We start from the raw sequence: 109615 nt of genomic DNA on the forward strand, positions 1-109615 counted from the left end.
GACTTTTGAATTGGCTTGACAAGTACCTGACTCACAGGTTTCTTCATCCTTACTGCCATCAAACTTATGCAAATGTGTTCATCAGAAAAGATAGATTCAGCAACTAATGGAAAGATTATCTACTAGATTAAAAATAAAAACTTTTTCTACACTCTGAAGAAGATAGTTTGATATTTTATGAGTACAAAGGCTTATTAGAGCTATCTAAGAAGCTGATGACTTAGCACAGAGGTTCTCATACTCAGAGTAACTTTGATTTAATTTAATGTTGCCTTCTGTGATAAAAATGGGCATCATAGAGTGACATCTATAATTTCCTCATTATTGAAAAATCATAGATATTTTCATGTTACATTACTATTAAAATATCTCTCTACAGATCGTGGAGGTTAATTACTACTTTTAAATTAGTATTCAGTATTTTGTGTCACTATGTCTCACATGATTTCAGCCTCTCTACCTAGAAATGCTCTTGTATGTGAGCAATAATAGGGCTGTTTTAAATCACGTATTGATTAGACACTTTATCATTAGATTATGTATAAAATACTGTGATTTTGGTATCTACATTTCTGAATAGTGTTGTTCTCTTTCTATAATTTCTTATTAGCCTGTATGTAAAAGGAGAGGCATCAAAGCCAATCCTTAGTTTTCTTGTTTTAGCTCAGTTACAATAACCTTCATACTCACAGTGTGAAAAATAAAAGTAGAATGTTTGCCCAACATGTAAAAGCTTTTTGTCTAATCCCAATTATTGCAAAATTTCTAGAAAATGAAATAAATGAGATTAACTTGATGACATTTTAAATGTTTTCTTTTTTACTTTGAATGAATTAAAAACCATAAATGCAATTTTGGTTTAGTATGTTAATATCTGTATGTCACAATTTTTAATAATTTCCTTTGTAATATGAAGCATTTTACTTTATGCTTTAAAATGTTATTTTAAGGAAAGGTCCTTGAGCTTATTCACTACAAAAAAAGAATCTATGAGTTAGAAAGTGTTACAAATGCACATTTGAAATTTATCATCCAAAATCATTTTTATAGAGACAAAAGTTAATTAATTGGAGCCTCTCAAAAGCACTATGAAGCTCTTCTCTCAAATGTTCACAGAAAACAGACTCTAAGACATTCATTTCTTACCCATGGTGTTTTGAGTTACCAAATGGTGAAGGAGTCAGTGCAAGGGACCACTTTATTTATTTATTCAACAATGGTTTATTAGTACCTACAACATGCTAGGAATAGTTCTATCTACTTGTCCTCAGCAGAAAGGATGACAAGGAATTTTTTTTTTTTTTTTTTTTTTTTTTTTTGCCAGTCCTGGGGCTTGGACTCAGGGCCTGAGCACTGTCCCTGGCTTCTTTTTGCTCAAGGCTAGCACTCTGCCACTTGAGCCACACCACCACTTCTGGCCGTTTTCTGTATATGTGGTGCTGGGGAATTGAACCCAGGGCCTCATGTATACGAGGCAAGCACTCTTGCCACTAGGCCATATCCCCAGCCCGACAAGGAATTTTTTAAAGGATAAGAAAGCTAGAAATGGAGTGAAACAGACCTCTGATGACTTCCATCCAGTAAATAAAGTAATCAAATAATCTATACTTTCTAAAATATCCTAAAATATCGAAGCACTTGTAATTGATGGCTTTCTTCATTCAACGCATAATGCTTAAAAGAGATGATTAGGGCTGGGGATATGGCCTAGTGGCGAGAGTGCTTGCCTGGTATACATGAGGCCCTGGGTTCAGTTCCCCAGCACCACATATACAGAAAATGGCCAGAAGTGGTGCTGTGGCTCAAGTGGCAGAGTGCTAGCCTTGAGCAAAAAGAAGCCAGGGACAGTGCTCAGGCCCTGAGTCCAAGCCCCAGGACTGGCCAAAAAAAAAAAAAAAAAAAAAAAAGAGAGAGATGTTTATATCACTGTGGTCTTTGCCAAATAATTTATAATTATTTGAAGTGAGTAGAACATTAGAATCAGCATATTACTAGAGTAATGCCTACTATTTGCAATAAATTGTTGATGGAGGATTTGTGATTTAGTATTACTATTTAATGTATATTCTGTGGGTATCTTTTCAGTGGTCATGTAAACTTCTTTCCACTGGCCAAATGATGTATTAGAAAAGAAATCTAAAAATGTCCAAGGCAAATGGTTTGGAGTTACAGTATATGACCCAGAACTTCAGAAACTCAGTCACCATTGATCAACATTGGAGCTGTAAGGGAAGTGTTTTGTGAGTATTTTGTTACTGTCTGAAGGGACTTGTGTTGCCCATCTTTCTGCTATTATGGGATGGCCATTTCCCTCAAGTATGTGAATAAGACAACTTTATTGCTACCCTCTGCCACTTGTTGATAATCCATTACCTATCTGCTCTTCAGGTCGTTGGCAGAAAGGGGTAACTTTGTCCATTGAACAACTCCTCATTAAAAGCCTCATCATAAGAGCTAGCTTACCCAAATAAATGCCTGATGGACATACAACCAACTCTCCAGCTATTTTCAATGTTTTCTTTGTACACAAACAGATAAAAATAAGAGCAACCATTCTTGGAGTGAGCACTTTTTCCATATCACTGTAGTAAAGTGGTTAATTGTGTGCTTAAAATAATGTCATATTGAGCTAAAAATTAATTTCATCTTGCATATGATGGAACAAGACGGAAAATGATTAGCCTGAAGTCAGTGAGGTGACTAGAATTCACAGCAATCTATGATCCCACACGAAGTACTCTGCATCATCATAGTTAAATGCTCCTTAGGAGAGACGTACACATTTAAATTACATTACTTTAGTAATATAGGCTAGGAATTATTTTCCTTAAATATATTTTAATATTCCTTTATTAGATGACATTATAATGTGCTATAAGAAGCATCTACACAAAACTGATTATGTTCAGCAGAGTTGTAATAAAAAAAAAAGATTCATCAGAAATCTTGCCCAGTTTCTTGATCAAAAATATGTGAGATTCTCGGGAATAACGTCTTCTTATTCCTTTTTAAATGTCTAGGACACTGATTCTGTTTACTCCTTGCTCTAGTCACTTGGAACTACAGAGACAATTGACTGACAACACACCCTGTAACATCTGTATGTATTTATGCCTATCATTTTATTATAGATTTACTGGTTTTTACCCATACTTTCTTTTGTCCCCTTCTCTTATTTAGCTCTTATAGTTACTTTTGTTGCATATATCTTAGAACTATTCATATCTTTGCTGAAGATAAGCAAGATACACTGAGAAAGTAAATGTAATATGTTTGATGTGATTGAAATCAATTTATTTGTCAATATGTTATCAGTTCTTATTATATTACAAGATCTATTCCTGACACTGAATACATATTGAAACCTCAAAAACAAAAACATCTTAACCGATTCTGATGTTTAAACATAACTTCTTATTTTACATTTTATTTTACTATACAAACAGTGTCTGGCTTAAAATATCAAATTAAAATTCACAGGAACATCTTGACTCCTCTATCATGATATACAATAACTTTTTCACATACATTTTAACTAGATTAAATGTTTATTACCAGTTTGAATAGTTTAATATATGAAGCACATAGAAAAGTTACAGCCAGATCGTATTTCCAGCAAAGCAAAACATTAATGGCTTCTTCACCACCTTGTAAACATTAATCAGCCTCAAAAACACTTTTTTCTCATGTAAATAATACTCTAGCATGTCTAGGCCTAGGATCAGAATGGAATATGTTTTACATACACTTTTCATTAAATGAAAATGAAATGCATTAGCAGAATCTAAATACAAAGCAGTGTTGCCTATTATGATTGCTAACACTATTGCAGAGAGAAATGAAGAGATATCTAGGATATTGAGTCAAGAGTACACAAAACAGACTTGTATAATCCAATTTTACTATCTTAGAGTCAGAGTACATCTTACTTGCTGTGTGTTCTGGCCATCTTTGAGAAGGTGAATTAATTATTAAGCAATTTCTGCAAAACTACCTAAGTTAGCTTTTTTTCCTTAGCCCTGAACAGCAATAATGTAAGCAAATGCATCAGAGTAGAATGCAATTAGAGCATCAATTGATTTTAATTATTGACTGTACCTCAGCAAAGTTATGGGCATAGGATTTATATTCCCAGATAGCTTTTATTTTATTTACAAAAAGCAAATTAATTACAAAATTCAGTGTTTTGACAATCATGAAATTTGTTTTAATTTTTTCAGCACAGTAACCATTAGTCACTGTTCCATGATTAGAGACTCCTTTATTAACATTATTGTTTCATAGTTATCTTCAACCAAGTTGCTCTTTAAATCTATGAAAACAAATTTTCTAAAAAACTTTTGAGAAAGGACAAGAAAATCAATAGGCTAATATCATAAGCATTGATCATCTCTGGCATATTTACAAAAAATTTTAAATATGTTGACTTTGTGGTTGTTTGCTACAATAAACTTGAGAATCATATAAACTATACCTTACTAATATTAATAAGAAACCTGAGACATACTTATGGAGTAACCTAGTTAAAGATCTTCTTCTATTCTGATAGGCAAAATCCTATGTCAAGTTATGTATGAGTCCTAACTTGTAAGGTAGAAAAATTTGGAGATTTTACCAAAGATGCAAACTAGTTTTTGCTTCTCTCCTTTCCACAGTATTTTTTCATACTTTGAAAGAATTTTGCTCTGCAACATCCTTCCTGGCTGCTTTTCATTTGGGAAAAATTGGCAGGTGAGTGACATCTCATTAACGTCACTGAATGAGAAAACAAAGGCAAAGAATTTGCTAGGCAAGCTGAAGCTTTCTCTCTGGCCCAGCATTAGGAAATACAGCCTCTTGGCAGCTATGGAGCAGTAACTCTTCTTCCATAGATGGAAGGAGAAAGATGTATCCATTCTGTGTGACTCCCACCACAGAAATGGCCAACATGCTAGGAGACTTTATCACTGTCTTTTGTCTTTAAGATGAAGACAATAGAGAAGAAAGTCACAATATCTAAGCAAAAAGTACTTCTTCTATATGGAAAAGACATAGTCTAAAACAAGCAGTAAGTTTAGGAATTTGTCCATTGGAATAGGCAATGTCTAGGTCTAGACATCTTTTTTGAAAAAAAGAATTCACAATATTTTCTCTGTGAATCTTTACATTGTAAATCTCTAATAAATACATTCACTTCACATTAGAACACAGAATAACTAATTAATCAAATTCCTGTCAATAGCTAAGTGGCAAGTCTGCTCATGCCTAGAGGAAGCAAAAAAAAAAAAGTTCATTTCCATTTAGACCCTGCTTTAGACTCTATCCTATTTAGCATATGTTGCAATACTCTAGGGAAATAAGTTGTCTAGAATTCATTGACTGCAGACTCAGATCTGTTCATTCCTTCACTCTTTCCATCAGTCATGCAGTCATCCAACAAGCATGCCTTGGGCAGAGTACTTGGTGCAGTTCTCATTTCCAATATCACCCCCCCCCCCCGCCCCCGAATCAGAAGGGTTTGTAAAAGAAAGGAGTGGGGCATGGAAAGAATTAGAGGTGTGAAAGTGAGCAGGAAAAAAATAATAAAGAAGGAAAGGTAGAGGAGAAAAAAGAAGGGGGTAAGTGTATTAAAGGGCTAAAGAGGGAGGCAAAGGAAATGGTAAGGGAAGGGAGGAGGAGGCCTGTCTTAAAGCTATTCACTCAGTCTCAGCCTTGAAATCATTCTTATTCCCCATCCCACGTTCTAGATAGAGTCCCCATGTTCCCTATGCCAGAGTGTTAGAAGACAGCCCTACTTTGTGTAACCATTTGGGATGAAGGAGGAAGATGAGACTGGAGCAGAGACAGAAATGTACAGTACTGTGTGATGAAGTCTGACTGGAGGCATAGGTCATAGTGCCAAGGATGTTGTAGGGAATGGCACAAGTTTGAGCTTTCTTGTCAGAATAAGATGAAGGTGTAGGGTTAAATTGGTTTACAGTACCCTGGCATTGCATTGCTCTAGCATCATCAGTATGTGCTGCTAACAGCCACGTGGTAGAGAGGCTTGGAAGTTCTTTTGGAGTTCAGACTACGATGTGAAGGATTGTTTCTATGAGAAAGTGCTTCCTGAAATCCACACAAAACTTAAACAATTGTTTTAAACCGGATCTATCTGGATTCTGGGCTAGGATCCTCCTTCTTTAGTGAAGAAAGAATTAGGCAAGATTTAGGAAGGTGGATGAAGGAGAATAAAGGCTCAGATGTCACCACATCCTCATCAGGTCATGTTAATGGAATAACTGGTGACATACAGAAGATTTTTGCTGACCCATCGATCACTGAAGCCCACAGAAAATGATAGCCCAAGTCTGACCAATCCCAGGTAAAGAACTCACCCACTGGGAAATTTGCGGATATATAACTCAGTCTCTCTGATTTAGTGACACATAACCAAATTTTACAGGACTGAGTACTCATGTCAATATAAGATCCTCAAGTCTTCTGGCCCTCCTATCTGAAGTGTGCACTTTCCCTTACTTTCTCTTTGCTCTGCATGCATAAACCCACTCCTGCTTAAGTTGCTTTTATGTCTGTCCTTGAATTCTTTATTAAATCCAAGAACCTTCTGGATCCTGACCCAGCAACCCCAGTCTAATAACACTGGTATAGCTTGGGCATTGTCTCAGTACTGCTTTACTTTTGTTTCTAATGATAAAGTTAGAAAATGAAGGAGTGAAGGCTGTTTGGATCTTCTGGCTTCAGGAAGGATGTGGCTCACCATTTCTCTTCCTATGTCCCTCAAAACCTATCAGCAACAGACTGCTTTTGAATTATCATTTACACTTACTACTGCTGAGCCAAAAATTTCCTAAATACAAATGTCTGTTTTTTTTTTCTTAAAAGTTTTCTGACAAGAAGGAGACAAGTTACTTCACATTATCTCTTTAGTTAAGCCAATTTTTATTCTAAAATTTTCTAGGAATATTTTTTATCTAGGCAACGGTAATAATTCATCACCATTTTAAGATAATCCAAGAAACATGTTATGCTACTATACTTTAAGTCATTTATAGGAATTATTCTCCTATGTTTTATTTTATTATAGAAATATACTGTGTCATATAGGTTAAGATCTGATTCAAGAATATTTGGGTCTGATTGCTAGATGTGTCATGGAGCAATCAAATAGTTTTAAACAAGTTGGAACTTAAACATATTTATGAATGAAAGATGGATCTTTCTATAAGCTACTGACTGTGCAATATAGGAAAGATTTCTTTTCCCTTCAAGCTAGTTACTAAGATGGAAATTAATCCTTTATGCGATCATCATATTATGCTGAGTCTCATTATATCATTTCCTGTAATTTCTTTGTATAGGAAAAGAATCTTGAGAGTGACATTAGAGCAATAGTGTAGAAGTTTATTATATGCATATATAAATATATTGTTATTCACTGTTTATATATTGTATTTAGCGTGAGCTTTACTAGAAGGTCATTCATTCTCTCTCCTAATATTCCATGCTGTTTATATTTTTTTTTATCTTTAGTCAGCTTTAATTTCTAAGGTAAAGATACATACGTGGGGCTGGGGATAAGGCCTAGTGGCAAGAGTGATTGCCTCATATACATGAAGCCCTGGGTTCGATTCCCCAGCACCACATATATAGAAAATGGCCAGAAGGGGCGCTGTGGCTCAAGTGGCAGAGTGCTAGCCTTGAGCAAAAGGAAGCCAGGGACAGTGCTCAGGCCCTGAGTCCAAGGCCCAGGACTGGCAAAAAAAAAAAAAAAAAGATACATATGTAATGATCTTTGTGCTTTGTTAATAGCATAGCAGTAGATTTCTCAGTCCCTTATGAGAATACACTCAATACTAAAGGCTTTAATGTCTCCAGATCTTTCTTTTTCTCAGAACCATTGTGATGAGATTAGCAAGAGAGCAAGGGGGTGAAATGGCAGCAGAAAAGGATAAGCTAGAACTCATCACTGCTTGGTGATCCTTGAGGATGTCAGTGACAGAATCAACTCAGGATATTATGACTTTATGAAAAGAATGTAATTTTCTTTGTACCCGTAATAATGTAATAATGAGTATTCTTAGACTTGTTTCCCTTCTAGTAGATCCATTCTTTTTTTCTCTTATTGTCAAAGTGATGTACAGAAAGGTTACAGGTTCATACGTTAGGCCTTGCGTACATTTCTTGTACTGTTTGTTACCTCCTCCCTCATTCCCTCATCCCCCCTCCCCTTTAGCCACTCCCCCCATGAGTTGTTCAGTTGGTTTACACCAAATGGTTTTGCAAGTATTGCTTTTGGAGTCATTTGTCTTTTTATCCTTGATTTTGATATTCCCTTTCACTTCCCTAGTTCTATTTTTTATTTTTTATTTATTTATTTATTTATTTTTGGCCAGTCCTGGGCCTTGGACTCAGGGCCTGAGCACCCTCCCTGGCTTCTTCCTGCTCAAGGCTAGCACTCTGCCACTTGAGCCACAGCACCGCTTCTGGCCGTTTTCCATATATGTGGTGCTGGGGAATCGAACTGAGAGCTTCATGTGTAGGAGGCAAGCACTCTTGCCACTAGGCCATATTCCCAGCCCCACTTCCCTAGTTCTAATGACAGTATATACAGTATCCAGTGAATAAGCCTCCATTTATGTAGTCATTATGTTTGTTGCTTAGGACCTGTTATTCTCCCTGCATAACTCTGTTACAACCTATTTTATTCTCCTGACTCCAACACTTTTTCCTATACTATCTACCTTAGTTGGGGAAGTGTTATTAAAACCCAGTTATAAACATATTGAAATCCTCTGATATTTCCACACTGACTTTAGGATAAAGCAAGATCTTCTCTTTAGCATGACTTGGGTGAGCACTTCATATCTGACTCCAGCTTACCTATCTGCCTCCATAACACTTCAAATTTGTCACATCAGCTAAAAATAACTACCCAAGGTGTCCCCTTCAGAAGAAAATTAACTTCACACTACTTATTCTTTATATTAACCCTTTTTTGGCCCTTGAGGCCTCATTTGTACAAATTATCCCTCTGTTCACAGAGCTGTAACTGGTAACCCCAAACCAAGCCCTAAACTCCCTGAGGCCAGGGACTATGCTTTGTTCATCTTTATGTCTTTGCTATGTTTTCCTTTGCTCATAATCACTAAATAGTCAAATGTTTCTTGACTAAATTGCTAAGGTAATGAATAAAGAAGACACAAATATGACTTAAAAAATAATTTCACCAAAAAGAAAGGGAGAATCACTTGAAATGCCATTTTTAGGTCAAAGATAGTTTTAACTTATTTCTAGTCAAATGTAAGAGTCTAGACTTAAGTAGATATAAGTATATATTTCAGAACCACTGATATAAGCTCACATTAAATATGCTTCAGTGGTATTTTCATAGCACATGTGAGCTGAAGTCTTTTGAATTCTTGTCTTATATGAGCTACTGAACTTAGCTATAAGCAAATAGTGCTAGGATTCTAACAGACCTACAAAGAAACAAGAATGAGTGAGAGGAGCATAGGTCTAATTTCCTTGAGAAAACAAGAGCTTTTCAGGAAAAAAGAAACTATAAGCGTAGGTTACTTGGTTTCTAATAGGATTTATTTATTTTGCTGTGCTTGATTATTATTGCATTGTATGTATTTTATAAACTATCCTGTTGCTTAAGAAATAGATGGAGTATAAATTTAAAATAAATAAAGGTACACTTTATTCTGTATAATAACTCCTGAGGGTTTATTAATCACATGCCATATAATACGATGGTATATTTGTTTCATATTTATGAAATTAAATTGATTGATTTTGTTACATGTAATATTAATATTCTGCTTTGCATCATTATGACTTAAATGACTAAAGCTTATTACTTAAAGGTTATGCAAATGATAATACCCTTTCAAATCAACCTTTATGTTAAGTAAAGCACCCTACTCCAGCACCCCCAAAGCCTGGTATATCACAGATATTGTTTAAATGATATGTAATTAAAAGGATGGCTGAAAAGTTTCTATATTAAAAATATACACATGTAGAATAAGTAATTTCTTTCTGAAATATTTCCTTGTGTTGAATTGAATCTAACAAGCGACAGTTGTCAAACTTCATTACCAGTTTTCTGTAAGAGCTTCATCAAATCACATAATGATACTCATCTCCATTTTGTTCTTTCCAAAAATAGGAATAAATTCTATTTACAGAGTAGACTAAAGGTAAAATTGACAACAAGTGAGTCTATTTTAAAGTTTGTGCCAGTTAGGGGTTAAAATGTGCCCTTTCTCTTTCACACACACAAATTATATGTTGAAATCCATCTTTACAGCAGTCAGGTAGTTAAAATAAGGTTGTTCTAATGGATCTGAATCTACTCTGCCTGATGTCCTTATAAAAATGATAATAATAAGCAGCAACACAAACAACACACAGAGACTGATATGTGAAGAGAAAGGAAGAATTCAGTTCAATGCTTCTGCACACCAGGAATGGATCGTATCAGAAAACCAACAGAAGCCTCAGGAGAGGCATAGAACAGATTCTTCCCGAAGCCCTAGAGGCCGTAAACTTGAATGACTGCAGCACCTTCCCTTTAGACTTCCTGTACACAGACTATGGAGAAAATACATTTCTCTTGTGAGCCCTCTGGCCTTTGATATTTTGTTTTGAACGCCCTCGGAAACTAATAAAATTCCTGACCTAAATAATTTCCTTGGGTTAAAAGAGAAAGAAAGAAAAAAGCCTCCTGGTGCCACTGACACACAACTGTAATCCTAACTACTCAGGAGACTGAGATCTGAGGATCATGGTTTGAAGCCAGACTCTGGACAGAAAAGTCCCTATGAGACTATCATCTCCAATTAACCATTCAAAAACTGGAAGTGGAGTTGTGGTTCAACATGGTAGAGTGCTAACTTTGAGCAAAACAGCCTAGGGACAGAGCCCAAGCCTTGAGTTCAAGCCCCATGACAGACAAAAAAAAAAAAAAAAAAAGAAAAAGAAAAAGAAAAGAAAGAAGAAGCTTGAGAAGAGAGATAAATAAATGTCTTTCTATTTGTTATTGAAGGTCTCTCATGTGTCCACTACTGAGCTTGTGACTAAAGACATAACCATGGCTCCCAGTCATGGCAGTTGTGTTCACAGAGCCACTGACCAACAAAGGCAGAAAATGTGATGGAAAATATATAACAAGGCAACTTGGGATGATCTTCAAACAGCAGAAAGCTGTAAATATTGATGAGCAAGGCCATTTTATTATTTATTTATTTTTATTTTAATTGTTGCAGAAAGAGTTTTCAATTCAATATCAATTTACAAAAACAGTACAAATACATCATGATCAATGTTACCCCATCAATCACATGACCTTTCATGACTTGGATTTTGCCTGCTTTTTTTCCACTTCAATTTCAGCCTTCAAGTCCCTCTTTCTTCCTCTTTAATTTCACTGCGTACATCTTGTATATACCCCCCCCCACACACACATACATATATACACAATATACTTCAGCCATATTTACTTGCATTGCCTCGAGTTCTGGAAGCCTTCGTTTTATGCCTTAGTGCATTCTGTCTGGTAGTCTCCTATTCCATATATTTATCTGACAGGCTCCCAAGTTTTCCTGCTTTCTAAACTCATGCACTCACTTCACATTTTTTGTTGTTGTTTTGTTTTGTTTTGCCAGTCTTGGGCCTTGGACTCAGAGCCTGAACACTGTTCCTGGCTTCTTTTTTATGTTGTTGTACAAGGATAGCACTCTGCCACTTGAGCCACAGCACCACTTCTGGCCATTTTTTATGTATGTGCTGCTGAGGAATAGGACCCAGGGTTTCATGTACATAAGGCAAGCACTCTTGCCACTAGGCCATATTCCCAGCCCCTCACTTCACATTTGAAAGCACATTTTAAATCACATTCTGAGTTAGAAGAGAGTCCTCTGCTTTCACACCCCTGAATGCTCATTACTTCACTAAACGGAGGGTAGACTTGCTAAAGAGCACAGATTGCCTATTTTTAAGGCCTTCTCTCTTTTTCTTCTCAAGCTAAGCACAGTAGCTGAAACAAATTGTAGATGTTTTATAAGTTTCCTAAATGAAATTTCTATAATTAATGTAGTGAAATGAATTATGTAAAGGTACTCAGGAACCTATACAGGCACATTAAAACAAACCCAAGATTGAATTTGGGCATGACATACACCTTTTGCTACGCCATGCCTCCCTCTGTACTACATGATAGTGATTTCTCCCTCTACTTTCCATGTCGCCTTTAGAAGTTTCACTCACTACCAGCCTAGAATGACACCAAGTGCTAAATATGTGGCCCCATCTTTCACCACTCAACAAGAAAGTCCTTGCAATGTTGACAATCATCTCCTAAAAGATATCAAGCACAGTCCTAAACTGTACAGTATTTTCAATTGTGCAAGTATGTAACTTTAACCATGCCTCAAAATACATAACAAGGACCCCCCCCCAAAACTCACAAAAAGCATTGTATTGTAACATATCAGTGTCATTAGAAATACACATATAAGAATAGAAAGAAAATGCAACCCATTGAAAGGCTTGTTTTTTTTTTATTTTTACAAGAAGTTATTTTACATTTCATTGAAAAATAGTAGCTGGGCTCAGTGGCTTAAGCCTATCCTTCTAGCTACTTTGAAGTTAGAAATCAGATGATCACCATTTGAGTCCAGACTGGGCATAAAAGTCCTTTAGTGTTCATCTTGACCAATGTCTAGACATGGTAGCACAAACTTGTGATCTCAGCCACAGGGAATTACAGTGGCTGGACATAGTGGTATATGCCTATTGTTCTTAGTGACAAAGAAAAACACAAATAAAAAGGATCACTACCCAGGCTGCCCTGGACATGATGGAAGATGCTACCTCAAAAATAATCAACAGGGCTGGGAATATGAATTAGTGGTTGAGTGTTTGCCTCGTATATGGGTTCGATCCCTAGCACCATATATACAGAAAAAGCCAGAAGTGGCGCTGTGGCTCCAGAGGAAGAGGGCTAGCCTTGAGCACAAAGAAACCAGGGACAGTGCTCAGGCCCTGAGTCCAAGCCCCAGGACTGGAAAGAAAAAAAAAATCAACATAGCCTGGAGCTGGTTGTTTATGACTACAATCCTAACTATTCAGGAGGCTGAAATGTAAGGATTATGATTCAAAGCCAGATTAGGAAAGAAAGTCATTGAGACTCTTATCTCCAATTAAAAACACCAAAAAGTTAGAAGTAGTCTTGTGACTCAACTGGTAGAGAGCTAATCTTAAACACAAAAGCTCAGGGACAGTAGCCAGGACCTGAATTCAAGCCCTAGGATTAGTACACACACACAAATAATAACCAACACAAAAAGGGGCTAAAACATAGCTCAAGAGGAAGACTGCCTACCTAGCATGAAGTAATGAATTCAATCCAAAATACTGTCAAAAATAAATAAATAAGAATAATCCTATATACTTATAGAACAATGTGATATTTGGCTTTATATATATGCATTTGTACATATGTATGTATATATACATGTATATATATGTAATGTAACCACTTTTTGTCAGTGGTAGGAATACATGAAAATACTTCTTAAAATGTAACGTGAGAGTCTGCAACACGTGCCTTGGATTTAGCAGCAGGCCAGCAGATCAGCTAAATAATGTTCTCTCTTCTGCCAAAAATAAAATGTAATATGAGAATTAATATTTTCAAATCCTATTTTTTCTAACACCTTTGCCATGAGTTGTGACTTAGCTTTCATCCTTTGCACATTTAGATTTTCTCCAGTTTATGAAATGGAAATGAGTCAGGTGTTTCTACTATAATAAAAAGTCACTTTCTACAATTGGACAGTAAAATAATAAAGTTTATGGACAGAATATAATTAAGGAAGACTGCACAAAAAATGGACTTTTCAGCTATGACATTAGTAAGAACAATTTACAGTTGTGAAAGAAAGTCCAACACAACTAAATCTCTATTGGTATTTATATCCAACCTGTCAGTGTTTACAGTTTGCAAATAGACAACTTCTAATCGGCAATTTGATGAAAATTAAAAACATAATTTAGAAGAAAAGCTTATACTTTAGCTCTTGTTTTGAAACAGGAGAAGTGTCTGCAAAGCTTCTCCATCTACAATAATTATTTCCCCAGGGAGTTTAATATAATAGTAACTACAGCAGTATCTGAGACTACTAAACTAGTATCTATCTGTCTTGAGAATCTTTGAATTCTTCACAGATTTCTAAGTTTTTCTCTTTAATTGAAAAAGAGCCAAAAGCCTACATCTGATCACTTCAGGACATTAACTTGCTGGGGAAAATGATGTATAAGCTAAAGGACAATTGTCACACAATATAAACATTATTCTATTATTTTCCAAGGGTGTGTAAGGTAGTTAGAATCAAAGGCACATACTTTAAACTAGATCAGATGGTATTTCTAAATCTTATTTTGTTGATGAATAAAATAATCAACTGAAGCATAGTGAGAGCATGTCAGAAAACTCTTGAATTCTGTGGAACAAACCTACCATGTAATGATACCCAGTATCTCTCTGGAGACTCACAAAGAACAATCACTGCAACCAGTTTCACTTTTTACATGTGAAGGAAATATGTTAGTTGTGGCAACGTCTACTCTGGCTAACTTCCAGAAAGATGTGTGCTAAATATATCAAGGCAAACACAATAGACTTGTTGGATCGATTGCTCTACTTTTAATAAATGCTTCACTGACCCAAATGATTTGGAAATTAGAGTTCTAAACTTTGCAGGTACAAATTGCTTCTAGACTGTTCTAACATTTCATTTTTCTATGGGATGAAAAAGCCTAAGTACTCTTAGAAATGAATTTTGATGACTCTTGTGAAATATGACTTATTCATTTCTAAGGCTACCAATTTGACTCAAAAGCTGTTGGAAAAAACAAGCATGATACTGGACAACTCTGGTCATAAAAATAAAAATAAATGTTCTATTATAGTAGGCATACTTTCAATGTTTTTTATCTGAAATTATGTTCAACTTCTGGAAACTGAGTGGTAAGTACTTAATACAGTACTTTTATGTGAAGTTAATGTTTCAGAACAAGTATTCAGAATTTTTATTATTCTGAGTTTGTCCTACTTAAGTTTATATTGTACTAATTAATGATTGTGCTCATAACCCATCTTTCTCAGAGAGGAATAAGAAGGCTTGTAACTTGCTTGACTAGATTGTTAGACTACTTTCAACATTATAATCAACTAGATCATCTGTAGCTATTTTTCCAAAGATCACAAAACTAACAGTCATGCATAAAAAAAAAGGTGGCCTGGCAAAGTTGTTATTGCTATAGATGCATAACATACTGCTAATAGTTGTCTTTTTATATAAATATAAATCTAAGTAGTATAAATATGTATGTAGGTATAGATATAATTTAAATTTTTGGAAACGTTCTCTGTACTATCAACTTTAAATATAAAATGAATTGTTTCAAGGACAATGGCAATTAGAAGAACACACCTCGTAAAGTCACGGTTATGGCAACTGCTTTAAGTTTCTCAGTGAATTTACCTGAATGGCAAGCAAATGAAAATCAAGCAAAGTCAAGTGCTTCTCACTGATGGTATGGTAGATGGGGTCAGTGCCCCCAACAATAGTGTATCTTGAATACTATGAGTTAGGCTGAAAAGCTAAACAGAGGGGACTGTTGGTCCTGACAGCTCTATCTCTACCCCCAAAAAAATGGATCAGAAACTCAACTTGTCCCAGACTCATTTCATGGACTGTCATTCCACAGTTAATGGCCCATTTATCTGCTGGATACAATCCTTTTCTAGAAATCTCACAATGGGCTTCCTTATCAACAACCATCTAATGACTTATTTGGTTCTGCATTTCTAGAAGTCTGGGGCAGGGGAAAGGTCCAATATCTAGATCTTGAAATATTTTTCAACATGGCTTGGGTCAATGAATTCATTTATATTTTTCTGGTGGTATATTTAATAAGTACATAATATAATACCATGATCATTGTAATGACAGTCATACAATCGAGATACACAGTAGTCAATAATTTTTTAATTTAACATCACCTAACATTTACTGAGCACTTGCAAGGTATTAAGACTTTCACCCAGATTATCCTTCTAAATCTTTAAAGCGGTTTTAGTGTCTAGATCAATCATATTCACCAAGTGGAAAAGGAAACTGCAGCTTGTGGAGGCCTAGATTGTCTTTCTGAACATCACACAGTGAGCAGTGGCAGAGCTGGAGTTCCAGCAGCCTGGCTTACCTCACACGGCCTGGAACCTTACAGCAATATTCAGCGGGGTGGAGGCTGATGGGATCTTCAAGCAAGGACAAGCCCTTAAATTTGCAAAATAGGTTTGGATGATACTGCATTTATAAAAGCAACCATTTACTGATCATTCACTCTGGACTAGTCTACAGGATGCTCTTTTCACCCAATCCTATCTACTTCTCACATCTCCCCACTGAAATGTTTCACTATCCCCCAAGGAAAGGATGTGAATCATTAGGTATACAGTTGAAATGTGGGTCTGTTGAACTCAGAAGGCTGTATTTCCTGCCCTGTTATTTTCCTTGTTTTGTTAAGAATACCCTTTTTTACTTGTTCCTTATACCCTACTTATTAATCTCTGATTGATAGCAATGATGCATATGAACTATCACCTTCTGCAAAGCTGATGTTTATATTTTTCATGTCTCATTAGATCAGTTTCTCTACTGTCACCAGATTGTATAGTAAGATAATTTAAAATGTCCTCTGAAATACATTCATCATTTCTCTTTCAAAAACAATTAAAGCAAAAATATGAATAAAGTGTGAGAGGGGTCAGTTTCAATAACACATTCCACTGGGAAGAGCAGGTCACTTAACCAGTGAAAGTTTTACAACACATCCACAAGATCATGCAATGAGCACTAATTGCTTATTCTTTTGGGTTGTATAAGGGCTTTCTAGACTTTTAAGAAATGAGGAAAAGTATTTGTTCCCTATCTAGGATCTATTTATCTTATACCTCATTATATTTCCCAGAGTGATCAGGATAGGCATGAATTGAATAATGCAGCAACAATTGATAATCTGGTAAGTAGGAGAACGAAAGCAGATGATACTCACAGTTATAGCTTTCACAAACAGCACCCTGAGTTGGTTTGAATTCATTCTGAGGGTTAATACTTTTTGTTATTTGAAGTGTTTACTAATGATAGTTGATGTTTTCTAAGCATGGTAGCATGAATGTGTTTTATGTGGATTAGCACACAGGAATCATATGTTAGAACTATAATCCTCACTTTGTAGATGAGGAAATAAGGATTTAAATGAACTAAATAACTGTTCCCAATTCACACACACAAAGCTAGGCATTACAACCTAGAAAATCAAATTCCAGAACCCATTTGTTACCCTTCAGTCTAGCCTAAATTGTGCCAGTGTGGTGATTAATGCTTCATTCAGCTCATGTATAAGTAGTTCAGGTTTGCTGATTTTTTAATATGCCTGTTTTTAACAGTCAGGAAAGAAAAGTTTATTGAAGCAGTAGACCATATAAAGTAATTTACATTTGTCTTTAAAAAATTATGATAGAGGGCTGGGGATATGGCCTAGTGGCATGAGTGCTTGCCTTGTATACATGAGGCCCTGGGTTCGTTTCCCCAGCACCACATATACAGAAAATGGCCAGAAGTGGTGCTGTGGCTCAAGTGGCAGAGTGCTAACCTTGAGCAAGAAGAAGCCTGGGACAGTGCTCAGGCCCTGAGTCCAAGCCCCAGGACTGGCCAAAAATAAATAAATAAATAAAGTTCTATTTGAAAAAAAAAATTATGATAGAGGGGCTGGGAATATGGCCTAGTGGCAAGAGTGCTTGCCTCGTATACATGAAGCCCTGGGTTCGATTCCCAAGCACCACATACATAGAAAACGGCCAGAAGTGGCGCTGTGGCTCAAGTGGCAGAGTGCTAGCCTTGAGCAAAAAGAAGCCAGGGACAGTGCTCAGGCCCTGAGTCCAAGGCCCAGGACTGGAAAAAAAAAAAAATTATGATAGAAAACATCTAATGTGAAAGTATCTTAACCATATTTACCTTTGCAATGCAGTAATATTAAGTATTAAGACTGCCGTATAAACTTCACAGTCTCCATATCTAGAACCCTTTACATTTTGAAAACATACAGAAATATCTGGTGAAGGACAGTTGAGCCTCTTTTGGGTCAGACACTGTGGTAGGCAAAGCCTAGATCACTCCACTTTCTCAAATTTCCCTTACAAAGCTGGCCAGCCTAGCCTGCTAAGTCCAGATTCTTGATTTGATTTTCCCCAAACCATCAGTTCAGAGAAAGATCAGGAATGAAGTGAAGATATGATTTCATTGGCGAATAGGGCCTAGACCATCACGTGTCCTCCTGCACCAGATGTGGAGGAGGGGGCACAGACACGCTATCTTGGCTGTGCATGTCCCTCACACCCTTCACACCTTTCCCGTCATGTTCACTGCAGCACCTTGGGCATGTTTTCTTAGCTTACCTTGGGCACCGAAATATTTATTTAGAAATTTATTTAGAAAACGCAAATCATTTTTAAACTTTATTCTTTTTCCTGTACAAGAGATAATGTGTAGTAGAGTTTTAAATCATCATTAGTAAGAAATATATATGTATATTCATTACTCTCTGGTCAATTTTATGGAGGGTATTGAATAAGTTGCTAGTCTTTTGCATGCTTTAGTATGCTGTCAAAAGACAAATTGTGTGTACATATGCTCCTGTATGTGTGAATCCCTGTGTGTACTATGAGTATGCAGGTGCATATTAGGGAGGGAGAGGTGGAGAATGGGATTTAAGTGCTTTGTTACTGGTAGAAAAAAAATGAGACTCAAGGGAGACTCCAAGGAGAGGAGACTAAAGCCAGGAGATGCTTATACTTATTGACAGGAAAGGATACCAACATTCCATGAGATGATGTAAGAACATACTTCTGTTCTATAACAATTTTAGCCCATACTATAAAACTTCTGAAGATTTTCAGAAATACTTGAATGTTCTCTTTGAGGGATACAACTACAAAGTGGCATGCATATAATGCTAACCCAAACTTCAGTATTGGATCCTGAAGCAGCCAAGTAACTCACTAGGTAGCCAGGTATTATATAAAGCACATCACAATTACACACATCAAGAGTCACCATATGTGTCTTTATGAAAATTATTTTGAAATTCTTCATGTGTCTCATGCAAGGATATTAGAGCTCAAAGGCATCAGACTTCCTGTCAGAGGATGGCCCTCAAGCTACAAAGTCGGGAGATATAATAGCTTTCAGGAAGTAGAAACTCAGGTGAATGAAAAGAGGAGACAGTGACAACAGTAACAAAGTGTTAGGAATAGGGGTTGCCTAATTTCCAAACAAGCTAGAATCATTCTTCTACAAAAGATCCAACATCATACCTTCCCCCAAAACAACAGAACAACCTTCCTTCTATAGGTGGATAGGGGAAATCCTTAGACATCTAGGGGCCCAGACTAGTGTCCAAGGTGCCATGGACTGACTGTACATGAATCTTTCTACATTCACCCTGTCAGCCAAGACTGCGTTTGATTCCTACCCAGGTTTCTCTAACTTATAATGCAAATTCTTTACAGTGGCAGCCCTGGGGCTTCATAGAATATAATTCCATCACAAAAGCTAAGCACAGCCTCAAGCCAACAAGGTGGGATTCTCTGCCCTTAGTATATAAAGGAAATTGTGTAATTTTTTCTGTGGACCATGAAACTTTTGACACCAGAGTCTTCAAAAACAATGCTGCTTGTCTTCATCAGATTTGTTTCAGTATATATCCCTGAGATAATCAACAGGAAAAGAGAAAATATTGATTTTGCCTCTCAGGTTTGGAAGTTTCAATCCAGGGCTGTTTGGCCCCCATTGCTTTGGGACCTGTGACAAGGCAGTATATAATGGCAGGAGCATTTGACAGAGGAAGCTGCCTAGGAAGCAAGAGACCGGTGGGGGAGATTGAGGCCCTACAATTCCCATTGTGAGCATGCCTCCAATGCTATGAGCTCTCACTAGGCCTCAATTCTTAGTTTTCATCACCTCCCTACAGCACCACCCTAGAGTATAAGCCTTTAACACTGCTACCTTACATAAGACATTCCAGGTCTGAACTATAGCACTCTCTTTTCTAAAGCATTTGGAAGCACCAACTATCATATACAGGGATGTCAAGAGAGGGCATAGAGATACACAAATTTCTTCTAGATTTTACCAATTGGGCTAAAGTAATTTCACAAAGTCTTTGGTATCTGTGGTCACATAGATACTAATTTTGAAATCATTTGGGATGCACTTTATCCTATTGTGAAAGGAGTTTTCTTTCTGAGCTTTTGTCTATTATAGTTCTGGGAAAGGGTCCATACCACTGAACCTTCAGAAAACAAGGTGTGAGAGAAGCAGCCCTTCCACAGACTACCTTTTCTCTTCCAGTAGAGAGAGGGGAAGAAAAAGCAAGAAAAGATGTCAATTGCCAGTGTCCTTGCTTCCTCTACACTTTCATCAAATATGGGTGGCTAAGCAAAGACAAGACCTTAGAAGAGGCAGGGTGCCCTTTGTGATCTTTGCACCCAACAGGGACTTCTGATTCACCTGGACCTTTTCTTGGGGCCTTAAGAGACTATGGGGAGTTAGCAACTAGGGATAATGACAGGAGCATTCAGTTGTAGCTATTGCCACACATCAGAGGAAATGAGCTGTACGACAGGAGATCAGCCCTGCATCAGCCTAACCCAGCTATCCCATGCCAGAGGTGACAAGGATTTGGGGTCACCTTGCAGAGAAACAACATCTGTGGGGGCTGGTATGAATGGAGAATAAGAGATCTTAAGAAAATCCTTTGGTTGAAATATGCCCTGCAGTTTCCAACAACCCGAAGGTGGAGGACTAGAGATGAGTCTGATCCTGGGCATCATTCTTCTATACTCAGAGCCAGAAAGGTTTGGGAGAGCTGGGATTCAAAGCCAATCACAGAATAATGCTTTAAGGAAGCAGATGAATGGCATTGTTTGCAATCTATAATAACAAGTTTTCACCCCCAAAGTGTTGGAACTGAGCTATGTGTTAAATGTGGTGCTACAAAAATTTAACAAACATCATATGCGGGAAGTGCAGAACTAAATCTAGAAAAAAGCTTAAGCGTGGGAGATTTTATCCCACTTATTCATTCTTCTTTTTATCTGTAACAGAACTTACCATACTGATATTATTCTTTTAATTCCCACCATCATTTGATTTCCCCCTTTTTAAAATAAAATAGACGTTATTTCCTCCCCCTTCTCTAGCTCACTACATGTGGTTAGCTCTCTTCCTCTTGCAGGACCAAGCTCCACAGTGCTGCCATGTGATTGCATGAGTCAATGTCCACAAAGCTCTGGAAGCCATGATTGGCCCACAGTAAATGACTTCTTGGGTTTTTCCCTTAAGGAATCTTTGTCAATTATGAGTAAGCCACTCATGTTGTCTTACTATGGATTGCAAAAATAGAAACTGATCCCTCTGTTGCTGCCTACTGCACACATACAAGAAAAGAATCCAGAACTTAATTCTGAATTTTATTAGAGAATATATCGAAAATACAATATTTATTAAGTTATGATATTTGAATGGAAATATACTCTGTATCACAACTATTACAATTTTATAGTTCACACTTCAGTCACTTCATTCTAGAATTCCAAAGTCACTAAAGTATAACATAATTCACATTTAAGATAACTTTGCTACAAATATATAAGAATTTGAAAAATATCTTTCATTAATATAACATCATAGAATCATGAGCGCTTATTTTATCTGATTCACAGTACAGAAAATCATTACTATTTGGCCTGGTTTACTTACTTAATCCAATTTGTTTCCTAATACAGATTTGCACTCAACCATTCTACATTCCTATGTTTTAAAAAGAGCATTCACTCTGCATGCTGTGGACAAAGTCACATTTCTGTCCTTTGCATTTGGTTCCCATTTCAAAAGGGCTATGGAATAAAGCACGCATCAACTCTCCCAGTACTTCCCTCAGGTATGACTCTTGCTCTTGCTCTTCACATTTATTAGTAAGCACAACAGGTGAGAGATGAAGGATCTACGAGACCAGACACAAAGCAGCTGGGGTCCAAATCACCAAGGTAGACTTGTGCTGAGCTATTGAGAAACACCGGAAGAGTCGCTGCTTGGACACCAGCTCTCCAGCCTCCTCATTTAAAGGAAGCTTTGACTTGTCTGTTCTTCAGTGGCTGAGCTGGGCGCCAATTGTCCACCATCAGTTCTTCAGGTTCACCCTCTCCATTGAAGTTAAGTTTGCGGAATTGCAACATCTACAAGACACAATAAAAACAAAACTAAACTAAAAATTAATCTTTCACAGGACTTGGATACTTGTGCTGTACCTGGAAGTAGTCTCCCATATTCACAGTACCATGCATCAATGACCATTGCTCAATTTGATTCCTAGTAGGTAATATGTGCTTATGTGTATATATTACTCATGTATGATTTCATGTAGGAAATCAGTTTACATACAAAATACATGAAACCACTGGAGTCATTTTAAAGGAAATTTTCAGTGTGCTTGTTTTTCTTACATTTCGAATCAAACATCAAAAGTCTATAAATTCATATCTCTAATACATTGAACAAAATAGCAATACTAGATTCAAACTAAAGGTGTTTTGTTCATTTTTTTCTGAGCCAGAGAAGGTAAACTACAGCATCTATAGAATCTGATAAAGGGCTGAGGATCTATAAGCTCCAAAGGCCAAATTATCCACTAGCATATATAATCTGCTAGCATTTCTATATGTGTATATATTGTCTCTATAGTAGATAATATATAATACATATATATGTGTGTATATATATATTTATTTATTTATTTATATTTTTTCAGGAATATATTTGCCCATGCTAGGTCCTGCTGCATATTCTACGTTAAACACTTGTGACTGGCTTGTTTATATACCCTTTAAAACTTGTGTTTATTTCCTTGTCTTATACTGTGACAGAAGCACTCTGAAACAGTAGCCCTCCTACTTTTTTTCTGAGATTGTGATGGAGTACTTTTTTTTCTTTTCCTTAGCAAGACTTGATCTGTGTAAAGAAGAATGGTTTGAAAATTAACATGGAAGTTCATGGACCAGTAGTTTTTTTTTTTTTTTTAATTGGGTTTTTTTTTGGCCAGTCCTGGGGCTTGGACTCAGGGCCTGAGCACTGTCCCTAGCTTCTTCTTGCTCAAGGCTAGCACTCTGCCACTTGAGCCACAGCGCCACTTCTGGCCATTTTCTGTATATGTGGTGCTGGGGAATCGAACCCAGGGCCTCATGTATATGAGGCAGGCACTCTTGCCACTAGGCCATATCCCCAGCCCTGGACCAGTAGTTTTTAACTTGATCTCTTCGTGTAGTAATATTTCTTCCATTATTCCTATAAAGTCAACATGGATGTAGTTCAACTCTTGGAGCATGTGCAGTTAGCTGTATAAGGATATCTAGGGTTGATTCATTACAACAGAATCCCAGTAATATGAGTCTACTTTAAAAATATACTCAGATCAAATATTTTGATTAAACCAGTATAAGTGGCTTATAGTCAGTCCCTTTACATCGTTTACATTCTTATGTTGGTCAATTTGACTCTTTTGTTTTGATGACACTACAGTTTGAACTCGGGGCCTTGAAGTTGCCAGGAAAAGTGCTCTACTACTTGAGACATGACCCTCAGACCTTTCTGCTTTTACTATTTTTTGAATAGGGTTTCACTTTCATACCTGGACTGGCCTAGACTTCGAATTTCCTATTTATACTTTCTGAATTGCTGGGATGATAGGTACAGGCCACCACACCCAGCTTTTAATTGGTTGAGAAAAGGTCCTAGAAATGCTTTTCTGGGCTTTAACTATGATCTTCTCCATTTCAACAGGTAGCTAGGATTGCAGGTGTGATCCACCTTCACTCATTTTTTTCTTTTTGCATCAAAGAGACAGTTTGAGCACGGAATTTAAGAGAATCTAGCAGACATACTTATGTTGTTGACCTAAAAATCACTACCCCAATGCTTTCTCATTAATGGACATCTATCCTCCCTTTAAGTCACAGGGTATAAATCTGAGGGTATTAACTATCCATGGGACCATTGTCTGTTGCTAGAGCCCGGGTTAGTGGTGAGCAAGAAGCACAAAGTTAGCTAGTGAGACGTGACAGGTTTGCTAAGGGCTTTCAGGAGAAAGATTTTCTATTCCTAGGGAACCAATGGATACACTTTTCTTCTATTTGGAGTGGTAGTTATATCTGATGTGATCTTCAAAGTGCTTTTACAACTATCTGAATGGTAAAAATACCATCACACAAAATAAAGGGAATCATAAAGAGGAGAACTTGTGCTCTGGCATTCTGAGTTGCACTACGAGATACCTTAAGATTGTTTTTACATGATATGAAAAATATTCCTACCATTGATACTTTCCAGTATATACTATTAGTACTTCCAGTTTGATATATATTTCTACATTCAAATCTAGAGGACAATGTTTAATAAAGAGGTGCAATTGCTTTTGTATTTTTGTGTATGGGCATATGTATACAGTAAACCTATTTTTTTACAGTAGTTATCAATGGAAGACTTTGGATCTCAAGTTGGATTGTTCCTGATGAAAGGAGAAAAAGAATTTCATGTTTTTCAATTATAATTCAAAATGCTGCAATCTACTAGTATGAAGTGACATTATAATCTTTCCTTATACTATTACTGTAAGATGCTAGATCAAATATCATAAGTGAAATGCCAATTTACAAGTCAAATACAAATTAAGCATATTCATTTTTTGGTTAGCTTTTATGTGTAAGTTTTCAGTTACATATATATTCCCTCTAAAGAATATCTATGTTATCTCTAGTATTAATAAATTAATATTCTACAGAAGACCACATGAATGGAATTCTTCTGCCATGAGGTAACTGGGTGGTAAGCACTTCAGTTTTCCTACACTCTGTCTGTCAACACAATGGTAGGCAATGAAGTGAAAAAGTGAGACAACATCATCTTGTATCTTGTGGACTTAAAATTTCTATGGTACTAAAATGTGTAGGTTTAAGTCACACAATTAAAAACAGCTGGCTGCTGACTCGCTTTTTAAATTATCAAAATTCAACCTTTTCAAACTGATAAAAAAAAAACAAGTCCAATTCCCACAATTTAACTATGCAATGACAGAATGTACAAGAAAAAAATAAAGTACTGGGGCTTGAACTCAAGGCCTTATGCTTGCTAGGAAGGTGAGGTTCTCTACCAGAAATGCATTCTTATATACCTCAAAACTGTAATAACCTCCTGAATCATGAATCTAGGAAGTGTCACTGATATTTAGGAAACCATGAATATGAATCTCATTCTTTGGGGCCTCAATCTTCTCATAGCTGATCAAAAGAATATCATTCATTAGCTGATGAATACTTTGTTCATTTAATTCTCACAATGACCATGGAATTGCACAGATTAAACAAACTGCCTAAGGTTGTAGTTACTGACTAATATTTACAAATCCTCTTTATTTACTAAGTGCTGTTTCAGGGCCAGAAGCAGCAGGAGAAAGATTAAATCGCAGGTCCACCTAACTCCAAAGACTAAGCTCTTTAGCCAAATATTCCACACCTCTAAACATAATTCTCCCTTAAAAACCTGACCTGCTCACTGCTGACAGTGATGGGTTCCTTGAGCACAATCCAGGTCACACATTCCAGAAGAGGAGGGGTGGTCAGAGAGCCTGGGTAGGTCCAGTAGTCCAAGCTTCCAGGAAGGAGCCCCCGGGGATCAAAGTTAGTGAAGTCAGTGCTCTTGCCCTGTCAGGCAAACACATGGCAAAACCATCACGTGATCAGCAAAGACTAGTGGGAGGGCACCAAACAAACAGCTCTATTGCTCTCACATAGCCAGAAGCCTTTTTGTAGACACAGAGGTTCCAGAATTACTAGTGAAAATAAGATGAGAAGAAAAGAACAGGAGACATTTGACTTGGAAATGTAAATTGGCATGTAGGGAGCAAACCCAACTGATTATTGGCTTCACAAGTCCAGTTTCCATCTTATTGCCTAAAATAATCTCTTATGCTTTCAGTTACATCATTAACTGGTCATACCCAGTATTTGAGCTGAGACTAGAATAATAATAATACAATTAGGAGATGCAGTAGCAAAAACATAGCATGTTTAATGAGAAAGTAAATGCTATGCTATATATGACAGCTTGGTTAGAATTAAACAACTACATTCAGCTCTGGACACTACTCATTCAAACAAAAGATGCAAACAAGAAGGCTTTATTGAAAGTGGAATTAGGTTGTAGCAGGGATAGAACTATATTGCACAAAGATTAGGTTACTGTCACATGAGAATAAATAAACACAACTAGAGATAATTAGCCTGGGGTGGGCCAAAGGACATAAGACAGACTTTAAGCAGGGTCCTGTGGAAGGAGGATCAAGATAAGTCAGGGCAGAAATAAAGAATACACATTTCAGAAGCTCACTGCTGTTTGCATTTGAGAAAGTGCTTTGACAGGTAGGGTTGCTACTGGGGATGGGTTCACCATCACAGGAAGGGATTGCTACCATTTAAATAGACATTCAGTGACATCAACACAGCTATGTCGCAAAGATAATTTAAACACAGATGGACTTCATTACAGTGGTCATAGAAAAGAAATCTCCATGAAGCAAGGCCTTGTTGATCTTGTTCATCACTATATTGCTTGGATTAGCAAAGTGGTTAGCACTAGCAAGGTACTCAGCAATGAGTGAATAATTTATCCAGAAAAATCTTCCAGTCTGCTTGCATCATGAGACTCTGTCTCTTATATATGGAAGCAAGATTAAGTAACTCGTAGTATTAGATGTACACTAGAATTAGGGTTGACTTTTGCAGACATAAATGTTAATTACAAATACAAGCAAATTGTATCTTTATTAACTCTTCATCCAAATACAATTATTTTTTTCTTTTTTGGCAGTACTAGGGTTTGAACTCAAGATCACACACTTGTTAGGCAGGCCCTCTATGGCATGAGTCACAACTTTAGTCCTTTTTGCTTTTAGTTAAAATTTCTAGCAAGGGCATTATACTTTTGCCCAGGACTAGCGTCAGATTATGACATGATCCTCGTATGTACAGCCCTTACTTACCCTACCTCATCCCTTAGCTGGGACCATAGACACATGCTGCAGCACTTGGCTTATTAATTAAGACTGGTTCTGGCTAACTTTTTGCCTCCATTCTCCTGATCTCTGCTTCTTCAGAAGCTGGGGTTTCCCATGCATGCTACAATTCTTACCTGATCAAAGGAAACTTCAAAAAGAACTGGAGTATTGCTAAAAACAGATAATCTTAGAAAGTAGCCACAAACTAGTTTACCTTGGTTTTAATTGAATCCAATGCATCGAGAATTTTCTGAAGCCCTGCTGTAGCACTGCCGACCTAAAACCAAAGAAAGAAGATATTATAACCAGTTAAGATTATGACTTTTTTTTATTTGGATAACCCCGTCATACACTTTCTCCAAAAAGTGAAGTGAATCTACCACTGCTGACATACCACACATTCGTCTTAACTTGAAGACAGTGACACTGAAGCCTCCCCTACTGTTACTGAATCTTCAACCTGCCTGTGCTATTGCCTTTACCATTCCCCTGAAACCACCTTCTCAAATGTCCCCTGTGACCTCAGGCTGCTAAAACAAAGAATACTTAAGTGCTTACCTTACCTAACCTCCTCAAGGGATTTTACATACTGTCTCCCATTCTTGATAGAATCCTGCATTGGCATCCTTCGTGCCCTCTAGCCTTCCTGATATCCCTTGACTCCTGTGTTCTTTCATTTAATCAGTATCTTCCCATTGCCTTAAAAGCTATGTCCTGAGCAGCTTCATCATCTCCTTCTCTGTGTTATCCTTCATAGAAGGACTTCATAGACACCTGCAGCTCCCACCTCAGCTTATGATGTCAGGGCTCATGAATCCCCTGCCTTCACTGTTCGCTCTCTTCTTTACAAATAGCTCAACAGTTCAATCTGGGCAGTCTCACTGTTGGCCATAAATTGCCCATCCTGAAACAATGTTCTTGACACCCCAACCCCCTAGACTGATCTTACTTTATCACTGTCTTCTGTAAAATGATACTTCAGTAGCTTAGGGTTAAGTAAAAATAACACAACACCTACTAGTCACCTGCAATTCACCTCTTTCCCTTCTTCACATTTACATGGGAATTGTGTCTAGTCAGTGCTTCTTCTGATTGTTTTTCTGGCCTGAGAAAGAAGGCATGAAGAAGTGGCAGGGGAAACAAGTCTTCCAAAACTAAAGTGTTTTCTGGGCTCTTTTGTAGAATTTCCTTTCTGTTAGGAATGTTCTGGCTGTTGAATCTTTCTTGAAAATAAGAAGAAAAAAAAAAAGAGCGAGAGCAAAGGATTGGATTATCAACTAACCTTCAAAAACACACCCAGAACAGCCAGGCCATCAGGGTGCTGCACAGCTTTTCCAAAGTCTCCATATTTGGTGTTCCAGTGAACCAAGTGAAGCTAAAGTCATGGGAGACAAAAACCACAACGAAGGATTTGATACAGAAGCCTGAACAAGCCTCATCCAATGAGCTTCTCTTATAGCTAAAGATTACTACAAAAGTGAAAACAAGATGCTTTAAATCAAAATTCTTCATTGTTATTTTAATTACCCACTACTTATATGATTGCAAGTGATTTTTACCAGCTCTACAGGAAGACAAAGCAGAGTTTCAAAAAAATAGCATACATCTTACTTTTAGGTGTATACTTAAAGAGATTCCTCTCATTTGAATTTATTTACTTATTGCCAAGTAGAGACAAGCTAGAGAAAGTTTTGCCACCTTCATTATATTATCATTGTTGAAGGTTCTAAGAAATAAATGTGAAGGTCCCTTGCAAAAGAAATGGTTCATTTGGAGGGAATGAAAATAGACAAAGGAAGCTTTTGAAAACATCATGCCTTACCTCGGCAGCATATCTCACTTTATCCACAGTGTGCTCAGAGCCTTGGCCGTCAGAGGAGCCCCAGTGAAAGTGAAACTGAACCAGCCGATAAGAGCCATCCAGGGGACCTCCTTTCAGCACTAAAATGGCAACACATGCATGTAATATATCTGCATGCACACACGTACACACACCTTTGTGAATGCATACACACAGGCACACAAACAGATACACACACAACACAACATGCCTCTATTAAATAGGATCACCTTTAAACCTGTTTTATAGTACAAACTATAGGTCACCCATATTTACCCTCCATGAAAATTAATGATTGAATGGACAGTGTTCCTTGCATCTGCTGCCCGAAGGATGGAGGCTTGTCCCCCCACCTCCTTTGCAAAGCACAATGGGCTCATTTTTGGAGTCACAAGTTCAGGCTCCAAGGGTGGAAATTTTAAATGGAATTCATATTTCCTCTAGGAATCACTTGGGAAAAGCCCAGGCAACTACTTGCTAATGCACTGGCCTGCTGAACACCAGTGTAAACAGCCTGATAACTGCCCTTTGAACTGTTTAGCTGACCTCTGACACCTCTCCTGACATACCAGGATTTGTGAGGAAGCATCCCATTGATCATGAGATTTCAAATGTAGTTATCCTTAACAGTTTTTAACTGGCTTTATCCTCTTAATAATTATCAAATCTATTTGACCCCCTAATTTCTTCATTTGTGAAATATTCAACTGTTTATCTCTTCATTGATAATTTGTCATTTTCACTATGAAATGTAATATGCTGTATTATCTCTAAAGCCTTTTTTTTTTAACTATTCCAAGTTCTACCATCCTGGTATTAAGTTTATTCAATAAACTTGATATTAGAAATTACCTTCTTAAACTGCATCTCTGGGGCTAGGAATGTGGCTTAGTGAGTAGAGTGCTTGCCTAACATGCATGAAGTTAAATTCCTCAGCTCCATGTAAACAGAAAAGGCTGGAAATCTTGCTGTGGCTCAAGAGGTAGAGTGCTAGCCTTGAGCAAAAAGAAGCTGCCAGAGACAGTGCTTAGGGCCTGACTCCTAAAGCCCCAGGACTGGCAAAAAAAGAAAAAAGGAAAAAGAAAAAAAACCCTGCATCTCTGTTGATAACTGACAAGTTGTGTTTGGAAAAAGGATTACAAAGTGGGAAATCATTATAAGAAATCTTTGTAACCTAAATTATATGTATTACTGGACTTTAATTCCTATACTTAAAAGCTTTAAAAGTAGTTTAGTTGTACTATATTATTTCTCTACTACTGAATTAAAACATCTGCTGTTTCTAGCATGATTTCTTATCCTTGGTTTTGTTATTGTTGTTGTTTTTTCATTTTAATTCTATAAAATGATGAGCTAAAATCTATTTTGGCTTTACAAAATAAAGGAACAAAGAAAATATAATAACCAGTTTGCTTCACTTAACTTCACTTATATATTATGCTCACATGATAGCAAGGCCCATATATCAAATTAAAGCCAAGTGTTTGAGCAATGTGGCCTTCCTATGGTTTGTCACAACCTCTGACTGCAAGCTCAGTCAGGAGAACACAGGGAGACAGAAAACAGAAAGAATGAATCAGAAACGGGGTCGTATTACAGATATACTAAGAGTCATCAATTTAGATGTATTCTGATAAAGTCTCACCTTCTGAAACTCAAAAGAAACTAAACATAATCATTTAGTTTTGCCTGATAATCTGTAAGAAAAAAATCTCAGTCCTCAAAACTAGGCATTTTCAGAAATGATTTGCCCCTTTTCATTTAAAAAAATGCCCTTAAAAGTGAAATAATGGGGCTGGGGATATAGCCTAGTGGCAAGAGTGCCTGCCTCAGATACACGAGGCCCTAGGTTCGATTCCCCAGCACCACATATACAGAAAACGGCCAGAAGCGGCGCTGTGGCTCAAGTGGCAGAGTGCTAGCCTTGAGTGAGAAGAAGCCAGGGACAGTGCTCAGGCCCTGAGTCCAAGGCCCAGGACTGGCAAAAAAAAAAAAAAAAAAAAAAAAAAGTTAAATAATGATGGCTAACTATATAGTGATGGATAACTATATCATAATTGCATAATAACTCTCCAAATCCAAAAAGTCAATTGGCTAATTATAAACAAATGCTATTTGTAACATCATGAGTTCTAAGTAGCAAAGGTAACTCAATAAAACTATATTGAGCAACCAAAAAAACCAATGTTTGTAAATATTAGTGGTTATAAAGATTCCCTCTGCAGAGAATCATGCTTGGATCCTATCAAGAAAAGTTTACTATTTCTTATTCTCCTCCTTGCAAACCCAAACACTACCCTAGTGGACTTGTTATAAAGAACATATAGAATTAGGCAAGAGTGTATTTAACTAAGCTTTTAAAAGGCTTTATGAACACTAAAAAAAAATTAAAGGAGCTCTGATTCAATGATTAAATACATTTTGTTTGCTTCTATTGTCACTAGATACCTGTTTTAGCCTCCAACCCGCAACTTGTTGCTATGCAGCCTAGAAATCCATTGGAATTACATACAGTAATGAACTTCTTAAAAATAAATTGTTACAGTAAGAAAAATCTGTCTTTTTTAACTAGCAGTTTATTTCTCAAAGAATTTTTTTTTTTTTTTTTGGCCAGTCCTGGGCCTTGGACTCAGGGCCTGAGCACTGTCCCTGGCTTCTTTTTGCTCAAGGCTAGCACTCTGCCACTTGAGCCACAGCGCCACTTCTGGCCGTTTTCTGTATATGTGGTGCTGGGGAATCGAATCCAGGGCTTCATGTATAGGAGGCAAGCACTCTAGCCACTATGCCATATCCCCAGCCCCTCTCAGAGAATTCTTATCATGGAATTTACTCAGTGACATCCCTCAAAAACATGAATTCAGGCCAGCTGTGGTGGCATATCTCTACCATCCCAGAACTAGGAAGGATGAGACAGGAGGATCATAAGGTAAAGACTAGGATAGCCAATACAGTGAAATGATATCACAAAACAAGCAAACAAAACAAAAAAATGCTATACTTTTAAATTGTCATAATTTATAATAAAGAGTATATCTTTGTGAAAAACAAGAGGTTATGATCTACAGATCTGTTTATTTATTTTGATTGTTGGATACCATTTTCTAAACTGTCCTAGTTCAAACAAAATATTCTTTAGTGAAAAATTACATCTTAAAAATAGCAAAACTTGTTGGCAACATTTTCTTCTCTGTGAAATATAGTCACAGATTTTGGGAGGATATACAAATTCCATGATCTATTATGACACGTTCCATGAGGGGTGGAGACATGGCAAGGGGTTTTCTTCTCTAATTTGCTGTCCAACCTTTTCAAAGTTAACTAAAAGTCAGTCTCAACACAAAAGATCCAGCCAATTACACTTTTTTGTCAATAGTAGGCAATTCAGTAATAATGCATCAATCACACTCTACATCTAAAATAAAAACAAGGAATTTAGCATTTAAAATTTTTATTCTTCTCAGACAGTATTACTACTTAAGACACAATTGTTAATAAACTATAGACTTTTAATGCTTGCCAGCAATCTTTTTAAGATGCAGAATATAAATAAGCAACTGATTTTCTTTACTTTAAAACGTAATATTTAAGAAACTTCCTATCAATGATGCAAATGAATAATTCCACCGAAAACATGGCATTACTAGGAACTGAATTTTCTCCATGAGTAGCCAGGAAAAAATTTAAATCATGCTTTATTGTTTTTACTGATGATTAAATCATGCAAGTTTTGCTTCTTGACAATAGTCAATCATCATCCCAGTGTTACAAGTCAATGTAAAATGATCTGGGGGAGGAGACATGGCCCTATTCTAATTCTTCCAAATAAATAGATATTTAGCTATCATGTTTACTGGGTAAACATGGTCAAAACTCAAGAGAACAGAAGTTTTAGCTTAAGCTACACAGCATTTACAAGGAGGAAACCTGGTGCTCTTCATGACTATGGTACTGAAAGCGTTGGTCAGTGTCTAGGCTTTAAGGATGAGGCTGACATCATCAGTCATGTGCAGGAAAAGCCTTTCCACTTGTTATGATTCTTTTTAATTTATGATTGCTTATGGATGGAAAATTTTACAATTTCAAAATGAAAGGCTCTGCAAATCAAGCTGGACCCACGTACAAAGATCCATTCATTGTGTCACAGCAACAATCATTGACCTGAAAGCACAGGTGAACTTCTCCCACTTGGTTTCCTTCTTTCTTTTTCTCTTAAACTCACATAAACACATAAAAATTATTCCAGTTTTCAATCAGGTAGAGAGTTGTACAATTCCAGCCTTGGCTTCCAATATTTACTCTTAACTTTGCAACAATACAGAGGAGTTTTAAACTTATTAACAAGTTAATAAGTGAGCAGGAGTTAATAATTTGACTTTTCTCCCAGATAAAGTTCACAATAAAACATCTCAAAGCAGAGAGTTGTTTTTAATATATTTTCTAAGCTTAAAAGTATTACCATTTTCTCCATGAATTTAAGGTGATTACTCAAAGATTTTTTTAAAAAACTAATTAGAACATTAACCCAACCTTGTAGAAAAAGCTTATTAACTCCACATTTAAAATGTAGACTTAAACACAGCAGTAAACAGTCAAGTCAGCTCAGTTCCTGACACCCAAGTAGTTACCTTTTGGTATATGATAATATTTAAGACATATTAGAAAACCTAAATTCTTGAGACCTAGAAAGCTAAAATTTCATGGAGGAAAGGGTTGCAGTAAACGAACAGAAGCATTTATGCAGAAAGAAAGAAGGAAAGGATATCTGCAAATGTTAGCATAATAAAAATAGCTCCTAACAAAAAGAGTAGTTAAGTTTCAAAAAATTAAATAGCTAAAATTGAATGAATTATTTTTAGACATGAGTGTACAGGAAACACATATCAGCTTTTGAAACATGGTGTGTGCAAACTGAATGTTTAAAAATATGGTCATTATTCAACAATTCTCATACAAGTTCAATTTTTAAGGGCCTGTCACTTAATAAACTTGAAAGGGAAGCCATAGCAAGTTAAATTCTTGAACTTTTTCTCTTCATGTTTATGTTAAATAGACTGACTATACTTTTTCTCGACCATTTGTCCTAATTTTCAGAAACTAGGATTCTTGTTTTTAAAAAGTTTAAAAGGTGTCTTTCTATGTCCTATGATTATTCTAAGTTTGTAAAAGGGTTTTGCTTTGAAATCAACATTTTAATATATTCTGAATTCTTGTTGAGCCAAAATAACTAAGAGAAATAGGGACACAATTACAAAGGAGTCTTTTGGAAGCAGAGGAGAACAAGTCTTTCTAATATTCATGGCTGACCCTTGTTTTCACTATATTTTCTTGCCTTTCTAGAGTACATACAGGTGATCTCTTAAGTATTTTCTATTTCCCTTTGCATATGGTCTCCTTAAAATAAATAAATCAAAATAAATAAATCTCTCAAACCTCTACATAAGCCCTATTTACCCTGGAAACTCTTTTCTGCCATACCCAATCAAATACCTAAGTTCCCTTTATGTTTCTGCAGCTCCTTGGAATACTTCCTTTTTGCAGTTGTCAGTGTCTAGTATTTCTATGTCCTATTTTAGACTTGACAGCAGATGTTGGGCCCTGAGGATACAGAGAGAGGGACTAGGCCTTCATCCTGCCACCAGGCATGTAACTGTAGTTATTAATGATATAGACATATATATATACACACACAGATATATATATATATATATGAACTAGGTGACCTGTGTCTCTAAGTGACATGGGTTAGAACCTCTGTCTAAACCAGTTGTTTTTACTCTATGTCACAACCTCAACATGGCTAGATTCACTGTAAGAAATAGAAAACTATGGCTCACTCCCATCAGTTAGTGCTTATGTAGAAATTAATCCACCAAAAGTTAACATAATCATAATCAAACATATAATACCTTCATGAATAAAACCAGTATGTTTAAAATGGGAAAGAGAATATCTTGGAATATGTAAAAACAAAAGCTTTAAATGCTATTGTGAACTAATCTTTTTTTCTGTATCTTGGAGTTCATTTCTTTTTTTTTTATTTTTTCAAATTTTTATTATCAAACTGATGTACAGAGAGGTTACAGTTTCATACGTTAGGCATTGGATACATTTCTTGTACTGTTTGTTACCTTGTTGGAGTTCATTTCAATTAGCATCATTTTATACAGTCATATATACGTAGCAACTGATCTATTTTGATGTGATCTAATCTTAAAGCTGATGAAAGCAAAGTTTCTTCAGAGATCTTATCACGAGCATAAAAACTACACCAATTGCCCAACGAGAGTAGCGAAGAGGTGTGTAACCATAAAAACAGTGGCTATTTATTGAGGAATTGCTTTATGCTATATGTAAGATTGTGATCTTTTACATATACTAACTCAGCTAGGCACTGGTGCCTGGAGCCTATAATCCTAGCCTCTCAGGAGGCTGAGATCTAAGAATTGAAGTTCAAAGCCTGCCCTGGCAGGAAAGTCCATGAGACTTTTATTTCCAGTTAACTACCAGAAAACTGGAAGTGGCACTGTGGCTCAAGTGGTAGAGTGCAAGCCTTGATATCACAAGCTCAGGGACAGTGCCCAGGCCCAGAGTTCAAGCCTCACAACCAGGGGAAAACAACAACAAAACAAAACAAAACAAAACAAAAAACTCCTGAAACTTGGAGAAGTTACTACCATTCTTGAGTTCAGGAAGCTTGTTAGTTGATAGAGGTAGAACTCACATCCAGCTGATGCTCACTGCCACACTACTAACTGAAATTCACTTTCCAGTAATACACATTATGGGAACAATCTATTTCACAATCACCTTTTTAAAGAATTTAGGGAATTCCCTCATCTGGTTCCTTCTGCTTCTTATTGTTAAAAACATAAATAAAACCCTTTGGATGACCAATTTCTTTGTAGTATCCAAGAGGTGTGTAATTTGCTGGGCAGAGTACTCACTGACAATAGCCATTTCACAGTGGCTGCTACTCACTAAAATAGCTCATCATTTCTGGTTTTTGAGTGACTAACCCTGACATCATTTTATATCATCATTTTTGCAAGTAGAAGATCTTGATTCCTTTGGCCATATAAAAATATAGGAGTCTTACATTAAAAGGAAATTGTTTTATGTTTATTTATGTAAGCGCTGTTTCTTTGGAGTGGAAGAAATTCTTGGAAAAGCAATAAATTGTAATCTTCAACATCCATCATGATAATGCTGGAAAGTGTGAATGTAAATATATGTGCGTGTATGTGTTTGTATTTTTCTATGTTTTTCTATGCATACTAAAAAACAAAACACAAGAACAGATAAGTTGAAATTATTTCTCAAATTAACTCCAGCTTTCTCCCATTAAATTGCTTTCCAGAGTCATGGTTTCAGGAAGCTAGATATCTAATTTATCTTAAAGAAGAGAAGAGGGAGATTTTCTTTCAAAATTGAACTAAACATATTGCATAGCTAATGAATAGTTAAATGGTTTCAATTACATTCTGGCATCATAGATCATTATTCAAAAACCTTGTCAGTGTTATTGGATGTTTTCTTTTCCTTTCCTCTTCCTTCCCCTCCAAATAACAACTAAACATAATGTGTTTGTAGCATCATTTCCTTCAATGACCTTCAGAAGACAGGACTCAGGAAAATTGGGCACTGGCAGTTAAATCAACCAGCGAGCACGAGGCACCTACCATATCCAAATGAGATTGATCTCCAGTTTGCAAATAAAATAGAAGCATTCTGGGGGCATCTTGTAATCAGCCCTATCACAACGTATGATAATTGGATTTGTCACTAATGGACTGATAATGTTAAAAAAACATCTTTGCTTGTGGAATGAACTTCTGAGTAGTTATCAGGGTATCCTGATACCTTTATCAGGCCAGCCTGATACTGAGAAATAATTCATAAACACAGTGTTTTACAAGCATTTTGGTGTATTAGTTGCCAAACTTTGACCATTTATTTCACTGCTACCTGGAAAGACAAGTATTTTAGAATCTGCAAAGCTCAAATTTTGACAGGTGTCATGATGGCTAGCTAACCTGTTATCGCCAGAGGCATGCACTGCCTTTTGTGACTATTCTCAGGTATATCATAGCTATTCATTGCCCTACTAGGAGGACGGAAATATTGGGGGGGGGGGAGCTGCCCTTGGAGACTTTGAAGTAATTAGCCTAATTCTGGTAGTCTGGCACCTAAGAAGAGATCAGAGCAACATCTTCAGAGTCCTGAGATAAACTGTAGCTCCAAGGAATTACCTACCACACTGTCCATTCCTTCCTTCCACACAACTGTGGGGGGGGGGGGGCGCAAAAAAAAAAAAAAGAAAAACCCCAGCATCTGCCTCACAGGCACACTCACAGGCCTTGTCTTGGTTGTCATCAAACTCCACATTGAAGGAGTGGCCATTGTTGAGGATCTTCCGGGAAGCAGCTTGCTCATAGCTGACGCTGAGGGGCTTCAGGCCTGGGTCATACTTGGCTGTTTTGGTGTCAATGTCCACTGGGGACTGGCGCTCTCCCTTGGCAATGGGGAATTCCTGGTGCCAGTGGTCAGGCCCTGAAGGCAAAAAAGATACTACTGAATCCCTCAGTATGGGGAAGGGAACGCCTAAACCCCTAAAATGGGGGGGAAGGTGCAATGATCTTCTTGTCAGTTGGTGGCTCCACTACTTACTGGTGCAGTAGTTTTGGGTAAAAGACGTGCATTTCCATTCCCTCATTAGTGGTAATATCATAGATCTACCTTCTATATATGTCTATTAAAATTATTATGGATTACACGCAAAGCTCTTGGAGCAAGCAATGCCATACAAATACCAACTACCTTCTGGCCACTTTTTGTTTGCTTATTCGTTAAATTCAGCAACTGCAATTGGCGCGATGTCCAGGGCTTATGGTCGGGGTCTGGGATATGCAGACTCTATGGAATCCAAATGGATGCAGGTTTCTCCCTCTGCCTTCTACACTGGAGCAAAGTACAGAGCCACTGTCGGGCGCAGGTTCCCCTCTTTTAATGGTCTGGATCCCGGGGACACAGGAAGCCCCACACCCCCCCCCCCCAAAGATGTGTACAATAGACCGGATACATCCGTCCTTCTCCGCTGGCTTCAGAAACCTAGATTCGGGGCCAAGCTGAAGCTCAGTTCCTAGGGGCCGACCCTCTAACACGGGAAGTCTCCACAACTGAAGGGGAAACACCTAGGAACCCCAGCAATAGTTCAAACCAGCTCCAGGACGTGGCCCAGGCGGTGTAGGGAAATCTCGCCACAGGTGTTGCAGAAGAAGCTGGGTGTGTGGGGAAGAGGATCTCCTCCGTTTACAGCAACCAACTACCAATTCCCGTTAGAAATCGTTCCCGGATCGGGTTAGGACAACCGGGACGCTGGACTGGAAGAGGGTGTGGTGGGATCCTGCGGAACTGGCTGCGTGTCCGTCCCCCTTCCTCCCGGTCCCGTGCGCCACCACCGGGGATTCCTCGACAGTGCTCCGGAGCTGGGGCGATGTGGGCACCCCCGGCGGGCACCAGGGACCCGGGCGAGGCGGGCTCCCGGGGCGCACCTGAGCTTTCCCCGCTCCCCGCTCCCCCCCCCCCAGCCGCAGTAAACAGCAGGTGCCGACGCTACGGGGCCCCGACCCACCTTACTGATAGGGGTCCCTGGCCGCCTACCCCCGCACTCACCATTGTGCTTGCCGTACCCCCAGTGATGGGACATGGTGGCGCGGGCGGTCGGGGCAAGGCAGGAGTTGGTGTCTCGTCTAGTGGCCGCTGTTAGGGCGCCAGCACCGTGTGTGTCCGCGGGTCGCACCGTCCCCGGCTTTTATAGGCTCCCGCCAACTTCGCGATGGTGATCGGGGGCGGCCCCGGGGAGGGGACCCCGGGTGGACCCGGGCGCGGAGGGGGCGGAGGTGAGGGCGGAGGTGATCTCCCGGGGCTGGGGCGGGCAGGCTTGGCGAGGCGCCGGGGGCGGGGAAAACGCCCGTCCGGAGGGCGCTGGGCCGGCGGGACTGCGAGGCTGCTCTCCCGCCGCCGCCCGGCTCCCCTCGGCTGGAGGCGAGACCCCCGGGCCCTCCCTCCGCGCGATGGCAGCGGCGGCTCCCGGGCTCCCCGGTGGAACAGGGGTTGCGGAGCGCGGCGCGCGCCCGTCCCCCTCCCGGGACGCTGGGCGAGGACTGCCTGGGACCGGGGCCCCGGGTGCCTTTGATCCCCGGTCCCCATTGTGAGCGCATCCCCGGCCCCGGGGTCCTCGCTGCCGTCCCCATCAGCCTCAGCGGTGAGCCAGTCCCCGGCTCGGAGGCCTCCCTCGCTTAGGGTCCCGGGCCTGGAGCTGGGTAGCTCGGTTGGGAGCTTTGACCTTGGGGCAAGTAGGGATACGGTCCTTGAGGCGCCGAGGAGCGCGCGGCCCGGCGCTGGGAGCTGGCGCCCCCTGCTGGATGCAGTGGGGTACCGCGAGGAAGGCGCCACCGTCGGGTCCTCCGCCCGGAGCCTGCTGCACCTAGGGAACCCAGGATGGCTGTGCGCTGTGGCTGACTGGGCCCCGCAGGCTTCTCTCCCTTCTTAATTCACTTTAGCCAAAGCAGGTTTTGTTGTTATTGGGGTGGTGGAGTCTTTCTAATAATATACCTAATGCTTGAAAGTAACCTAAACATCTGAAAAATGACCTGAGTTTTGTGTGTTTTCCAGAAAAATCAGGTAAGAGAATGTCTTCGGATGAAGTGAGACTTTGGCCTGGCTGACAAAGGAAATTTGTATCTGTCATATCCAAGAAATTATAACACGGACTTTTTTGAGCGCCCCCGCAGTTGTGTCTCACACCTGTAATTCAAGCCACTCTAAAGGCAGAGGCAGCTGGAGCCGAGGTTGGGAACTACTTAGGGAAAGATAGCATGAGTCCTTGCGTCAAAAAATTGAAACATAAGGGTTAGGAGCATACCTTGAGTAGCAGTGTACAGAAGACTCTGGATTAATTCCCCAGTACCATTTAAAATATTTTTTTTAAAGGTACATAGGGGTCCCCAGCATCTGATTTACAGGATTCTAAGACACTTGCCTTAGTGGGTTGCTTCGTCATAGATCTACACATTTCTGACTATGAATATAAAGTTATTATTTTAAGTTTTAGCATTTTATTTGACCTAAAGTTTTGGAGTTCCTATCCTAATTTTACGAGAACATTTTCACAAAAACCCTGTGGACCTGGGGCCCTGTGCTTACTAAACCCAGTGGAGAAATCAGGTGATCTGAAGTGGAGAATTCATTTTTCCACAAAAAAAAAAAAAATTAAGAGGGGATTTTTAGGAGGCGAGTTCTGTGGTCTCTTTGAGGACATAAAATTCAGACTTAAGACTGAGCAGACTGTAGTCTACCTTCTTGTGTAGGCCTTGATATCACATCCAAAAATACAGGTTAAGAAAAAGGTAAAGGTAAATAAATGACAGTAAAACTAAACCTTAAATGTTTATCTCAGAATTAGTATTTATTTCAGCTAGCTCTACACAGGCAACTATGATTCATGTGTAGATCTCCTTGCTCTTTTAAGACTAGATTGTGTTACTCTGTTTATAGGAATATCCAGGTGGAAGACAGGGAACTCTGAGACAAAAAACAAAAACAAAAACAAAAACTGGAATGTTTTAGATACCTAGAGTCTTTACAAGTTAAGAAGCTTTTATTTGTGCCTCTGAGCTACAGGGCCTCAATTCTGGTATAGTGTGTGTGTATATGGGGAGGGGTTATTTATATTATTATCAAATATTTACTTAAATCAAAGGAGAGGTACTCCCAACTGAGACTCCACAGTTCCTGCGGAAATGACCACGGATCAATGCAAAGGCTGTGAATGTAATGTGGGCTGGCAGCAAGGATCTCAGTGGGAGTAGCTAGGCTCTTAAAGCAGCGGGATGCCTTGCTCTCATTTCCTCTCCAGCTAATTGTGGCTTTACTACAAAGTTGGAGAAGAAGCAATCTTTCATGACTAAATACCCCTCACAAATCTCAAACACTGCCCAACTAGAGTCTTGTGATGGGGATTTTCCCTTGTCACCACTGCTTAGGGGAGCTGAGCCTCCCCACACCCAGGAGGGGTGGTGTCATATGCTAACCACACAGCAGGAAGTGGCTAACTTTCTGATTCTCAGGAGAGATCCAAATGTGTTTTTATTCTTTATTCACTTAGAGCTTGGGCAGTGGCTATCTTTACTTTGGTGGGGGGGGGGGGTTGTGGGGTTTTTTTTTTGTTGTTTTTTTAATAGGCCATTTCCAGGCTTTAGACCTTCTTGTAGATCAGACACTTTCATTTTACTGAACGCATTCTTTGCTGGCTATTATAATTTTCTGGCTGTACTGTCAGAGACTTAACAGTTGAATTTTAGAAATGAAAATAATATATCTTGTGTGCTTGTGTTTCCATTAGAAGTGAAATTTGGTGTCTGACATATTCTAATGGGCAAACACCTGTAATCTCAGCACTTGGACTACCACACAAAAAAAGAAAGAAAAAAAAAAAAACACCTCAAAATCTAGATCTGAAGCCCACCTCCGAATTTACCCTCCTGTCATGATGTGATTACACACACCAGAAATTCCAATATTCAGGAGGCCTCAAGAGAGGAGAATTAGAGTTTGAGGCCAGACTGGGCTACATTCAAAAACGGTCCCAAAAAAGCAAGAGAGAGGAAGGGAGAGAGGGAATGTATGTATATGTATAATAGCATATATTATATAATATGTGTGAATTATCCTTTTTCCACTCGCCACCCTGTTTTTGTGAAGCACGAAGAGCTGCACTTACCATGTGGCTGTGAGCATTCAGTGAGTGAGTGTGTGAAAGTGACTTGCAGCTGGAAGGCACCCCAGAAGTGAGGGCTCCCCAGATCTGCTACACAGTGCTAAATAACATAGTATGCTGGGAATGCAGAAGTAACCATCCCAGGCAGGTTCAAGGTTGAAGAGGTGGAAGCTAGGGGGGAGGAAGGAAGCATTTGGAGCATACGCTATCATGTGTATTCTTTAGTGTTAAGCCAAGCCTCTGTGGGTATGATCAGTACCTACATTCTAAGTACCCCTAGGTACCTAATATCCTTTACTAAAAATAAACCCCAGAACGGCATATAGTAGCTACTGGCGTAAAGCTCTATTAATTTAGAAAGTTTTATTAATCTGAATAGAAGCAATGACAATTTCACTTGATATAAGCCAATTGTTTAAAAATAACATTGTGTTTAAATTAGACTGGTTTTGAGTATGAACCAATTTACTAGCTCTCTGACATTGGCAAAATATTATGTTCCTGTTAAGATTCAACTACCCTTTTGTAAACCTAGAATAACAATTCCTACCTCCTAGAACTCTGGTTAATGACTAAATGACATAATGTGTATGAAGGGCCAATAATAACAGCTTAATAGATGCTAGCTATTATTTTTAGTGGTGCATGTTTTTTGAGCTCCTGTTGAGTGCTTGGTATTTACTATGGGTGTTTTCATTCACTTGACAATTCTTGTCTAGTGCTAACAGTGTAATAACATGCCAGGGCTACAGCTGTGAAGCAGATGGGTCCCTGGCTGCAGTGGGTTTGCAGAGGGATTGGAGGAGGCAGTAAACAATAAGTAAATAAAAAGGCAATAGTAAAGTGAATTCCCAGCTGTAGCAATGAGTATGAAGGAAGTGGGAGGAAGAAGGAGGGAGCCTAGGGGTTTGGGATATGGCCTAGTGGCAAGAGTGCTGGGTTTGATTCCCCAGCACCATATATATAGAAAACGGCCAGAAGTGGTGCTGTGGCTCAAGTGGCAGAGTGCTAGCCTTGAGCAAAAAAAAGTCAGGGACAGTGCTTAGCCCCTGAGTTCAAGCCCCAGGACTGGCAAAAAAAAAAAAAAAGAGAGAGAGAGAGAGAGCCTAGCTCCGAAGTGACATTTGAGGAATCAATGAGGCAAGAATGATGAAAGAGAATTTCAGCAGAGACCCAAAGCAAAGAAGTTTCTAAACAGAAAAGCTTATGAGTATAGCATTGGTGTTGAGGAAGAGGAGACAAGTAGCAAAACCAGAGGCCAGTGATGGATACAGTCCACAGAGCCTGGCAGGTCATGACCAAGCAAAGAGGGTCATTATACCAAGGAAACATTTTTATTTATTGCATGAGGAAGCCATTAAAAGAAATTCTGGAAGGAAGAAAATGATGCAAACTCCATTAGGAAGGAATCAATAGGTGGGTGTCAGTGGCTCATGCCTGTAATCCTAGCTACTCAGGAGGCTGAGATCTGAGGAAAAGAGAGGAAAGGAGGGGAGAAGAGACAGTGGCCAAGAGTTCAGATTCAATTCTTTATATGATTTGTTTCACATCCTCATGTATCAGTGCTCAAATGTGAAATGTAATCCAGGATATTAAATAAGTGCATTTATGTGAATTATATGTTGTTTGCTACTCCATGAGAAATATTGTAATTGTAGTTGAGGGGCATAGAATAGCAAAGTGAGAATCAATTTTTGTTATATGATAGATCTCAGTTTTTATTCTGGCTCCAATATGTATTTGTGTCATCCTCTTGAACAATTTAAGCACTGTCTGTGAATTTCACTGACTTTATTTGTAAATGAGAGGAACATTCTAGCTCTAGAAGATTATGATTTGAAAGAAAATCTTACCAAAGTACAGTTCTGGAATGTTGTTTTGGATGGTTAGATGATATAATGGTTATTATACTTTTCATTGACAAATAAATTGATTTTTTTGTTTCTCTAATTTGGGTAAAAAAATTAACATTTAATAAATATTTGTGAGTTCTCATGTGAATCAAATAATATTTGCTGAAAATTATGTGTGCACCAGTGCAACTCTAAATGTTGTGCATCATTAGAAGTAGGAAATTGAAAGGGAATACCAAAACTGAGAGACACAGGGTAAAAAAAGACAAACAACTACAAAAGCAATATTTGCGAAACTGTTTGGTGTAAGTGAACTGAACACCTCAGGGGGGAAAGGGAAAGGGGGAGGAGGGAGGGGGGTATGAGGGACAAGGTAACAAACAGTACAAGAAATGTATCCAGTGCCTAACGTATGAAACTGTAACCTCTCTGTACATCAGTTTGATCATAAAAATTTGAAAAAAAATAATAAATGTTGTGCATCAGCCTACTTTACAGTCAAGGACACTGAGGCATGGAGGTAAGTTAGCTTACATCAAGCACTCAGCTAGGAAGTGACATTATTTAGAGTAAGACACCAAACAGCCTACTTCAGAGTTTGAGGCCTTAGCCATCTGCTACATGTTCTCCCCAGTGAGCCAACTAAGGAACTTGCAAAACTCCCTGCCTCATTGCCTTCAAATGACAATATATATGATGCACGACTCTATAACAAAATTATATTAACCTGCTGGGCATTGTTACAGTTTCCTATTGAACTCCCTCGAACCACTGGAGTGTTGAAAGATAGCATGAACTTCACATCTAACAAGTGGTCCAATTCAAATGTCTTAGCAAACTGCTTTTCAAACTCTATGTGTTTGGGTTTTTTTTCACGCCAACTGGAAATATTTAACTTCTATATAAAAAGTTCCATCTACATGATTTTTAAGAGGTGTCAATGAATTCAAACATGGAATCAAAAGTTTTTAGATTTCAAACAGAGTGGGAAGAAACATTAAGTGAGATGCTAAAATGTAAAGGTTATGCATTTTAGGTATTCTATGTTCTAAGCTTCCACATGTGGTACCATGAAATATCCAAACAAATTCACCTCTCCTTAGAGCATCACTGCTCAACTAGTGATAATTTTTCCATCCCTAAGATGTCAATCATGTCTGGAGATATTTTGGGGTTCAGCTTTCCAAGCTTGAGGAGACAGGAAGTATATGACTGGTATCTACTGGACTGTCAAACATCCTATAATATACCAAAGCCCATTCTCCATGAAGACTGGTTTGGCCCAAAATGTTACTTGTATAGTAGATCCTCTTTATTTGTGGTTTCAGATTCTGTAGCTTGATGTACCCATTGTCAGCCATTGGGTTGAAAATATTCAATGACAAGTTGCAGAAGTAAATGATTTATGAGATCTCGATTGTACAGTAGTCAGATGAAACGGATTGTGTCCTGCTCTGTTCTGTGCAGAACGTGAATCATTCCTTTGTCCATGGGCTGCCTCCGTGTTAGTGACTCAGTAATCAGGCTGGTTATCCAATAGACTGCTCAAGTATACTTTTGCTCAAACAACCCTGAGGACAAAATAGTGTGACACAAAAGAAGCATCAGGGCATAAACTGGTGATAGATTAACTGTAATTGTATGTGACAATGCTGTAAGTAAAAAGGAAAAATAGTATGTGTAGTGCTTGATACTCTTTCAGTTATTCTTTAGGTACCTTGGGTTGTATACCCTCAGATAACAGGGGCAGGGGTGGGCTGTATTCAGGTTGTAAAACCCTGTCATGAGAATATCTATAATGTAAACGTCTACAGATGCAGCTGCACGCAGAGCACTTGCCTTTCATATGAAAGGTTCAACTCCCAGCACTGAAAAAAGAAAAATAATCTTATGTGATAATTCATTTTGCCCAAGATCTGGGTGGGGGGATGATGTGTGCATCCAACACAATGTGAGCCTTTCCTTTGCCAATGATATTCCCTTTCATGAACAAGGGAATTTGTTTAATGGATTGGATAGAAAAACAAACAAAATGGTTTCTCTGCAATTTGGGATTAGTGTCTGGTTTGGTTTTGTTTTTGCCTCGATACACTTTCAATGATGACTTTGCTGCTCCAATCACAATTGCTTGAATTGATTGACACTAGCTTCACCACATGATTGAACTTCTCTTTTGATTATAAATCATCACCCTATATCGGGAATTTCTTCTGACTTCCTTTCAGTAAAAAAAGAGCAAGCTAACATTTTTCCATGCAGGACAAAAAACACAATAGTGAACGTCACTTGATCTGTAGTACCATGAAATATTTTTCTTCATTCCTTCTTCCCTCCATACCTTCCTTCTTTCCTTTTCTCCTGTTTCTCCTCCTCTGCTTCCTCCTCCTTCTACATCTTTAGTTACACAGTTATAACTAATCCAAACCCCACCAAACTCAAGGTCAAATCCAGATAGTCAAAACTATGTGCTATGGAGCTCTTCTCCTAATGACAGAGTCTTATTTGCTCTATTTTGGTTAAGGTTTGTATGAAATTATATTCTGCTCTGAGGTAGTGCTTATTTGGTAAGGCTATGAAGTCACGAACAGCAAGCCCAGATACTACAGGACAGAGCAAAGTAGACCAGATAGAAGGAGACTCCACCACCTGCCTGGCATTGTCAGCAAAGCATTCTTGATTGGCCCTCCCCTCTAGGCCCCCACACATTTCAGGGTGATCCATCATGAGCCACTCCATGGCAGAAAGCAAATAAGAGTACCTGAACACATAGTTCATTTTTCCACATGCAAAAATTGTCTGTCTATGTTTTATAATATAATAGCAAGGTGTTTTTGTATATATTTTTTAAATTCTATATTGGAAGATCATGTTCAAGATCTATGTCCAAGGGGCTGTGTCATTCAAAACAAGAATGGACATCACTGTTGGCCCCAGTACCCAGCTGAGCCAGAGTTTTGCAGATCGCCAGTCCCCTTGCTCTTGGTATCTACTTTTCCTTCCCAATGACACTGCTATCTCTGTGTAACATGTATGGTGTGCTGTGTGCTCTGCTCAGGCATGATACTGGCCATGATCGTGTTCACTATCATTTCTTGAGCAATGTTTGGAGGTCGCCTTTCTTTCTACTTTTTAATTAATGAGTCCAGGTAGTTTCTTGACCTACTTTTAGGTCTCAAATACTTGTTGCCATTGAAAAGCATGAAATCCTTTCAAAAAGAAGGTTTTTTGAAAGACATTTGCACATATCTTAAAAATATATATCAAATATTGAGTTATTATTATTGAGGTGGCTTTTGTTTTTTGCCTAGCTAAACCCACTATCCTCTAATTGTGAACTTTGTTGTGTAAGCCTGTGGCTATTTCACAAGTCCTTTGAAACTCTCCACCTCCCTTGGGGCCTAATCAATGTTTTATATCAATTAAGCTCCGAAGGACCAGAGGCTTAGTGAGCCTAACAATCTTGACAACAGGCTCATTGTTAAGGAAAACAAATTAAAAGGTAGAAATTAGACCTTCTCTTATGAAAGGCCATTAAATGAAAATGTTTACCTTGGGCAGCCACACTTTTACATACCAGGTTTTGAGCTGGGTCACAAAATGTCATCACCTCTCTCTCTCTCTCTCTTTCTCTCTTCCTCTCTCTTATATAAATATAGATAATTATATGAATATATTAATAAAATATTTTATACATAAATATATTTAAATAAACATATAAGCTATTTATATATTTTGAATATATAAATACATATATATTTGTCTGTGAGTTGTGGCAATTCATTGTCTGAGTTAAAGTTGTTTTATGTTTTGTTTTATGCAAATACAATATCAAATATTTTATTCCAGTCATTATACTAAATGTTGCAGATAAACCTATTTATAGTAAACCCAAAGGATCTTTAAGTCTTATAAAGATAGAAATTCTCTTAGTTCTTTTCTAAAAAAAATATTAGTATAAATTAATTGTTTAAAGTCACTCCCCCCATTTTCAACTACACTAAAAAATAAGCTGTAGGTAAGGAGTAATTATAAGAAGCTGTTGTTGGGGAATGCAAAGAACTTTAAAATACTTGGCTGTGGTAGATTGAAATGTGTCTCTTAGAAATGAGTATTGAAGTTTCAGAAGTATGAGATCTCTGACCATGAGAGCAGATTTGAATTAGAGAAAGAATTCTAGAAATGGAGGGACAAAAGATAAACAATACAGTAGTGGTACTCACTAGATACTATGTTAAAAATGAACTACACAACTTGTGAATGGGGACGGGAGGGAAAACCTGGTAGAGAGAAAGGAAAGGGGTGACATTGTCCAAAGGAAATATACTCTTTGCCTGACTTATGTAACTGTAACCCCTCTGTCCATCACCTTCTCATGACAATAAGTAAATAGGATTCTTTGTTACAAATATAGAATTGCTCTAAACAACTTCACACAGAACGGAGTCAAATGGAAAACTAAAGTCATTCATGAGTAACTGACGATTAACTTTTGGAAAAGGAGAGGAAACATCGATGCATCAGAATGAACAATGTCACTTAGTGTCATCAGCCTCTAATGGCATATCCTATCATTGCCAGCCTCCCCCCTCAGCATGCCTTCTGCAGCACGGGGCTAACAGTGATAAACTCCTGGGTAGAGAACCCTTTTCTCTATCTCCTAAAACATGCCCACTTATCTTAAGTTTTTTTTTAAGTTAAATTTGGACATAAAATTTTTGAATGTATGTAAAATTCCTTGTCTCTTTTCATGCACACTGTTTTATAAACTTTACACAGAAGCTTGACGTGAACAAATATATATTCATTCATACATCGTATGTGCTAATACTCCCACCCACTCATAAGCCAGACTGGCACTCAGTATCTTAGAAGTGTTATCCCTCCATTCATCCATCTATCCTCCCATTCAACAAATATCTTCGTGTTCTCACAGGTTCCAGAGTCTGAGTTGATCCTGGTGTCAATGTAGTACAAGAGAAAGTTCTTGCCTTCACAAAACCTCACTCCCCCAAGATTCCTCCTATGCACACACCAAAAATAAAACCAAACAGAAACAAATAAAACTCTAGAACTAGTTTTTAGGATGTTTGTAGGTTTTTAAAAGTTTTCATTAAAAACTAGTTTTTAATAAGACTTATGATGTGTCAAGCATGCTTTACACATTTAAGCTGGTGTTATGCAAGTAAAAAATTAAGCCTAAGAGACTTGAAAAATAATCATCTATTGTCAGTAAGTGATGAGTAACAGGAATGAGAATGAAAACTAAATTTTATTGGCTGTAAGTTCATCCTTATAACACCTATTACACACACACACACACACACACACACACACACACACACACTCTCATCACACATAGCCTTTAAATATCTTCCTCTACTCCTAAATTAGAACCTAGAGCAACAACTTAGTCCCTATATAACCACAGAGGCAGTGAGTCCTGCTCTTACCTTTCTGCGTGGCTACACAATCTTCTTCCCCTTTGCCAGCCCCCTCTTGGGGTCTGCCCCATTGGGCGCCCATCAAGTCCTTAAATCCCACTTTAAACTGCTCTCCATTTACAGAAGAAGAATTATGAATTCTGTGAGTCTCACAATCTCAAAGGCTTCCATTGGTATAATAGTTTCATGGGAATCTGTGCCCTGGGGGAATAACTTCTGTTAAACAAATGTGTTCAGAACCATCCAAAGTTCAAATGAGTTCATGAATATGATGGAAGTTTGTGAGCAAGTTGGAACAGGGAACATTACACTTCATGAACAAAATATTTTCCCTGTAGTTCCAGCCTACTTTACCTGGGAATGATTTCAACACGAGAGAGTTGGATTCCCTGTTTACTGAAGGGTAGCTTCTCACCTGGCTAAAATTAGCTTTTAAATCACCGGGTTTTCTGCTGCTGCACTGCACATGGTCCCCAGTGGCTGCGCACTGAAACTCTCTCTTGCCTCTGCTGATTACCTGTGATTATCTACCTGATCAGGTTGTCAGGTGGCTGCACATACTAAACACCTTCACATCCACCATGCCTTCATTCGCTCTCCAGAGATACCTTTAATCAGGGATTTCATGCCTAGATTGTCCTTGTGTTCAATTAGAGTTGAATCATGCTGTAAGTTGAACTCTCTTTCCCAGATGGGACTTGAGCCTCTTCCTGAGCCATTCTGGTTTTATGACATGCCCAGACGAGCTCAAAATTAATTTCATGGCAGGAGACTTTCTATATTTGCTATTATGATAGATTTATTTCCACTTCACACAGAACTCATAGGGACTCTGTTTCATCAACATTTGAAAGTCAATTTCAAAGTGATTGCTACATTCTCCTATTTCAGCTCTTTTTTTTTTCTAGGTGTTTTTCTGCTAATTGTGCACTTGTTTGGGTGAGGTTTAAAGCTCCTCACTGCCTGAGGACAATTTCTCTGGGCCTCCTCTGCATGTGCTGGTTATTATGGCCACATCTGACTTTTCCTGCTATATAATCGTATGTGGTATAAGAGTTGTTATTTTTCAGCATCATTTCTCCCCAATAATAAGCAGATTTGAACCTTTCCCAGTATCCCTTTTAAAGTAGTCTATTAGATAACATATGGATTCATGATGTTGCACATGAATTTAAAAACTCAATATTTAATACTTAAATAACAATTGAAAATGTTCTTTAAAAATGTTATCGAGTAGTTGTTCAAAGGGGTTTCAGTTTAACATGTCTTCTTCAATGAGGTACAAGAGTTAAGAGTTTATGCCACTTGATTGTAGTGGCATGGACCTGTAATCTAAGTACCCAGCTGGCTGAGACAAGAGGATCATATATTCTTGGCAAGACTAGGGTACATAGCAAGGCCCTGTCCTCTCCCACAATCTCCCCTGCCAAAAAAAAAAAAAAAAAAAAGAGTTAACTCCTATTGTGAATATATCTGAAAGACTGTTCTAAGTAGTCTGCATGTAGAGCTCACTTGGTTCTTACAACAACTCCCTGAGCAAGTACTTGTTCCTATTTGCACATGAAATGAGTATATAGAAATTAAGGTGACCAACTGGGGTTGGGTGACTTGTCTCAGTCCTCAATAACAAATAGAACTTGCAAATACTCATTTCTGATTTATTTAAGTTTTAGTTCAATATTATCAAGCCTCATGTTTAGCAACTATGATTTTCAAAAGCCAGTGCTCACTATCTTTTCTGTTGTAAATATTAATAACTAAGAGAAACATTTAAAAAGGGAAATAAAGAGTCCCATTTTGTGTGTGTGTGTTTGTAACTACTCTGAAAATAACGAAGTAAAAACAGAGCAGGCGGTTCATTTCCATTTTTTGGTAATTATTTTGCTGCCATCTAGTGTCCTGAAGGAGAATAACATATAGCATGATTATGTCTTCTCATTGGCATTGTATTTAAGTACGCGAAATTATTTTTCTTTTAAGTTACTAAACTTATATACATTAAACTTAAAAATTTTAAAGCCTCATATTCACATTTTTCCCATTTTTTCTTGCTTTTCTTCTTCCTCTGGAAAATAATATGCTCATGTCAAGGGCTTGGCTTTTTAGTATCAAACAGGAAAGCATTTGGAGAGAAACTAGAAATGAATTAATTTTCTATTAATATGCTATTTAATGCACTTCTGGGCCACATACATTTTTATACTAATTGTATCTGTGTCGATTCTTATTTAAGTAAATGATACATCAACAACTAAACTTGTTTATAGTTGGGCAATGTGTGTGTGTGTGTGTGTGTGTGTGTGTGTGTGTGTGTAATTGATCACAGACACCGAAGTCTTCAGTTTTACATGGTCTATGTAAAATACTTTAAATCTACCACAAAAGTATTCACTACTTAGACATTTTAAATGTTTGTAGATCAAGATACCTGAATGGTTATTTGCTTTTTCATAAATATAGGCCATCTCCAATTTAAAAGGGTGATTGTTATATATTTATCCTCCTGTTAGTGCCCTATATTCTAAGAGTTCAGGCTGCTGCTGCTCCATGTGTATGCTTTTAAATATATGATCATCTGAATAATGGGAAACAGTTCCAACTACTTTCGGTCTTATTTTGAAATGTGAAGATGTGGGCAAAGACAGCATTCTGAGAAACAAAAGTTGGAAGCTACTGGAGCCTTTCTACGTCAGCAGCCCCTGACTATGCCTCTGTAGCCTGTTATTGTCTGAAGTATGATTGTTTCTCCCCTGGAAGAAGAGGACGCAAGAATGATTTCAGCATTCCAGGGCACATTTGTGATGCCGCAGCACTGTGAATCAGGGGAAGGTTGGGAGGAAATTTTAAGTTGATGCATAATTGTAAGCACCAACCACTACTCATAATATGTTCTGCTGGCAAGTTTCCAATCTAAAGCTTAAGAAGATAATTTTCTAAGAAGGTCTAAACTAATCAAGATGCATAAAAACCAGTGTTCACAATAACCATGTTGAGTAATGTGTGGTTTGAGAAGATGAGTAATTTTCCCAACCACCTTTATATTCATGATATCATATATTCATCCAGTATTCACTGTTTATCAAATGCAAGACATAGCATTAGGGGCTATGGTAAATATCAATGTGTAAGACTCATACCAGTCAGTGCCTTGTTGAGCTTATGATCTAAGAATAGCTCTTTGGACCCAGTGTTTTCACAACTTTTAGACTAGACTCAGAGCTACTTCTAAGTGACATCAGGCCATATGCCTGCCCTATACAGAGTGAATCCTGAATATATATATATACATATATATGGATATGTGTATATGTATGTATATATGTATGTATGTATGTATGTATGTATGTATGTATGTATATGCACTAACATTACTAGGTACCCTGAGAGAATCAGTTTGTGTATTAACACTAATGATCAAAGCTCCATACCTTCTAAATTTCAAGGGATTTAATTAACACAACGACTTCACACTGACCAGCCTGGTTTTGCTTCACCCAAGTGGTAATCTATTAAATAACTGCAGCCTCACAGGACTCAGTCATGTGATTTGGCTTTTAGAATCTCAGGACTTTCCTAACCCAATGCTATTTTCCTTCCTTATGGTAATGAGCATTTTGTTGCCATTTTCTGAAGTCATTAATGCATTAGCCAGTGAAGAAATAAAGGATGATAAAAGCCATTAATTGCAAAATTAGCAGTTGAATGTAGTGATTATAAATGTTTGAAAGGTTTAAACATAGGAACTTTTGTAATGCTGGCCTAGTGTTATCCCATAGCATCTTCTTTTAAAAAAAAAAATGACATAAAAGCTGAACTCCATACCCGTAGGTATAAGTAATCCTAACCAGCCACAATCCTAACCAACTTTGCGGCCTCTGGGAACTATTCTGTGCTCTCAAACCCTCGGTCTGCTTTCTTCTGAAGTTTTGTCATTAACTACCTTGTTCCCTCCCTGAAGAATGGAGTGTCCCAACTCAAAACTTGAGTCCTTTATCAAATTTATATGGTTTGTCATCCTCTGTTTCACTCCATTTTTGTTATGTATAAATTTTTTTCCAGGGCTGGGAATATGGCCTAGTGGCAAGAATGCTTGCCTCGTGTACATGAAGCCCTGGGTTCAATTCCCCAGCACCACATATATAGAAAACGGCCAGAAGTGGCGCTGTGGCTCAAGTGGCAGAGTGCTAGCTTTGAGCAAAAAGAAGCCAGGGACAGTGCTCAGGCCCTGAGGCAAGCTCCAGGGCTGCGCCCCCCCCCAAAAAAAATCCATTTAAAACACACGATGTCTGAGAGGTTTGTTTTGTTTTGTTTTGCATCTGTGTCTTTATTGCTATTGGTGACCAGTACAACTGCTTCCGCTCCAAGTATTGTTGTCCATTTCTTCTATTCTAGATACTATTCATTCCAACCTTAAATTCCAGAGATATCACAGACAGCTTTTATTTTAATAAGCATGCAGAGAATAAAGTAGTGAAAAAAAATAAATGGCCCTGCTTCAGGTAAAGAAAACCATCTCTGTGGGGAAGAAACTCAAACACTGGACCAACTATTTTAAAACTGTGTTTTCCTGTCACTGATAAAGCCAGAATCTTGGTAGCTGAAGTTTGAGTAAGTGATGAACTTCTTGATGCTGTTATGGAAGAGGTAAACATATAATTTCAGTTCCTGGCATCCACTGTCATTTTAATCTGTAACAGATGCTATATGACCTTCATACACACCTATTCCCACATAGAGACTCACTACTTCTAAAAACTGGATACAATCACAATAGGACAGCAGGAAACATGAGACTGTGAAAATTAAGATCCAGAAAAAACAATGGCACTCACTAGCTGTTCTTTTCTTTATCCTTCCATCTGTTTCTTCTCCATCAAAGCCTTACTAGAAATACTGTTTTATAGGAAAGATGGTTATTATAAGGGCAATGTGTGAAAATCATGCTTTCATATTAGATCTTGTCAACGTAACTGTGGTGTCTTGGTGATGACATCACTCACATGCCTCTCTTGCTGTGGAAAAATGAAATATAGTCAGAGGGAGGAGCACCAGCAGGAGGCCATGAACCAAGAGCTCTGGGACCAGGTTTCCTTTCATGAAGAGGGCAATATTCCATGGGCTCATTTGAAAGAGGCTCTCACCACCCTGCCCTTGATGGGCTGTGGAGGGCGCCAGTTCCCCACCAGGGGCACCGGGGGCTCATTTTCAGCACTGGAGAAGATACTGCGCAGCTTGGCCATCTACAAAGGCAAGGGGCAGATCATTAGCAAGGCTTTTTTCCCCTTTGGGCATGCAATGCCCACCAAGTGAGAAGTCACTGGCTTTCTAAGAAGTACAAGCAAACTAGGAACCCTGCGCCAGGGTCCAGTCCAGAGCAGCAGCTGACTCTAGTTCGTCAAACACTATTTTTATTTATAAAACCTCCCCTCCTTTATTTACTCCAAGATCCTCATGCACTCCGATCAAATCCTTTGTCTCTTGAATTTCTTCTAAATTTTAATTTGATGAAATCAGTATGAAGCAGACACTTTTATTAAGGGTGATGGCAATTTAGCACCTCAGTGCAAATATGAACAACTTTTATAATCTTTCATTGTGTAACTTCATAGAGTCAATTATTTTTAAAGAGCAGAAAAAAAGTAGAGTGTACATTTTAAATCCTAAACTTTCTTTTTCCTTAAAGCATAAGAAAGAGGAAAATATGCATTAAGAATATTGTTTTGATAGTAAATGTTTTTAGCTTTATCCTTGAGAAAGTTTCATTCCCTTTTCAAAATGTTAGTACCATCAAAGGAGACCATTAGAAATGGTGTGTGTGTGTGTGTGTGTGTGTGTGTGTGTCCATGCTAGGGCTTGACCTCAAGGCCTGGGCACTGTCCCTGAGCTCCTTTGGCCCAACACTAGCACTTGATCCATAGCACCATATCCTGCTTTTCTTAGTAGTTTATTGGAGATAAGAGTCTCATGGACTTTTCTGTCCAGGCTGGCTTTAAACTGTGATCCCCAGATCTCAGATACTTGAGTAGCTAGGATTATTGGTGTGAACTACCAACACCCAGCTTAAATATGATCTTTTGATTAAAAGAATATCAATATATATACTTAGATCCACATGGGAAGAAATCTTGTGTCTTAGGCAAGAGACAGAATGGTGAACTGATTTTTACTATTAGAATAAACTTGCTGCACATTCCAGGGTACTTCGCTGTGTTCTCCATGTCCACACTTACTTTGTTTCTCACAAATAGTTTTTCCTTGAAAGTCTCTTAGTCACCATTGCTAGTACATTCTTTGGATGAACAGAAGAAATAGCAGAGGCCTGAGAAGAAGGGCTGAGAACTATTAGAAGACAGAGAAGAACTGGAATGAAGATCCTACATTTGGTTGCATTCATGGTAAGCTATTTGGTGTTTTAAAGTTTCAATGTATTTTTGTGTTAAACTGGAGAAATACAATACTCCTCACAAAGATATTAAATCCTTTCCAATTCCATTTACCTTCCCAGGCTTGGGTTTGCTGTCCTATCTCCTAATTAGTGCTTAGAATCTGAGGGAATTTCTATTGAACAAAGACTCACTCACATGAATTGAAACCCATAAATACAGTCAGTCATTGTTCATGATTACAAGCACTTTTAAACAACTGCATTTATCTGGGTACCCTTGGGAAGCCCAGTTGGAGAAAGCTGAACAGGTTTTGTGTAATTAACCAAGGCTAGCTGACATCTCTAGCGGAGAATTTTGATCAGCACCCATTTACCAACTACATATTTTCAATTCAGCATCTATCAATTCCACAGCCAGTCAGTGATGCAAGTCCAGGTGTTCATAGGGCTCTGGCTGCTGCTTACCTGATCAGAGCTCACAGTCATGGGCTCCTTCAGCAGCAGCCACACAATACATTCCTCACAAGGTGGAGTGGTGAAGGAGCCATGGTATGTCCAGTAGTCGCGGCAGGCAGGGAAGAGGCAGGATGGATCAAAGTGTGTGAAGGGTGCCTCCTTGCCCTAGAAGAGTACCGGGCACAGACACCATGACTGGGGACATAAACTCTACCCTCCCCTAAAGTCTCACTATTTAGTAAAAAAAAAAAAAAAAAAAAAGAAAGAAAAAGAAAAAAGGATTTCAAATGCAATATGCAAAAATACTTATTTAGAGTGGTACTAGAATTTGAACTCAGGCTGTACACTTGCTCCAGGCCATCTACCATCTGAGCTACTTCTCCAGCCTTTTATTGTGTTGGGTATTTTTTGAGATAGGGTCTGGCTTTATACTCAGGCAGGCATGGAATTCTACTGTCCTCTTCATTGGGATAACAGACATGCACCACTGCAGACAGTCATTGGTTGAAATGGAATCATGTAAATTCCCTCCCCCTCAGGCTGGCCTTGAATTGTTATTCAAGATTTTTACCTCCCAGGTAGCTAGCATCACAGACTTGAGCCATCCTCACAAAGTTGTCATGTAAAACAGAAAGTTGTAATAAGTTTTAGGCCTCTGAGAAACAAAAGGCCAAGGGATAGGAGCCTGGTTATTATGCTGTGAATTCATCTAATACAGTTATTGAAATAGTACATGCTTTCATTTTTTACTCTTAGTAGAAGTATAAGTCTGTCACTTCTTATAAGAGCAAACTCATGGTGGATCTGAAATAGTCCAATATTATTTCATATAAGTTGAGTTTTGGTTCTTGATGACCATTAGAAAAAGAAGCTTATAATTTTTTTAAATGGTAAATTCAGAATATTTCTCCTAGCAGTAAAATTTAAGAGTGGCTAATTCAAATAGTTCCAAAGACAAGTAAAATCTGTGTATTCTCTAGAAGACTCTACTGTAGAGATGTATGGGTTCTCCTGACTAGGACTAACTAGACCAGCTTTAAGCTGGAGACGGTGTTACACACCTGCAATCCCAGCACTCAGGAGATTGTGGCAGGAGGACCAAGAGTTGGAGGCTAACCTAAGCTGCCTAAGGGTGACTATCTCAAAACATCAAAGAAAATAAGACAGAAAAGATCAGCCTTGTCTGTGATACTGTGCACTTGTATGGGAGGAATGAGGAAGGGGCCAACTGATTCCTTTCTCCTCCGCTTATTACATTGACAAAGGCATTATCTGATAGGCTGAACCAATCAAACAAAATGATGTGTGTGAAATTACCCTGAAAGTTCTTTACATAAACAAACATAATGGTATATAGTTTTATATGTATGATAAATATAGTCACCAAACTTAATGACAGACTGCATGAAAATGCAGAAGAAGGGTGATGAGCTCTGCTTTCTCTTTGAAAAGGGAAAATGATTTTCCTTTACCTTTGTTTTAATTTTATCCAGTGCATCAAGAAGAAGCTGGAACTCGCCTTTCTCACGCCCTATCTATAAAGAAAATAGAAATCCAACATCATGTTTTCTTCTTTCTCCATAATTTAAGATAGCCTTACAAACTGATTTTGATCTATTTACATGCAACTAGTGTTTATACATCTGCCAGAATATCTTGCTCCAGGCAAAACTTAAGTTTATTTCTCCTCCAAGATTTTAGAATACACATTTTTTGGTCTAAACTTAGACTCCAGTACTTTGAAGTACAAACCCACAAAATTACATGATCTGATTCTATGTCCTTAACCTTCTCTTTAGCATCTTTCTACTTTCTTTTTCATAGAGTTAAAGCTAAAATAGACTCATCTATCCAAAACCAAATGCATTCTCTTTTGTCTTAGGCCTCATCTACCTCCTTTTGTATCCTATACAAGCATCAAAACTGACCCAATGGATTCAGAACATAAAACAAATTAGGTCACTCAAAAAGAAAGAAGCCAGATTGTCACTTATGGATTAAAATCTAGATTGTGTTACCAGTAAATTCATGTGTTAATGACACTAAGTCCTCTTTAAACCAAGGCTGGCTGAACAACACACACATTCCTGGTGCTATCTTAGCCTGGGATCATGTGGGTGGGGGCCACCTTAAGCCGAGGGGATGTTCAGCCAGGCGCTTGGCCTCACAGAAGTTCTCAGCATGAGCTTTTCTGGTTTCCAGTGCAGTCAAGATGGAGTAGTGGAAAAAGATAATGAGTAGATGTCCCCATTTCCCCCATACCACTCTCCCTGGAAGCCTCTGTTCCCAACACATGGGCACGTGCACACACACACACACACACACACACACACACACACACACACACACACACACACTTAAGCCAGAAGAGAGAAAGAAACTCATGGCATTTAAAGCATTGATAAGGAAGTAAATTTTGAAAGAAAAAAATATTTATATATGGTTACTTTTCACCTTACCTTCAGAAAAATGCCAACCACAGCAACTCCATCAGGTTGCTTCAAGGCTTCCCCAAAAGTGTTATACTTTGGATTCCAGTGAACCAAATGGAGCTGAAATCATAAAAGGCAATTTATAGGGTAAATTCCAGGAGTAAGAAATTGTATTTGAAATGATCCATAATAGACCTCAAAAATATATTGTCTAAAGGTTGTCACTTTACCCTATCATAGAAGTTGATAAATTTCTACACATTAACATGCAATACTTGGGTAAAAATTTTAATATATCTCCCTTTACTTAGAGCTCTAGATCCTGGTTGCAACCTTATCTTAATTTAGAACATGAGCACCAGTTAAAGTTAATCAAGTTTCCTATATAGAGTTACTCAGAATGGCAAGAGAATAGTTTTTAAGTAGTTACAAAATATTTCATTCTAGATCAACAGGGTGAAATAGTTCCATGCACAAAGGTCAAATCCGAAGTCTTTGCCACATCTGGAAAAAATCTTCTCATCTTTCCCTATTTGGAAGCTTTTCTCAATGATTATCTCACCACAAGCTCACTAGCTGGGCTGTAGGGAATGAATACAGTTAATTACTCTAGGTTGCTTTGAGTCTAACCAGCAATTAAGCATCTGAATGATTCTACTGTAAAAAATGTCTACAATGTACCTTTAGGTTTCTGTCTCTGGCTCTATGCTGACCAGGACCTGACCTTGCAAAGAGTGTGTTAGGGAAAGAAATTGATCCTCACTTTTAGGGGAGGGATTCCCACTCACAGGCGTAGCTTCATAAAGAGAATAGGTAGCGAACAGTTTTCTCTTTGTAACTTGCTACCTTGATATAAGCTACGCACGCGCACATGCATCTACACACCTTCCCTGAGATATTAGAACGTAAGCATTGGTCAGCTAGCAGATGCTATTGGTTTATTCTTGTAAAGGGACTGAATGGGATATTAGATACAATGAGGAACTCTGAAGTAAACTGCATAAAAGAAAAGAAAATATAGCAGGCTAATACTCATTGACTATGTGCCTCTGATATACAACTTACCTGTGCCTCAGTTGCCTCATCTGTCACCCCTTTTATGAGGTTGCTGAGAGGATCAAATGAATTAACACATGTAGGTATTTAATAAGTGTTAGCTATTCTTATAATTCTGGTGTTTTTTTTTGAGGACCCCAGCCTTTTTTATATTAAGAACTATAATAATGCTAGGCTTGCATATGTTTCTTAACATAGCATTGGAAATGTTGATGCACAATGCTAGCCATCCTCATCCCATACTTTGCCATCTATTCTAGCATGTTTGGCAGACTCTGTTTATGCTGTAGTTTTCCAATGTCAGTCTTGAAGCAAAAGCAGCAGATGCTGGTTTGTTTTGTGTGTGTTTGTTATAGTTATTGTTTCTAATTTGTCTGTTTCCACTATAGAAGACCTAGAGTCAATTAGGGAAATTCCTCGTACCTCCGCTGCATACTTGACTCCATCCACTGTGTGCTCAGAGCCATGATCATCTGACGAGCCCCAGTGAAGATGAAACTGGCGAAGTCGGTAGGGTCCAGAGAGAGGACCACCTCTCAGCACTACAAGTCAGATAAGAGGGTCAACAGTGAATTCACCTGGCCTTTACTGACCTCTATGCTACCCAAGCACTTTTATAGAAGAAACTTGAGTGGGAAAAGTGGTTGGTCTGCTGAGCACATGGAGTGGTTCCCAAGCACTCCTCACAATAGAAAGTCTTGTCTACCACTTGTAAAAATAAAATTAAGAGACAAGCAGGATGCATACACCCAAAGAAGAGGTCAATAGTGCTGTATGATGGGCTGATCTGGGCAGCTCAGAGGCAGACTAGAGTGATTGGGACTCCATTCCTGGCTCTACCTTTGATAGTTGTGTGATCTCAAACAGGTTGCTAAACTTCTCTGAACACATTTCTTCATCTCTAAGAAGGCGATAATAATTCCACACTTTCAGAGCTGCTGTGAAGATTAACTGAGATTACATACCTTAGCATGCTCACCAAGCCTGCATAGTGATCACTGTGTAAAAGAGAATTCCTTTGCCTCTCTTGCTGTAACTACACTTTTCTTAAGATGCCAGAAAAGAATTCCCAACCACATCATCTCAAATCATCAGAAATGGAAAATTCAGAAAATTTCCTGGAAATTAACCAATGTGGCCTGCTGTTAACCTTGATAATTCTTGGTAATATTACCTTTGGCTTCCTGCATATGTATTTCAACCTATCACTTAATTTGGTCTCAATTCATGTAACCAGAGAATCATTTGAAGCTTCAGATAACTTCTAAGGGATATTGAGGACTATGTAGGAGCCATAATATCAAGATTTAGCAATATAAACTAGACCAAAATGACAACCAAAGGGTAATGGCGACTGTGATGCAGTTCTAAAATAATAATGCTGAGCCTGGATGAGTTTGGTCACACAGGGAGGAAGTAGTTTGATTTGTAATTTTCTAATCTAATCACTCCAATAGTTCTCATCTGAATTTAGGAGCCCAATTTATTGGAATAAACCATAGATATCACTAATATTCAACGTTTTTGCTTACAAATGGTGTTTTCATGTGATGCAAACTAATAAATATTTCCTAATGTTGTTTTCTTTTCAAAGTGGAGTTTGATTTAAATGGTAAGAGGGAAAAAGACAACAGCATGAAATTATTATCTAAGAAGATGCAAACTTCTATCTTATGCTTTGCTTGCAACTTTCTAATGGGAAGGAATTATGACTATCATTCTTTGCTAGAGCACCACTAACATTTTCCTTTATATAATATGTCAACAGGAATAATTTCAACTTTGTGAGAAACAGTGGTTGCATAACAACATCAGATTATTAAAGGAGGATCACAAGCTCACTTACAACGAAATAAAGCACTTCTAATCAGCTTTATTGATTTCACTGATTTCTTACCAGCATAGGTTAAACTTTTTAAATCATGGGACTTTCCAGTTTCATATCCACAAGTACAACCAAGAACAAATTATTAGAGATTTTAGAAACTCTCATCAGAAGAGATTATTCAGATGAAGCCCATGAAAACACTGAAACCAAGTCATTAAGACTCAAACAATGGCCTATTGTCCCCACTGGATTGGCTTCCTCCCAGGTAGGTGTGTGTGTGTGTGTGTGTGTGTGTGTGTGTGTGTGTGTGCGCGCGCGCGCGCACGCGCGCGCCTGTTTGATTTATTTCTTTGTAAAATGGAATCTGAGGAACCTTCTAGTGGAAGCCTTGCTCTCCAGACTGTGGTCAAAAAGCATCAGAACTCTCAGCACACAGGCCAGGAGTGTCCAAAGAATGCTAATACGGATCCATCATTGCCACCACTGGCTATTTCAGGAGTGTGTTGCTGATGTTTAGCTTGGGCCTGGGGCCATTTGTAGCAACCAGGTGATGGCAGAGTGCAAGACATTCCTCTCCAGTACATATATATGTATATATACATATATATTTCCTTACAACTAAAAGCCAATTCCAGCATCTTCTCCATTTATAAGAATGAAGTACTTCCTCTGCCCACCAATTTGGTGTCTTTGTCATAAACCACACTTTGCCTGAAAGTGTTCCCGCCCCCTGCATAAGTCCTGCACTTACTCGACCTGTCATAAGTGTCATCAAACACCACTCTGCAGGTCTTCCCATTGTTCAGGATGGTCTTGGCAGAGCCAGGATCATAAGATGCTGACCACGGCTGCAGAGAGGGGTCATGCTTGATGTCTTTAGTGTGCAGCTCAATGGGAGACTGGTTGTCCCCCTTGGCAATTGGGTAAAGTTCATGCCAGTGGTCAGGACCTAGGAAAGAAAGTTAAGGGGATATACTTAGGAGTACAATTCAAGATCCTTTTCTAATGGATTAAACCAGCAAGATACACAGAGGTCAGAAGTGATTATGAAAGGGTTTAAGCTTCAGATTGGGCAATACAAGATAGCATTGAAAACCAATGCATTTGTTTTTGCTCATAATACACCCAGAGATGATATTTAATTCCATGTGTTCATTCTGCTAGCTCAGAAATGTGGCCTAAATTGGGAAGTGGACTTTACTTATTGGCCACGTATATTTTTGCATTACTTAGTGGCTATAATTTCCAAGGCAATTTATATACCTTTTGCCATGAGTTAGGTAGATGCCACAGGCAATGCAGAGATCTCATAGCAGCATCTGGCTCAGAGAGGTTGTGCAGTGGCCTAGCTCACAGACTGAGGTGCAATCACAAGCCTAACTTGTACGTCTTCCATCTCAGGTGAAACAGGGTAATGGAAAACCAGTTCCTGAGCTCCCCTGAGCTTCTCTTTCCTGCAAGTAAAATACTAAGAAGCTAGGAGAGGGAACGAAGTAAGAAGAATGAAACTAGACCAACAGCATTCTGACCCAGGGTACTCCCTAGACCTTCCCCCTTTCTGAGCAATCTCTGGAGCCACTGAAGCAGCGTCCTGGACCCGGGTCCTCTGCTGCTCGCAGCACTCACCATTGTGGCTGGCGTAGCCCCACTCTTTGGCCATGCTTTTTTTCCTCTGTGAGCGCTGGACGACTCTGGGCTCCTCTCTCCGGCGTCCTGCAGAGTTCCGGGGAAGACTTCGCCTTTTATACGAGTCCCCAGCGCATGGCATGGCCTTATTAGGTCAGTGAGGGTGGGGCAGGGGGGGCCTAAACTGCGCGGGGGGGGGGAGTTGGAAGGCAGAGTGAGGAAAGCCAATGAATTACAAGAGCTGGACAGCTGTCGATGTGAGGGGGTGGCAGAGCCCCCCCCCCCTTCCCTGCCTTTCCCCGGAACCCTGGCTCCAGCCCTTCATCTCTATCTCCCTCCCTCCCTTCGAAAGCAAGGGAGAGGGCTTTCCAGCAGTGAGAGGGGCACAAGCTCTGGCGGCTGGCGCCAGCTGCTCTCTCCTCCCGCCTTCCCTCCCTCTCGCCCTCTCTCCCTCTGCCCTTTCCCTCCATCCACATTTTGGGGAGGCTCCCTGAGGGAGAATGAGCAAAGATGCAATGCTGTAGCTGTGTACAGCCACCAACTAAAATGTGTGGCTCACAATTCTAAGCGCTTCATTTCGAAATTGATTTCCCCCCGCGGGCCGGAGGTCAATGGTCTCCCGAAGCTTTGATGAATTTATTGCGCGGCAGTGATCCGGTTACCGAGGCTGGAAAGAACACCTAGGTTTGACTCCTGCTTGGTCCTCTTTGAAGAAAAAAAAAAAAAAACTCTCAGAATATCCTAGGGGCAAAGGATGGGAAGGAAAAGGCTGGAAAGGTAGGCTCTCCGGCTCTCCAGCTCCGTTATCCGCCACAGAGTGGCCGTGCTGAGCCAGCATCGGAGGAGGCGTTGCCGGCCAGGCTAGGACCTGGTTCCTCAGGATGCCTGCCTGGGGCTGGCTCGAAATCGGGGAGATTTCTGTACCCAGTTGCACACGGAACCGCACATTGAGCTAGCTTAGCCTTACTCCAAGAGTACCCGGGGGCATTGGAAGGCCACAAGATAAGCTATAATGCCCCCCCCCCCAACATAAGGCTTCACTCTCCAAAATGGAATGAGATATTGGGATGGGAGGGGGGAATGAAAGAGAAATACGTTCACAAAGTCACTTTAGAAATTTGTCTCCCCTCTCAAACTATTTCACAACACAATGAACCACACAAAAGGAGGGGGGAAAAATAACAAATCCAGTGTGTGTACAGCAAAAGTAGAGTTTAAACTAACTGGTTATAGTTCCTATTGAAGACAACAAAGTAGTAGATATTTATCTACAACTCTGCCAGCAAATTGGAAAATTTGTGTTTAGTCCAGAATACATTTTTTTTAGAGACAAGAAAGATAAAACGAATATCAGTGTTGTCTTGAATAAATCTTCTATAGAATACATTTTCTTACACACATCTACTTTTATCTGCAACCTTTAAATTTTATTTTGCATTTGGCTATTATAAAACTTATCATGGCAAAGATAGCTCATCGCTCAGGCATGTGGAATGACTGACCACACTCATAACCTGGACGCCAGGGGAGTCAGTCCCCAGGGTATTTTTGTGACTAGGGATTATTTGACCCACACAATAGCAATGTGGGATCAGGAAGCAAGGCAGTGGGGAGAAATGCAAGCCAGCACAGCAAAGCTAGTGCCCTTAAGACCCTGAGTTCAAACTTGTCAACTGTGATGAAAATTTCTGCCCCACTGTGTGCGCTGGGATTCAATGTGTTACATTGTAGCCAACAAAGTGTCTTCTGTTTCTATTACCTGTGCAATTAATGCTATGAGTAAGTTATATCCACTTCTAATACATTCCGTTGTTACAATACCTTGTACTCTGGCAAATGTGGTTAGAAGATTGGTAACTAAATTTCATGTTATTTGATACTGTGGCAAATACAAACAAGGTTTGCAATAGTGGGTATATACCAAAAAAAAAAAACAACAACCAAAAAACAGTCCAGAAATTTATCATGCAATTACTGTATGCATGAGTATCTTTTATATTTTTATTTATTCATATTATTTATTTTATTTTTAATATTTATTTATTTAGCTGGTCCTGAGGCTTGAACTCTGGCACTGTCCCTGAGCTTCTTGTGCTCAAGGTTAGCAGCACTCTACCACTTGAAGCACAGCACCACTTCCACCTTTTTCTGAGTAGCTCATTGAAGATAAGGGTCTCACGACTTTCCTGCGTAGGCTGGCTTCAAACTATGATCCTCAGGTCTCACTCTTCTGAGTAGTTTGGATTACAGATGTGAGCCCGGGCACCCAGTTTATGTACATATTCTAAAATGGAATGGTTTGTAGTTACTTTAAAAGTATGCACACTAGGAGAGTTTAAGGGAAGGGGTGACATTTTCCAAAAAGACATGTTCTCTTTACCTGACTTATGTAACTGCAGTGCCTTTTTAACAGTGTGCACAGTAGAACACAATTTTAAATGAAAAAAATAAGTAGAATTTGCAAAGTAAAAAATTTTAATATTTTAGATGACTTGCTTAAAATGATTAATAGTTTTCTATTGTACTCTTATAAAAAGTGAATTTTAAAACTATAACTTCAGGATAATTTATACCAATTTTATGTCAATTTGTATTGTGTAACATTAGGTTGCAGGTTTTTTCAATACCCTCATCTGAATTCATCTGCAAATACTTTTTTTTCAGAAAAGCCTTCCTCTATAAAGTTTAATCTTTTAAACGATTTATTCCAGCATATTGGTCCACAGATTTCAAAATTCCTTGTCTAAAGAGCAAAAACATAATTCTCAGTTGTGTCCAAGAATTTAAGAATTCTGGCATTAACTTGAAAGAAACTGTTAAGTAAACACTGAAATAAATAATTCCAGAAAAAAGAGTGATTAATGATTAATTACCAATTATCTCCTAGGATAGTTCTGTCAGTACTATTATTGGAAAGTTGACATATTGAGCAATTTTTGGAATTTTCTCTGAATGCACAACAGATAAAGTAAGAGTGAAAGAGAGAAACGGTCAAGAAAGAAAATTTCAGTAAGCAGAAGTTAGTTGCAGGAAGTGAGTATGTGAATATGCAAGTTTCAAGTAGGCTAATATTAAAATGTTAAATTTAAAAGACATCAAGTAATAACATTTAGATATATTTTATGTAAGGGTTAGCATTTTATTCTGCAAAGATACCTTGTAATATTACTAACTCAAATCTTCTCTAAATTTATCACACGTAGTGTTTCTGTTGTATCATAAAATCCAGTAACTTTCTTCTCATCCACTTCTAAGATCAACGCACAAATTCAGATTTAAAGTAACTACATAATCATGTACTATGGTTATATTGCTTTCTATTTTTATTAACTCCTGTGACAGACACATGAAAATGGGTCATAAAAATTGAAACTTTTAGTTTATCTACTTAAGTGTCATATATGTCAATAGTGTTGCCCTTCCTCTCTCCAGTCTTCCTTAAAGTTCAACAAACGATACTTTAAAGGAAAACGATAGGCCCAGTCCTGAATTAGTCACCAGTGACAGCTAGGTCAGATCTTAAATTTTCACCCTGCTCATAGTAAAATTTCAGGAAAACAGCCAGAATTTTTGTCTCAACTGGAATTTGTGGGAGTGAGCCAATCGTTATGTGTGAAGTTCTCCTTCTCTATGCAGTAAAACTTGATCTTCAGGGTTTATAAATACAAACTATTTTCTTTCTTACTCTTTATTAGCATATATCAGCTGCACAAAGGAGCACAACTAGTGTGCACAATGTATTCCCAATCAAGTTTACCTCCTCTGCCCTTTGCCTTCATTTTCCTCCTTCTTCTTAAAATAATATCAACACGTTCAATTGTTCTGTTTTCCTACATATCTATAAGGTACTTCAACCATATTCACTTTTCTTCATCCTGTCCATCTGTCCTGCACTCTGTAATGGATCCTGTTTTATATGTCTGTCATTCATTTAAGGACAAGATCCACACATGAGGAGAATATGTAATGTGCAACTTTTTCAGTCTGTTTTATTTTGCTTAATTTGATATCTAGTTCTACTAGTTTTTCAGCAAAAAATATTTTTTTATTTTTTATTTCTGGACAGACAATACTTCAGTGGTGTGTGTGTGTGTGTGTGTGTGTGTGTGTGTGTGTGTGTCTGACATTTTCTTTATTCATTGCATTATGGGCACCTGGGCTGATTCTGTATTTGGGCTGTATTCTATAAACATTGATGTACAGGTATCTTGACTGTATGTTGGCTTAAATTCCTACAGAAATATGCCCTTGAGTGGTACAGAAGGATCGTGTGATAGTTCTAATTTTTAATAGAATTTTAAGTTGTTGTACAGATGAATTATCATTTCATGAGTGAGGTAATGGTTACAGTTCTTTTATGGACAGTGTCACTCTATTTAGTTTTTATAAAGAACCTCCATAATGATTTCTATCATGGCTGAACTAATTTACATCCTTGCCTTTAGTGTATAAAGTCTCTACTTTTCTGCATCTTTTCCAGCATTTTTTTATGTTTTCTCTTGGTAATAGTCATTTTTCTTGAAGTGAGATGAATCTGAATGATGTTTTAATTTTCATTTCTCTCATAGCTAGGAATGTTGAATATTTTTTTCATATATTAGCCATTTGTATTTTTTCTCCTGATTTATTTTCCCCGTTATTAACTGGATAATTTAGTCATTCTGGGCTTAATTTTTGGAGGCTTTTAAATGTACTCTACATGTTAATTTTTTATCTTATATTAATCCTTTATCTGGATATTAATCCTTTATCTGGCAGTTTTCTCTTGTTCTGTTGGTTTTCATTTTATTTTGTCTTTCTCCTCATTTCTAAACAATAAAGTACTAGAATTCTTACCAAGAGCAATAAGACAAGGGAAAGAAATGAATGGGATACAAATAGAAAAAAGAAGAAGTTAAAATTTCCCTATTTGGAAAATCTTATACTTAAAAGAACATTAAAAAAACACACTATAAAACTCTTAGATCTGATAAATAGTTTTGGCAAAGTAGAGTAAAAAAATCGCATTAAAATCAGTAAATTTCCTGTGCACCTATTATGAACAGATTAATAAAGAAATAAGGAAAATAAGCTTAATCATAATGGACTTACAAATTGAAAAGATATTAGATGATGGAAGGATCACCCATGTTCTTGGATCAACAGAATTCGTATTGTGAAAATTACTATCAGATCAAAAGCAAGTTCTAGATTCAAAACAATCCCCTTGAAATTCTAATATTTCTCACAGAAATAGAAAAATGAGTCCTAAAGGTCATTTGGCAGCACAAAAGACTTTTAATAGCCAAAACAATCATGAGGAAATAGAGCGATGTTGGAGACATCGCAATAACATCAGAGCAACAAAAGCAGCATGGTCATAGTACTGGCATGAAGCCAGGGATGGAAGTCAATGGGATTAGAATACAAGTTCAAGAAATAAACTCAAATAGTTAAAAGACTGAAATTAGACCCCTTATTTCTCACCTGGTACAAAAACAAATACCAAATGGGTCATATATATGCATTTAAGATCAGAAACTTTGAAACTGCTAGAGGAAAAGCAAATACCTTGAGATAGAGATACAGGTATAATTTTCTGAACAGAACCCCAATTATTCATACAATCAGGCCAAGGAATGTAAAATATGATTGCCTCAATTTTAAGATTTCTAACAAGTAAAGGAGTAGTCACTACTTTATTCTGAATATAAATTATTCTTTAAAAAATAGTCATTTGCAGGAAAAATCCACTCCACTAAACTCTATGATAGCTACATGAATGACCAAGCCTAGTTTTCAAAAGCATAATAGTGGTATTGTTTATAGAATTAACAATTGGGATTTTGTTTTTTTTTAATTTCAGAAGTATTTATGAGGCTATTTGCCTAATTTTTTTTGGCCTCAGGCAACTCCTGAGAGAGATGGAGTAAAGAGTGTTTGCCTTACAGGGTTCTTTCTAGGATTAACAAGATAATGCACAAGACACTTAACACAGCTTAGGCCAGTGTCCTAGCACTCAGCACTCAGTGCTTTCTCTGGCCTTGCTCATTGCATTTAATTTCTCTTTGGGCAGTCACTTACCCTAAGTAATCCTTGTTCCTTGTTGGCTATAAACAGTGCCTTCCATGCTTGTTGAAAAGTATAGGTGCTAACCTGTAGACACCACTTAGATACAGAACACATCCTGCTTGTATGAAGTCAAAATGGATATCCACAGCACTCACTTTTTCTTTCAATGTTCTTAGCTGCTTCACTTAATCACCTACTTGCCCTTCTCACTGTGGAGTCAAAAGAGACCTTTGAAATTGTATGTGACTGGTTATGCATAAAATATACAAGTCTCACAAGGTTAACTGACACAGCTCTTTGATAAGACCTAAAATTCATATAATTCCTACAAAGACTTGAAACTTCCTAGGCACATTATGTCATCAACAAGTTTTTCAGGTGAAATTGAAAAGTATTCTAATGGCCTTCAGGGACTGCAGAACCCTGCCTACTTACTTTTAAACCTAATCTAGGGTTCAATCACCCTTTGCTGTAGCTAATGGCATCCTTTCCATGTGCCATAATACATTTTGTTCTTCTCACCTTTCTGATTCGTCAGTTTTCCCTTTGTTTCAGATGTCTCTGTTTTGTATCTGGAAAACTTGATCAACTTAAATCAGTTATATCAACGATGATGTAGAAGTGTGGTGAGTGGTGATATACTATCTCACACTAAGACGTTATCATTTTTACGATCAATTCTCTATTAAATATACTTTTTTTCATCCTTGCTGCCATTCTAAATTAAAGGCAATGCCACTGTGGGAGCTGTGTTGTCTCCTATTCAGGGGAAGGGAAAGTTTCTGCTGGGGAAAAAAATTTATACCCTAACCTCATTTCATTCAGAAGCTAGAAAAAATAGTTCTATCTCCAGATCAGTTAGAAAGGTTTCTAGCTGATTAGCTAACTTCTCAGAGTAATTGTAACTATCCTGGACATGTCATATCATTTTTCACATTTTCACATTTTCACCTGTTCAACACCTTGTATTCAACACCTTGTGTTCAACACCTTGTGTTCAACACCTAGTATTTTGCATTTATCATTATTCTCATTTTATGAGTTTAATTGAATAAATATTGAAGAAAGAAATACAAGGGGTTATGTGCTATTTATTTTTGACTTGTTATTGTAAATGCGATGGACAGAGGGGTTACAGTTACATAAGTCAGGTAAAGGGTACAGTTCTTTTTGGACAATGTCACCCCTTTCTTGCTCTTTTCCACTTTTTCCCTCCCATCCCCATCTACAAGTTGTATACTTCATTTCTAACATAATGTCTAGTGAGAACCACTGCTGCATTTGTTTACCCTTTGTCCCTCCATTTCCATTTTTCCTCTTACCCTCCCAAATACAGATAACTGAACAAATGACACAGAAAGAACAGAAAACAATAAAGAAAAAACTACTTGTTTCCATTTCCTAGAGTTCATTTTGATAAATATTACTGTATATGGTCAGAGGCACATAGGCATTGCATTTTAGTGTTCCTGCCCTAAGAAAATCCTCTTTTGGTCTCACTGTGTGTGAATGGCTAGAGCCCTTTATAATTTATTGTGTACCAGGGCAAGGATTCTTTTCCTAATTGTAAATACCATTCTGCAGGTTACTACCTAGCAAGCCTAAAATGATGGCATCTATCTTGGCTCATTCTGTGTTGCTGTAACAGAAAGTCTAAAAAAACATTTTGTAGGGCAAAGAAAGTTATAGTATAGCTCTTGTGGTTCAGGAGCAGGGCACTGGCCTAAGCTTTGATCTAGTGAAGGCTTCATGGAGGAGGACATCACAGATGATGGGATATACTGGAGGGGGTGAGCAGGGTATGCAGAAAAGGAACAGAGAAGAGGATCCCAGCTCATTTCTAAGAAAGCCAGTTCCATAGGACCTACATCAGACAGCATTTATCTATGCTGGAAGGAAGAAAACACCAGTGCCTTCTGGGAGGCCACACCTCTAAAAGGTTCCACTACTACTGGTTCCACAACAATGATAAACCACTTATTTCCATAACTTGGAGTTCATTTCGCTTAGCATCACCTTATGTGTTCATGCATACTAGATATTGAGCTACCGTGATCTTCTGCTAGGACTACCCTAGACGTCTACTAATTATTAACAATGAGGGAAACCATAGAGTCTGTTTCTTTGACTCTGGCTCTAGTAATCAATGAGGCAGGAGGATTACAAGACCAGCCTGGGCTACACCTCGCTGGCCGTGGTGACATAATACATTTAAGACTAAGTTTTTGAATTACTGTCTTTAGAAAAAGGCTGTTTAGGCATTTCTGATTTTGCCTGTATGTGACTAATATGTTGTTATATTAAAAAAAAAAAGTAATCTGTATTTTTTCCTCACATACGGACTAGGTTTCTTGATTTGTTTTTATTTTAGTCAGTTTCATTCTTCCGAACTTGTAATTAAAAAAAAATTAACTACTTTGAGATATTCTTATGTTATAGTCAACTGAATTATTACAAGCTTGTGTTGTCATATGGTTTGATTTGATACTTAAATATCCCTAAATGAAATCCCTAAGTGAAATTTTCTCAAACCAGAGACTCTTTGTTAGGAAGTATCACAGTTAAAAAAAAAAAAAGAGAGAGTGAGAGAGAAGGAAAAAAGCAGAACAAAAATGTGGTACAGAATATGGTAGGATCCCTAATCATTGAGGCAATAATACATATGCTCAATTGTGTAATTAAGGAAAAAAGTCCAATTTGAGAGTGAATAACTATACAGAGTTCACTTTCTGTGTGCTCTAGCATAAAACCATTTATGTTATTTTAACACAAGATATTTTAAACAAAAATTTTAATATATCCTTTCTGACAATTCAATTTGATATCTTCTTCCTGGAAAACTGATGCCATTTTCCCCCATAACTTTTGAAAAGCACAATACAAAATGAATAGGTAAAGGTATAAAACCCTGCAGAATTAAACTTGTTGAGAGAAATAATAAATATTGATTTCTAAAACCAGTTAGTTTAGTTACATGCTCAAATAAATATTTTCTTGGAACCAACTCAATAACTAAAACTTGATATCCTTGGAATTACACTTGCATATCTGAAATAGTTGTATTGAAATGAGTTTTTCTGAATGGTATAAGGTAAAGTGAATACTTTGAGGAACTTAGATTTGACACTAAATAAATTATTTTGCCATATGTTAACAGAAGCTGGAGCTAGTGTTTGTACTTTTAACGTTTCAGAATATCATATTGAAACAGGAGTAGAATTGAAGGAAAAGTCCTTCCATGGCACATGAATGTGAATTGTAATTCTTGGGAAAGCCAGAAATCATCCTCAGAGTAATTAAGCAATTAAACCAGTACACATCTCAGTCTTTTTTTTTTTTTCTGTTCCTGTACTGGGGCTTGAATTCTCAAGGGCCTTATGTTTTTGTTTGGCTTTTTCAAAGATGTCACTGTACTATTTAGTCCATACTTCCACTTCTGGCTTTTTGGTGGTTAATTGGAGATGAGTGTCTCAGATTTCTTTGCCTGGGCTGGCTCCAAATGGAGATCCTCAGATCTCAAAATGGCTAGGACTCCAGTGTAAAACAAAGCCCAGATTGTCTCAATCTATGTGAGAGTACCTAGTCATTGTTAGTTAATATTTACAAATAGTAGTATTAACAAACAAGTGGGAAAAATTCCAGAAATATATCCACATGTCAGGGCCAAGAAAGTTTCAGCGGAGACTTGATTCATCTGAGCAGTAAAGAACCAGAGGGGAAACAGTGGGGCTGACAGGGAATAAGGAGATGTAGAGACCAGGACTGTCCACTGCCAGCCTGAAGATCTGTCCTGCCGCCTTCCCCATTAATCCCTCATTAAACTCCTCAGTTCTGCTGACAATTGCCCTAAGGACAGTTTATCCCTCAAACTGTCAGGTCTTGAATCCTCTTAAATGGCTAGTCTGACCAAACTTTGGCTTTTCACTTTTACTTTTGTGACTTTTGCATGTCAAACACACATGCAATCATTTGTCAAGAACAATATAGACATGCTTATTTTTAGGGTGCCAAAGTAGAAAGAACAAAACAATTCCTGTCAAGAAATTTCCATTCAAATGAGAATGAATCTGGCCCTGGTTGAACAGAAACACATAAATGAATATCATGCTCACAGTCAAACTGATGCACAGGACAATTCTAAAATAAACAGGGCTAGATTCCTTGTTTGGCAATTGTTGGATTCAGACTTACAATTACTTTTCTAACATCTTATTTTTTTTCCACACAGGGAGCACAAGTGAGCCTGAGAACAGCTGCACAGATCTTTTTATCTTTGGCCTATGTCACAAACTTCCCATCCTGAACTTGACAGAGGGGATGAGCTTCTAGCATTGTTGAGCACAGTTCAGGACTGGGACTGCAACCAGCACCACTGCCCCTCTGGGATGGGTGGTGAGAGAAATAAATGGCAGCCAGTGTTTAAGGTCCCATGTGCTTTCCCCTTGGCAAAAATAAGACATGCATGACGGTGAGTCTGAAGCTAAAGAACAAGTCCATTCACTTTGGTTCAGGAACAACCACTTCTTCACATATGCACACTTTCTGAAATGTGGGGATACTAAAGCACATATCCTTTATTTAAAAAAACACATTATTGAAGAAAACTAAGGAAGACCTCTCCTTGTCAGTGACACATTTGAGTGCATTATTTATTACCCTCAACCCTGTGAAGAATTTCATTACTCTTTCCACAAGGATAGAGAAAACAAATACAGAAACAGAATTTAATTGCATAGAAAACAGAAATTATAAGAATTCATTTTATAAATTTAATATGCTTTAACTTAAGCTTTTGGTTCAATACTGGAGTCTGAGGACCTCCACCTCTTCAACCATATGCCCAGCTAGTTTTTGCATTTAGTTGGGTTTTAGATCATGTCTCATGTTTTTCCCATCTGGCCTCGGAACATATCCTCCTGTGTATGCTTCCCAGGTAGCTGGAATTGCAACCATGAACCACCACTACTGGTTTATTTGTTAAGGTGAGGTCTGACTAATATTTTTATTATTTTTTATGTAGTTGTTCAAAGGTGTTGTCATTCAACAAAGCAGTTTATATATCTTAAGAATGCCACCCTCCTCAACTTTCTCATGTAGCCTTCCTGGCTAACATTTTAAGGAAAGATAGAAACGTAACTATTTTCATGTGGTATGGTCTTTCATGTAGAAAACTCTAAAGAGAAATAGCAGGAAATTAAGTTGGGTGCTGTAATCCTAACTACTCAGGAGGCTGAGATCTGAGGACTATTATTAGAAGCCAACAACAAGAGCAGGAAAGTTGATGAGCCTCTTACATCCAATTAACCAGAAAAATGGAAGTGAAGCTGTGGCTCCAAGTGGTAGGAACTCAGTGACAGCTCCCAAGCCCCAAGTTCAAGCTCCACAATTGACAAAACAAACACACAAAAAGGCTGTTAAAACTAACAAATAAATCCAATAATGTTGCAGGACACAAAACTAACAAATACAAAAAAGTCAGTGGTCTCTATATGCCAGCCATTAACTATGCAAAAAAAAAAAAAAAGAAGAAATTAAGAAAACAATTCCATTTACTCTGTCAACACTTAGGAATTATTTTGGGTAAGGAGCTGAAAGATCTATCTACTATAAAAATTACAAAGCATTGATAAAAAGAAGCTTAAAATGATGCAAATAAATAAATAGACATCTTAGAGTCTCAGACTGGAAAGACTTGTCAGAATGTGCATGAGACCACAGATTCCATGAAATTCTCTCAATCTCTCTCTCTCTCTCTCTATCTCTCTTTCTCTCTCCTTAGTCAATTGTGGGGCTTGAACTCAGGGTTTGAGGTCTCTCCCTGAGCATTTTTGCTAAAGGCTATTGCACTACCACTTTGAGCCACAGCATCACTTTGGTTTTGTAGTGGTTAATTGGCAATAAGAGTCTCACAGACATTACTGCCCAGGCTGGCTTCAAACAATAATCCTCAGATCTCAGCCTCCTGAATAGCTAGGATTGCAGTCATGAGCCACCAGTGCCCTGCTCCAATTATATTTTTCACAAGAGAATGAACAATCTTAGAATCTACATCGAAATAAAAAGATCATAATAATTTTATCCATTATTTAACAATAAGAACAAAGCTGAAGGTATTGTACTTTCTGACTTCAAATTAATCAAAGCAAGATAGAGTTAGCATACAGCAGATCTATAGATTATAAAACAGAATAGAGAACTCAGAAATAGATCCACACCTTTATGGTCAATAGGTCTTTGAAAAATACCCTCCAAAAGAACAAAAAAATGGCAAGTCATTACTTCTTCAATAAATAGTGTGCTAGGAAAACTGGATATCCACACACACACACACAAAAAAAAACATAAAACCGGGCCACTTTCTTATGTCACACACAAAATAACATGAAAGTGAATTAAATACTTGATACTATAATAGTCCTAGAAAAAACACACGTAAAAAGAAACCTCAACATTGGCCTTAGCGATAATTTCTTGGCATAAAACGAAGAGCATAGTCAACAAAGGAAAAATAGGCAAGTGGTATTGTATTAAACAGAAGAATGTGTGCAACAAAGAAAACAGTACTCTGAAGAGACAACCCACTGAGTGGGAGAAAACATTTGCAAACCACAAATCATCGAAGGGGCTAATATTTTAAACATAGAAGAAACTCACAGTATTCAATAGCAACAACAACAAAATAGCCTTATTTAAAAGCAGATAAAACTTGAATAGAGATTTATGAAAGTAAGACATACAAATAGCCAAAGGATACATGGAAGACTTTTAATATGTCTAAGCATCAGAGGACTATAAATTAAAACCACAATGAGATATGGCCTCATACCTCTTAGGATGATTATTACCAAAAAATGGATGGCGGGCATTGGTAAAGATATGGAAAAAAAAGTGAGCCCTTGTGTAATATTGATAAGACTATACATTAAGATAGTCATTATGGAAAACAATGGTTTCCTGAAGAAGCAAAGATAGAATTACCATATAACCCACTATTTCTGGATTATATATCTAAGAAGCATTAAAAATAAAGATTATGAAGAGATACTTGAAAGGTAGATCAAGGAGATTGAAACCAACTAAGCTAAGTTAGAGACTATCACACACATCCACACACACACACGTACACACACGTACACACTCACACACACAGGGATTGGGATGGTGGTTCAATTGTTAGAGTGCTTGCTCAGCAAGTTCTGGGCTCAGGATTCAGTCCCCAGGGAAAAAGAACTCTATCATCTGTGGCCACATGGGTAGAGCTAGAGGAATTTATGCCAAGAGAAACAAGCAAGATGCAGAAATAGAAATGTGGCATGATTTCACTTGTACTAGGAATCTAAAAGATTCACACCAATAAAAACAGAGGTGTTAAGGCGGACAGGACAATGATGGTCAAATTATATAAAAATAGTAACTAAGTAGAGGTGACATGCTAATGGGCTAGAATATAGCAGTCTTTTTCACAATGCATGTATGTATATATATATGCATATATAGAGAGAGAGACAGACAGACACAGAGAGAGATCTGTATATATAGCAAAACATCAAGTTGTATATCTTAAATACATGCAATGTTATGTGTGGAAATGTTAACTAACTGCAAAGTGAAGAAGGTAAAAAACAAAAAAGAATCCTCTATGAAAGAAAAAAATGACAAACTCAAAATTAGGAAGATTATGTTGCAATTCCTGTCCTCAGGGTGGATTAATCAGGTAGAGTCGCACGTCACTTCAAGTCTAGCGAGAACATTTGCCTTTTGAATTCTGGCATGGTGCATTTCTTTTGCTTTCTGGATATGGTTGAAGCCTAAACTGAATTTTCGAGTGCTTTTATAAAGAAGTGTGAATTACCTAAGTGTTCACAAATAAGAAATATATAAATTGGAGAAATTGAGCATCTATTAAATGTGATATTTATGAATTATTTGCATATCAAAATGAAAACTGCTCCTGCAAAATGAAGATGAAAAACATTTAAAAGATAATATAAGAACTGGAGGTGTGGGTCAAGTGGTAGAGGGCCAGTGAAAAAGCCAAGTCAAAATGAGAGGCCCTGAGTTCAAATCCCAGAACCAGCACACACACACACACACACACACACACACACACACACACACACACACACAAAAGGTACAATACATCTAACATGCTCAGTATTTAATAATACAAGTAAAATAATTTGTATTTATTAAGCATTCAGTTGGTATAGATAATAAAAATACAATCATGAAGTAAATAAAATTTTCTGGTTTATCGGGTTAAATAAGTGAAAGCAGAACTATTGTTAAGCTTATGGCTCAGTATGTCTCCCACTGAAGATGACAAGTATGTAAGTAACAAATACTCCTGGAAGAAGGCAGGCAAGAACAATGAAATGTAAGAAGAAAAGGAAAAAGGGAAGAAGTAGGGTTCTTATGATCATAAAGTGAATTACCTGAAGGATGACTTTGTCTTTTGTTAAGGAAAAGGAATTGTTCAGACTGTGTAGAACAAGAATAGAGTGTGCGGAACTATTTTCATGCCTGTGGAATGTACCTAGGACAACTTTAGTCAGCTTAAAAGTAAGCAATTCAGAATCTGCTATAGCTGACCATTCCATCTAAGTAGATTTTATGTCTAATTTTTAACTGTTTTCTGTATTTTATTTTAAATTATCATTTTAGTTATCCAGATTTATAGAATGCTGGGTGATGATAATTCAATGCATGCCTACAGTATGTGGTGAGCAGACTGCAGTAGTTAACATTTCCATCTTCATATACGTTTGTAAAATGTTTGACCAACATATAACACTTCTTGTACATATTTATGGGGCACAGTGTGATATTTCAACTCATGTATATATTAGGGACTGACTGAATCAAGAAAATTAGCTTTCCCTCATACTTGTTACTACTTTGTGATTAAAGTCTTTGGTCCTCTTTCTTTGGTTGTTGTGAACTGTCATCACCTGACTGTATTAATTACACTATAGGTGTTATATCTCATTTTTCCCACCAAACTATGTTGGGGTGCTGGTCACCAACCTCCCACCATTTTCCCCTACCCCTCTCCCTTCCAAACTCTGAGAGTCATTATCATATATTCCAATTTACCTTTGTAAATATATACATATGAGAGCAATAATATACAGTTTGTCTTTCCACCTTCCATCCATTTGGGGGCAAATGTCATTCCTTTTTACAGTGAAATAATATTTCATTGAGTATATACACCATATTTTACTTATCAATTTGTCAGCAGTGGGGATCTAGGTTGATTCTACATCTTAGTGATTGTGAATACTCTGTAAACAAACATCAGTGGTGTGCAGGTATCTCTGCTATCCTGATATTGGTATTGTTTCCTTTGAATATATATCCTGAAGTGGGATGACTGAATTGTATGGTAGAGCACTCTTAGTTTTCAAGAAAGTTTCATACATATGTTCTTTCATTTATTAAAAATCTATACCTATTTCACTTATCTGCTTCCTTGAATGGATGGATGAATGAGAATGAATGAATGAATGAATAAGTGAATGAATTACATTGTCCCAAAGCTGTTCTGTGTAACACAAGAATTTATTGAAGCAGTATACTATGGCCCCTCCTCTCCTTCGAATGGTCATACTAAAAACTGAAGTTAAACAGATATTTTCCAAATATGTTAACAGGCAATATCAGCAGTTACTTGATCACTCTAAATAGGAATATAAAATGACCATGCCCATTTCAGAAAAGCTGCCTGCCTAACACAGGAGTAAATACGGTAATTTCCATCCCTTGCTCATTCCATTCTTTGGGTAGGCATCTGCTAGCATGGCATGCATATTAAAATCCCAATTCAGGAATGGAAATATGAAACCAAGCTATCTGCTTTTGTGTACTCTGGCACTGCCTCATAAAAAAAATAATCCAAGAATGAAAATATGAGCTTGGCTATCTGTTTTTTTAAACACTGAGCATGTTAATCTTGAAATTCCACTGGGTGGACATTCATTTTCTATGAAGGTAGGAGTTGCTGTTGACCTTCAATTATGTAAATTTTTATCAGTATAATATCTCCCCCATACTCACTCCAATAGAATTCCAATTATATTATTACACTAAAGTCAACCAATTCTACCACACTAAACATCATAAAGACCAAGAGTTTTAGTAGAGAATTTAATCTCTAAACCCTGAAATCAGATCATACTCTTTAATTCATGAAAAGTTCCTCAGCTTAAGGCCTCCATTCATAAAATGGAGGTAAAAAAAGCTTGCAATTTCTCATCATCAGGCTAAGTTTAATAATGATGTATTTATTTTTCACTTCATGTTTGTTGATACCAATAAGGATTATTATTTTAATTATTATTGGCTTTTTGAGTTCAAATGGATCTTACAAGTTATTGAGTCAAGCTTCAAAGGATCTCCAGGAATCTCTTTTAAGTTATCTTCAAGTGGCCATACCAGTTCTCGACTAATTTCCATAGCAATTACTTTCATTTTCTACCACTCCAAATATTTGAGCATTATCTATGAACAGACATCTGACTCTCTTTCTTATAGACCTTAGACAAAGATTGACCTTTAACCCCCTATGCCACACCTTCAAATCTCTGGAGATGGCTTTCTTACTTCCTTTCTCCTACCTCCCTATGAAACCCGTCTTTCTATTCTAACCTAAGAAGCTCCCATTTTTCATATGACATGGTTCCAATCTTAGGCTCTCTCTCCTCTGTTATTTGTTAACAGTCTTAAAAATGACTTCTCCAAAAGTGAAAAAATACTATAGTATTTTCTGACATAAGCAGTAACAAAAATATACTTACATTTCTTTTCCTGGACACTATATTTCTCTTAATTCAGGCAGGATAAGATTGCCTTAGCTTTTCTGGCTCACACCTTAGGATCATGGTGAGCTTGCTTTCAATTAAAATATCCAAGTCTTTTTCATGTGAATTCCTGTTAATCCTGTTCTCCCTAAATCCTGTATTAATTTCATCCCACAGTTCCACCTGATGAGATCTTTTGGAATCCCGATTGTTTCCTTTGAGCATGTTAGCTCTCACTTCCAGATTTGTGTCAACAACAAATGTGCCTACTGAGTCTTTATTTGTATTGTTAGTAAGACTATGGAATAGGATCCAGCCAGGGACAGAGCCCTGTGACAATTCTGGGAATGTCTTCAGGGTTGAGATCCATTGATGAGTAAACATTCTCCATTCTCTATATTCCCTGTGAATCCCTCAATTACATTGTCACCCACTTCCTATCCTATCCCAAAAGCATGCTGCTGCTTGGCTTTAAGACTATATAATGATTCAATCATTTTGTTATGGAAAACAGGGTTGTTATTTAACATCTATGATCATCTTTTTCCCAATTCACAAGATACATCGATGTCCTAGCCTAATTCCATGCAGATCTGTCATTCCCATCTCTGAACCTCCAACAGTAGCTCATTTCAGGCAATTTATTAGTAAGTTTCCATCAGATGATAAATACTCTGTCTGTATCTATGCAATTTTTCTAGCCTATTTAGCAGTAAATCTACCTATCTATTTATTTACTGGCAAATTCCAGGTCCCAGTGGTTTACACCTATAATCCTTGGGCAGGTGGCAGAGATTGAAGGTTGAGGAAAATAACAATATTACATTGTATAGCTATATAAAATTTTATCATTAGTTCAGTTCAGAGGTATTTGATTTGCATCAAATTTAGGGCTATAATGAATAAAGCCTTAATAAACATTGGTTGGTGTGCAAGTGTCTGCTTTGACTCACTTTATATTTCTGCCGAGTTAGATTCTGGAGTTTTCTTTGTAGAAAATTTAAAAATTAATCTCAAATCTCTTGTTACAGGCCTTCTCATATTTTCTATTTTCTTTTGAGTTAATTTTGTTAGCGTATGTCCTTTGGGGAAAAATGTCCATTTCAACTAGGTTGCTTTTTCATTCATTGTATGATCTTACAATCCTTATCTTTTGTTTGCTTTTTGCAATGTAAAGATTGCTCTCCTCACTAGAAAACAGAAGCTGATTGTTTTACACTACCCCTTAAAGAAAAAGTGTGGTCTTTTAGATTATTAAAAATCATAATGAGGGCTGGGAATATGGCCTAATGGCAAGAGTGCTTGCCTCGTGGACATGAAACCCGGGGTTTAATTCCCCAGCACCACATATACAGAAAATGGTCAGAAGTGGCCCTGTGGCTCAAGTGGCAGAGTGCTAGCCTTGAGCAAAAAGAAGCCAGGGACAGTACTCAGGCCTTGAGTCCAAGCCCCAGGACTGGCAAAAAAAAAAAAAAGAAAGAAAGAAAAGAAAAATCATAATGATGATGAGTGGCATTGGATGTGAATTAGACAAAGTAACCAGCATCGTTTCTTGCATGCTCTATGCGGCTTAACTCAATCAAAATCCATTATTCCTATGTAAATCATATTCTATATGTCATATTTAGTTTTGCCTTTAGTCAAGCACCTTAGCTCTCTTCTTTGACTAGAGGTAACTTGTGAAGTGAACAATGGTTTTGTAATATTTATGAAATAATAACATTTATAAAGGTTTTACTGTGCCCAAGACCAGAGCCTCCTTTTACTATTCTGTCCTTTTACAGAGGGGAGGGATTGGTGGTTAAGAGCACAAATGCCTGTCTTGATTGCATGAGCACATTCAGCTCTTTCCGTGTCTCTCTTCCTCTGCATCATCCCTGTTGTCTCCATCACAAATTCAAAGCTTTCCCAGACTACAGAGTAAGGCCTTGTCTCAGAAAAATAAAAGAAGAAAGAAGGAGAAGGAGACGGAGACGGAGACAAAGAGGAAGAGGAAGGAGGAGGAGGGGGAGGGGGAGGGGGAGGGGGAGGGGGAGGGGGAGGGGGAGGGGGAGGGGGAGGGGGAGGGGTGGGGGAGGGGGAGGGGTGGGGGAGGGGGAGGGGGAGGAGGAGGAGGAGGGGGAGGAGGAGGAGGAGAAAAAATAATCCAGGGAATGCTTGTTTGCTGTCCTTTTTGTATGTGTCAAATGGAGATAGCTATACTGCAGCAGTCAGTTTACATTGGAGGAAAAAGCAAAACTAACAACTACAGTACCAACAACAGAATGTCCCTTGAACAACTTAAAATACTAATGGTAAGGACGCCTTTTTAAAAAACTATATATTAGATTGATATTTCTTACTTTTTTGGAGACCTCCACTTTCTTCGTGTTCTCCCAATATGTATGCATCTGATTATGTAGTTCATTTTTAATGAGTTATATAGACAAATAACTTATTTTTTTAATGGAATGAACCGAATCATTCCCTTATTCCTAGAAAAACAAACACAGTTTTCATCCTTAGATAATTGATTCATGGGTGAATTCACTAATTCTAGAAATTGTCATTAAAATATGCCAGGGATACAAAGTGAATTAATGAAAATCAGAGCAGATAATTGTGCCCTCGTGGGGTTTATAGTTTAGTAAGGAGAGATAGATAGCAAACATGTGCTAACACTTTGGAGAAAAAGAAAAGCTAATAAAGGATGCAGACATGGAATAGCACAATTGCACAACAAGTGATCATTTGCTTTCCTGTAAGAATTACATTTGCACAAATAACTAGAGAATATTTTCATGATATACTTCCAGTGTTTGATGCATCATTCCACATTGTCCCTTTGAAGTCTCCTTTGACACACAGCACCTTCCTTCTGCCCTGTTTCTGGTGTGCCATTCTTCCGCCTCCAACACTTCCATGCATTCTTGTCTCCTATCCAGCCCTCATCAAATATCTTTCCATGGGCTTACTGTGGAAGGTGTGTTCCCCTGGTAGGAGAGATGTTTGTTCCTCTAAAGGACATTTATAAAAGCATTTGACTTATATCATGAGCATCTTATAATAGATATATGTCCTCTGAAGAATTTTCCCTTTCGGATGGAGCCTCCAAGTTCACCTTTCTAAATCCCCCTCACATGCTGCAACATATTCCAGAGTAAGGCTCCAGGTTCTATTATTATGGTGTAGGCCATGACTCACTATTACTAGAGTAACCAGTCTTTTTATTTACACGGTTTAAAAAATTAGCTTCAGCTAGTGCTTAAAATTATATTAAATTCAATTAACAAATTCAAATGTAGTACTTGGTGTATACACATAGAGAGAACTACCTACTAGATTTTTTAATGGCTTACAACAGATACCTTTGTTTGAATTAGTAAGAAGGCTAGAGAATCATTGGTGCCATTCTCTAAGGATATTTGCATTATCTAAGGTTATTTGCAGAGGTTTTTTTTTTTAATCATAGGGAGTTTCATGGGCCTAAGATAGCACTCTTACAATTAGAGTGGATACATTTCAAAGGTTAGGAGGAATCTTTTTAATAGGATGCAAGAACAAATAAATTTGCATTTGTTGAACAACATTCTAACATTATCACTAGCTAATGTTGTAAATAACTTGAAGAAGTAACTAACTTGCTCCTGATCATACAGATATAGCTTGGTAAATCTGGGACTCAAATGTGGGTTGAGTTGGTTCTAAAGACCATTGTCTGTCCTTCCAGAAGTTCTTGTCATAACCAAACACGAAGTAAGCCTATCCAAGGAGTATATTCTAGAAATCAAAGCTATAAGATCTTTCTTCACAAAGAATATTGGGACACATACACTTTATAACAAAAAAAAAAAAAAAACACCTGAAGAACCTCCAGTCAACATGAAAATTCAGTGCATTATTTATGAAAACAGCTTCTAGAAGATTCTCCTCCTTTTCCAAGGAGGCAGAAAATATTTTGTTCTGTAATGTTCAGAAATTATCTTTAAAAGATTTGTTTTCAGCACACTTAAGGATACATGATAAGTATCGTCAACATATTTTAGAAAGCATGGCAAATATATCAAATATTAAAATTAACACAGTGGTGGAAAATTCAAGATAGCTATGTGGATTTCAACTCCAGTGCAAAGTGTACTGAGGCATATCTCCTCCCCTTTGCCAAAATTGCAATTATCAAACTGTTACCAGAGCCAGCTTTCCTCATGTTAGTGCCAGGCACTGATGGCTCTCCAGGGCTGTGATCGCTACACAGTTTTCAGCTCTGCTCTAGAAGAACTGTTGCACAACTATAAACAACACTCTTAACTTAAGCCACACATGGAAGTTCATATCCCTGATCAAAAGAGACCAGAGTTCACATAAGAGCGAGTGGATATCTTGCCACCCACCAAAAAGAATCATGACTAGAAAAAAAATCAATATCTGGCTCATATCTTTCTGCATATCTGTTACTAGTAGCAGTACAATGTATAGTTTATCATCTAAGCTAGAACCTTTTTGAGGAAATATTATTAACAAATACTTAGAATAACATATCCATTAGTTGTATCAACTTATATTGCACTGTGCTATTAGTATCATCTAGACACTACACCTGCACCCTGAATCACAGTCTATTACTGGGATTACAGAAGTTCATGGTTAAATAAACCTCAGTGAATATTTATACACAAGTAAGAACTTTGCACCTTTTTTTGCCATTTGTATTAATAATATAAACTCTAAAGCAAAGGGAGAGTAATTCACAGAAACTAAGGTTCTTAGTGTTACCTATGGTTTTGCACATTTTGTTCAAGATCACAGCCTTCATTTGCATCCCCAGTACTTAGCACAGAACTGTGTAATGCAACTTCAGTTAATATAAGGTGAACAAAAATGGTAAGACAGAGATTCTTAATCTGAATTATAGAATTAACTACATTGACTAACATGGACTTAATATCTCACATTATTTAAAAAAAAACACTTCTGAGTGACACATAGATGATTAAAGCAGTATGTTCTGTGAAAATCTGAGATGTAAGACTGAAAGCAAGGGAGACCTGTTCAAGTGTGTTCTAATTTTAACAACTGGCAGAATAGCAGCCATAATTCCACTGGTTCCTTGTTCAGTTTCTTCAGGGCCTTTCTGGGGATCTCAGCCTTTCTCTACAGGCACCAACAAGCTTTGCCAACCTGCTTTGTGTCTGCAAGCAGAAATAACCACAGCATTTTCTCAAAGAGGCTGGAATGATAAATATTCTTTTTGAACTTTCCCTAAATCCCTACCATCCCTTTCTTTCTCCCCATCCACCATGGAATCAGCCTTCTAAATAAAGTACCTTACATGTGCTTTTAAATAGCCCAAATCATCTCTGTTCATTTCGCCTGTAGGAATATGTTTTGGCTAGACGCTGTGGAGCTTCATCTACAGACAGCTCATTTAAGTCAGACAACGACATACTTCCAAGATGGCCTTTGAGCCAAATTCAAACCAAGCTGCTTCACATTCTTTTTACTAGCAGACAGGACATAGATACATACATGTATTTGCTAGCAACTGTGGAAGCCAGGCAGCATTATATCTTTTTTGGAATGAGGTTGGTTATAAATAAATAGAAACTATGCAGGACTCCATCTCAAGAATTTGTTTACGAAGAAGAGCCTGGATTCTTCCAATCCACCCATGTTTTTGCCACCAGAGTTTCTTTCCAAAAGTGAGAAACAGATCCTATCACTGCCCCTGCATTGGATCTCCTTGCTTTTGTTTGCAAAGACTGGGTTCTATGCACCTTTACAGATTTGCCTCGCCATGCAGTCATATTCCATTCCCATGTAGTGTTACAAATCTATAGCAAAAAAAAATACTTCTAACCCACAACCTCTGAAATATAACTGTAGTGTTATTTTCCTGCTTTGTGAATCTAGGCTGGCCCAGTGGCTCTCTTTGCCTTATAGAATGTGATATGTTAGTTCTACAGCGGCTCCTTAGGCTCTTCTATGTGCTTTGCTTGGTTCACTCTCAGAAACTTCCTGTGCCATTAATAAAAAAAGAGCTCAGTCCAACTTGGTGAAGAACGAGAGCTCACATAGAGCAGATAGATACAAGTCTGTTTAGCCCAGGCCATCTTAGACTAGCCAGCTGGCCTGATGATCACAAATGTATCAGTGAACTCAGCTTAGATCAGCCTCCAGAGTAGAACCATCCAGGCGGGAATGTTCAAAAAGAATATTTACCATTCCAGTCATCTTAGGAAGCCTGGCAGTCATTTCTGCTTAGCAGATAAAAAATAAGCTGGCAGCAGATATAAAAATAGGCCTACCTATAGAGCAATGCTAAAATCACATGAAACTCCCTATAGAAATTGAACATGCAACTATTTCAAATTCTTGGAATTATCATGAAATAATGAAATATTTTAGGATCAAGAAGACGTGGCATATATACACAATGGAGTTCTATGCTTCCATCAGAAAGAATGACATTGCCCCATTCATAATGAAATGGGAAGACCTGGAAAAAAAATTACATTAAGTGAAGTAAGCCAGACCCAAAGAAAAGTAGGTTGCATGTTTTCCCTCATTTGTAAGAACTAAAATATGTCTGTGATATTCTTAACAAGGGGTATCAATAATTGCTAAGTGCATAAGACCATATATAATGAATCATATCAACATAAACTCCAAGTTATAGATACTAGAGATTCCTATTATGTCCTGTATGTAGTTTATGTTTGTTTTTTTTTCTCTTACTTTTCTGTACCTTGTGTCCTGTATATAAGATTACTTGATCTGTGGAAGAGAAAAGGAACCAAAGAAACAACAGATTAAAGGATGAAATAATGCAACATTGATACTCACTTGATTCTTTGTTGAATATGAACATTACAACTTGGGGGAGGGCTTTAGGGAGGGATAAGCAGGAGTAAATGAGGGATGGGTAACAACGTTAAAAAGCAAATGTACTCACTATCTTACTTATGTAACTGCAACCCCCCTGCTTTTCAATAAAGATTTAAAAGAAAACTATTAAATATTTTAGTATGCAAATTTTTGTGTGGACCTAACCTTGCAAGCTCATGGATAATATTAAGGAACAATGTATAGATCATATGATAAGAGTATGTTTAGTTCTGTGAGAAACTGCCTGTGTCGCCATTGGTTAGTGTCAAATATTTGCTTTTTTTTTTTTTTTTTTCTCTAGTCCTGGAGCTTGAACTCAGGGCTGAGTGCTGTCCCTGGCTATCTTTAGCTCAAGGCTAGCGCTCTACCACTTGAACCATAATACCACTTCCGGCTTTTTCTGTGTATGTGGTGCTGAGGAATTGAACCCAGAGCTTCATGCATGCTAGGAAAGCACTCTGCCACTAAGCCACATTCCCAGCCCAGTGTCAAATTCTTCAGCTCCCAAATATTAAATGCTTTTCTCTGAAAGGTGGAATTGGTTGTCACATAAAATGACTTGGTTGTCCTCTTGCCTGTCTGTGAGAATCCTCTTATAAATTGCCTTTCTTCCCCTTTCTTTTGCTCTTGACAATTTTCTGATCTTCATACTTTTTCTACTGTTCTTATATGGCCCAATATTGTGATTTCACATTGGGCTATATGCTTTAAGCACTGAATTATTTTGCCCCTAACTATAAAATTGCCTGTTTATCTTCATTGTTTCACAGTGTGAGCCTCTGTGTGTGTGTGTGTGTGTGTGTGTGTGTGTGTGTGTGTGTATGTGTAATGGGGGAGACATCTCACACTTCAAATATCCTTTTATCTGAGTTCTGCACCTTAATCTTATGTGCATACTTCTCTACAGTTTTCCGAATATGTCCTCACACCTGTTAACTTCTCTTCCAGAAGTGGTGCGTTGGTCTGGGAAGCAAATTCACACATTCAGTCTTCGACGCAGTGACATTCGCCCCCCCCCCCCACCCCCCGACTATGTTTTCCCTAACACAGGCAAGAATCCACTACTTTTGTAATCTAGTGAGTATTTTCATCGTGCTGTGGCTCCATTCCATTTGTTTCCAGTGCCCAGTTTTGACTTATTTTCTCGTTTCTGGCCCACCCCTACCCTTTGGTCTCCTCCTCTGACTTGGCAGTTCTAGCTTTCTTAGCTCATACATGCCTCTATGATAAACTCTGCTCATCTTGTACTTTCTTCTCATCACCTCATGAAGTTGACTGGTTTAGCTCTCAATATGCAGTTTTGACCTGTCTGGTTGATGCATCCTATCTGTATTGATGGGTAGAACAATATTTCAGATTCTTTTTTTTTAAATTTTTTTATTATTAATTAAGCAAAAAAAAATTTTTTACAAGGTGTTGTGCAACGAGGGTACAGTTACATAGTAGGGCAGTGTGTACATTTCTTGTGATATCTTACAACCTGTTTTTCCATCCCTTGTCTAGGTCAGGTAGACCCATATGCAATTTACAATGTATCAAGCACATATACAGTGTTCACAGACTTGGTCTCTACTGTCTCTCCATCTCCCTTTGTTAACAGTCATATATCAGGGAGATCATGCCCCTTTGTTTTCTGTGTTCTAGGCTTGTCTCGCTCAACATTATTTGTTCGAGTTCTGACCATTTCCCTGCGAATAACAATATTTCACCATTCCTAATCGCTATGTAGTATTCCATTGTGTATAAGTACCATATTTTTTGGATCCATTCATCTGTGGAGGGGCATCTGGGTTGTTTCCAAATTTTGGCTATTGTGAATTGTGCCGCAATAAACATGGAAGTACAAATGTCCTTTTGATATCTTGGGATTTGCTGTTTAGGATAGATGCCTAGGAGTGGTATGGCTGGGTCATAGGGTAGGACTATATTGAGCTTTTTGAGAAACCTCCATACTGTTCTCCAAAGTGGTTGTACTAATTTGCACTCCCACCAACAATGGAGAAGGGTTCCTCTTTCCCCACAGCCCCTCCAGCATTTGTTGTTTCCTGAGTTCAGAGTATAGGCCATTCTAACTGGGGTGAGGTGGTATCTCAGGGTTGTTTTTATTTGCATTTCCTTTACTAGCAGGGATGTTGAGCATTTCCTCATGTGATTCTTTGCCATTTTTATATCTTCTCTTGTGAAGTCTCTCTTTAGCTCTTTTGCCCATTTCCTAATAGGTTTATTGGGCTTGGAGGGGCTTAGTTTTTTGAGTTCTCTGTAGATGACAGATATCAGGCCTTTGTCTGTTGCTGTGCTGGTAAATATCCTTTCCCATATCGTTGGCTGTCTTTCTATTTTGGTGGCTATGACCTTAGCTGTGCAGAAACTTTTTAATTTGTAGTAGTCCCATTTGTTGAGTCTTTCCCCTATTTGTTGTGCCCCTGGGACTCTATTCAGGAAGTTCCTTCCTGTGCCTATAAGTTCTAGTGTCTTTCCTACTCTGTCCTTCAGTAGTTTCAAGGATTCAGGTCTGATGTTGAGGTCCTTGATCCATTTTGAGTTGATCTTGGTGCATGGTGATAGGCTTGGGTCTACTTTGAGTTTTCTGCATATGGCTGCCCAGTTCTCCCAGCACCAGTAGTTGAAGAGGCTATGTTTATTCCATTGTATGTCTTTAGCTCCTTTGTCGAATATCAGTTGGCTGTAAGAGTGCAGTTTTATTTCTGGGTCTTCAATTCTAATCCACTGGTCTTCCGATCTGTTTTTATACCAATACCATGCTGTTTTTGTTATGATGGCCTTGTAGTAGAGCTTGAAGTCTGGTATGGTGATACCTCCTGCACTATGTTTTTTGCCTAGAATTGCTTTGGCTATTCTAGGTTTTTTGCTGTTCCATATGAATTTATGGACTGGTTTCTCTATTTCAGTGAAGAATGTGGCTGGGATTTTGATTGGTATTGCATTGAATTTGTATAACAATTTGGGCAATATGGCCATTTTCACTATGTTGATTCTGCCTACCCATGAGCATGGGAGGTCTTTCCATCTCCTTGTGTCTTCTTTGATTTCCCTTATTAGATTTTTGTAGTTTTCATTGAATAGGTCCGTCACGTCCTTGGTTAAGTTGATCCCTAGGTACTTAATTCTTTTTTTGGCTACTGTAAATGGAATTGTTTCCATAATTTCCTTTTCTGTTTGTCTATTGCTGGTGTACAGAAAAGCTGCTGACTTTTGTGGATTGATTTTGTATCCTGCTACTTTGCCAAATTGGTTTATTAGATGTAGGAGTTTGGGTACTGAGTTTTTTGGGTCCTTGAGATATAAGATCATGTCGTCTGCCAATAGGGATAACTTGATTTCTTCCTTGCCGACGTGGATCCCTTTGATGTCCTCCTCTTGCCTTATTGCTATGGCTAGGGATTCCAGCACTATGTTGAACAGAAGTGGGGAGAGTGGGCATCCTTGTCTTGTTCCTGTGTTTAGGGGGAATGATTTAAGTTTCTCTCCATTTAATATGATATTAGCAGTTGGTCTGTTGTATATGGCTTTTATTGTTTTGAGGAATGTTCCATCTATTCCTGTTCTGTCCAAAGCTTTTAATAGGTATGGATGTTGTATTTTGTCGAAGGCTTTTTGAGCATCAACTGAGATAACAATGTGATTCTTGATTTTAGTTCTGTTTATGTGGTGAATTACATTGATTGATTTACGGATGTTGAACCATCCTTGTGACTGAGGGATGAAGCCTACTTGGTCATGATGTATGATATTCTTAATCAGTTTCTGGATCCTGTTAGCTAATATTTTATTGAGAAGCTTTGCATCTGTGTTCATTAGTGATATTGGTCTGTAGTTCTCTTTTTTTGTTGGATCTTTGCCTGGTTTGGGGATGAGTATGATATTAGCTTCATAGAATGAGTTTGGGATTTCTCCCTCCATTTCTATTTCGCGGAAGAGTTTGAGGAGTATTGGAATTAGCTCCTCACTAAAGGTTTTGTAGAATTCATTGGTGAATCCATCTGGGCCTGGGCTTTTCTTAGTAGGGAGGTTCTTGATTACCTCTTGTATCTCACTGTAAGTTATTGGTTTATTTAGTTGATTTATTTCTTCTTGGTTCAGTTTGGGCAGTTTGTACTTCTCTAAGAATTGATCCATTTCTGTAAAATTATTGTTTTTTGCTGAGTAGAGGTTTTGGAAATAGCTCCTTATGATTGTTTGAATATCGTGTGTACTTGTCGTAATTTTTCCTGTGGAGTCCCTGATTTTACGAATATGAGTCTCTTCTCTTCTTTTTTTTGTGAGTCTTGCAAGGGGCCTGTCAATTTTGTTTATTTTCTCAAAGAACCAGCTTTTAGTCTTATTTATTTGTTGAATGGTCTTTCTATTTTCAATCAGATTTATCTCTTCTTTAATCTTTGTAATCTCTCCCCTCCTAGTCGTTTTAGATTCTGTCATTTCTTGTTTCTCCAGTTGTTTTAGTTTCATCCTGAGGGTATTCACCTGCTCTGCTTCCATTCTTTTAATGTGGGTACTGAGTGCAATGATCTTGCCCCTCAGTACTGCCTTAGCTGTGTCCCATAGGTTTCTTTGTGATGTGTTTTCTTTGTCATTGTGGCTTATGAATTCCTTGATTTCATCTTTAATTTGATCTGTGGCCCAAGTGTTGGATAGCAGCGTGGGGTTTAGCCTCCAAGAGTGTGTATAGGCTCTGTGGTATCCTTTGTTGTTGAGGGTTACCTTTAATCCACTGTGATCAGATATAATACATGGGATGATCTCAATACTTTTGTATTTGCTGAGGTTCTTTGTGTGGGCTATGACGTGGTCTATTTTGGAATATGATCCATGGGCTGCTGAAAAGAAGGTGTATTGGGTCTCTGTAGGGTGGAAGGTTCTATATAGGTCTGTTAGATCCATTTGGGAAATGGTGTTATTTAGGTCCTCAGCTCCCTTACTAATCCTCTGGGTGTTGGATCTGTCTCTTGGAGAGAGAGGAGTATTAAAGTCACCCACTATGATTGTGTTTGCATCTATCTTGCTCTGTAATTCTGTGAGAATTTGCTTGACATATGTTGGGCCTCTTTTGTTCGGTGAGTATACATTTATCACCGTGATGTCTTGATTCTGGATTTTTCCTTGTATTAATATGTAGTGTCCTTCTTTGTCTTTTTGAGTGGACTTTAAAGAGAAGTCCAGCTTGTCTGAGATCAGAATGGCTACACCTGCTGTTTTGGTGGGTGCATTTGCTTGGTAGCTCTTGCTCCATCCTTTCATTCGAAGCCTGTTTTTGTCCCTTGCTGTAAGGTGGGTCTCTTGTAGACAGCAGATGTCAACTTTTTGTTTGCGGATCCATTCTGCCAGTCTGCTCCTCTTAATCGGGGAGTTTAAGCCATTTATATTTAAAGAGATCAAGGATAAGGGTGTTTTTTCTCCTTCCATTTTCTTGTTGGGCTGTTTTTTCCTGTTTTTTTTTTTTTTTTTTTCTTGTCTTTAGTGAGCTGGTCTTTCTGCTGGACTTTGGCTATTGAAGTTTCTTTCTGATTCTGTCTGTGTGTCTTTTACGATCTCTGTTGGGTGGGCTTCCCCTCTTAATATTCGCTGTAGGGCTGGTTTTTTATTCACATACTCCTTTAGCTCCTCTTTGGTGTGGAAAGATCTGGTTCTCCCTTCGAATGTGAACTCCAGTTTCGCTGGATATTTGATCCGAGGTTGTAAATTGTTATTCTGAAGTACTTGGATAGTGTTCTTCCACTCACTTCGAGCTTGGTAAGTTTGTGTGGATAAGTCGGATGTTATTCGAATCCTCTTCCCATTGAAAAAAGTTTCCTTCTTCGCTTTGGCTGAATTCAGAATTTGCTCTTTAATCTTGAGGTCTGTAGTCTTGAATATTATGTGCCTTGGGGTGGTTTTCCTGGGGTCTGGCCTGCCAGGTGTCCTATAGGCTTCGGTTACCTGGATGGGGTCCCCTGTGAGATTGGGGAAGTTTTCTGCAATAACTTTATTGAGGACATGGTTAAGCCCTCTGCTCTGATATTCGGCTCCTTCTTCTATTCCAATTATGCGCAGATTATATCTCTTGTCTTTGTCCATTAGTTCCTGGATTAATCTTCCCTGAAGCTTCACCTTTTCTTGGAGTGTGGTCATTTTCTGGTTGTTGTCAGCTGCTTCATCGTCCAGGCGAGAGATTCTGGATTCCATATGGTCAACTCTTTGTGTTATGGTTTCAATTGCGGAGTTTATGGATGTCAGAGAGCTATTTATGGTTGTCATATCAGCTCTGATCGTGGAAATTTCTTCCTTTAAAGAGTTGTATTTTAAATCTATTTTTTCATGCATTTCAATTCTCAGGGTGTGGAGATTTTCTTTAAAGGCAGCTTGCATTGTATCCATTTTTGCTTCCATTTCTTTAAACGAGGCTTGCATTGTATCCAGTTTTGCTTCCATTTCTTTCTTAGCTTCCTGGGTGTCCTTCCAGATTTCCGCTCTAAACTCCTGGAATTGTTTTCTGATTTCATTTCTGACGCTTTTGATCATTCCTGTTAACATGGCCTCATTTGCTTTTTTATTCTCCATCTCCTCTTCAGTCGAGCTGCTTTTTGGAGCTGGCGAGTTGGCTTGTCCTTTGATGAACTGAGTTATGTTTCTTTGTGATTTGCGCATCTGGAGGTGTGTGTAGGTCTTCCCTCCCTTCTGTGTAGACGTATCTACGGCAGCAGGTGCTGTCGCTGTGGCCCCGCCCACCAGTGCAGGGCACGCCTACCAGAGCGGGCGCTTTCGCCGGGGCCCCGCCCTCCTGTGCACTGTGAGACCCCTACAACAGGCACTTTAGCGGGGTCTGCCTCCCAGAGCGAGCCCTGGGTTGTTGGGTTGTGCTTGCGCCCTCCCGCGAGTCCGTTGGGGGGGGGGAGGCAGTATGTGTGGGGCCCAGTGGGATCGACTGTCCGGGTGTGGCTTGGCACCCTCAGACCTCGCCTCCGCTGCGAGGGGAGGGACGTGATCAGGCTCAGGTGACCCTGCTGGGCTGGTATTGCCCACCAGCGCCTGTGATTTTAGTTGTAAGAGTCCGCAAGGTCCAGGCGCCTCGGGTGGGGCTTGCCCTGCCGGCCGTCCCCCGGCCCCTGTTGGGAAGGGGACGGGGCCGGTTCTGCCAGTTCAGGAACCTTTGGGGGCTTGGGGCTGTTCCGCCCTTCCCCTGCTAGACTGGCTTCCCAGCGCCTGATGGGAGCTTCCCGCCTGATTTGGGGAGTTCTTTGTTCCCACGGGAGTGGGGAGGGGGAGGGAGGGAGATATAGCTTCTTTGTCGGGCTTGGGTCTCCCGTTGGGGGAAGGGATTATGGGGGACTCACTTTTGCTGCTTTGTGTGTGTGTCCCGCGCAGCCGTTGGCCCTCCAGGGGTTGGCGAAGTGTTGTGGTGGCTTCCCCGGTTCCCTCTTTCTGCCGCACTGGGTTCCCTTGTCCGAATCCGGTGTGGACCCGAACTTCTCGTCGCTGCAGGTGTGTGTCTTGGTCCGCACCCTGCCTTGTGTCCGTGGGGTCTCCCGCTATATGGATTCTGCGCTCCTGGCAACCTGTCTGCCGATCGCCGGGTTCCCCTTTCCCAGCCTGGCCCTGTTTGGGCCAGGGTCGGCTGGTGGGGGGAGGGTGCCCCGGTGAATCTCCGGCTCCGTGTAGGTTTTCGGATCTTCTTTTTTGCTCCTTTTTGTTTTCCTGCGTTTCTCCACTGCTTCTGGATGCTGGTTTTGCTGGGTTCTTGGTGGGGTGTTGGGTGTTGTAGTTCCCAGCTCGCTATTCAGTTGGTGCGAGTCGGGGTTCCTCACTATTCTTTCGGCGCCATCTTTCCTCTCTCAATATTTCAGATTCTTACTCATCTTAATTCAATTCCCATTTACTTATTATATTATAGGTACACAAATGCATATTTTGGTTTCTCCAGGATATCCCTCATTTTTATTTGTTCATGTACTCATCTTTCCGGTGGAACCCCCGCTTCCTAGACAGATGTAGGTGCTTCCATAAGAAAAAAAGAGGCATGTCTTCATATCAGCATACCCTGCAATAAATATTGATATGACTATATGTAGTGTTTTTAAAAATAATTCATTTGGGAATAAATTTCTAGAAATCAAGGCAACGTATCTAGAACAAAGCCTATGTGTTACAAAATGAGCCCAAAAATGCATTAAGCAAATAAATGATTTTAAATTCTCTGGTATTGCTCATGTTTAGTTGACAATGTCTAGGGTTTCTTAAATATGAATTGTAATTGTCATTAGTAAAAAAAGATACCTCACCCTTCTTCATGGTAAAATTACCCAGTGATTTTAATACATAACAACTAGAAATGTTGTAAGCATTTCTTTCAGGTTGTATTTTTTTATACTTCCTTCTAGTATATATACCAGGTTGGCACAAACACACATTTCCCTCATTTTACTATCTAAAATATGAAATTCATAACAATTTCATCACCATGTAGATTTTCATTTTCCATGTCTTATAATTTATTCATAATTATGAGAGTCATACAATCTATTCTATAGCTTCTTTGACAGCTAATACTAGAAGGATTTGCAGGACTTTTTTTTTTTTTTGGCCAGTCCTGGGGCTTGAACTCAGGGCCTGAGCACTGTTCCTGGCTTCTTTTTGCTCAAGGCTAGCAGTCTACCTCTTGAGACACAGGGCCACTTCTGGCTTTTCCTGTTTATGTGGCTCTGAGGAATCGAACCCAGGGCTTCATGCATGTTAGGCAAGCACTTTACCACTAAGCCACATTCTCAGCCCCTGAAGGACCTTTTTTTGAGCCCTAAACTTCTATGACCCCAGGTAGCAGAAAAGAGCAAGTTCTGTGCCATTTACAGGCACACTTATGTGTGGTGAAATGATCTCGGTACCCTCACATTGCTATTCTTCAATGCCATGTACAAATGATAGCAGCCAACTGTGGGTAGTTCTGAAACTTTCCCTGACAGATTTCTTTTCTCCTTTACAAATCTAGTTTCTCCACACCCTTACATGGTGCAGGAACCTTCCTAGAAGGAAGCTGTTACTATGTCAGTAAATTTGAGCACGTTCTGAGAGCTATATAGGATGTTGCTCATGCCACTGAGCACTGATAGTCCCAAACAAGTGGGCTAAGAAGATTGGTCTTTTAAAACATCAGTAGAGGAGGTGTGTCTGGAGGGCATTCAGTGACCAAACAGTTAGCAAATATTTACCAAGGCCTGGAACTTTGTCCTTCTTTCCTATTTGACTCTGAGTACACCTGAATGAATTCACTGCCCTCTTCTTACTACACCTGAATAAGCAAAGGGTAAAGGCTCTTTTGGCTTCTAATTTCTGTAAGAAAAGCAGACAGGTCTATACAGCCTGACAGAGTGAGCTGGACTTCATTCCTCACATCTTCCCAGAATCTATAAGCTTACTGGCCTTTGAGAAATGTCTCAGAAGTTTGTCAGTCACAGAGAAATTCACAGGTACTAAAAACTAGAGAATTAAAAAAATTGTCATGTCTTTGAGTACACATTTTATAATTTTGTGACTAATATTTTAAATCTCTCTGAATAGTATACTTTAATGAATTGATATTGAAACCACACAGAGACCAATTCTTATGTTTATAGTCATTCACAAGTAACTTATTTTATTTATTGTACCTAATAAATACAGAATGAAGTCCATAAGAAGGGGGAATAAAGGAGAAAGTGGAGGTGTGTTTGAGTGCCAACCTTGAGCCAAAAAGAAAAAAAAAGGTCAAATGAGAGCATAAAAGCCTGAGTTTAGTCCCCAGTACCTGCACAAAACAAGGGGAGGGAAGAGAAAGGGAGGGGAGGGGAGCATAGAGGAAGAGAAGGGAAGGGAATGGAAAGGGAAAAGAGAGGAGAGGGTAAGGCATGGGTATGATACCCTACACAACTGCTATTCCATGAATAGAAGCTGTAATCTGATGTACTATTTTATGACCTAAGCATGTTTCAAACAACAACTTTTCTTATATTCTAGGTTATAGAATCTACAGAGTATATGAGTATAAAGACAGACTAAAATACATTGTTTCAGTGACATCCTGCTCAATAAGAAAATTTATGAAAAGAAACTATTCTACAAAATATTTCCAGAAGATATTGTTTTTCTCCAAATATAACAATTTTTCATTGGATTTCACTCTGAAAAAAGTTACACAATTTAAATCCCTGGGACTTTCTTACTCATTTCTTAATTTAACTGCCACTCAACTAATTAAAAGCATAAGGTATATTACTTACAAATCCAAGAATATTATATGTATATACATATATATATATATTACTTTGCTACAGTCCTATTTTTAGGACTTCAGTGAATTAAATGAGGACATATGGCTCTCTCTAGTGCTAACTACAAGTTGTTTGGAGTTTCTTTTTACTTTTCTCCTGTCTTTTTGTCCAGTGGTGGGGATCAAACTGAGGGCCCATACATGCTGGGCAAGCACTACCCTTGAGCAACATTATACAGGAAAAATGAATTGAATTGAATTTTTTAATTACATAGGAAAATAAGTTGAATTTAAATTCAACTCAGGATGAGGTACACTTGACGATGTTATTTAATATATGATCATTTTCACTTTAATAAGAACTTGTATTCATATTTTATTTTTAGGATCAAAAGTGTTACAAGCTGTTTCATCATATTACATTATTTCATAACCTAATATAGCATATTTGTCTTATTTTATTCCTTAATCATGTCTCTTTTTTAATTGAAGATCTTATGAAAGGAAAACAACAAAATAAAGAAGAAATGGTAGCATTTTAGAAGAAAGCTCAGTAGAGAAGGTAAACATTTGGTGAGCCAGGGTCTTCAGCTTTCTGTTGGAGTGGTGCCCTATCAACTCTGAGATGGCTTTAAGAGAGGAACTTCCAATAGAAATTCATATGGTCTTAAACAAGAGTTGATGTACAATTGTTGCAAACATGTCTGAGTAATTGGTTTCAGACTGGCTATACTTGAGAGTAAACTTCTGTAAAGGTCACATGCACAGAAAGTCAAATTCAATCTTGCCCTCAGTATTTCCTACTGAGTTAGTATGCTGTTATTGATACCCATATTTCTTTCAGTGTGCCTCCACTTGTGATGTTTTAGTCTTGAAAACATCATAGGTAGCCATATTTGACAGTCTTTCCTTGCTATTACCATGGATTTTAAATCTTATTTTGAAAGTCCTTTCTGAAATTTAGGTCATAAAAAATTCACATATCCATTCCCAGCCCATAAAAAATTCACATTATCTTTTAGGACATGTATGGGTCCTTTCTTTCCTTTCCTTCCTTTCCCTTCTTTCCTTTAGTCTTCCTTTCAATTCCTTCCTCCTTTCCCTCCCTTCCTTTCCTAATCCTTAGTACAGTTGGTACTTTTTCTTCTGTAAGGGGTAAGGAAGTGATATGATTATATCTTTACTCAAACAGCTTTCCATTTCCCAGCAATTAATTTAAAAGATCATAAAGATTCTCTAGTAATTTAAGATATCACTTTTATTAACACCAAGTTTCTGTGTGTGTGTGTGTGTGTGTGTGTGTGTGTGTGTGTGTGTGTGTATGAATAATTGTGGATATAGGATTGTTTGGGGAAGAGAGAAAGGTAAAAGAATAATGGAAGGGCAGTAATATCAAAATACATGTTGTCTACAAATAAATACACCATAAGGAAAAATAGAATAGCATAAGAGAGATGTGAAAAGGAGAGTAATAGAGTATAATATATTTGGGTGTGGAAAAAAAAAGCTGAAAAACCATAGCACAATTAACATATACTAAAGAGGGCTGGGAATATGGCCCAGTGGTAAAGTGCTTGCCTCGTATACATGAAGCCCTGGGTTCGATTTGTCAGCACCACATATACAGAAAAAGCCAGAAGTAACGCTGTGGCTCAAGTGGTAGAGTGCTAGCCTTGAGCAAAAAGAAGCCAGCGGCAGTGCTCAGGCCCTGAGTTCAAGTCCCAGGACTGGGAAAAAACAAAATAAAATAAATGAAACATATACTAAAGAAAATGAATGTCAAACAGGCTCTCTTGGGAAATGGGTACCAATGTGAGGAGGAAGGGCAAATGGGAAAAGTGAAAGACAGTAAATATGGCTGAAGTACCATAAATGCATGTATGAAAATAGAATAATGAAACTTGTTGAAGTTTGAAGAAAGAGATGAGATAAGAGGGAGTGATGAAACAAATATAATCAGGAGATATTACAAGAATGTGTGGACACATCACAATGAAACAACCTTGTATTACAAATATATGTAATAAAAAGGCTAGAAATGAAAAAAAAAATCACATTAAAAGCACAGTAGCTGTTACAATACACTCACCAAGTAGAAGAAATAACCTGAAGGAACAGAGGCAAAACTCAAGGAAATACTACATTCAGACAGAAATCAAGAACAAAATAAAAGGGCTGGGGATATAGCCTAGTGGCAAGCGTGCCTGCCTCGGATACACGAGGCCCTAGGTTCGATTCCCCAGCACCACATATACAGAAAATGGCCAGAAGTGGCGCTGTGGCTCAAGTGGTAGAGTGCTAGCCTTGAGCAAAAAGAAGCCAGGGACAGTGCTCAGGCCCTGAGTCCAAGGCCCAGGACTGGCCAAAAAAAAAAAAAAAAAAGAACAAAATAAAAGAACGTAGCCATAAGAATTCTGGGACACGATCAAAAGATCATGGCAGAGAATCACATGAATATCCAAATGCAAGAGGCACATAGAACCCAAAATACATATGACAAGAAAAGAAGCTCTCCATATCTCATTACAGTCCCAATGTTAAGATTATACAGTAAAGAGCTTTGAAATCTGCAAAAGAAAAATTCCAAGTCATTTATAAAGGCGCACCCATTAGAATTATGTTCGATCTTAAAAGCTTTCAGAAGAAACTTTAAAAGCCAGCAAAGGGTAGGATGATTCTTTTCAAGTTTGGAAAGCTGTTACTATAACTGCCAACCAAAATTACTGCATCTAGCAAAGTTATCTTTAAAATTGATGGATTTACCAAGATAGTCACAAACTGAAGTGAATCATGGCCACTGAATAACATTAGAAGACATAAGAAGGAATCTTAAACAGAGATGAGGAAGAAAGATAGTTATAACATAGAAATTAGGAAATAATTAATTCAGAAGAGAAAGAGGTGAATAAATGAACAGAAAAAAAGAATCAAGCATACTAAACTCAGTAAATTAGAAAACTCCTCAGAGGAACAAGAGAAAAAGAAAAGAGCATTTAAATCATCCAGAAAAGATCACAATGCAAACTCTATTGTTGACATTATATTTAAAGTTCTAGGTGAATTTTCTTTGGCATACACCAGGTGGCTACTGTATATGATTTTGATACACTGGGTATTGTATATATATACGTACCTGATCTAGGGAAGGGAAAGAAAAACGAGGGTGTAAGATATCACAAGAAATGTACTCACTGCCCTATTATGTAATTGTACTCCTTTTGCACAACACCTTTTCAACAAAATTTAATTAATAAAAATTATAAAAAATTAAAATTAAAAATCACAATGCAATTACATTGTTGATAGGAATTTAAACCAGGACAGCCACTATGGCCCTTAAACTAGAACAGCCAAGTGGACTTCCTTAAAAAAAAAAGTATACTTGGTTTGTAGGCTCACACCTGTAATTCCAGCTACCTACGAGGCAGAGATTAGGAGAGCTGCATTTTGCGACCAGCACTGGCAGAGAGAGTTAGCAAGACCCCCTTCCCAATCAATAAGCCAGTTATGTTAGTTTATACCTGTGGTCCCAGTTGTAAGGAAGCCAAGAGGTTGGCAGATTACAAACCTAACTGGAAAAATAAGAATGGATGGAGGTGTGGCTCAAGTGGTAGAGCACCTGTTTAGCAAGCATGAGGTCCTGAGTTCAAACATTAGTAACACTTAAAACATTTTCAAAAAGTTAAAAATAGAACCACTATTCCAGTTATTCTACTTCTAGGCAAATAAATGAATATCAGTCAGTACACAATAAAAATATCTGCTGATGTATCTAGCAGCACTAGCCTTAGCTGTCAGCCTCTGCACCCATCAACAGATGAATGAACAGTGCATACATCCGGGCACTGGTTCCTGTAATGCTAGCTACACAGGAGGCTCAGAGCTGAGGATTGTGTTTCAAAGCCAGCCCAGATAAGAAAGTTTATGAGACTCTTATCTCCAGTTAACCACCAGAATACCAGAAATGAAGCAATAACTCCAAGTGGTAGAGCAGAGCTTTGAGCAAAATAATGCAGGGATTAGGCCTGAGTTCAAGCCCCAGGACTGACAAAAAAAAAAGAACACACAAACGCATATATGAAAATATGTATATGCACACATATGTAAGTATAAATGTGTGTGTATATATGTATGTGTATATATGGTATATATATATATATATATATATATATATATATATATATATATATATATATATAGTACCATTTGCAAGAAAATGGAACTAGAACTCATGGTAAGTAAAGTAAGCCAGACTTAAATAAATACTACATATTTTCTTTAGATTAAATCTTTAGGAAGAGAAGTAAGAAGAGGAAAAGGAAAAGGGGGAGAAGAAAAAGAAGAGTGAGGAAGAGGGGGAGAAGAAAGAGAAGAGTGAGGAAGAGAAAGAGAAAAAGGTGAGGGGAGAGGGGAACAGAGGAGGAGATACTGTCTCAGGCCTTTCAGAGATATTCACACAAGAGAACTAGAGAGGATAGGTGGGGCTAAGATAGATGGGGAAAGCGTTTGGAACAGAGACATTAATCTAGATATATAACTCTCATAAATGGATATGTTGAATTGAAAGCCTTTTGTTCAACCACTTAAAGATAATTTAAAATTTTCTAATGAGGGGGAAAAGAGGATGGGAAATAGCTGGAGGGAAAGAGAAATAATGGGGGTAAATATGATCAAAGTATATCATATACATGTGTCAAAATATCACAATCCATCCCATTATTTTGTACAGTTAATACACATTAATAAAAATGTTGTTAAATTAAAAACATTGACAAAATGATGGATAATAGGTGTTGATGAGGAAAATTATGAACTAGTACTTTCTTTTCTGAGTATATATGTAAAAGAATTGAAATCAATATGTTGAAGAAATAACTGCATTTATACATTCATTTCAGTTTGTTCATAGCCGTTAAGACATAGAAGCAAGTCCAATGCCTGCTAATAAATGAGCAGATAAAGGAATTCCAGTATACAAGCATAATGGCACATCATACCACCTTTAAAAATGAGGAAATTCTGTAATTCACAAAATAAGATAGAAGTGTAGAACATTATTCTAATGTTTACCCAGCAGGCAACTACTTATATGATCTTGTTATATGTGGACTCTAAAGTTTTTCTCATAGAATCAGAGAGTAGAACGATGATAAGCAGAAGATAATGGAAAGTGAGGGAAAGTGAACAAAACCCATTGACAAAAGGGTACAAGGTTTCTGTTAGAATGGAGAAATAAGTTTTAACCATCTAGAGTACAGCATGTACAAAATATTATTATGAATCATAACACAACATGGATTTCAAATTTTCTATAAGAAAAAAAATCATACTAAGTGAAGTGAGCCAGATCCAAAGAAAATGGACTCTATGGTTTCCCTCATAGGGAATAATTAGTACACGCCTTTAATAGTCCTAGCCAGAAGATCACTATAGCTCAAGAGCTATACATAAGATGATCCTAAGTGAAATGAACTTCAAGTTATGGAAACAAGTGGTATATCACTGTTGTAGTTATTTTCAACATGCCATGTGAAACCGTGCCCTTCTTTTTTTACTTTTTATTTATTTATTTTCCACATTCTTTTCCCATGGTTTTACCCCTGATATCACCATAACTGATTTTAGTACCCTGGATATTGTGTATAAGTGTATTGGAACTAGGGAGGGAAAGGCAATACCAAAATTGAGAGACAAAGGATAAAAAGACAAACCAATGCAACAGCAATACTTACAAAAACTATATAGTGTACAACTCATGGAGGGGGAGGGAAATGGGGAGAGGGGAGGCCAGGGAAAATGAGGGAGGAGGTAACAAGTTGGATAAGAAATTGTACTCACTGCCTTACATATGAAACCGTACTTCACTTTGACAATAAAAAAGAATAGTTTTTTAACCCTTTCGTTGCAAAATAATTAGATGTTGAAGTGATAGATATGTTGGTTTGACTGAATACTTCTAAAATATGTACATCAATCATGGCATCAGGTTTTTATCCCATAATCAATTACTTGCCAATTAAAAGAAAACAAAATATATAATCACAAAAAACAAAAGAAGCATTAAAGAATTTATCATGAATACAATACTGCATGCCTATTTTATGATTATAGGTAAAATAGCAATTTTTATGAATTACTTAAGCAAGAATTATACATCTTATTAGCATACAGTATACTGGATTTCAGATTTTCTTACAGGTGGAAACTGGCGAGGGGTCTTTAATCTTTAAATAGACTTTGGTAGTTGGCTGTCTTTCTAGTTTAGTGGCTATGTCTTTAGCTGTGCGGGAACTTTTTATTTTGTAGTAGTCCCATTTGTCGAGACTCTCCCCTATCTGTTGTGCCCCTGGGACTATATTCAGGAAGTTCCTTACTGTGCCTATAAGTTCTAGTGTCTCTCCTACTCTATCTTTCAGTAGTTTCAAGGTTTCAGGTCTGATGTTGAGGTCCTTGATGCATTTTGAGTTGATCTTGGTGCATGGTGATAGGCTAGGGTCCACTTTGAGTTTTCTACATGTGGCTGCCCAGTTTCCCCAGCACCAGTAATTGAAGAGGTTATGTTTTTTCCATTGTATGTCATTATCTCCTTTGTCAAATATCAGTTGACTGTAAGAATGCAGCTTTATTTCAAGACTGCTTTACTTTAATGACACACATATTTCAGGCGAGTTCAGAAAAATCATCAGAGATTCAGGGATTTTTCTATAATAATTCATACTTTAGGCACTGTAAATTCAAAATAGGATAATCATATTTTGAATATTGTCAACCAGTTATAAATAAAAATGTTACAAATGAACTATGCTGTTCTATTCCCATGGTTTCTATGTAGCATTTGGCCAGTCATTAGAAATTTCAGAGAAAGGAAGAAATAGGTTTGCAAGATGGATGATCTTTGCCCTTCAGCTCCCCTTTAAGATCAAGGCTCAGAGAAATGAATCTGAGGGCCACTGCCTAAACCAATGGGGTGCCAGCCTGCAAAAGTCATTGTACTTTAAAAAAGCAAACAAAAAATATTAGGAAATTGTACTAAAGTCAGGCCTTAGGTTAAGCTTCTTTAACCAGTTTATGCTGAAAGTTGCAGACAACCCAGCAGGAGGTGTGACATTCTATTGGAGCCATGGGGAGACACTGCTGCCTGCTGCTTGCTGCCCCTGCCCATTTCATTTGGGTTAAGATCAAAGACGGCCTGACAGTCATCTGAAAGAATCTACATCTTCACCCTGAGCACCTCTACCATGGTAAATTCAAGCTGCAAAAACTCAGGAAAATGTAAAAATATTGGTAAAGAAAACTTTGGGAAAGGGATTTAAAAGGTAAGGACTGTCTTCAATTGCCCCAGAATGTTCAAGTAAGTCGCTGATGGTATGATTGGGGATGTGTTAAGTTTTATAAGACACAGCTTATAAAACAGTATAAGGAAAGACTTTAGAAAGAGAATTGGGGAAACAAAAATGATTTCCTTTAGATTAAAAGGTTTTGGCATGTTGAAAATGAGGAAGACAATCCCCAGAAAGTTTAAGTATGTAGCAAATGGTATGAGTATGTCTTAAAATTGGAACTTCTGAGTAAAGTTGGTATGTAATCAAGTTGGCTATAATATAAATTGGTTTGCAGCTTTTGTAAAAGATCGGGTGTATACCGTTCAGCTGATGGTACTTAGACAACAATATCAACCCCTAGATCCAACTCGTACATTGAGAGGACCCCATATACTGATGCGGGCATCTCAGAGGAACCAAGATTGGCTTCTTAGTCTCCTGAGAGAAGGGGAAAATGTGAGACCAAAGTGACTCCATTTTGGAAAAGAAGTATCCATGTTAGAGTTAGAGCTGATTCTGAGAAGTTAAAAATACAGCTACTAGAAAAAACACAACTATTTGCCCACCCAAACTGACCAAACAACAGATAGGGGCAAGGTGCAAACAACAGATACGGGGCAAGCTGATATAGCCAGGGATAAACCATTGCTGTTTAGAAATGTGCAAATGGCCCCTTACCAGCCTGGTTTGAATATATCAGGCATTACTCAAGGCCGACCAGTAGGATGGCTGCCAACATGGAAAGCCCCCCAAAGTTGTTTGTTCACCTGTGTAAAAAGTGTGTAATCCTCTTCCTCAGGGCCTCATCTCTCAGCTGCATCTGGTGAGCACATTGGCCCGAATGTACATTCGCTAATAAACAGCACCTTTGCTTTTGCATCGATCTTGGTCTCAGTGGTCTTTGGAGTCTCTGGATTCTGGCATTACATGCACACACAACTTTTAAAAAAAGAAGAGAATTTTACATTAATATCTTTATATTTCAGTTATTTATAGATTGATTTAAAATATTCCCCGTTCCTATAAACCTAAGGGGGAAATATTTAGAGGTTTCGCCTATCTAATTTATATCTGAATGTATGTTCCAGAACCTAAATAACCTTATGAAAAGATGGATTTTAGTGAACATAAACTTTCCTTTCAAAAACTCAACATGTCAATGACTAAAAATATTAAGAAAAGTATTAGAATGAGCAAGACCTCTTTATATTTAGTGACAAATTGATCAGTAATCTAGTTCTTCACACAAAAAATCACAACAGGGAAATCTCCTGAGTAAATCAAGAGCTCTCTTTTTTCCTCCTTGCTAACACTGCAGTCTCAGCCTTAGGTCTGTGCAGTTCCTATACCTGCTGTCCCCCTTCAAGAACAACTGTGATCAGTCCTAACAAATGCAGGTGTCTCCATCAAATATTGTCCAGATCAAATCCTCTGAACCTAGTTCATGCCCTTTCTGCTGTGGGTCAGTCAGCCCATGTCTGGCATTTACCTAAGAACAGGATATTAAAACATTCCCTGTACATGTTTGAAGCTGATCTTCACTGCTCAGTTATTCCAGAAATCTTATACAATGGTTCTATCTTTAAAGCCACCTGTAGACAGTTGTCGAGGATGAACCATCCAAATGTTCTGAACCATCAGAAATCATCAAAGCATTGTAGACAAAAGTCCAAGCACATTAGCGCTGCTATTCATGGAACACAATCTCAAAGCTTGCAGGTCATCTGCAAGGCCAGATGACCTAACTCAAGTCTCCACCAGCATTCATGGAGGGAAGAAAGCAGAAGAAAGAACTCAATGTTTGTGAAGTCTGGAGGCCTGGTCTTGTGCCCTACCTCCACATTAAAATCCTGTAATATCCAGCTAAATATCCTAAATCTCAGTTTGCACATGGATTTGTGTACAAAGTAGGCATTTAATCAATAATTCAATGAACAAACATCTCAAAATATCAGTCTCTCAGGGTTTTTGCTGTGGTGTTGATTATTTTGGCATGTTTTTATCAAAAGCAGAGCTTGAATCAAGCCTTGCTCTCACTTGGATTTCTTGCTCACAGCTGGTAAAGCTGTAAAGCTTTTTGCTGCTTAATTGGAGACAGACTCTCATAGAGTTTTGTACCCAGGCTGGCTTTTAACTGTGATCCTCTAGATATCCTCCTATTTAATTAGGATTATAGGCATGGACCACTGGAACTTGACCTCTCAGATGATTTTCCAGTTTTCCACATCATCTTCCTATGAACTGTGCTTTGCTGCATTCTGTATTCTCTGCCTGCGATTACTTTTTTCTCTTTCACCATTTCATTTTGTTAACCAGCATCTTTCCAGGAGAATCTCCAGATAACAGCTTTCTACCCAAGCACCTGCAACGTGTCTAAGGTATGCCTTTTGTACAAACTGTTTGCATCCATCCCCAAACCCATAATACGGTATATTTAGATATGTCCACCTATATATCTCAACCACAGCTCCAGAGATCCCCAGAACTGCTGTCTCATTAGCACTGGTGTCAGTACCAAAACCCTAACCATGGGAATTTACATGACATGTAAGTTTACCAGTATCTGACATATTACCTTAATGGTCAGCACACATTTTTTTTTTTTTGCCAGTCCTGGGCCTTGGACTCAGGGCCTGAGCACTGTCCCTGGCTTCTTCCCGCTCAAGGCTAGCACTCTGCCACTTGAGCCACAGCGCCGCTTCTGGCCGTTTTCTGTATATGTGGTGTTGGGGAATCGAACCTAGGGCCTCGTGTGTCCGAGGCAGGCACTCTTGCCGCTAGGCTATATCCCCAGCCCCTTCAGCACACTTTTGAATCAGCACACTTCTCATCTTTTCCTACCTTTCCAAAAGCCAGTAACCTAACAGTAGGACCCAATGATCCATCAACACAGGGATCTCCTTTCAACTTTATAGCAGGACACCAGTTCGCAAGTCCTATGACGATTAATTAAATTTGATGTCACATTTGGAGGAACTCCACCAGGAAACTTTATGCTTATTGCTCAACTTAAGTTGACATTGCTGGTCTGGAGATGTAGATAAGAAGTGGAGTGCTTGACAAACGTGCACAGGGAGGAAAAAACATGAAAAGTAAAGCTTTATAGAATACCTTAGATAGTAAATCCAAATGTTCCATAATTGTAATGGATACCACCACAAGGCCATCCATTGATTAAAATAAATAAAAATCTGTAGAATTATTTGTGGTCCATGTCTGATTGACCTCCATTTGCCTATGCTAGTTAAAATACTTGAAATCTAGCTAGGAACAGGGTGCTTATGCCTATAACCTTTGCTACTCAGGAGGTTAAGACCCAGAGGATTGAAGTGCAAGGCCAACCCAAGTAGAAAAGTCTACTAGGCTCCGTATCCAAACATAACAAGAATAAGGAGGGCTGGAAACATGGCTCAAGTGGTTGAATACTGGACAAGCAAATGTGAAGTCCTGAGTTCAAACACCAGTACCAAGTAGTAGTAGTAGTAGTAGTAATAGTACAAGTTGAAATCTCACAATGTCAGTTAACACAAGGACCAAAATCAGGTGTTGTTGGGGATTTAGTTTGGCCTTAAGGGGGGAAGGGCAACAGAGCTCCCAAGACGCTACCCTTCCCCTAGCCCTGGGGCAGTGTGGGAGGGAGCCCCTCCCACCTTCCAGCCTCAACCGGAAGAGATGCAAGCAGTCCCCGCCTCTAGGCTTGGCAACGTGTCTAATGGCAGAGGCCTGGCCCTTGGGGGATTGTGGTCCCCGCCCATAGAGGAAGTTTCATGACATCACCTGATGGGCAGCCCAGCTCAGCCAATCAGCTAGTCACCCTAAGTCCCTCTCCTTCCGCCTTTGTCACCGTAATAAATTCTTCTGCCCTCCCTCTGGACGGGTGAGACTTATGGACCATCAAATCGTCTCCCCGATGTCTCTCTCCGCCGCCCGTTCCTGACACGTGAGGGGACCCAGGAGGGGGGTCTCGGCATTTCTCCTCATCTTCGAGTAATCCATAAGAACACGCTTTGTTCCTTCCGCGGGAGGGAGGGATAAAGCCGAGTGTTCTTTCATAGTTTGGGATTCAGGCATCCCCCTGGGAGATAGGGGGAAAGGGGTTCCGAGCCCCAAACAAGGTGTGATGGCTCATGCTTCTCATCCTAGATACTTGGGAGGCAGGGATCAGAAGAATCATGGGTTTGAGAACAACTCAGGTAAAAAGATAGCAAGACCCCATCTCAAGCAATAAGCTGTGTACAGTGGTGGCCAACTACCAACCCAAATATACAGAAGTAGAAGGATCCAGGAAATTTCAGGCAAATCTGCAAACTCCTAACTGAAAGATAAATAAAGGCAAAATGGGCTGGGGGCATGCCCAAATGGCAAATTACCTACCTTGCCCAATTCCTAGTACCATAGAAACAAAAACAAAAAACTAAACAAAAACAGAGAACCCGATAAGCAGAATATCTACATGTGTCATGCTTAATTTATTAAATGGAAGTGTTATATGCCACACAGATTATTTTCATCATGCAAGGTGTTTTTTCCTTAAAGCCAAAAAAAGAAAAGAAAAGTTACTTACTGATTTTTGTAGCCTACCTGCTGAAGTGCCTCCCTTCAGAGTGCACCAATACTCACTATTATTGAAATGATGACGGACACAGGCACTATTCCCCATGAAATATTTTTCTGTCACAAACTCGCCTATGTATTTTATCCAATTGCCATTCCTGGGACTTTCCAGTCTCAATTTGCCTTCTTCAAAGTACCAAATATACATTTACTGGTTTGCCAGTGGATATTTAAGCAGCTCTGTCATAACCTATGACCTTTGTGATCAACACCTGGACATGCTCTCCTTTGGGTCGTAGTCTCTGCTGGAATTATATAAATGAGAGTCTCTTAAAATGTGAGTCATTAGAGGCCATCCAGGAAGAAATGGACACCATACTAACACAATTTCAAACTAGTTGTTGAACTACAATGAACATAAATTCCAAAGCTAGAAACTTCTGTTACATTCCATGGCAATAGACAATTACCTTCCCTTTGGTTAGATAATGGAGCCAAAAGACAGATCCCTTATGCTAAGTAAAGATCTTTGGGAGATAAGCATTTGTCCAAAGCTGGTGATCATTCATCCTATAATCTGCATCACCCATGTCTCTGTTCATACTAAGACTGATGTATGTGAGGCTCACCAAGGTGCCACACCCATATCTGTAATACTCTGGGCCTTGATGGGACAGCCAGTGTCCCAGACTCCAGTAGCTCATATTTCTAAAGAACAGCAAATGATATGTCTGCTTAATCAAGCCAGAGAACCCTAGCAAATAGAGATTTGACAGTGAATTTGTTATGGATTATATATTAGCTAGTTAGATAATATTTGCCACATTACTATTTCTATACTATTTCTACTATTTCTATTACTATATCCACTGAA

The 109615-nt window shown here is 38.3% G+C and overlaps 2 protein-coding genes and 1 long non-coding RNA gene across 3 annotated transcripts; 1 reads left to right on the top strand and 2 right to left on the bottom strand.

Annotated features, from left to right (window-relative positions):
* Positions 1 to 21573: 21573 nt before the first annotated feature.
* On the bottom strand, positions 21574 to 38910 carry Ca2 (carbonic anhydrase 2). The gene is made up of 7 exons (XM_048358452.1): positions 38732 to 38910; positions 37412 to 37609; positions 29042 to 29160; positions 28502 to 28594; positions 27434 to 27496; positions 25712 to 25867; positions 21574 to 22351 (listed from the first exon to the last, which is right to left on the bottom strand). The coding sequence occupies exons 1-7, from the start codon at positions 38763 to 38765 to the stop codon at positions 22232 to 22234; spliced, it is 783 nt and encodes a 260-aa protein (XP_048214409.1). The 5' UTR covers positions 38766 to 38910; the 3' UTR covers positions 21574 to 22231.
* A 14506-nt stretch (positions 38911 to 53416) lies between these two features.
* Ca3 (carbonic anhydrase 3) lies at positions 53417 to 63069 on the bottom strand. Its single transcript, XM_048358848.1, has 7 exons — positions 62915 to 63069; positions 62040 to 62237; positions 59884 to 60002; positions 58432 to 58524; positions 57445 to 57507; positions 55982 to 56137; positions 53417 to 54371 (listed from the first exon to the last, which is right to left on the bottom strand). The coding sequence occupies exons 1-7, from the start codon at positions 63054 to 63056 to the stop codon at positions 54252 to 54254; spliced, it is 891 nt and encodes a 296-aa protein (XP_048214805.1). The 5' UTR covers positions 63057 to 63069; the 3' UTR covers positions 53417 to 54251.
* A 41147-nt stretch (positions 63070 to 104216) lies between these two features.
* On the top strand, positions 104217 to 104421 carry LOC125360762. The gene is made up of 2 exons (XR_007212801.1): positions 104217 to 104251; positions 104291 to 104421. It is a non-coding gene; the product is annotated as an uncharacterized LOC125360762 (long non-coding RNA).
* The last annotated feature ends 5194 nt before the right edge of the window (positions 104422 to 109615 follow it).

This window comes from Perognathus longimembris, chromosome 12 (genome assembly GCF_023159225.1).
Source record: "Perognathus longimembris pacificus isolate PPM17 chromosome 12, ASM2315922v1, whole genome shotgun sequence".
In the NCBI taxonomy this organism is placed as follows: domain Eukaryota; kingdom Metazoa; phylum Chordata; class Mammalia; order Rodentia; family Heteromyidae; genus Perognathus; species Perognathus longimembris.

Bases quoted from the DNA above. Each gene is read 5' to 3' on its own strand.
- Ca3 (XM_048358848.1), bottom strand. From the start codon at position 63,056: ATGCCATGCGCTGGGGACTCGTATAAAAGGCGAAGTCTTCCCCGGAAC. The intron at 62,238-62,914 runs GTGAGTGCTGCG...TTTCTTTCCTAG, and splicing joins GGGCTACGCCAGCCACAATG to GTCCTGACCACTGGCATGAA. The intron at 54,372-55,981 runs GTAAGCAGCAGC...TTGCCTTTGTAG, and splicing joins TGACTGTGAGCTCTGATCAG to ATGGCCAAGCTGCGCAGTAT.
- Ca2 (XM_048358452.1), bottom strand. From the start codon at position 38,765: ATGTCCCATCACTGGGGGTACGGCAAGCACAATG. The intron at 37,610-38,731 runs GTGAGTGCGGGG...TTTTGCCTTCAG, and splicing joins GGGGTACGGCAAGCACAATG to GGCCTGACCACTGGCACCAG. The intron at 28,595-29,041 runs GTAAGGCATGAT...CCATGACTTTAG, and splicing joins AAGTGAGATATGCTGCCGAG to CTTCACTTGGTTCACTGGAA.